General features: G+C 48.1%; 1 protein-coding gene across 4 annotated transcripts; it reads left to right on the plus strand.

The window, feature by feature from the left end:
* The first annotated feature begins 27745 nt into the window (after positions 1–27745).
* Positions 27746–106173, plus strand: NTF3 (neurotrophin 3). Of its 4 annotated transcripts, XM_043441621.1 has the most exons (3): positions 29331–29762; positions 97630–97769; positions 104015–105110. In XM_043441621.1, exon 3 carries the CDS (start codon positions 104036–104038, stop codon positions 104795–104797), a length of 762 nt encoding a protein of 253 aa, XP_043297556.1. In that variant the 5' UTR covers positions 29331–29762; positions 97630–97769; positions 104015–104035; the 3' UTR covers positions 104798–105110. The 4 variants fall into 4 exon arrangements, with proteins under 4 accessions (XP_043297554.1, XP_043297557.1, XP_043297556.1 ...); XM_043441619.1 differs by lacking the exons at positions 29331–29762; positions 97630–97769 and adding an exon at positions 27746–28000; XM_043441622.1 differs by lacking the exons at positions 29331–29762; positions 97630–97769 and adding an exon at positions 28009–28101.
* The last annotated feature ends 38006 nt before the right edge of the window (positions 106174–144179 follow it).

Genomic DNA, 144179 nt, shown 5'->3' on the forward strand with positions numbered 1-144179 from the left:
TTGCAACCCCATGGACCATAGCCTGACAGGCTCCTCTGTCCTTGGGATTCTCCGGTCAAGAGTACTGGAGTGGGTTGCCATTCCCTTCTCCAGGGGATCTTTCCGACTCAGGGATCCATGGAACCCAGATCTCCTGCACTTCTGGCAGATTCTTTACCATCTGAGCCACCAGGTAAAACATCTTGTGGCCTGTAACTAAGTTTGCTTTTCTGCCCCTAACTCTGCAGGAGCTACATTCTGCGCCTATGATCCTTTGACTCTGTGTTAATCACCTCTTGTGTCTGGTGCTCACCTTTAACGCACTCTCTTTGCACACCAGGCCTTGTAGCTTTATTCTCTTTTTGCATTACAGAAAGAGGGCCACAGTACAATTCATGGAAGACAGCGGACCCAACTATGGGCTATCGGACTGCCAGACCCAGTTTACCCGGCTGCCTGATGCCAGCCTATGACTGTTTTTGAAACAATGTAAGGGGAAGAAGAATACAAGATCCTGACACCTTTGTTCTTCATCACCGACCCCTGATTGAGAGCCTTCATCTTATAGAAGCCCTTAGACTCCTCATGGGAGGGGTCACAGTTCTGGAGGCATTAGCCTACTTTGTTTCTCCCCTCCGTCAGCTGAGGATTAAAGCCATTTTTCTATTTCCTCCAAACTGTCTCTGTATTTTTTTATTCGACTTCAGTGGGCAGAGAAAGCCAAGGTTTTGGCCGCAACACTGTCAAAGGACATCAAGTGAAAAATAGTCGCTTGACTAGGGAGGTCTGCAGTGGCATTATTTATAATAGTAAAAAATATTTAAACCATTTGCATCATCAGTATGAAAATGTTAGGAAATGGTGATACTTTCATTTGATGGCATATTAAGTAGTCATTACAGACAAATAAGTGAAATTGTATGTGTAGCCTATAAAATTACATTAAATATAAAAGCAGAACATTAAATTATAAGCATATATTGCAGTTGAGTAAAAACCCTCTGAGTTATAAAATCTGAGGATTAGAAAGAACCCTGAACACAGCCAAATGACCTGCTTATGTATTTTTGGTCTTTTTTTGCCCATGCCACACGACATGTGGGATATTAGTTCCCAGACCAGGGATCGAACCCTTGCCCCCTGCATTGGAAACCTGGAGTCCTAACCACTGGACTACCAGAGAAGTCCGTGACCTCTTTTTCTGGTTCTCAGATCCCTTTGGAGACATCCTTACCAGTGCAGCACAATGCACTACTTGAACACCCTGTATTAGTTTCCTGTAGCTGCTGCAAGAAGTCACCACAATCTCAGAAATTTTAAACAGCAGAAATGTGTACGCTCACAGCCTGGTGCCGGAAGTCTGAAATCAAGGTGTTGGCCAGCAGATCCTCTCTCCCTCTGAGGGTATGTCTGTGTGAAGACGGAGGCAGAGATCCCAGGGATGCTGCATGAGCCATGGAATTTCTAGAGCCACAGGAAGCCAGGAGAGGCAAGGAATATTCTCCCGTAGAATCTGCAGAGAGAAAGTGTAGTTCTAGCCTCCAGAGCCTCAGTAAGAGAATCTACTGAGTCTGTGGTCATACATATGATGGCCTTTAGGTTCCCTGATGGCTCAGATTGTAAAGAATCTTCCTGCAATGTGGGAAACCCGGGTTCTGTCCATGGGCCAGTAAGATCCCCTTGAGAAGAAAATGGAAACCTACTCCAGTATTTTTGCTTGGAGAATTCCATGGACAGAGGAGCCTGGAGGGCTACAGTCCCTGGAGTTGCAAAGAGTCGACACCACTGGGACTAACACTTTCACTTTTACTTTTAAGATGCTCACTTAGAAAATCTGGCATGTTGGAGAATTTAAGTCTCACTAAAACCCATCAACATGTTGTCAAAGAAAGGCACAGGTTTGGGTTTCAGATAGACCCGGATTCGAATCTCACCCCTCCTGCTTTGCAGCTGAATGTCTTGGGCAGGTATACAGCCTCTGAAGTCACAAGGTCCTCAGAGGCAGAAAGCAGATGGTAAGACCTCCCCTCGGAGGTGTACATGCATGCATGTTCAGTCATGTCTGACTCTTTGCAACCCTCTGGACTGTAGCCCTCTAGACTCCTCTGTCCATGGGATTCTCCAGGCATGAATACTAGAGTGGGCTGCCATGCCCTCCTCCAAGGAATCTTCCAGGAGCCGCAAGTGAGATCAGGCCCCAGGGTCCAGTTTTCTTCACCCTCCCCTTCAGCCACTTCTCTTCTTCCCCTGCTCAGAAAATACTGGTGGTTCTTTCCAGTGATCGGTAGAATCAAGCCCAAACTCCATGGTGTATGTTGAAGATCCTTCCTATTTTGGCTACTTCTCACCCATCTGCCAAATCAACTTCTCCCTAAAAACCTCCACTCTTGGCATTAACTTGTCCCTAAACAAGTCTTCTTGTAACCAGGCAGGACCCTATGAAGGCTTCTTGGGACAGAACTTCCCCCACATCCTCTGTTTTAACTCCTCTCTGAAGTGTTTGTTGCAAATTTCCTGAGTTGTTCAGCAGATGTGAAACCGCGCCCCCCCCCCCCCCCCAGCAAATGGATGATGTTAACTACTTGATGACCTAGAGCACACAGCTCCAGGCCTCCTGGAGCCTAAGGACCGATAATGTTCATCCCTGTGACACCACCCGGCTCCCTCACCATCAGCCCATAGGAGAACTGTGCAGCAGCTGATCACAGACCCTGCAGACCCCACCCCCCTCACCTGGCTCTTAAAAATGCTTTGCCAAAGCCTTTGGAGAACTTTGAGGCTTTTCGGGGCGTGAACCACCTGTCTCTCCGCGCGTTGTTCTTGTTTGGTCACTCAGTCGTATCCAAACTCTTGCAACCCCATGGACTGTAGCCCACCAGGCTCCTCTGTCCTCGGGATTTCCCAGGCAAGAATAAGAGACTCAGTTACCATTTTCTTCTCCAGGGGATCCCGACCCAGAGAGTGAACCCTCAATCTCCTGTATTGCAGGTGGGTTCTTTACTATGGAGTCACTGGGTAAGGACAGGGAAGCCTGGCTTGCTGCAGTTCATGAGGTCGAAAAGAGTCAGACATGACTTAGCCACTGAACAACAACAGCTGGGTAAACCTCTCTCTGCTCCAAACTCCGAAGTTTTGTTTGTTTGGCCTTGCTGTGTGTCAGGCACACAAACTTTCGTTACCATTTGCCTAGCCCCCCAAATCCTCACATGATCTCCACCATGCCCCCCAGCTCCACCCACACTCTGCCTTCCTCAAGCATCCTTCCTGCACCCCTTCCTGTGTTTCTGGGGCAGGACCCTGAAACCCCCAGAATCAGCCACAGAGCACTAAGCTAGAAGTGATAGAGAAGACCACAGTGATATTTCCTGGGTCCTCAACCCTAATTCACTCCTTCTCAGCCTCCTCTCATCGCCCCTACCTTGCGTTCTCCAGGTATGAATCTCCCCCCTCCCCACCTCACCATCTCATAGCTCATTCACATTGAGGTGTCAAACAGTGACCACAGCTTAAATTATTGCCTCCCATGGAGGGACTCAAAATCCTAAACCTAAGTAACGAATTTCATGCATCATCAAACATGGAGATGCAAGAGCCAAGGGGAGAGAGGAAGGCCTTTCTTAAATCACACTGCCTGCCTCCGCCCTGGGCTGGACCTGGTGCTGGGGTGTGCGGGCTGCCGGGATGCCCCCCAACCCCACCCCGACTCCATCTCTGCTGCTCCTTGTATCTGCCTTATTCTGAGATCTGAACATCATCAGGGCTTTCTCTCCATGACTCCCTTTCTCCGTCCCCACCCAGGCTTTTCCTTCCTCTTTCTTCCTGCTACTTCAAGTTCTAATTGCTCCCTGGGTGGAGGCGGGAGTAGGGGGGTGGACCATCCATCTTGTTCACAAGGTATTCAATTAGAGCAGACCTCAGCCGCCCACCTCCCTCCCCCATTCCCCACCCCCTCCCTCCCACCCTGCCCGCCCCCAGTGTCACCCTGCAGGAAGCAATATATAACACGCTCCATCCACTACTGGCTCTCCGCCATCTCAGCCTGCGTCCCCATTAACTCCGCCAAGGCAAATGAATAAATAAATCTCTAAGGGGGAAAGGGAGAGGAGGAAGAGCTTGGTTCGGAGCTAATGAAGGTCATTCCCAGCCAAGTCTCCCACTCCCACTCCTGTGAAGGGAGCCCTGGACTGGGGACGGACGGGAGCTGCCTGCTCAGACGAGAAGCCGGCGTGTGTGTCTGTCCGTGGTGTACGTGCCCTGGCTCTATGCCAGGAGCTCGGGGTACCATCAGAGCTCTGCTGTCCCCACGTACCTTACTCGTGGTCTTCAGACACCTCAAGAGATTGGGGACAGAAAGGAGCAGTGCCGCCCGTCCAGCTCAGCCGATGAGTGAAACGACCCGTGTGTACTTGACACAAAGTTGGCCTCTACACAATGGGCAGATAGACAGTGTTATCATCGTGTGAGGGATGGGAATCGTCTCGCCCAAGACCGGAGATGACGGGGAAGCCAGATCCACTGGTTCCTATTCTGATTTTTATTCATGGACAGTCATATTTCTCAGAACGGGAGACACATACCTCTGAAACTGCCTGGCTGTGTGCCAGGAGGCCCATGAAACCAACTATAAATGAGACACTTTTTCCTGGATGGTCAATTTCACTTGATTGTGGGTTATTTGAGACATCATTTAATATTAATAATATTAATCTCATTACATATATACATACTTGTATATTATACATAAATACAAGTACATATTAATATTATGGAATAAAATTAATGCTCACATTAGCTTTCCTGAGACAACAAAAGACAAAGTAATTTCAAGACTGTTTTCCCTACCACATGGGCCCCCTGGGATAACCCTATCAATCTCCCGGGACTTAGGGTCGGTCCTGACCAGCATAGCTTGAGCAGCTCTGCCCACATCAACTCTGGATTGATCTGGTGAACTGACTTTCATCCCAAAGAGCCCCTCACTGAAGAATTCGCAAGGTGCATGTGTAACCTGCATGCAGCATGCTCACTCAGAGTGGGTCTGACCTCATTTTGTTGCCTTGCAGCCACTACCCTTGTTTCAAAATCTTTGCAAAGCCCACTCCGCTAATCACCTTAATTCATCATCTTCAGTTGGTCCTTCTCTCTGTCTCAGCAGCATGTACCATCATCCGCCAAATCCTTCAACCAGAAACCTGGGAGAGCCGTTCCTTCTTAAATCAGGACCCCATCCACCCTGCCATCTGCAATCCAGTCTGTCACTCAACCCCAAATGGGTCCACACCTCCCAACCTCACTCCCCACTCCCTCATCTAAACCACCATCCTTTCCCACCGGAACCACTGCAAACAGTTTCTTTAAAATTTGTTTTTGGCTGTGCTGAGTCTTGTTGCTGGGTGGACTTTTCTCTAGTTGCTGCGAGTGAAAGGTACTCTTCATTGCTGTGCATGAGCTTCTCATTATAGTGGCTTTTCCTATTGAGGAGGACGGGCTACAGATGCACGGGCTTCAGTAGTTGTGGCTCCTGGGTTCTAGAGCACAGGTTTAGTGGTTTTGCAGCATGTGGGATCTTCCTGGACCAGGAACCAAACCTGTGTCTCCTGCATTGGCAGGTGGATTCTTTACCACTGAGCTACCAGGAAAGGCCTGCAATAACTTCGAAACCTTCTTTCCTTTTCTCTCTTATCATCCCCTCTCTCTTTTCCAGACGTCAGCAATGAGGTCTTAGTAATATATAAGTAGATCATTTCTCTCCTGCCAGTGTTCTGGGTGAGCAAGGCAAAGCTCCAATCTCCTTAACACAGCCTCCAAGGCTCTCTCTGGCCTGACCTGGGCCATCTAGAACATCCTCATCTCCTATGGGTTTTCCCTACTCGTCAAGCTCCAGCTAAGCTGGTCCCCTCCCCAAGCCTTGAACATGTCAAGTTTCCTCCTGCCTCAAGCCTTCGCCAAGCTGATCCCTTTCCCTGGAGACTGCACAATCTCATCATGTTCCTGCTCATGTTTCATAACGCAGCTGAGATGATGCTTCTTCAGAGAAGTCTTCCCAGAGCACTCAGTCTAAAGTAAGTGCCTCTTCCCAATGTTTTGTCTTGTGGTATTTTCTTGGTAGTATATACATGTGTGCATGCCTGTTAAGTCACTTCAGTCACGTCCAACTCTTTGGGACGCCTGCCAGACTCCTCTGTCCATGGAGTTCTCCAGGCAAGAATATTGGAATGGGTTGCCATGCCCTCCTCCAGGGAATCTTCCCAACCCAGGGATTGAACTTGTGTCTCTTATGTCTCTTGCATGGGCAGGCAGTTTCTTTACCACTAGTGCCACCTGGGAAGCCTGGCGCTGACAGTACACGGTAGCATCTCTGTGGCTCTAGCATTCAGGATTTCCTTGATTTTCTAAGCTCTCTGTTGACTGCTGAGTCTTGAAGTTACACATTCAAGCAAGTCAGTTCCCTTTAGCCACAGGCAAGAGCCAATCAATCAACACAATCTGCGTGTGTGTATATGTGTGTGTATAGGCATAAGATCGAAGTAGGAAAAACTAGGTCGTCTCATTCATTCATCCATACAAGCATTTGCGGAGCATCTGCAAGCATCAGATGCTAAGTCAGACAGTTCCACCTTGAAACAAAAGGTTTGTGAACTTGGTCAAAATGTATATATACCAACAAGTATAAGTTGAAGGCCCTCACAAGACTATGCAAGTGAATGTGTTGTGAGGATACAACCACCTCACCAGAGGTGGGAAAGACTGAAGGCAAAAAGAGAAAGGGGCAGCAGAGGATGAGATAGATAGCATCATCAACTCTATGGACATGAAGTTGAACAAACTCCAGGAGATAGTGGAGGACAGAGGAACCTGGCATGCTGCAGTCCATGGGGTCACAAAGAGTCGGACTGAATAACGGCGGCAACAACAAGAGGGTGAAAACAGGAACATTAACCCCAGAAGACAGTCTGGAAATGTTGTCATTTGAGGAGGAAGAGAAGGAAAAGGTCAGGCTGGGTATAACTTGGCTCCAACGTCAATTTTCCCTCAAGTAGAAAAGCAGTTGGCTCAGTAAGCAGCAGAGTCCGCACTCTTCCCCTATAAATGGGCTACGATCTTTCGCCAAAGTGCAATTATGCATCGGACATTCTCTTACTATATTTATATGGGAAAGAAAGAAAGCAGTTCACAGCCTCCCGGGTTCTTTTTCTTGCTGCTCTCCATTTGTCTTTGTTGCTGGCATGTTATTTCACTGAAGAGGAATGTCCTATTTTTAATAGGTGGAAGGCAGTATGTGGGGTGGAGGTTATACTAATAAATTTTGACATGGAAGAAAGAAAGGAGACCTTCTCTTGTTATCTTATGATAAAGGGAAAACCAAGCCAAGAATCTGGCCACTCACCGTCATCCCCACGGGACAGGAAGGTCTTCAGGAGGGAAACGATGTCTTCAGAGTGTCCCTGAGTACGTGCCTGGCTGGTGATGTGAAGTGATCAGCAGTGCCCTGAATCCCTCTCACGTTCCTTATGGCCCTGTGCTCCTGGGAACGCCCCAGTCTCTCTGCAGCTGAATATGCCCTCTCCCCTAGAATGTGGGGCTTCCATCCAAGCCCTGCCGGATGATGCCAATCGCAGATGCTTTCTGCCCTTTGATATACCTTTACTGATTACCTGCTATGTTCCAAGAAGCTCTAAGTACTCAGAATTTAAAGCATTCCTAGATGAAGAAGAACAATTTGCTTGTTATAAGTGTATATTTTTGCTAGGACTCACACTACAAAATGCCACAAACTGGGGGTTTCAAACAACAGACATTTGTTTTCTCACTGTTCTGGAGACTACAAGTCTAAGATCAGGGTGTCAGCAAAGTTGTTTTATGTTTTTTTGTTTTTTTTTTTACTGAGTCAAGTCTCCTTGGCTTGCAGACTGCCGTCTTCTCGTTGTGTCCTCACATGGCCTTTCCTCCGCATGCCTGCTTTCCCAGTATCTGTCTGTGTGTCCAAATTTCCTCTTCTTGTAAGGACACTTGCCTCATTTTTAACTTAACTGTCACTTTAAACGTCCTATCTTTAAATATAGTCACATTCTGAAATCTTGGGATTCGGGGCTTCAATGTATGAATCTGGCTCATAATAGCAATTGTTGTTGTTTAGTTGCTAACTCATGTCCAACTCTTTGCAATCCCATGGACTGCAGCACGCCAGGCTTTCCTGTCCTACACTATCTCCCAGTTTGTGCAAACTCATGTCCACTGAGTCAGTGATGCCATCCAACCATCTCATCCTCTGCCACCCCCTTCTCCTTTAGTGCCCTTAGTCTTTCCCAGCATCAGGGTCTTTTCCAATGAGTCCACTCTTCAGATCAAGTGACCAAAGTATTGGAGCTTCAGCTTCAGCATCAGTCTTTCCAATGAATATTCAGGGTTGACCTCCCTTAAGGTTGACTGGTTGGATCTCCTTGCAGTCCAAGGGACTCTCAAGAGTCTTCTCCAGGACCACAGTTCAAATATGTATAATGTATATATAGATACCTTATCTGAACTGTGAGCTAAGGGGACCACAGAAGAAGAGCCACACCCAAATGATGGCCACCCTCAGGCAGAGCATCCCAAGTTGTTCATGGTGTGATGATTTACCAGGATGCTGGGGCCAGATGTATGGTTCATTGGCCTATATGGGTACCAGGAATTCCTGCATTAATTAATTATTTGGATTAAGGCCTATTTACATCTTAGAATGTTTTTACTCTAATGATATCCTAATATTTCAGCTCAATCACTTGAAATAACTGTTCATGCAAATGAGATGGAAAGACCTATGACTGAGAGTCCATTAGTCATTCAGACATTTACCAGCCATCACTTACCTCACATGGACTAGATTTGGGTACCACAGGGGGATGCAGAAGCACAGAAGGGGGAGAGAGGGAAGCAAGTAGGGGAGTTCACCTCTGTTGACTGCCAGGCCTTACCCTGGTAATTTGGTGTGTACTCCATTATTTATTTTTGAAACAAAGATGTTAGTATTATCTCTGTAGGTCAAAGTATGGGTGACATGAGTTGCTCAAGTTGACACAGACTGCAATGGGCATTGTCATTGTTGCTGTCATTCCGAAACAGGAGGGAATTGGGCAGGATATAATCTTAAAAAAGAAAAAAAATGACAGCCCAAGGACACAGCATAAACTGGTTAGAACCATCTAGGCCCAAGGTGGCGCAGTGTTTGACTTCCAGTGGGCCTTGAGCCTCATCATATGCTCTCATCAACATAAGCTCAGGGACACATTCACAAGCACCATCACAATTCCAAATGTGTGCGTGCTTAGTCGCTCGGTTGTGGCCAACTTTTTGTGACTCCGTGGACTGTAGCCCACCAGGCTCCTCTGCCCATGGGGGTTCTCCAGGCAAGAATACTGGAGTAGGTTGCCATTTCCTCCTCCAGGGGATCTTCCCAACCCACAGATTGAACCCAGGTCTCCCGCATTGCAGGCAGGTTCTTTACCATCTAAGCCACCAGGGAAGCCCAATTACAAAGCCAACCATCACATGCCAAAAAGAAGGCAGTGGCCCAATTCTTGGAAATCTTGGCCTTTACCCCAAAATAGTTGGAATAGTCCTCCCACTGATTAGCCTATGAAATTACCCAGCCCATAAAAATTAACTTCGCCATATTTTGAGGCCACTCTAACCTTCTGAGTTGGCCCCCGCTCTGTCTGTGGGGTGTGTATCTCTCTGAATAAACCCACTTCTTATCTATCACTTTCTCTCTCACTGAATTCTTTCTGTGATGAGACATCAAGAACCAGACCAGCTGTGATCTCAGTTAAAAGACCATGGATTTTGAGTTCCAACCTGGCTTTTGCTTTTTTTCTTGAGTCCCAACTGCATGGATTCAAGTCTCAATCAGAGGTGCAGTTTCAATTCTAAAGCCCATGTCCAGTGCATCACTCCTAGGTATTCTAACAACAGTGCCAGGGAATATTTCATAAGAAGAGGAAAGATGAGAGGGAAAAACCCTGGCGTGAAATGAAGCAGCAGCCCGGGTATCCGAGTGGGAGTGGACACTCATTGCAAATCTCATCATGGCCTGATTTTTCCAGTGCAGAGCTCAAAGCACACACAGAAATGTGCCTGAACACTGTTGCCTCTGTGGTCTTCCTAGGTCAGTATTACCGGCTGCGCACGCACATATATTTTGCACATGGCTGCCACTATCTTTCAGAGGGATGTGCATGTTAAGATTATCAAAAATAAACATCCCTTTGAAAGAATGGTGGAATTTACATCTTTCTGTCATCATGAATATTCTCAGTTAATGGATCCGGGATGAGCAGGCACTGTTCTGTGTAGGGTACGATGACATTTGTGTTTCTTGGCATCAAACCAGGGTCCTCATTTTAGAACAGGTTATGTGTCAAAGAGCTAGAGAAATTGTACATTTCCCTCTGATGAAGATCTATCAGGGTCAGAGATCCTACAAGCTGCCAGGCACTATGATAGGAACTGTGTACATTGTCTTACTTGAGTGTCACGGCAGCTCTGTGCCTATGTGCTCAGTCGTGCAGTCACGCCCGACTCTCTGTGACCCCCTGGACTGTACCCCAGCCTCTGTCCATGGGATTCTCCAGGCAAGAATATTGGAGTAGGTTGCCATTGCCTGCCTCCAGGGGATCTTTCTGACCCAAGGACTGAAACTGTATCTCCTGTGGCTCCTGCATTGCAGGCAGATTCTTTACCCAGGAGCCATTAAGGAAGCCCAGTATTGTCATCCCTGCTTAACTTATGAGAATATCAAAGCTCGGAGATTTCCAGGTCACAAATCTGTTAAGTTCTTTTTTAAAGCTTTAACAAAAATTACCTAATTATTTTTGGCTGCACTGAAATTTGTTGCTGCGTGCAGGTGGGCTCTAGAGTGCAGGCTGAGTTGTGCATGGACTTAGTTGCCCCACAGCATGTAGAAGCTTCTCAAATCACGGATCAAACCTCTGTCCCCTGCATTGGCAGGCAGATTGTTAGCCAGTGGACCACCAGGAAAGTCCACAGCTGTTAAGTTCTTGAACTGTGGTTTGGCTGTTATTGAACTTGACCAGCAGAGCCCAGCCCTTAACCACTGGCCTCTCACTCATATTTGATAAGCCTTCTTTCTTGATGCCATCTCAGATTCCAGACCAGGACTGCCTGCCGGAATTCAGCATCATCTCCTACGTGTGAAATAGACCCTCGAGCACATTCCCTGAGTGATAAAGCAGTTGGCCTCTAAAAGCTCTTTTGAAGCTGCTGCTAGAATGCTTTTAAACGGAACTATTCAATAAATTGGGAAATTTCAGGGGAGTTTATTTGTCATCCTAATGGGCTGGTGCTCTGGACATAATCATGTACAAGATAAACTATCCAGTGGAGAGAAAAGGAAATTCCTTGCACTCAGAGCCAGAAGGCACTGAGATGAAACGCTGCACAGAGACTCACAGGATGCTTTGCTATCAGCTGTGAGGGACTTTGGACCCTGAGCATGTCTGCCAATTCCATCTCCTCTCTACCTCCAACTTGTCCGATCAGTTTCCCTGGGACTGTTGTTGTTTAGTCACTAAGTCATGTCCGATTCTTTTGCCCCGTGAACTGTAACCAGGCTTCTATGTCCATGGGATTTCCCAGGCAAGAATTCTGGAGTGGGTTTTCATTTTCTTCTCTAAGGGATCTGCCTGACCCAGGGATGGAACCTGTGTCTCCTGCATTGCCAGGTAAATTCTTTACACACTTAGCCACCAGGGAAGCCCCTTCCCTGGGCTTAGCTCCCTTGAAATGGAGCTAAATTCATTTGATGCAACCCGTGGTTGCATCACCATCTTGGTTCTGTATTCTTCTGAACTCTTGTCATCTGTGCTCTTGTCATCATGAACCACTCACTGTCAAGCCCATCACTGAACTCTTATGCCTTTGCATCAAAATGCAGGACTTAATACTTTGTCCTTTCCCTTCCTTTTGTTAGGTGGTTAGAATAGGGAAAAAGAGTCCAAAATGGCGGTGGCTAAAAGACCTGGAAGGGAAAGCCCGCGAAAATAGAACAAAGGAAGTTCCGAGGACCGGAGTGAGAACCTCAGGTAAAACAAACAACACTCCTGGCTGGCCCAATTTACATAGGACAGGCCCAGGGACAGAGAAACATATAAAAAGAGGAGCCAAAGTCCTCTTCTCTCTCTCTCTCTCCCCCACGCGATGGGGCGATCTTCTCTTCACATCTTCGGATCGACGTGCCCTCATGCCTCAAAGATGGGTTTTCCTGCTATTATCTAAATAAATAGAGCTGTAACACTGAGCTGTAACACTGATTTATTTAAGAGCTATAACACGGTCTGTCCTCCGAGAGCTGTGACCCGCCAAGGGGCTTGAATGTCCGTCACTCCAAATTTCTGTTGTGACGAGACAAAGAACCGAGGAGCATACACTTGCGTGACACTTTTAAATTTGATATTGCTAGTTTTCACTCAGCATTAGAGGTCTCAAAATTTTTTTAAATATTATTTCTGCCATTGAAAACATTAACAAATACTTCCAAGACTGGAGTAACCCATAAATTTGGAAAGCTTGAACACTTATCTTCTTCCCAGTCTTTGATGGAAAGTATGGAACACGGACACAGTCTTCTGTTTATGTCTCATGGGACTTAACTGCAGGTTGATCTCAAGGACTTCCCTAGTGGCTCAGCGGTAAAGAATCTGCTTGCCAATGCAGGAGACACGGGTTTGAACCCTGGGTTGGGAAGATCCTCTGGAGAAGAAAACGGCAACCCACTCCAGTATTCTTGCCTGGGAAACCCCTAGGCAGAGGAGCCTGACGGTTATAGTCCATGGAGTTGCAAAGAGTCAGACATGACTTTGAGACTAAACAACAACAGCTCAACCCGTGGAGACAGCCTACTTCCTTGACGACCAGCCCAGCTTCTGTGCCACTCTTTCAGTGAATCTTTCTTAGATCCTAGAGACTGTCCCCTTCCAGTCTAAGAGCTTGGAGCCATCAATTTAATAATCTTTTCTAGAATGTTCAATTGCATCTATAGAGTCCTGAATCCTCTTTCTCACCTATTTTGAAAATAAAGACATTTGTCCATTTCAGTATCTATGAATACTGAACCTCAAATGTTATAAACAACTAAGATCATACATGCTCATTCACTTCAAATGTTAATATGTAGTTTAGCAAAGCCAGATTTGCATTCAAAGTGACTGAGTGTCCTCTTTGTGTCCCTTTGTCTCTCCCCCATGGAGGCTGCAAATAGATTTGGAATCTATTTATTTCCCCTGTACACACACATGAACACCTCTCCTATTATCTGTTTATCAAGGAGAACAGAAAACACTAGTTATTCACCCAAGACCCAAGATGAGAAATGGGAAAGATGTCCCATGAGGTCGGCTGGCCACACCATCAGGTCATGACGTGTTCCAAACACATCCATCATCTCAGAGCCTGAATCTGATCAGTAAATTGAAAGGGAAGCTCAGGTCACTCAGTGATAAAGAACTTGCCTGCCAATGCAGGAGATGAGAGGGACTTGGGTTTAATTCCTGGGTTGGGAAGATCCCCTGGGGAAGGAAATGGAGACCCGCTCCAGTATTCTTGCAATGAGAATCCCATGCACAGAGGAACCTGGTGGGCTACAGTCCATGAGGTTGCAAAAAGGGTGGTAAAACTTCAGAACCCAGAGGAAATTTGAGGACTGTCTAACAGAGTCCCTCATCTTTCGATAAAAGTGACCTTCACAGTGAGTGGTGTAGATGAGGGAATGGCCTATTGAGTATGTTCCTGGTGAAGATAAGCTTAAAAGTTCTGTCTTCTGACCTTTAATCTGAAGCTCTTTCCATGACATAGGATCACTTGTCTAAATTCTAAGCGGCTTTTCAGAGGAGACAGTTATCAATGGGACAACTGATTTTGGCAAAACAGAAGCGGAACTTTAAGCAAGTTTACGAAAGGACTCTGTGAGTGGGGTACCAGAAATAGAGACAGACACGACGCTTGCAGAAATTCCTTAGAATGGTCCTTACACCTCCTCCCATCATCCTTTATAAGCCCCGCCCCCCATCTCCCTTTCATGAAACAGAAGCACAGGAAAAGTTCAAAAATTTTTCTAAACCTGTGGAACAGCTAAGGGATTTGAATATAAACAGAGTGGCTCTAGAATTAGTGTTCTTAACCATTAGGCAAAGCTCTCTCTCCTATTCACTGATGGTTCTTAGAGGTACACCAACCATGCTGTCCCCCTAAGAGGAGTATATGTTCCTTTCAGGCAGAAAGTTACCCTCCTTACTTGACCCAGCTCATCTGATGCCCTGATAAGTGCCAATTGCCCAAATGAGCACAAATGGCCCCTCTCAATTTGTACTTTGTAATGGAGATCTCTTGGAGATGATGTCTTTGCATGAACTTACCTCAACAAATAGTTTTCGAGTATGGGCCCCAGAAGAAAATCTATGAAAGATTTTCTCAGGGGAGTTCAACCTTGCCCTTGCCCTCATCAGCTGTACATGTGATGAATAATAACGCCCCATGCCTGAGATGTACAACACAAGATCACTTCCTCCAGCTTCATCCCTCTGATGCATTGGATGCTGAGCGAGGCAGAACCCCTTAATTCTGCGGTGCCTGCACCCTAGGCGCTGTGCCAGGGGCCTCACATACGTTATCCTGCTTAATCGTCATCACAGATGAGGAAACGCTGGCTCGGAGAAGCAATTACATGTTAATGATCCTGCCCAGGTTCTCCAGCTAGAAAGTGGCTAAAAAAGCTGGGATTCAAAACAAGTTTGGTTCTAAAACTCTCGCTTTCCATTTCCTTTTCTTTCCTCTTTTCTTTTTTCCTCTTCCTTCCTTCCTCCCTCTCTCTTTCCATCCTTTATTCTTTCTTTCCTTCCTTTCTTCCTTCCTTTCCTTCTCCCTTGAATTATCCTATGGTCTCTCACATATATTAGCCCTTTTAGGATGGAGATCATCCAGGATTGACTGATGAAGGGATATCACAGAAGCAGGATGGAGGCACATGTCAAATTCACCAAGCGTTATTGAAATTTGAGAGGAATGAAGGCTGGACTAGCAACTGGAGATGTTACACAGTTTAAAACATCCCCTGTTGCTTAATACCTCTGTTCATAAAATTAGGGGAATCAGACAAGGTAATCTCTCAAGTGTGATGTGGCCATGAGGGTAGCAGAAGAGTGAGGGGTTAGAGTCAGGACAGTCTGTCTTTTCATCCTTGGTCTAATCAGGTACCAAAAAAAAAAAAAAAAGATGAGAAATGCAGACTGTAAGTTGCCATAAGTTCAATATTTCCCAAATGTCTGTCTTCTGCAAGCCACGTAATGATTTTCCCATATATGCATATCACTAAAGCTAATAGAAACTTATTTTTTCTTTAATTAATTAGTGTGTTTTACTTAAAGAGAGGGATTCCCTGATAGCTCAGCTGATAAAAAGCCTGCTTGCAATGCAGGAAACCCTGGTTTGATTCCTGGGTCAGGAAGATCCACTGGAGAAGGGATAGGCTACCCACTCCAGTATTCTTGGGCTTCCCTGGTGGCTCAGCTGGTAAAGAAAGTGAAACTGAAAGTTGCCCAGTTGTGTCCCACTGTTTGCAACCCCATGCACTTTATAGTCCATGGAATTCTCCAGACCAGAATGCTGGAGTGGGTAGCCTTTCCCTTCTCCAGGGATCTTCCCAACCCAGGGATCGAACCCAGGTCTCCCGCATTGCAGGCAATTCTTTACCAGCTGAGCCACAAGGGAAGCCCAAGAATACTGGAGTGGGTAGCCTATCCCTTCTCCAGCAGATCTTCCTGACCCAGGAATTGAACTGGGGTCCCCCTCATTGCAGGAGGATTCTTTACCAACTGAGCTATTAGAGAAGCCAACTGGTAAAGGGTAAAGGGTCACAAAGAGTCAGACACGACTGAGCAGCTTTCACTTGACTTAAAGAGAATTTTTTTTCTTCAAAATAGTACTGAACTATAATAGTCATGCAGAAGCACCCCGATGATAAATACATGACTTGATAAATTTTTGAAAAGGGCTTCCCTCATAGTTCAGTCGGTAAAGAATCTGCCTGCAGTGCAGGAGACCCCAGTTTGATTCCTGGGTCAGGAAGATCCCCTGGAGAAGGAAATGGCAACCTACTCCAGTATTCTTGCCTGAGACTCCCATGGACAGAGGAGCCTGGCAGGTTACAGTCCATGGGGTCTCAAGAGTCCGATACAACTTAGTGACTATACCACCTAAACCACCACCAAACAGTCATGTAATTTATCATCCAAAGCAAGAGATGATCAGCAATACTCCAGAAACCGTCATTCTGCCTCTTTCTAAGCACAACATTTTTTTTTTTCCTTAAAGGTAATCACTATCTAACTGCACAATCCACAAGTTAGTCTGGCTTCTTTCAGAAACTTACTGAAGACGAAATTAGATACTATGCAATCTTACATATATTTTGCTTGTCTGTTCAGCATTTTGGCAGTCAGATTTATCTGTTTGTTGCATGCAGCAGTAATTGATCCAATTTCATTTTCTATAGAGTATTTCATTGTACAAGTACACTACCACTGGTTTATTCCTACATTTGAGGGGCATTTAGATTGTTTCTAAAATTGCTGCCACATTTTCGTGCATGTTTTGGGGGCCATATTGCAACAAGTTTCTGAGGAGTTTATATTTTAGAGTAAAATTTCTGGGCCAAAGATAATTATGTGTTCAACTTCTGTAAATATTTAGATGATAGTTTTCTAAAATGATTATACCTACTTATGTTGCATAGATTTTACTAACATTATTTTTGGATATAAATGTTTTTATTCTATTGAAATGGTATTTTTTTAAATTTCATTTTCTAATCATTTGCTGCTAATAAATAAATGGATTTTTTTGTGTGTGTGGCATCCTTGTAACTTCTGATCTTAATAAACCTACTTTTGAATATAAATTATCTAGAGTTTCTTGTGAAATTTATACATGCACAATAATGTTGTCCATGAATAATGACAAGTTTATTTCTTCCTTTTCAACCCTTATATTTTATTTATTTGTTTGTTTACCATCCTGAGTAGGATTTCCAACTAAGCAGACAATGTTGTCCTGTTTCAAAGTAAAAATCTTTCCATTTTTCACCATTAAATATGTTGTTTGCTGTAGGTTTGTAGGGGTGTGTGTGTGTGTATGTATGTATGCATAGATGCCTTTTTATCTTAGTCAAGAGATTTCCTACTATTCTTAGATTTCCGGGCTGTAGTCAGAGAAAATACTCTGGATAATTTTAAACCTCACAAACTTTTTGAGACTTACTTTATGAATCAGCATGTTGTTAATGCTGTGTGCTGTGTACACGTGGGCTGTGCTTGGGAAAAACTGTGGGGTGCAGAGTTTTAATTATTTGTTGTCAATAAGTTTGAGTTTGTTCAACATGTTACACAAATCTTTTATAACCTTATTGATTTTTTTGTCTATTTGATCTACCAACTATGGAGATAAATGTATTAAAATCTCTCACTATCATCATGGTTATGTCTATTTCTCCATTGTGTGTGTGCACGTGTGTATGTGTGTGTGTGTGTGTTATATTGTATATTTAATATATATATGTTACTAAGTGCATGGAAATTTAGATTTCAGTGTATGGAAATTTAATGTTGTAAAATGTCCCTCTTGATTTTCAATAGTGAGTCTTGACTTAGTCTTTTTTACCTTATATTAATACAGTTACATCATTTCATTTTGAAAATATTTTCATGGTCTTGCTTTCCCTGTGGCTCAGACAGTAAAGAATCTGCCTGCAAGGCCGGAGACCCGAGTTCAACACCTGCCTGGGTCAGGAAGATTCCCCTGCAAACAGGAATTGGCTACCCACTTCAATATTCTTGTCTGGAGAATTCCATGGACAGAGGAGTCTAGTGGGCTCCAATCCATGGGGTCACAAAGATTTGGACACAACCGAACAACTAACACTTGTGATTTTTTTAATATAAAAATTCAGTTATTCTCCTTCAATAGAGGTAGTTGCTTTATTACAATATATTCATCCATAAATATATAAATACACATATTTGGGTTTAATTCCCTATTGTTGTTTAGTCGCTAAGTCATGTCTGACTCTTTTGTGACCCCTTGGGCTGTAGCCCACCAGGCTCCTCTGTACATGGAATTTTCCAGACAAGAATACTGGAATGGGTTACCATTTCATTCTCCAGGGGATCGTCCCCACCCAGAGATCGAACCTGTGTCTCCTGCTTGGCAGGAAAATTCTTTACCACTGAGCCACCTGGTAAGCCCATTGAAAAATAGAATTGGTCTAATTAATCCTGTATGTTCAGAAAGAATTGATCTTAATGTCATCCAAATAGGAAAATATCCACTTCACTTTTTTTAAGAACTTTTTTTTTCATGTGAACCAATTTTAAAATCTTCATTGAATTTGCTACAGTATTGCTCTGCTTTACACTTTCATTCCTTGGTCCCAGGGCATGTGGGATCTTAGTTCCCTGACCAGGAATCGAACCTGCACCAACCCCCCCCCAACCACTGCCAACCCCCCCTCCCACTGCTGCTGCATAGGAAATGCGAAGACTTAACACTGGATCAACAGGGAGGTTCCCTCCATTTCACTTTTGAAGCTGTCCTTTAACCTCTCCATGATTAAAACTCTTTTCCACATCCTTCTGAAAACTTGCCTTCTGCATGTTAAGTTAATTTTCTCTTGTCTTGCCAATAGTGCACAATGGGAACAAAATTAAGGTAATGAAATATTAGAATAAGTTGAAGTAAATAAAAAAGAAAAGGTTTGGAATTAAAGGGGGAAAGTGGGGGGCATTTCCAGAAGGAAAGCAGAAATTGTATCTATTTCCTGGGTGCTGTACAGACAGAGCCGGCAAAGAGCCATGTCCTAGGAGTCAGGAGTGTGGGGTCCACACGCTCACTGACAAGTCTCATTTTCTGCGTGCTGCTTGGCTGGTCCCTTCATTATCCTGAGTCTTAATAACTTTCTCTGTAAAACCAGTGATTTCACTAGAGGAATCTCAGACACCTTCCAACTCTGAAAGAATTTAAGTTGGTCATGCATTGATTCCACATTACAGCCAGTCTGTTTTCCAGTTTGAGATATACAGTGTGGACCAGTGATTCTAAATGTATCAATAAACCTCCTACCTGTAATAATTCCATTTCCATCTTGACCATGGACTCCCTGCTAAGCCCTGGGAAGATATACAGGGTTTGGGGTTTATCAATATCCATGTATTGGTTATTTCCAACTTTGTTGTGTATCTCTTTTATTAACCTTATTTTGAAGATGTTCATAAAGTCAGCAGGGTGAGATGGATACAGGTGGAAAGATAATCACTGTCATCATTTGCAAAGTTATTCTTTCTCTCTGCGCCACAGGGGCTAATGTCTAACTTTGGGACTCATTGTTGAAAACTGTTGGCAAGAGACCTTGGAAGCAGTGGGAGAAGGACCGGTGGAATTCTCTTATCCTTGTTTGGAGGCAGAGAGGCTGGACGTGGTGGAACAGTAAAATAGAAATCTGAAGCCTTATGGTGACTATCTTGGCAGCAGCTCTGGATTTGAAAGCTCATTCAAAGGCAGGTTTGGACTGCTGGCTGGCCTGCCGCGTCTGAGTGCTCAGTGGCGTTCAAGTCTCAGTCGAAGCTAACGGCGGAGATATTTGCATAAGTGTACATTTGTGACTGGATGGGATTCAAAAGAAACAGGTAACAATACATCAGTGGTCCACAATGTTCTAAACCAGCGTTCCACAGCTTTGGAGTATGCACTTACAGACTTAAGACGTAGTAGAGATTCAAGGCTCAACTTTTTTCTCTGTATGTCTCGATGCTACCAACGCTAGTAGTTTGGATTAGAGGCCATTTTTAAATCTTTGGAGCAAAGCCAATGGCCTGCCCCCTTGGAAGAATTTCTTAGCAACCTGGCACTGCATGGTCTTATCCTGCCTGCTTGTGGGACTTCTCTTAACCAGGACTGGCATGTTGTTATCTAAGCTGTGTCCTGGCAAAGAGACCTGCTGAGGAGCTGGGAGGGTGCTGAAATCGGTCTTCCTTCCACGTACCGTGCATGTCCTTGCTCTGGAAGGAGGGTCCTCCATCTACAAAGGCTCTACAGAAGACTTGACCCTACTCTACCCCATCATCCATCTCCTTTCTTCTCTCGTTGCCCTAGAATGACCTTGAGGCCAGGAGAATTGATGCTACAAGTCTAACAACGCACTACTGCTGGTCTTAGCCCTGAACCAGAGACAGGAGGCCTCACTCCTGTCTGAGCTCCTCTGGGTGATCTTAAACAATTTGCTTGTCCCCTCCTAGGCCTGCTTCCTCACCTGTAAAAACAGCACCCTCTCAAGGTTGGATGGAGTAGAGCTAATACGTGGTGAGGGTCCAGACCTCTATTTTGCAACTCTTTCACTGCCTAGGTATCTTTGGGAAAGTTATTCTCTACACCTGAACACTTGAAATCAATAAAATGGAGATGATAACCACACCTACATATACATTATTTAATAGTCAGAAAATCCTACAAGTTGGTGCTATTATTATCTCTACTTACCAGATTTTTTAAAAAATGAAGACTAGGAACAGATAAATAACTTGCCTAAGGTCACACAGGCGCTCAGACATGAACCAGGCTTTCTGCATCCAGTTCTGGGAGATGGATATATATATATATATATACACACACACACTATAACATATGACTATATGGTAGAACATGTGCACATACGTATATATACATATATATGTATGTGTGTATGTATCTATGTATACTGATAAATACACACATACAAATACACACCCATGGTGCTTAAAAAAGTACCTGGCATATAATGCTAATATTATTAATAATACCTGGCACCCATTAAGCACTCAATAAATGTTATCTATTATTAATATGGGCTTCTGAGGTGGCACTAGTGGTAAAAATTCCACCTGCCAATGCAGGAGATGTAAGAGCCACAGGTTCTATGCCTTGGTGGGGAAGGTCCCCTGGAGGAGGAAATGGCAACCCACTCCAATATTCTTGCGTAGGGAATCCCATGGACAAAGGAGCCTGGTGGGCTACAGTCCACAGGGTTGCAGAGAGTCAGACACGACTGGGCAAATAACACACACACACACACACACACACATATTGTTAATATGATTAAGATGAAAATCTGTAAAGAAGTTTCCCACTTGCTGCATTTAGGGTTCTCTAGGACCCCAGTTGGGGTACTTTTTGTGGCTGGAGCATTACTTGCATTCTGAATGGAGTCCTGAGGACAGCCTGCTCTCAGGGTGGGGACAGGGACAGATCTGCCCACGAATGGACTGGTAAATATAGACAAGCTTCGGAGGGCGACCTCAGCGATGCGTCTGTATATATTTGAGTGCTTGGGGAGAGAGGTGGTGCCTACTTTAACTTGAACTCAGCTTTCCTTGGCCCCCAGGAACTGCTAACATCTCTTTTGAGTGCTTTGTGGGGAGTTCGAGCACAAGATCTTTAAAGGAAAGAACTTGGTGATTAATTCCCTGTCCTTGGTGTTTTTAGACTGCTGGTGGCCTTCCCAGGTGGCTCAGTGGGTAAAGAATCTGCCTGCAATGCGTGAGACACAGGAGACGCAGGTTCAATCCCTGGATCAGGAAGATCCCCTGGAGAAGGAAACAGCAACCCACTCCAGTATTCTTGCCTGGAGAATCCCCATGGACAGAGGAGATTGCCGGGCTATGGTCCATAGGGTTGCAAAGAGTCGGACATGACCCAAGCAACTGAGCATGCACACATGGAGGAAAGAAAATTTTTAAGGAGACGTGGACAATGGGAGGAAACTTCTTGGCTCCGCACCCCACACACTGCACAATTAATGCAGGTCTTTTGGGTGGTGAGTAAGATTGGTATTGGGGGCAAAAGAACAGATTAGGTGGCCTTTGTCAGTGCCCTTAGCCCGGAATTCTGAGGAGGACTGTACCAAAGGAGAGTGCTCATGAGACATTTCATTGTGTATTGCTGTCATACTCATGGCTGGACCGGATGAGGCTCTTCATTAAGAGTAAGGAGACCTAGGATCCTGCCCTACTTTGCCTTAAGTCCCTGGGAAAGCTGCACCTTTGGATTGCTACAGATTCACCTCCTAGACTTTCCCCGCCCCTGACTACTCAGTAAGGGCAGTGAATGAAGGGAAGGGTGTAGTCAGAGACTTGTCTAATCCTGAATCCATCCCAAGTTCCTAGTCAGAGGTAAATCCCCAAATGACTTCAACAACACAGTGGAAGTGATTGTGCGATGGAAAAGGTTCTGGTTTCTAGTTGACATTTTCACCAAGAACTTGCATTTTGGGATTTCCCTGGTGGTCCAGCAGTTAAGACTGCAAGCTCCCAGTGCAGGGGATGGGGGTTCAGTCCCTGGTGGGGAAAACTAAGATTCCCATGGTGCAGCCAAAAATGAAAAAAAAAAAAGAATGAACTTGCATCTTGTGCCCTTTTGCCAGCAAGCCACAGAAAGTGCCAAAGTCAAGCTTCATCCTAAGCTGTAGTAATGGGTAGGAACTCTCCAGCCATGGGGAGTCAACAACTCACTGAGTTGCACAGAGAAGTCACGTGGCTGTGGCTTGGAAACAGCCTCAGTCTCACTGTCACTCGAATTCCTGAAGATGGAGGAGAGCAGATGATATAAAACTCCCAAGTGTACCCCAATCAGCGTGTTTCTTTATTTTCTTATTTATATTCCCCAGGATACAAGAAAATGAGGCCAAGTCCCTTTTATATGAGGTAAAACCAAGGAGCTGAAAAGTTCAGTAAATTCTCTGGGCTCACAAAGCCAGTGATGAGGCTGTTTTCTCTCCAGCGTTCCTGTTCTCTGAATCTCCTTCTCACTGGGTTCCTGGATTGCACTGCCTTTTAGGATGGCCCAACATTCTTCCAGTGGTCATATACGGATGGTTTTTCCAGTAGTCATGTGTGGATGTGAGAGTTGGACCATAAAGAAGACTGAGCGCTGAAGAAATGAGGCTTTCGAGCTGTGGTGTTGGAGAAGACTCTGGAGAGTCCTTGGACAGCAAGGAGATCAAACCAAGCAATCCTAAAGGAAATCAGCCCTGAATATTCATTGGAAGGACTGATGCTGAAGCTGAAGCTCCAATACTTTGGCCACCTGAGGCAAAGAGTCAACTCATTGGAAAAGACCCTGATGCTGGGAAAGAGTGAAGGCAAAAGACGCGGGCAGCAGAGGATGAGATGGTTGGAGAGTATCATTGACTCAATGGACATGAGTTTGAACCAACTCTGGGAGACAGTGAGAGACAGAGAGGCCTGGCCTGCTGCAGTCCCTGGGGTCACAAAGAGTTGGACATGACTGAGCGACTGAACAACAATATTCTTAAAGCATAAATGGAAACCTAAGCTCCTCTTACAACCTTCCATGTCCTCCTAAGCATCTATTGGCTCTTTAGCATCCAGACCCTTCCCCAGATGAAGAAAGCCACAGTGAAAAGACCACCAGACTGGAGATTTGGAAATCAGACACGGACCCTGTCTATTCAACCCCAACCCAGGGAACGTTCCCCTGAGCCTCACAGCCCTGCTCCAACGAGCTCACTGTCTATATGATTGCATGCATCTGCACCTCTTGAACCATCCAGATGGACAGTTTTCACTCTCAGCATTTGGTGATATCTAAATATCCCTCGGAGGCCTCAAGAAACAACTGGTTGGTGAGTGGACACAGCTCAGCAGATGAACAGTTACTCTCAACATCTGTAACTCTGAGCCTGGACCAAGAGATGCTGGCACACATGATTGGAGACGTGGAGGGTGGGGGGAGCCTAGCAAGTCTTTTATTGTCCGAAGACGGAATTAATGGCGGTGCCACAGCTATGTCGAACCCAGCTAATAAAACTTTATGAGTTCTTACCCATGAAATATTTTGTTTATGTCACATGGGTCTAATCGAATGTTTTTTTTTTTCCTCTGTCTTCACTTCCCCACCCCCACCCCCTTCCTTACCCCCTTTGTCTCCTGAGGCCTATGCCCTCTGGAAATGCATTAGTTACCTAGGAAACCTTAATGTCATTTTTTTTTATGAGTGGAGTTTGGTGCAACGTAAAGCTAATTTATAGGGTGGTGAGGAATTCATGTCATGACTGGTGAAATAGGAGACTTTATTATGATTTCTATATCCACCTGTGTGGTAGGAATACATACCTTCCCTCTATTATTCTGGGTATTTTCTTGAAACCTAATTATGAATCTGTACGCTATTTCACAAAATGAGTTGATCCATCATTGTTCAGTGTAACTCTATATTGTTCAATGTAAGCTCTAAAACATAATTAGCAACAACAACAAACGGAAAATATACTAGGCAAGTTGCTAAGAGTTAAAGGACACGATGGAATTTCCTTTAAAACAATGAGGTGGTTCTGCCTTAGAGAACAAATGAAAGAATGAATAAGATGAGATTTTGAAATCCTTCAACTATGTCTTCCAGGCTCATCGAGGTCCATATTAGGAAGCTCTAAAGATTCTAAATATGTCCACTACTTCATCCTGCTGATTTCTTTCTGTCTTTGTCCAAAGGGGAAAATAAACCCATGCAGTTACATTAATGAAATGTTTAAGACTGCTTACAAAGGACAGGACAGTCTTTCTAAAAGCTGATCCCCTATCAGTGGGATGGCAGGTTTCACTACAAGTGCCTTTAGATTGGGAGTCAAGGCTTCCGTGGTGCCAGGCACTGTGCTGAGTGTTTTAAATAAATAAATTCATTTGATCCTCATAACACTCCTATGGACTTCTTTGGTGGCGCAGTTGGTAAAGAACCCTCCTGTGATGCAGGAAATTGCCTGTAATGCAGGAGACTCAGGTTTGATCCCTGGGTCAGGAACATCCTCTGGAGAAGGGAATGGCAATCCACTCCAGCTTTCTTGCCTGGGAAAGTGCATGGACTGAGAAGCCTGGTGGGCTACAGTCCATGGGTTCGCAAAGACTCAGACATGAGTGAGCGACTAAGCCACCACACCAACACTCCTATGAGGCTGGCATTGAGAAGCTCAGAGTCTGTCCAAAGACACACAGCTTCGAAGTGATGAAGGTCGCATGAAACCTGGATTGGGATGACTCCAGAAGTCTCTCTTTCAAAGAGCCCTACCTTCTGATCTGTTACCAGGCTTTTACTGTTTCCCTGGGGAAAGTCACTGTCCAGTTGGAACCTCAGTTTCATCAACTATTCAATGCAGAGTGAGGACACAGAGGCTCAGAGAACTTGACCTCTGGGATCCCTGCCCAGTCAGAGACCAGTGCTGATAAAGATGACAGAAATTTTAGGGAAGACCTGGGGACGCAGTCTCTGTGGACATTGCACTCATCTTGAAAAAAGAAAGAGTAATGCGTCACACAGGAGTCCCTAGGGCTTTTGGGCGGGGCTACTAATGAGCGTGATATTCATGATATTCGAGTGACTGTTAATAACTCTGTGGTTAGTGGTTAGGACCTGTGCAGTGATAGGTGGGCAGTCAGGAATCTCTTGAGCACCAGGAGCCACGGGAGTACATGGTCTTCCTGTGACCCCTAAATTCCCAGTCCCCGGGCAAACACCTTTTGCCTTCACTTCATTGTGTCAGAAACATAGACTTTCAGGCTCCATTGGCAGAGCAGCAGTCTGAATGAGTGGGGGTGGGGAGAGACAGGCTAGGGCCCAAAAAAGGAACTGTGGCCACTCTGCCAAACTTCTCCACCATTCTCTCCAGTCACGGAAGATGCAAAGTGCAAATATTTGAAGATCAGCTAAGATGTAGAGGCGCAACCTCTGAGCAGAAGGAAAAGCAAACAAACAAAACAAAACAAAATAATGAGAGAAGGCAAATGTTCAAGACTAGCTAACTTTTCACGGGGAAAATCACCTCACTTGTCTTTGCCACGTTTGGTCACAGAGGAAAGGGTCCTCAGAGACCACTTGGCCCACCTCTCTCGTTTCCTGGGTCAATATGTCACAATGAATTAACCTAACCGCAGGCAGCTAGGGCACAGGACCACACGCTGAGCATCAATTTCCGCCCACCCCCACCCCCACCCCACCGACCCACAGTCCACTGAACTCAAACATCAACCCCAGAAATGCTGCTTTTTACAAGGGAAAGGCACGCTTCAGGCCAACCTTTCCATTCTGTTTCTGTTCAGTGTTTCAACCACAGCGTGGTGCTGTTGCAAAAGACAAGGGTGGGCGGCAGGCTAGCTCCAGAAATTTGCTTTAGGAACTGAGTTTTCAAACAGGTCTCCAAACAGATCCAGTCCCCCGCTCACACAAACCTACAAGCCACTTCCAGGAGGAGGGTCTTCCAAATGCAGTCAGGAGAAAAAGAAAGCTCAGCAACCTAAAAATACAGCCAACAGATGGACACCAAGGTCAAGACTGCGACAGGGGCTCCACTTGGAGAAAGAAATCCAAAAAGACCTAGTCTGAATGGACTCCAGCAAGACCCAGTGCTGCATGGGGGCAGGAACTGCCCAGCTTACCGCCCAACTCTGTTCTTTGCTGTAACAATCTGCAACCACTCGGATCAGTCTCTATTCCGAAAAATGGATTTGCTCAGAAGTCACAAGGTACCACCGTTCTGAGTCCATAAGATATGCGACAGTCTTTTAGTTTATCTTTAAAGAAATATACCTTTGTACTTTTTTTTCTGGCCACTCTGTTTCCTGGTTACCTTGTCCCTCTCTTGGGAGTCAGAGGGAGGACTCCAGCACGGGTATTTGGAGAGGAAAAGAGAACAAATAGCTCTCAAGTGGAAAGTACAGCAGTCAAGGAAAAGGCAGCTTGCTGGCTCAGGGGAGATTGTCTGAAAGAGGCCTTCCACAAAGGAAAGGGCCAGGGGTCCTCCATTTGAGAGACAGTAAGCAATGGCTCAGTGGTAAAGAATCCCGCCTGCCAATGCAGGAGAGGTAGTTTGGATACCTGGATGGGGGAAGATGCCCTGGAGAAGGAAATGACAACCCATTCCACTACTCTTGCCTGGAGAGTCCCATGGACAGAGCAGCCTGGTGGGCTCCATACAGTCCATGGGGTCGCAAACGGAGTGAGACCCGACTTAGCGACTAAAGAACAGCAGCAAAGTGCATCCTTCTTACCCAGCCTCTGCCTGCTTCCGTCCTCTTCCTCTCTCCTCCCTCAGTCCCTCCCTCCCTTCCTGCCCCCTCCTCCCCAAGGCACCACGCATATTTGGCAAGATTAAGGTGTCACCTCTCATATTACAAGGCGTGTTGATTGCAGGCAAAGACAGACCCACCAGCTCAGGACAAAACCCCCCTCGAGTTGGGAAAAGGCACAAACTTTTCCCGAGGTCGCCTAGGTCCTGGCAAAACGAGGCAGTCAGCTAGCGCCGGGCATCTGCAGAACAAATCGGTTTTAAACTCAAGCTGCCTAGTCTTTTTCTTTTTTTTCCTTCTGATTTTTTTTTTTTTTTTCAAATTTAAGTTTGCCCCCTTCTCCCTTCCCCCTCCTCCCTCCAGACTGCGGGTGACCGAGGAGCGGCCGGCAGAACAGCCAGGACTTGTTTTTAACCCATTCCTCGCTGCAGCGGGAGCCAATCACCTCTCTTCTGGCCATCTTCGGGGTCACGGACGACCTGGAGCTCCAGCGAAGAGCCCAGAGAACTTGGCCAGTGGAACTGGATCTGGGACCCGAATCCCGCCTTTGACTGCTCGGCAGCCGGGGTGGGGGTGGGGGGTGCAAGTGCGGGAAGTGGGGGAGGGCAGGGGGGCGGGCCAGAGCCGAGCGAGAAAACCGGGACCCGGCAGCGCACGCCCAGTGCAAACCTTCATGGTGCCGCGCGCCGGCTGGAGGGGACAGCTCAGCAGCCTAGTCTGGCCAGGAGGAGGACCCGAACCTATTGGCGCGAGGGAGGCACTGAAGCGAGACCCTCCCCTCCCCAGGGACCGCTCGAGGTGACGCCCCTGGGCCTCAGTGGGCGCTTCCGGCCGTTTTCGATGTGGCAGCCTCCAGCAGCCAGCAAAATGATGAGGCAGGTACAATCTATCTAGTACGCAGACCCCAGGCTCCCCATCCCTTCCCACCTCCCCTCGGACCGGCGACCTCACTCCGCGGCGGGTTCGGCCTGATTTGGTAGGTGCAGTGCACTTCATACTTCTTGGTGTCTGACCAAATGCTCCAACAAGTCAAAGGAATTCGGATATATATATATATGAACCTGGACCCCAGCGGAAACGTAGCGTGTGCTGCTTAAGGCAGGGCGCGGGGAGAAGTGATGCCTACTGACTCCCCTCCCCCAATGTCGCGTGAGTCCAGAGGTCCAGGCAAGAGATGGGGTGAGGGGTCGCGGAGATGGCACAGAGGAAGAAGTGGGGGGACATGGAGATAAGGATCCCCACGCCACGACCCCGGGGACTGGAGGGCAAAACACTGAAACTCTGGGTTAACTCATTGACCCTTAAGTGACATTTTCCAGCCCCCCACCACTTCTCTTGATGGCAAATGGGCCAAAGCAAGATGACTTAAGTTGGTAAATTTAGAGACCGAGCTCGCCGCAAGCGGGGTCTAATGGACAGCTAAAATTATCTCGAAATAAGAGATTTTTGCCCCCTGTTCTTCCATTCCTCGAATAATCGCCGGGTGGGGAAGTGGACGTCACTGCTTTCGGAGCGCTTAGAAAAGTCGGTCTGGCGCTGGCCTTCCCGCGCGGTCCCCGCCTGCAGACCGGTGGATGCTGAAAGGGCGCAAGGCTGCAGGGGCAGACCCTCGTTTGGATGGAAGGGACTTAGGAGGAGCTGAAGGCTTCGTGGAGTGGGAGCCTCCGATTCATCACCCCTCCCTTCCAAGCTCAGGCTCGCACAAACACACACAGGCGCACACACAACCGCCCGTCCCTGGGTCCCCTGACTCCCACCCCACACCTCTCTGGCTTGATCCCCCTGCACCGACGGCTGCGCCCTAGGAGCTGGTCCCGGAGCGGCGAGCACCCCTGGGAGCGGTACCCGGGGCACGCTCTGGTGGCGGGGAGGGTGTAGGACCCACCGGTGGACTTGGTAGCGGGTGGGAAGAGGTCTGGAACCGGAAGGTTCTGAGGGGTTTGCACATTAGACCCCCAGCCGCCTTGGGGAAAGGGGCAAGAAAGAGCCTTCCGCTTTGTAAAGAAAAACCTTAAATAAAAAGCAAAAAGAAGATCAAAAAGAATTTTTTCAAGAAAAGGAACAAATAAGACAGGCTGACCGCATGAACGTGTAAAGTGCAGTGAAAAGTTGAATATCTCGTTTTTGTTTTTTTCCTGGATCTCTAAAAGGGAGATCGAGGGGGCAAACCGAAGCATACATTCCTTGGAAGTCGGGGGTATTTTTCTTTAAGAGCGGCTATGGGAAATGACCCGGTCCCCTCACTGGCCCCCGACCCCAGCCGGAGGGGCGCTGGGGCGCAGGCGTGCGCGGCGGGCGGCGCGCGGGGGCGGGCGGCGCGGCGCCGAAGGGGTTAAGGCGCTGAGCGCGGAGCCATCTGGCCGGGTTGGCTGGTTATAACCGCGCAGATTATGTTCGCGGGACTCAGAGTTGAAGGCTCCTCTCCCTACCGAGCAGCTCCGCGCGCGGCCCCGGAGAGAGCCCGGCGCAACTACTTTCTTCCCTCGCTTTTCTTTCTCTTGCTCTTTTTGTCCCCTGCTGGGGGGTGGCAGCGGCGGAGTGGGGGAGACTTTGGATGACCGAGCTCGCGTCCACCTTTCTCTTCATGTCGACGTCCCTGGAAACAGTCACACGGATGCCATGGTTACTTCTGCCACGGTAAGGGGAGGCGGGCGCGCTGGGTGGGCAGGTTCGGGGGCCCGGGGGCCCAGTAGGGGGATGGACTGGGGGACCCGCGCGGGGCCCCGGCCCCGGCTCCGCACCCGACCCCCACCCCATCGCGCTGCGGTCCCGCACTTTCCCTGGCTCTTGTCTTCCCGAAGTTTACGCCGGGATCTGCCCAGGCCATGGAGAGATCACGGCTACCCCTGCGCGCATACAGACATATACACACACACACACACACACACACACACACTCTCTCTCTCTCTCTCTCACTCACTCTTCCCCACCTCGTCTCTCCCGTCCCTCGGCTGCCGCGGGAGAAACCGCCCAATATCTGGGAAAGTGATCAGGTTTAAGGGACCAGGATTGGAAATGGGGGGCGGAGGCGAGGGGAAAGGGAGACGACGGAAGGGCAAGGAAGGGCTTCGGCAGAACCGCCAGCCCCTCATCATCACACCCGTCTGTTCGCGCAGAGGAGCTCCCCGCGCACCCCGTAACAAAGAGGGTGGCAGGCGGATCCGGGGAGGCGAGGGAGCCGCCGCCGCTCCCCGCACGCGCCCCCGGCGCCGGGTTCGCCGCGGCGCAGGGCTTTCGACTCTCCTCCCCCTCTGGGGCCCGGCGGGACTGGGGGAGGGGATGTGGAGCTCCAGACCTGGAGAGACGCTTCCCAGTTTGGGGAGTTGAGACTCCTCGCGGCGCGGCTACCTGCCGGAGTCCCCCTACCTCCGCTCGGAGCTTCCTGGGAAAGCTCAGAGCACCCCGGGGCTCGTGCAGGCCGGTGGCCACCCCACCCTGGGTCTCCGCGCCGCCGCTGTCGGAGCTGCGTGCGCGGCCCGCGCCTCTGAGTCCCCGGCGGGGAGCGGCGGGCGCGGGGGGCCTGGCGACCACTGGGGAGTCCCTCCTGTTCCTCCGGGCCAGCTCTAGGAATCGGAGGTGCGGGGAGGCTGGGAGGCCCGGGGCGCGACGCATATAGGTCGGACTTCAGAGCCCCCCCACCCCCCACCCCACCAAGGACCAAAGTGCTCCGTGGCCCGAGAGCTCCAAGTCACACTCAGAAGGAAATTTGGGAAGTTTGGGAGTTGAAGGTTCGGGAAAGGAGGGACTGGGTGGGGGAGGGGACTGTCCTGGTGGCTTTCGGGCGCGAGGAGGAGACCCTGCTTCTTTGGGGGAGTTGGGCGGCTGCGTTCCTCAGGCACCGAGACCCGCGCGCCGAACCGGGTGGCGGCTGCTGACTAGTTAGGATCCCTCTCGCTGGATCCCTGGCTGGGAGCTTCCAGGTGCAGGAAACTCCGAACTAGGCCGCCTGGTCTAGACCTCTGGCGGCAGGTTCAGAGGTCTGAGTGCAGGCGGCTGCCACACGGCAGCCAGAGCGCAGGGCTCCGAGCTGGAGAGCTGGCGACTGAGCGCTTTGGTCTTGTTTATGTGCGCGATGAGCAGGGGGCGGGAGCTCGAGGGTGGGGTGGGGTGGGGTGGGGGCGGGCTAAAAGGGGTGGGTGTCACCCCAGGACTCAGCCGCTTACCGACTGTGCTGGGAGACCTGCTTTTTACTGAAGAGATACCCCCTCCCACCCTGCAGAACCTAGAGCCGAGTCTCAACCCACCTTTCCAAACGTCAGGATGGAGAAAGTTGTAACGCGAGGGAACTTTGCGGTCGGTTCTATTTTCCCAGCGCTCAAAAATTCTCCGACGTCCTCCGCCTGCCCCCACTTAACGCCCCCCCCCCACACACACACAAAGAAGGTGGGAGGGGGGGTGTAGGATTCAGGGGAGAAAATCCAAAGGCCTCTGCATTGGCCTTTAATGCTCAGACCTGGGTATGGCGTTAGAAGAGGGGGAGATGGTAAGAAAGGGGGCTCTGAATAGTGTTGGGGGGCAGGAGGAAGTCTGCGGGGCTGCAGTAGGAGCGCGCGCGGGTTTGCGCAGCTGTGGACTGTTTTGTAGCTCTAAGTGGAGGGTTTGGCTCTGGGCTAACAGGATCTGTGTCCTGTGGGGGGCCATCGGGGACCCCTGGGCGCTGTTTGGTCAGGGAAGGAGGTTGCTGGAAAATCAGAGTGCTGGCGCTCCCTCTGCTGAGTGTGCAGGTGGAGATATTTGTTTCTGAGGGTCTCTTTCAGGGGCGCACGGCTGCCAAGCAGCAGGTGAGAGCATGTGGGCACATAGGTGTACTAATGAGAAATCTGTGCCCGCTAAGGGTGTCAGAACAAGAGAGGTACGGTGTGTTTCAGCAGATGGCTTGTGCGTGCCTGCGCAGACACACGGAGTGGGTGTGGCGTGGGAGGACGGCCGTGGGGGGTGGGACGTGTGTGGAAGGTTGGGCTAGGCGCTTTCTGATTACCAAAGGGACGGGGGCCGGGGGCTGGGGGCGGTTATTATCTGCAAAGATCAGAGTGTGAACTTTGTGAATGAGTCCTGGGGAATTTGGCTGGAATGGCACTGGGGTCTGTGGGGAACAGGAAAGTGTGGGTTCAGACACTTATTCTAGAGAGATGGGGCACGTGCAGAAAAAGATGCTGAAGTGGTTTTCACTTTCTCCTCCTCTACATCCCCTACCCCAGAGAGGAGGGGACTGGAGAAGGCTTAAGGTGAGGGATGCGCTTTTAAGGGGAAAAGTCTTCTGTGTGTTGGCACGGGTGGGGATGTGCGTGCAAGATTGGAGTGAGCGGAGAAATGTGCTTTGCATGCCTAGTGGTGGGGATGCATGTGCAGTATTGGAGTGAGAGGAGAAATGTGCTTTGCATGCCTAGTGGTGGGGATGCATGTTGTATGATGGTTATAATGGGTTTTTCAATTTAATAAAGTAATTCACCATCACCAATTATTATTGATCATCAATTAAAACGTGTGAAATGCCTGCTGGAGGCTCAGCCCATTCCTGGGCTCTGGGGCATGGCATGGTGCCCTAGAAAAATTCTTCCCAGGGCTCAGCCAACTCCTGCAGTTTTGCCAGGAGGAACCAGGAGAGCTCGGTGCTAGAGGTTTCTTTAAGAACTGTAATTCAGTTTCAAGAGATGTTTATGGATCTTGGAGGCCAAAGGGAAGCTGACTTGAAATATATCTGTGGTTTTGTAGAAAGATAGGGATGATGGATAGTTTTGTGTGTTAAGGAGGGAGCTGAGGGCTGTTACTGTTTCTTGCAGTGAGTGTAGGCTGGGAATGGGAGGGGGCAGCAAGCCGGGTCAGAATGCAAGTCCTGATAGACCTGAGGGTGGCGTTTCTGAGAGCACAGCAGGGATGAAGCTTCCTGTGTAGGGCTGCATAAGGGTGAGGCAGTGATCAGGTGGAAGATGCAAGGAAGATGCAGCTTGGGAGTGTTAGTCTTGGATGACTTCTGAGCTGAGTGGAAAGCTGATGTGTGTGCACGTGTATGTGCACACACACACTACAGAGTTGGAGTGAAGAACCTGGGAGGAGGCTAGCCTGAAGGACCAGAGGGGTGTATGTTCTGGCTCTGGTTGGGGTGGTGGGGTGTATGTTTTTGCAGGAATTCTTTGGGGCCGAGGAAGGATGCAAATTGTCTTGGACGCTCAAATGTGTATCGTGTGGGTCAAAGTTTGAAAGGTACAGTTAAAAGAAGGGTTGCAGGCTTTTGGAAGCGTTTGGGGAGGGAGAGGAGTGTGATGTTGGTTGGGTTCATATCAGCAGGAGCTGGGGAGGTGACTGGGATGGAGCAGGGGGAGGGGTGTGCTCTGGCTGCATACCTGCTGACCTAGAACCTCCTTTTTAAGGCCTGTTGCTGAAAGAGCATAAACAAGCCTCTTGTATTTGACTCAAGACATTTTTGAATTCCTGAAATGACAGGTGTGCCATTTTGAGGTTCTACCTTATCTGTAGAGGAAATTCCTCTTTGGAAGAGGGTTGATACAGGGCCTGAGCCTTGGGCAGAGGCTCTCGCAGTGGTGAGAGGATGGTGTGGTGGAGATGGAAGGCTTCCCATTGGGTATGCCTCGGTTCCAATCCAGTCCTGCCACTTTGGAGCAGGGTGATTTCAGGAAACGTCTCTAATCTCTCTGATCCTTTCTTATTTCTCTTTGTGTAAAATGATATTGTCTGCTATGACTCAATGAGAGGAAAGTTCACTCTGCTCCCACCCGCCCCCCCAGTCAAACCTTGGTGTGTTTAGCAGTACAGAGCCTTACTCGGAGATGACACGAGCTTGAATACAGGTGCTAGCATGGATGTGAACCATTGCAAAGACGGATCCTGAACCTCTTTCTCTTTACAGTACATGTTATGTCCACTGATTATCTGCTGCTCATCCACTGTGCAAACAGAACTTTTGTGGCCGCCTCAGATTACTCATCTGTAAAATGGAGATAGCCAAGCCTAGAAGATTATTGATGGAGGGCTGTATTCCTGAAAGGCCTTTGGAGGATTCAGAAGAAAGGTGGTCCACAAATGAACGTTACTAATGATCTGAGACAGACGTCTTCCTTTGCTGCGGACCATGACGCCAAAAGAAATGCGATTTTGAGAACAAAGAAAGTAGTTATTGTTTTTTGGCATGTTAGAATTAAAGAGGAGCAAAGTCCAGGCATCCTGGGTTGCCATGAAGGGCTGTTTTTCTCTGGGCTGTGGATCCTGGGGGGCACAGGCTGTGGATCTGTGATATGGCAGACACCCAGTGCAGCAAGTTGGCGTGGCCCACTTTCCCCAGAGACAAAAATGGAGACCAAAGAGGGGCCAGAAAACCCACTCAAGCCTCCGAGTTCTCCCAGAAGTCAGCACACGCTGTCAACTGCTGGCGCAGAGTCAGGCTCCCATCCTTGAGTTCAGTGGCCATAAATAGTCAGGAGCTAAGCTATTTCCATGAGGCACTAAACCAATTCCGTTGCTTTTCTTGGCGAGATTGGGCCAATTAAGTTGATTGGAAGAGGTCACTGCTGATGGCGCTCACATTCCCCAGGCGGGACAGGCCAGCAGAGTTTAATTACATAACATTTCCCATCTCTGCAGCTCCCCTCCTCAGTGGATCAGATGTGCAGGCCTCCCCCTCGGCCCCTCCATCCAGGAGGGCTAATGGAGCAGGCAGTTTCTGCTCCAGGCTTCTCCAGACCCTTCCCCAAGCAGTTACAGTGCTCCCTCCCTAACTGCAAGGAATGTAAATCCACGTGTTGGCTGGAATGAACCCACCACCTTGCTTCCCAACCTTCCCCAGCTGCTGTTTTACTCTTTAATGAGGCAGGCAGTTTCTGGCGGTGGGGACGTTGAGCTAGTGATCGTTGCTAGGGTTTTTGATTTAGCGTTCTTTAAAACTGGGTCTGTTGGAGAAGGACCAGATCAACTGGAGACCAGCTTAAGACCCGAGGCGGGCTGATGATAAGGGCTGTGGATGTACTTTGTGCGTGGATCGGCATGAGCAGAAAGAGAGGAGAATGGGGCTGTGTGTGGGGTGGGGGCATGGGGGCATAAGGGGGGCCCTGGGTGGGCAGGAGGCATTCTTAGAGCTTGTGATGTGGGTGGTAGGTGTATGGTGCCTGGCTCAGATTGAATGGGCATCGTATTGTGTCTTACAGAAGAGCCAGGTTGTGGAAGAAGCTGCAAACAGCTTCCCCGCCCACCCCCCCACCCCCCCACCCCCCACCCCCCCCCGGATTATTTGTATCTGGGGATGGAGGATGTGTGAGCTTTTAGGAAGTACGAGGTCAGTGCAGATGGAGCCTCATTCTTGCCTGAACAGATTTCTATTAAGATCGAGGCTGGACAATGGAAGTCTTCCAGAAAACTCGCTTTAGAACCTATGAAAGCGCATGTAGATGGACCAAGATCTTAAAAGTCTTTTCTTATTATCCTGATAGTTTTCCATACATCAGGCTTTCCTTCTACCTAAAAACACCAAGGGACTAAGTGTGCACCCACCCCTGGGTGGTGAGAATGCATGGGCTGTTTTGTGTCCACATCTGTGTCGTGGTCCTTCTCAAGCAGTCTTAACTGGAAACCCCCAGAGGCTGTTTGTCTCTGGGCGTCCTCCCAGGACTAACCTCTGGCTGGCTGTATGGTTTCCCTGAAGAAGGATCTTGAAGTGAAATTTGGTGTGGTCTGTTGTGATGGCTCACTTTTCAGCAGCATCTCCGGAAAAGGTGTCTGTTGAGTCCCAGACCTCCTGTGGGTTTGTTTAATCGGGGATTTTTGAAAGGATTGAGGTTCTTGCTCATCCAAGACCATACTGATCTCAAAAGACTCTCAGGCCAAGGTCATCTTAAGCAGCCCAGGGCAGCAGAAAGCCTGCTGACTTGGAAGTAGGGGACCAGTTTGCCGCCAGTCACTAGTCAGCTGTTGCTTTGTGACCCAGGCCTGGATGTACCCATCTGTCAATGGAAAACTTGAACTAGAGGATCTCAAAGTCCATCCCAGCTGCACCATCAGAGGATTTTACAGTAGCTTCAGTCTCTTCCTTCATCGGCGCTAATGTGCTTTGGTTAGAGTGCATCTTGGCGTATCCTCAAGCTCCTTTTTTTTTTAATCTTTGGGGAATGGCTGAGTCAAAGGCAGAACGGCACGCAGAGTTTTTGCCATAGTGTTTTGTTTTAGCCAAGAACGTTCTCAAAGTTGGCTCTGCCTGCACAGTGTGGACAGAGCTGGAAGGGGTGGGGTTTGGCTTTCTGGTAGAACATTGGAAAAGTCCCTGATGCTGGGAGGGATTGGGGGCAGGAGGAGAAGGAGATGACAGAGGATGAGATGGCTGGATGGCATCACTGACTCAATGGACATGAGTTTGAGTAAGCTCTGGGAGTTGGTGGTGGACAGGGAGGCCTGGCATGCTGCGATTCATGGGGTCGCAAAGAGTCGGACACGACTGACTGAACTGAACTGAGACCTGATGCTACTCATCCAGCATCCATGTGAATGCCTGTTAGAATCAGTGTTTCTGACTATGAGAAGTACCCACTTTGAAAATGATTGATGAGGGCGATAGTTAATGTCTGAGTACTTGCTGGACACCAGGGGTTACTGCAAATATCGCATGGTGTTATCTCAGAGCCCAGAATAATCTCTTTTGCAGGTGGGGAGACTGAGGTTATGTGAGGTTAAGGGGTCTGCTTAAGATCTCCATGTGCTGACTTTGTAGCCTGAAACCCATGGCCATTCCAAGTCCATCACCTGCCATTCAGATTCTGTTTCTGCATTCCATGATGTCATCCCGGTGGGGGTTGCTTGATCCCCCTGCAAAGCTTGTCACCCCACAGGGTAGCCTGCTCCACGGGAAGGTTCATTTTCACCTGCAAGACAAATGTTGAGGCTTTCTGGCCACCTGCTGGAAAGCATGCATCAGGTCTGAGCTCCTTTCGCCCTCCCCCTGCACTTCCCATCCTGCTGACAAGGGAATCTGCCCTTCCAGAATGGGGGTATTGATTTAAGCCACAATTGCCTCCTTGTAAACTCTATAAGATTGGAGTCAGACATCTGGTTTTGATCCGCTCACCCACGAGAGGTGGTGGGTCCCAGCCTCCTTGAGACCTGTGATGAGGGTTACACAAAGTCAGAGTAAAAGAGGATAACATGAAGGGCCTTCAGAATTTGGAGACCCCTAGTCCTTGAAAGGCTGGGGAACCCGCTCCATGTATACTGGGACCAAACATAGATTTCTTGCTGAGAGGTTGAAGGCAGGAGTTGCTGCCAAAGACTGGGGTCCCCAGGCTCTGCTTGATGCAAAGCAGAGCAGTTGTAGGGTCCCCCATCCCGGGCACTTGCTTGCTGCATGCCCTTCTCTGGGCAGTCACAAAAGTAGGGAAGCCAAAGAGGTTCTCAGGGTGCATATTGCCATCCCTGGAGGGTGTGACTTCAGGCTCTTGTCTTTTCTCCCTCCACTGACCTTCCCATCTCCATCACCACACACACATTTTCAAAGTGATGAATGGGAATGACTTTGTTCTGTTGCTGAAAGGTATTTGCAATGTGCTTGTAAATATACAACAATCACCTAATGCCTGTGCAATTGTGGGTGCTCAAAAGGTTTGTGTTCGCTCTATTTAAGATGACGTTCCATGTGTAGGGGGATGCTTTCTTCTTTGTAATAGCCCTATTATTATCATTTTTATGATAGAGAGCTGGGTCTTGCACCCCCTCCCCCACTCCGTGTTCTCTCTGTTTTTAGGTCTGAACCCCTGGCATTTAAAAATATCCTCCCCCTCTGGCTCCAGATCGTCCCTTAGGGAATAAAGTTCAAGTTCCTAGTCTGGGATTATTTCCATTCTGTGTCTCGTGGACCTCCTCCTGATGGGGCTCATCCATCCCGTGCTTTCACTGGGTCCAAGAGGGAAAATACAGCTCTGGGAACCACTTGTTTCCCAACATATGTGTCCTGGGATAGGAAGGACCCCAGCCCTCCTGACACCCACCTTGTTCCTCCTTGAATAGCTCATCTCACCTCTTACTGCGCGAAGCTCCATCACATCCGACTCTCACATCCGACTCTCTGCGGCTGCATGGACTGTAGCCCACCAGGCTCCTCTGTCTGTTGGATTTCCCAGGCTAGAATACTCAAGTAGGGTGCCATTTCCTCCTCCAGGGCACCACTCCTTGAGAAGGACTCAAACTAGCCATGCGACCTTGAGCAAACCATGCTCCCTCCATGGGCCTCTGTTTCCTCTTGCGGAAAAAGAAGGAGTTGGATTCACTGGAAGGTCAAAAGGCCCCTGGCCATCATGACAGTTCACACGTTCCACATCTTTGTTGCTCCCCAAGCCTCCCGGGGCCCCTGCCTGGGGATTTCCGGGTATCCCTGGTGCTCTTGGAGGACTTAACGTGCAGTGATGCGGAGGGGGTGGAGGAGGAAATGAAGTTATGTGATGCCAGATAAGTTCTTCAACTTATGGAGGAGTGCATGTTTATAAAGTGCTGAAGAAGCAAGCTTGCCAGATTTGTGGCAGGTCTTGGACTGGGAGTTAGAAGCATCAGGAGAGGTTTATGTGGGATAAAATATCTCCTTGGGCAGCTGATTTTGGTGAGTGAAATCGGAAAGACCCTGAACCATGAACAGAGACCCCAGACTTTGCCTCTGACAGTTTGGGGAGTCTCTGCTCTACATCAGGTCCCATCTTCCTCCTGTGCTCCGTGGAGACTGAAGGGCTCCCGGAGGCTTAGGTGATCTTCTAAACCTTTCCTGGCACATCACCAATTATGGGAACTGAGGTTTAGTAGAAAGGCCTGGATGGATGGATTAATGTGGAGTATGGCTTCAATGTAGAAGGAAATGTCCTCAGATCACAAGAAGATATGGGTGGCAGAAATATACCTCTGTTCTTGAATTTGTGATGGCCGTGGAGGGTGATTCTGTGTGTATGTTGGACTTAGAAGGCTCTCCCTTCCCCACCAGGGATATTGAAATCATCCTTCAACCTTTCATTTTTCGAGCTACTAATACTTTCACTCTGGGACATCTCTGGTGGCTCAGACCTTGTAAAGAATCTGCCTGCAATGCAGGAGACCTGGGTTCAATCCCTGGGTTGGGAAGATCCCCTGGAGAAGGGAATGGCAACCGTCTCCAGTATTCTTGCCTGGAGAATACTATGGAGCCTGGTGGGCTACAGTCCTCATGGGGTTGCAAAGAGTCAGACATGACTGAGCGACTAACACGAACACTTTTCACATCTTCGATTCACCATTCCTTTCTCCTGGCATCCTTCCTACATCCCTGTCTTCTCACTAGAAGATGAGCACTGCCAAGAAAGAGATCTCATTTTTCATCTCTGTGTCCCCAACCCCTTGACACGTGTTGGGTGAGTGAATGCATGGCAGGTCATCAGGGAGGCCAGCGGTGAGAGGCCAGGCTCAGAGAGGTGACGTGCCTTTCCACGGGTCCAGAGTCGTGTCCTCTGTGTCCCATTTTGGCCTGTCCCGAGGCTGAGATTGGGAAGCTCACTCCCTGCCCACCAGGAAAGGCTGTTCTTGCTCTCTTCAGAGAAGGCCTTCTGCAAATGTAGGTTTTCATGACAGAAGAGTTGGGCGTCACTGCACATGAGTTAAGGGGCTTCCCAGGTGGCTCAGCCATAAAGAACCAGCCTGCCAATGCAGGAGACTCAGGTTCAGTCCCTAGGTTGAGAAGATCCCCTGGAGAAAGAAATGGCAACCCACTCCAGTATTCTTTCCTGGAGAATTCCATGGACAGAGGAGCCTGGTGGGCTACAGTCCCTGGGATCACAAAGAGTCAGAATTTGCGACTAAACAACAACAACATCTCTAGACTTAACGAAAACACGTGTTCAGAGATCATTCATGGCAGAAACCAATGCAGTATTATAAAGCAATTATCCTCCAATTAAAAGTAAACTTTTAAAAAAAGGTTACTCATTGAACAGCCTGTTGTTGGCTGACAAGTCTCAGGATGTGTGCTCGATGCTGGAGAAACTGCAGAGATGAACACTGCAGCTCTGAGCTCCAGAGTCTGGGAGCTGCTGAGGGCAATGGACCACGTACCATATACTAAACATATTTTGGCTTATATCACTGGGCTCCAGGGAGGGGCAGGCTGAGCATGGACGTTCAAATGCAGGGCTCCTGGCTGGAGTGTTGTTTGCTGATGCGAATAATGATAGGGAATCCTCTTGAGCAGCAGTAAGCTGGAGGATCCATGAGGGTCTTCTCTTCTGCTGCAGGACAGTGGTCTTCTCTTCCCTGAGTTCCCCGGGCCAGACCAAGCCTCAGGTGAGGGATGCTCAGAGCCGGTTGTGATGGGAACTCTTGGTTCTTCCCTGGGAGAGCTTGCGGAAGGTGCGTGTTGCATAGGCGTTGGGTCTGGGTGGATGAATAGGTGTGTGTGCTTATGAGTGTGCCTTCCAGCAGTCGCCCTGCTCTTGGCTGTCGTTGGCTCAGGCAGGGGAAGTGCGTCGGCCTGAAGCTCTTCAGAGCCTCTTCTCGAGGCTGTGCTGGGTCCTGTCGGTGACCACTGTTGACACAGGGACAGACTGCCACCTACTGTTCACTCCTGTCCTCTAGGAGTCCCTCCTGCTCAGTGAGCGCCTCGGCACTTTTTTTTTTTCACATCCTGTTTTTAATCGGTCCAGATACCAGCAGAAAAAGAACAGACATCAGGTCCTTATTAAGTGACTTCTTTTGGAATTTAGAAGGGGGTTTTTAAAAAACATAACACATCTGTTGGATATTTTTCTTATCTGCTTAACAGAAATATTACTTGAAGGAGGCCTCATGCCTCTTCTTAATGACCCTGTTGGGTACCTGGGTGCCCTGTAGATCCCCAAGAGGAGAAAGGCTAGGTCCTGCCTTCAAGAGCCTTGCAGTCTAGTTGGGAATCGGGACAGACCTGCGAAGAAACAAGCCACCGGGTGGGGCAAGATATGTTTGGTACTTGGCAAGTGAGTGGCCGGGACCTCCGAGGCTTTGGGGGTTTGGGGGAATGAGGAGTCCTTGTAGGCAGGGTAATGGGGGAAAACAAATGTAGACAGCTAGAGCAGGTCTGCTTTTAGCAAGCCCAGGGTTTGGTGAGTGACTCCTGAGATTGCTGCCAACAGGCTCTGAGCTGGGATCGGGGATCTGGCAGCTTCCTGTGACTCTGGGTTGTCAGTTTGGATGACACCCAGCATCGCATCCCACATTTGCACACGGTGGGAGATGGCTCCCTGTCTCCACCTTGTCAAGGACCAGTAGAGTCAGAGTCCCTCTTGCATCCGCGGCAGGGAGGATGTCTCAAGGTGTGGTCCTGTTCTGACAGCCCCCCCACACGGCGGGAGGGTGAGAACTCCCCCAGGGTCACGGCGGGTGCTGTATAGTACGAGGAGGTGATCGGCTTTCAGGAGGTTTCTGCCCGCTGCTTCTCTCCTGGACCATCCTTCCAAAAACACATCTGCATGGTGCTTGAGTCGAGGAGTTTTTCCAAAAGAAACTACATTAGTTTTCTCATGTAGGTCATAGCTCAGATCTAAGATTCTTTCATGTTAGAATTCATTCTACCATTGCCTTTATGGAGTTGTTTTTAAAGTATCTAAGACCTTTTTTCCCCTTCTTTTTTCTACTTTCAATTTTATTTATTTACATATTCTATCACATAAAAGGATACAGAAATCCATTAGTTTTTAGCCAAATCAGAATTACCGTTTTTCAGATTTTAAAAGGTCACCCATTTGTATAGATTTATAGAGAAAAAATAATTGTGACTTTCTTTGAATTACTCAGCTGACTATTTATATAGTCATATCACATTTTAGCAAATAGAAAATATTCAGACTTGGCAGTAATTTAAAAAATTTCTAACAAGATTAACTATTTTTCTGCTCAATAAAATAACAAGTGATATTTCTAGTTGGGGACAGTCCAGTGGAAAAAGACACTGGAGCAATATAAAGTATCTAAGATTTTTGATGGCTATCGATTAAAATGGGGGGAAAGTTGCTTTTCATAACTCACTCTCCCATCCTTTCTTTTTTTCCTTTTTTCTTAGCATGCAGGAAACCTTCAGTGTATTTATTCCATGTTCTTGTCTCCCGGTGCGTCTGTGTGTGTGAGAGAGAGAGAACAGAGAGAAAGATATTTTAGATTGTGGTCTATTAGCAAGTCTCGGAAATCAAGTTGGATTGGGGTTGAGTTACTAGTAGGGAGACCTCAGCTTGTCACTCTAATCCTCTGGCGTTTCCCGCTAACGTTTTGGCTCTCTATGAATCGGGACTCTCTCTTCCCAGCCCCCCAGCAGTGTTTACGTCTGCTTTTGGGACTGCTGTATTACGTTACCGTCTGTCTGCAGAAAGTCTTCTGAGTTCTTGGGGAACCTCTCGACAGAGGCACAGTCAAGGATGGAGCCTTAGCGTGGGTCTGAGTTTTGACTGTGAAGGGAAAAAAGGGGGGGCTTTAGCAGTTGGAGAAGAATTCCCGTTGTTTATCATGTGTTTTCCATGGCACAGCGGTGTCTGTGACTCTTACTTGAAGAGAGATAGTGAGCAGAGGCTGAGATAGAAGTTGAAAGGGAGATTCTTCCAAGAGCAGCCAATAGGGAGGAAGAGGCTTGCTGGGTTCCCAGCCGTGAAAGTGGGAGGCTTTCTGATGGTCTGTGGTGTGATTTGTAATTGTGGGTGAAAGTAGGAGGAGAGGGGAGAGTTCCAGGTGAGGAGGCAGGTGGAAAGAGGCCCCAGGTGAGAGAAAAAGGTGGAAGTGAAAGTGCTCAGTCGTGTCCAACTCTTTGCAACCCCATGGACTGTAGCCCGCCAGGGTCCTCAGTCCATGGGATTCTCCAGGCAAGAATATTGGAATGGATTGCCATTCCCTTCTCTAGGGGATCTTCCCATCCCAGGGATTGAGCCTGGGTCTCCTGCATTGCAAGTGGATTCTTTACCATCTGAGCCACAGGTGAGGGAAACCAGGGACTAAAAGAGCTGAAAGCAGTCCAGGTCCTTGGGCGCACCGGAGCAGCACGGGGCGATGTGTCAAGGGAGGGAGGGGGTAGTAGGGAGTGCCAGCACTGAGCTTCCTCCCAACCCCAAGGGCGATGGAGCCAGTGGAGGTGGCCCAAGGGAGGGTAGAGTTAGCCTTTTGTTTTAAAAAAAGATCGCTCTGGTGCAATATGAGAGATGGCTCTTCATAAAGAGTTGTTCAGTGGAAGAAGATTGTTGGTTGGATTGATGGAAGAATGAATGAATGAGTGAATACATGAATGAAAGGCAGAGGGAGCATCAAGCCACACTTGACCACTGGTCACTCTGACTACTGCTGGCTCCTGGGGAGATGAAGGGCTGGGGGGAGAGGGGACAGGTCATGGATCAGCATGGCTCTGACTCTGGGGAAATGGGGACCAGTACGATAACAATGCTGAGAGGTCAGTGGGCCATGGGAGGTTCTCCCGATCTTTTTTGGTTTTCTTACATTTCTGTCCTAATTGATTTCATTCCAGATCAGGAAAGAAAGTGATTTTTTTTAGTGGTACCCCTGAAAATATGAAACTGTAATAGTGACTTTCTCTGGAGGAGGTTGCTGGCCCTGCAGAACTTTTCATAGGCTTGGAGGAGTGGGTGGACATTTGATGCAGTTTCTAGGGTGTCTAGAGAGTCCTAGATTCTGGACATCAGATCCATCTATTGATGTTTCCTATGGATTAGTGTGTGTGTGTGTATTTCAATCTCCTAAATACGCAATTCCACAGAGCCTCTTTTGCTTACAGTGGATCCGTATAGAGAATCACTTGAGATCACATTGGTTAGCACAGAGAAGGAAAGTATTTATGACAGTGACCTAGACAGACACTCAACATGCCATCCAGTGACTTGGCCTACGATAATGCAGGAATGCCCCTTGGTGAAGGCGAGGGGACCAAAGAGACTCTCCTGTGTTACCTTGAAAGACTTTGCTCAACAAAGACTGCCTTGTGCTTACTGTCCTGTTCTTACCTCACACTTTGCTACTTTATAACTTTGGCCAACTCAAGTTGAATGTCTAGGAACAGGACAGAGGCATCTGTATTTTTAAAAGCTCATCAAGAAAACCGACTCATTGGAGAAGACCCTGATGCTGGGAAGGATTGAAGGCAGGAGGAGAAGGGGATGATAGAGGGCGAGATGGTTGGATGGCATCACCAACTCGATGGACAGAAGTTTGAGCAAGCTCCGGGAGTTGGTGATGGGCAGGAAAGCCTGGTGTGCTGTAATCTACGGGGTTGCAAAGAGTCGGACGTGAGTGAGTGACTGAACTGAACTAAGCTGGAAGGTTTCAGTATGCAGCCAAGGTTGAGAACCACTAGCTCAGAGTAGGACTCCTTCTGCCCCGTCCTTTCCCCTCTGAGGCTTCACTGTGGCATCTGTCCCATTCAGTGAGGTCCCCATTCATCCATTACAAGTTGAAAATATAGTAGTTTGAAAATGCACTGAATAATACACCTCAACTATCAAACATTACAGCTTAGCCCCGTCTACCTGAAGTGTGCTCAAAACACTTCCATCAGCTTGCGTGCATGCATGTATGTTCAGTCGCTCAGTCATGTCTGACTGTGACCCCACGGACTGTAAACTTCTCTGTCTATGGGATTTTCCAGGCAAGAATACTGGAGTGGGTTACCATGCCCTTCTCCAGGGGATCTTCCCCAACCCATGGATTGAACCTGGGTCTTCTGTCTTGCAGGCGGATTCTTTACCACGGAACCACCAGGGAAACCCCATTGAACACTCCACTGCAAGTGAAAAGTTGGATAGATGGCTGGGTAGAGAATGGCTGAAAGTATATCGTGATCGAGGGGTAGCATCATGAGAGAGAATCTGTGCATACTACCAGCCTGGGAAAAAGATCAAAATTCAAAAGTATGGTTTCTACTGAATGTATATCACTTTCACATCCTCTTAAAGTCCAAAAATTCTAAGTTGAACTGTCCTAAGTCAGGAGTTGTCTGTTGTCTCATTGAGGGATGATCAGCTCATTTGAGCTGAGTTCTCCTGCTCCCTGCTTATCCGACATCCACCTCAGAATGTGAAGCTCAGAAGGGCAGATCACAGGGGCCCAGCCGATTCCAAAGTGCCCCCAACCTTATCTTCTGAAGGGGATGTTGAGGGTGAGGTGGGGGAGCAGAGAGAGAGAGGAGAAGAGTCTGGCATTCCTAGCGCCCAAGAGTTGTCCAGATACCTTTGTGCTCATCATCTGGTTAATTCCCCCAACTGCCCCCTCAGAGGCAGCTCTCACCCCACGCTGGAGGGCAGTATCCCTGTGCGGTTTCCACAGTGCTTCCAGAGTGCAGAATGGTTTGTGGTCACTGAATGGTCAGATTTCCTGCCCTGCTTCTCCCTGGGAACTTGCACACCAGTCAGAGGCCCCACTCTTGGTATAATTACGGAGCAGGACTGGCGATTCCAGCATCAGTGGTTCACCAAGAAAGTTAGCACCTCTCTCCCGTCTTGGGTCTGTGGGATCCACCCACATGCCAGGCTTAGGATGATGGTGTTTCCATTAGGTCCACCCTGAGGACCAGCTTTAACCCATGGGCCTCCCGGTCAGAAGGCAATAGTTCTCTTGCCATTTTCCCATGAGGAAAGATGTGAGGAGAGCAAGGGAGTGGAGGGTCAGAGAAGGAAGCTGAAATTCAAGATCTGAAATGCCAAATGAGGTTACAGTTCCAAAGACATGTTCCTGAATTGTAAAGTGGACCATGTGGAGTGGTAGCCATCCTGTTTCTCCTTTGCAAGAAGCACTACCTGTGTCTGCTTGCAGGCAAGCTGGGGCTGGATGTCCAGCACCCACGGCTAAGTGCATGCTTCTCGAAGCCTCTGGCTTTGGGGTTCTCCAGTCCAGACCACTGAGCTATGGGTTGTAAAATCATTGTGGATGGTGACTGCAGCCATGAAATTTGAAAGCTATGACAAACCCAGACAGCGTATTGAAAAGCAAAGGCATCATCACTTTGCCGGCAAAGGTCCGTCTAGTCAAAGCTTTGGTTTTTCCAGTAGTCATGTACAGATTTGAGAGTTGGACCATAAAAAGGCTGAGTGCTGAAGGATTGATGCTATTGAACTGTGGTGCTGGAGAAGACTGTTGAGATTCTCTTGGACAGCAAGGAGGTCCAACCAGTCAGTCCTAAAGGAAATCAGTCCTAAATATTCATTGGAAGGACTGATGCTCAAGCTGAAGCTCCAATATGCTGGCCACCTGATGCAAAGAGCCGACTTATTGGAAAAGACCCTGATGCTGGGAAAGACAGAACGCAGAAGGAGAAGAGAGTGGCAGAGGATGAGACGGTTGGATGGCATCACCAATTCAGTGGACATGAAGTTGGGCAAACTCTGGGAGATAGTGGAGGACAGAGGAGCCTGGCGTGCTGCAGTCCATGGGGTCACAAAGAGTCGGACACAACTTAGTGAGTGAGCCTGAGTGTAGTTGGGACCTTTGATGGAGTGAGCTGCACCAACCAGATGTTGGGCCTGCGGAGGTGGTTCCTGGGAGGTTGCTAGATGGCGGTGGTGGGGTCAGGACCTGCAGCAGAGGGTGAAGAAGGTGTAGGCAGGTGGGGGACCTCGGTCTACATGAGGCACTGCTAGGGAATTGCTTATCAGAGACAGAGACAAGCCCTGCAAAAAGAAAAAAAAAAAAAAAACAATGGAAGCAGAAACCCACAGGGCTCTCTATGTCTATCCTGCGGGTGGAACTGAAGTCATTCTTGGCAATGGGTAGCTTCCACTGCCACCACTGCCCACCCCCACCCCGCAACACACACACCCTACCCCACATCATACAATCATCACCCTCGGCAATGGCTTTCTGTTTTTAAATCCAGGGACAGTAATGTTTCAAAGAGGAGGTAAGATATGAGCTGAAACATTTATATCTGGGTTCTTTTTAAGAAATTTTGTTGAAATACAGTTGACTAATAAAGCTCTTAGTTTCAGGTGTACGGCAAAGTGATGCAGTTGTACATATGGTACCTTGTTGTTATAGTCAATAAGTTGTGTCCGACTCTGCGACCCCATGAACTGTAGCCCGCCAGGCTCCTCTGTCCATGAAATTCTTCAGGCAAGAATACTGGAGTGGGTTGTCATTTCCTTCTTCAGGGAATCTCCCCAACCCAGGGATCGAACCCATATCTCCTGCATTGGCAGGCGGATTCATTCTTTACCACTGAGCCACCTGGGAAGCCCCAGAGATCATGGTGAAGGAATGCAAACTTCATGACAGTGAACTATACGGAGAACTGATACTTAAGCAAGAGAATCCAGGTTCTAGTCACTAATAGTCACAACCTCTTGGAGCCTTGGTATCCTCTTTTGTAAACTAGAATTATAAACCCTAGGGATTTAGCATTTTAGGGTAAAGTTTCAGATGAGATAATGCATAGGAAAGTGCTTTGCAAGCTGTAAATTCCCTTACAAATACATGTTGTGGTTGAAACTGGTGTATTCTGATGTTAATAACATATTGTTCTTTTTGGTAGGCAGCTTTCCTCCAAGTCAGCCTGAGAAAATATTCCTTAAAAGAGATGCTGCAGCACTGAAAGTTGGGGAGAGAGCCTTCAAGGGGCACCATAAGAAATGGGAAGAAACGTTACCGCTGTGTCTTGGAAGCATCAATGTTATTCCTTGACAACTTTGTGATGATGTCATCTGGGGTGTAAGTTCAGTGAAAGTGAACGTGTTAGTCACAGTTGTATCTGACTGTTTGCTATCCCATGGACTGTAGCCCACCAGCCTCCTCTGTCCATGGAATTCTCCAGGCGAGAATACTGGAGCAGGTTGCCATTCCGTTCTCCAGGGAAGATTCTTTACTATCTGAGCCACAAGGGAAGCCTATTATCTCAGCATGCTGACATTCGGGAGGGGCAGATGGAACTGCCCATTGGAAGCAGACAAGCATTAGGCAGTCGAGATGTGGTCCAGGAAACTTGAGTTCACATCAGTGTGGGTTCTTCATCCCTTCTGCAAGGCCATTCCCTGAGTCTGTCCCTAGCTGCTGCTTCTCATCATCCTCTCTCCACACCATTATCTCTGCATCCTTGAGACAGAACTTCCCTTCCAGCAGCATCATGGGTCTAGTCTCAGAGCTTATTGATGACTTACCTTACCTTTTTGTTTATTATTTCCTCATTATGAAAACTCCCTTGAGACATCCCTGTTCTCCTTTGTGGAGGTTCTGCCTTGTATCTGTGAGATTATGAAATATTCAATGTCCTTTTCTCTTTGCCCATTTAGCTGCCTCCAGGGGGTTGAGTTTTTCCAGTAGTAGAGTTTGCTATTTCTTTTCATGGTGCCGGCTTTCCTCAGAGAGTGGTTGGTTACTCTTATCGCCGAGCTATCTTATATGGCAGATTCTTCTACATTCATTGCATGTGGATTCAGTGCTTGGTATCAGCTTCTAGATTCTCTGTGGCTTTTTGAACGTGTGCCTTCTTTTAGAGATTCCTTAACAGTTCCTGGTCAATGAAAATCTCCCTTCTTTTTTCCAAGCCTAGACAGTTATAAATGTATTTTTAATGTGATTTCTGTTATTGTATGGACTTGATACGATGACACCTGGACCACACCTAAACTGCCCCATGCTTGTCCGCTTCCAACAGGCAGTTCCATCTGCCCCTCCCAAATGGCAGAATGCTGAGATTACAGGCTTCCTTGGTGGCTCAGATGGTAAAGAATCTGCCCGCATGACAGGAGGATTGCAGTGGGTATGCAGTCTGCTGTCTCGAAATAGGAATCCCTTCAAAGTTCTTAAGAATCTTAAGTGGAATGTTTAAGCCAAGGTGGAGATAACGGTGATAAAACTTCGACTGCTTTGCACAGAGCTTTTTGTAGATAGACAAAGCTGTTGTGTTAGCTGTGCATTATTATAATTAAAATACAGCATCAGCTGGAACTTCCCTGGTGGTCCAGTGGTTAAGAATCCCACCTTCTAATGCAGGGGATGTGGGTTTGATCACACAGGTTCAATCCCTGATTGGGGAACTAAGATCCCACGTGCTGCAGGGCAACTGAGTCAGTGCGCCCTAATCAGAGAGAAGCCTGTAAGCTACAACTAAGACCCAATACAGCCAAAAATAAGTAAATGAATACATTTTTTTTAAATAAAATAAGATAGAGCATCAGCCTAGTTTTAAAACCCATCTCCAATTCTTAGCTATGAGTTCTTGACAATATTGCTAATATTGTCAGTTTTCTTAAGTGTAAAAGGATATTACTTTGTTGAAAAGACTAAATAAGTTATAGTAGGTAGACTCAGAAAGTCTGGAACATAGTGAAGTTTCAATACATGTTAGCTGTTTTTATCATGATGTTATTAATTAACCCAAAGGGGGAAATGACCAAATACAGTGCTATCTTAGGGAATCCATGGATAGGAAACTACACACCTTTCTGCAAGAAACACGATTTCATTGGTGAAATTCTTCTCTTACTGTCCTTTCATCTAATTGTTAGATTCATTTTTGAGTTAACTTTACCTATTTAACTCCTTTTCATGAACAACACTGATTTTTAAGAATATTTTCTTTATTATCACACAAAATGAAAGTTGGAAGTTCCAAAGCAATGTAGAAACTGGGTTGCCTCTTACTCTTGTCTTTGTCTCCTACATTATCTGGGATTTTTGTGGATGAGCAATTTTGTGGCTCATGGAAATAGGGTGAATGCACCCACACTACCCAACAGGTGTATGATTGAATAAGGTTTGTGGGAGACTCTCCATCCCCCATCAAGTACAGTCCGTGATACACTTGACCCCATGACCCACTCTCCCTTCCCCCCCATGTTAGGCTTGAGTGTCCTGCCTCCATTCATGTTATCCTCAAAGCTCAGGGCCTCTCTCCTGACTGTCTGCCTGGTTGACCATTACAACTGCTCACTCAGGAAACCTTCCTGAAGGCCAGAAACACACCTCTGGTACCTCATTTGCTACATTATAGATGCTCTTGGGTCTGTCTCCCCCATGAGTCTGTCCGCCCTTTGTAGGTTAGGGCCTTATTATAATTATGTGTGCGTGCTTGCTAAGCCACTTCAGTTGTGTCTGACCCTTTCTGACGCTATGGACTGTAGCCTGCCAGGCTCCTTTGTCCATGGGATTCTCCAGGAGTGGGTTTCCATGCCCTCCTCCAGGGAAATTTCCTGACCCAGGGAATGAACACACATCTCTTATGTCTCCTGCATTTGCAGGCAGCTTCTTTACCACTGACACCACCTGGGAAGCCCACTATAATTATATCCACCAGCAATTAATACAGCTCATAAGAAATGTTGGTTACACTGAACTGAGCTACAGCAGCACCAGGGGGTCCCAGAAATTGGCAAGACTTCTCCAGCACTGATGAATCTATCTTGGTTGAGGATATCTTTGTGGTTGTCTTTAAAAGCTTTCTTTTTTCCATGGGAAATTTAAACTGGATAACTTAGAAAAAGCAACTGCTTCATTCCTGGCCAGGGCTATAAAGTCTTGGCTCTGGGGGCAGGTGATTCCTACATTAGTGTCCAAAAAAAGAGTCTTCTATCCAGAAATATTTAGTAACCTCCTGCTATGTGCTGGAACATGGTTCTAGGTGGAGGAGACAGAGCTCAGAGTGAGAAAGGCCAATCTTCTGTTCTCAAAGAGCTTAGATCCCATGCAAACAATCTTTGAATGCAGAAATGAATAAGCAGATAGATGAAAAGGAAGGAAGGAGGAAAGAAAGAAAGGCAGAAAGAAAGAATTTCCCTATGGGGATTTGTGTCAGGATGGATGATAAAACCAAGTGATGTGATACACAGTGGGAGAGGGTATTTTATTTTATTTTACTTTCCAGGCTGTGAGCCAGGCAGGATCTTAGTTTCCTGACCAGGAATTGAACCTGTGCCCTTTGCTGTGGAAGCATGGAGTCCTAACCACTGGACCACTAGAGAATTCACAGAAGATATTTTATATCTCTATGTTCAAGACACAGCAGGAGGCTTGAGAGGCTGGGACAGAGAGTGAGAGAAGCCTGCTGGATCCTGTAGGGTTTCCTGGACCAGTACAGAGTTTATTCGCATCATGAAGTGAGGTGTGTAGTTAGAAACCACGCCCCCTCCAAATACGGTGGGAAGCCAGAGTCTTTTCCCCTGCAAGAATGTTGGGAAGTCACTGGAGGCTTTGGAGCAGGAAATAATGTCGTCTGCTTAACATTTGTAGACGGTTGCTTGGCCTGCTTTATGGGGGACAGGCTTCAGAGGCAGTGTGATGGTGGGCGATTGAGGATGGCAGCCTGACTTGGGTGGTCTTGAGAGTCATGTTCAGGAACCAGAAGATTTGGGATCTGATTTGGAAGTAAGGCTGGAAGGACCCGATGGCCGAGTGAGAGAGAGAATGTGAGAGAAAGAAAACTGTCAATGGAAGAAGGAAAAAGTCCAAGTCTGGGCATGGAGACGCACCATCGATTGTTTTGGGTCCCTAAGACGCCCAGAAAAGCTGACTTTCCAGCCTGAGCATTGTGTGTGTGTTGTGGCAAGGTTCACGAGAGAGAAAAACAGAACATTCACTATGCTTCATTTATTTAATTCGAAAGATGAACTCTGCTGGGTTATCTGTTGGGCATAAACTCTGGTGCTGAGAAGCCCACTCATCCAGCCGCTAGCTCCTGAGTGCCTGGTGTGGTGAGACGTTGTGTCCTTGCTGGTGGGAAGTAACAAAAAATGCCTGGTTCCTCACCTCCGTGAACTCACAATGTAGCTGGGGAGGTGAGACATCCTTGGATAAATATATCTCATGCTAGAAATGATTAAGGTCATGGGACTGTTACCCACAGAAGGTAGTTGGAGTTCCAAAGACTGCTGGTGGGTGATGAGGAGACCCCTGGATCAGGCAAGAGAACTAGGGGGGTAGCTCTGGATGGGGTTTCCCAGGTGGCTCAGTGGTGAAGAATATGCCTGCTGATGCAGGAGATGCCAGAGGCGCAGGTTTGATCCCTGGGTTGGGAAGATCCTCTGGAATAGGACTTGGCAACCCACTCCAGTGTTCTTGCCTGGAAAACCCTATGGACAGAAGAGCCTGGCGGGCTACAGTCCATGGGATGGCAAAGAGTTGGACATGACTGAGCATGTGCTCACACTGGATGGCGCAGATGGAGGCATAGAGGTGGGAAAGGCATGGAGTGTTTGGGGCTTGACTGACGCCTGGAAGGGAAGATATCTATGCAGTACTAGAAGGTGCATATCAGAGCAGCATCCTCCTTCCCTTTCCCCACTGCCCAGGGCATCGTGGTTTGGGGGAAAGGCCCTGTTATGTCCCCACATGGCTCCTCTTCCCCTTTGCCATTTTTGGTTTGCATTATTTCCCCCTTGGAGTGTTCTTTGAACTTTCTGGAAGCCCCTCTTGGGGGTCTCCACATCTGTTCCTGGTTTAACCCTTTGCTCCATCTCCTGGGCTCTGCTCTGGAGGTTGTAGCATTTGAGATGCTGCCTTCCAGAAGTGTTTCTGTGACTCCGCATCGGGTACCTGTTTCGGTGTTTTGTTGAGCTCCCATTACTGGGGAAAGGAAGGACTCCTTTGGGTGTAGGAGTGGAGCTTAGGAGGAAAACCTAACACTTCCAGCTCCTGAACATACAGGACTCTGCCAAACCTGGCTTTACACGGACGAGGAAAAGCCTCACAAGTGATCTTCTCTGGTGTCAAGTGCAGACAAACCCTTGAGCCCCTCTGCGGGGTGCCCAGAAATAAACCACTGGTTTGTGAAACCGCAGGATAATCCATCTGATTAAAGCCCTGAAATCTGTTACTTCGAACATGCTTGCATATGCACTGGCAGGCATGTGCTCATACAAACTCTCAAGTCTATCTCTTCACACCCTTTTCTAACCTCCGAGGACTTCTCTCCTCCCCAGGGGGCTGGGGTCCAAGGCTTATAAAATGTGATTTCTAGAAATTTTTTTGCCTAGCCGAGATGTCATCTCTTTCCATCTTCCGCTGGGGGCTCACTGGCCATTGGACAATGGTTGGGGCATGGATCGGACATGCCCTTGATTGGTAGGGTTTTATCCCAAAAGCCTGGGTGGGAGGTTGTGCTGTAGTCTGTCACCTGGCTTTGGGAGAACCGTACTTTACTTGAGTCTTTCATTATCCCACGGCTCCCAAATGGCCCTGGGGATTGTGGGCTTAGAGGAGCAGCCAAGCACCTTTCAAGGACAATTTGCTATGGCAATACTTTGGCCACCTGATGCAAAGAGCTGACTCATTGGAAAAGACCCTGATGCTGGAAAAGATTGAAGGCAAAAGTAGAAGAGGGCATCAGAGGAGGAGATGGTTAGATAGCATCCCCGACTCAATGGACATGAATTTGAGCAAACTCCTGGAGATAGTGGAGGACAGAAGAGCCTGACCTGCTGCAGTCTGTGGGGTCACAAAGAGTCAGACATGACTTAGCTACTGAACCATAGCAACAACAATCCTTAGGAAATATGAGAGCAGGGGAAACTGCCCAGTTCTTATGTCTTTCTTAAACTCCATCCTAAAGTAAGAGAAAATCAAAGCAGATGTTAAACTTATCAAAAGAAACGAGCAGGGATTCTTCTCATTTCTAAATGAGGCTGGACACACCCCAAGATGAGGAAGATTTTGCTCTTTGTGTTTAGCCACGAGGAAACCCAAGACCACGGTGTTATTGGTTTAATTTTCCCTCATCACATAGAGTTGAACCCTCCTCAACTCTGCAGTTTCTGAATGGTCGCAACCCCGTCTCATAATATCCTTGTGTCATCACTCCGAGTAGTAGAGTAGCCCTGACTCTTTTAATCTCAAAAGAATGCTGACTGTTAATATTTATTGAAGTGGGAATCACGCTTGGTACTATATGTGTAATCTCAGGAAGTCTCCCAACTATTTGAGGAAATAGCTTATTCCCATTTTGCAGACAAGGCAACTGTGACTTGGATGGGTTTTTCTACATTGCTTCCAAGATCAGTTGAGAAAGTGTATATTTCAGGCGTTTTTCTATTGTATGTTCTTATTCTCCTTATAAACAAATTCTGTTGGCGAGGAGCGGGAGGCTTTTTTGTGTCCTGGCTGTGCTGCAGTAACTCTGGCACCTGAGATGCCCCTGCCACGGGGTAGTTGCCCAAGTTAGCATCTGGAGAATGACCCTGTAAGTTATTACGTAAGGTTGAAGGGTTAAGGAAGTGTGGTGGCCAAGCTTGGAATCACTCTTTGCTGATAGCAGAGGCTTTGTTCCTCACCACTGCCCCACACTGCCCCCTTGTTTATTTATAAATGATTCCCCTTCTCCCACTCTATGCCTCTTTTCAGTGCTTCTCACCCTTCTTGCTGGAATTGAAGGGCATGGTTGTTATTTATGGCACACTGCCTGGTGTCCTCCCACGCCTCCCCTGAACATGGTCCTGCTTCAGCCCCTCTTAGTTCAGCAGACTTAGTTCACTTACCTGGTCATTTTGTCTAACCCGAAATGCAGAACGTTTGCCTCCTTACTCCAAGAGTTTGGGCTTTTCCTAGGTTAAGATCAGCGCTAAGGAAGCACCATGTGACTGGCTGGGGTTACTCAAAGGCTCCCCTTTCCTGGTCACTGGGAAATGGAAAAGATGACAGCTGAAATTTTCAGGATCCTTTCAGAAGTAGTTATAACATACAGCATGACTGTACAGTCATGAAATAAATAGCTGTTCTAAGTGTGTCCATCGTGGAGAATTAGCAAAATACCAGAATCAGTAGAGGAAGACAGTTACCCGGAAATCCCATCAATATTTTTGGAGAATCCCATGGACGGAGGAGCCTGGTAGGCTACAGTCCACGGGGTCGCAGAGAGTGGGACACGACTGAGCAACTTCACTTCTTCAGGCTACTTCATAGACCCTGATGTTCTTTCTCTGTGTGTGTGTGTGTGTGTGTGTGTGTGTGTGTTTGCACGTGTACCTGTGTGTCTCTATGTGTGTGCTTCCGTTTTTATTTTATTTATCTTGTCTGTGCTGCGTCTTTGTTGCGGTGCATGGACTGTCTGGTTGTATCACGGGCATTCAGTAGTTGCAGCATGTGGGCTTGGTTGCCCCATGGCATATGGGACCTTACTTCCCCTACCAGGGATTGAACTAGCATACCCTGGATTGCAAGGCAGATTCTTATCCACTGGACCACCAGGGAAGTCTCTGTTTCCCATTTTAAAACAAGGGGACTAAGCCCAACATGTCATATTGATGAATAATTATATTAATAACTGACATTTTCTACATAGTATTGCTTCATATGTCTGGCTCCATGTCTTTAAGTTTTCTTGTGTAAGATCCCTTTCCTGCGTAATATTCCATCATGTACCACCCTTTAACTGTGTCTTGATAGTGGAGCACTTGCATTGTGGCCACTGTCTTTATACTACAGTTAACCATTCTTTTACATAAATGTTTTTGCACAGATGTAGTTACTTTCTTAGAGGAGATTTCTAGAAGGTGGCTTTCAGCAAAGTGCATGTCTAGCATGTTCAGTGGGAAAGCTCTTGGGTGTGGGAGCCAGACCAGCGTGGCCTTGAGTCCCTGTTCCTCCACTTACTAGTGGGGTGACCTTGAGTCGGTTATCTGGGATCCTCAGACCCCTGTGCTAGTGCTGGTGCCCAGTCGTGTCTGACTCTTTGTGACCCCCTGGATTGTAGCCCTCCAGGCTCTCCTGTCCATGGGATTCTCCAGGCAAGAATACTGGAGTGAGTTGCCATTTCCTACTCCAGGGGATCTTCCCAACCCAGGGATCGAACGAACCCGAGTCTCCTGCATCAGCAGATGGATTCTTTACCACCAAGTCACTGGGAAGCCCAGATTCCTGTGACATGGGAATAAAATCTAACTCGTAAACTGTATGGGAATGAAATGATCAAACCATGCGGAATGCTTTAAACAGTGCGTGGCACATGGGAAACTTTTAATAAAAGGCAGCTTTAAGGAAGTACATTTTCAAGTGGATAAATCAATAACAGATTACTATGATTCTTATCTGTATTCGTGTTGTTTTGACATCTAAGGTCTGCTACACGGGCAGCAGCACTCTGGTGTGTGTGGACTTTCTGGCCGTATGTTTCCTCCAGTCCAGACCAGCTTTCTCCCCCTTTCCTGTCCTCCTGATCCTCCCCTCTCCCCTTCCCTGAGACATTGCTGTTTTACAGAGCATGGCTTTTTTTCAGGCTCCGTGCTCTTGCCATGGACGCTTGCTTTGCTCTCATCCCTCTCAGACTTTCCCTCCTTGTCAGTTTATTAATTCCACTCAGGATGACTTGGAGCACGGCCTCAGCTTTTCCAATTGGCTTGACGCGTTTGCTGCAGCATCAGACCATTCTCTCTGACTTCGAAATGTCTTTAATCTATGGTGAGCTGGTATTTGTGCTCCTAACAGATGTTTGGGGTGCTTGCAGGATTGTCTTCTCCCATTGCCCTGGCCTCCTGCCCCTTCAAGCTGCCCTGTTTGTTTGGCATCTTCACCCGGCTGACCACAGACCAGGGCCATCTATCTGGAAGGTCTCCTTTGCCAGGCAACACCAGGAGTAGCGTGATGACTGTGACTTTCTGGGGAGCCTGCTTACGAGGAGGAAGTGGGGTCCTGCAGGATATGGTTTGAGTTTCTAGACGTGGTCCAGGAGCTTGGGGATCTTTGATCCCCAAGATACATGACACATAACAAGCTCCATGGCTCATTAACAAAATTCATCCTTCCATCATCGCAGTAGACACCGGGTGAGACCTAGGGTGTGTGTGGCAGATAGCCTAGGGAAGACCATGAGGGTGGGGAAGCCTGTGAATTCCCTGGGGTTTCCGCCATGATCTGGATGGGTGAAACAACAGGAATTTGTTGTCTCACCTTTCAGGACACCAGAGATCCAAGATCAAGGTGTTGGCAGGGCTGAGCTCCATCAGAGCACTCTAGGGAAGAAGTCGTCCCATGCCTTTCTGCTGGCTGCTGGTAGCTTGAGGTGTTACTTGGCTTGTAGACGAATCTCTATAACCTGCCTCCTTCACACAGCACCCTCCCCAAGTGCTTCCACATGGTCTTCCCTCTGCGCCTGTCTGTCCTGGCCTAAATTTCCGCTTTTGATAAGGACACCACTCATACAGGATTGGGACTCACTCTAATGACCTCATTTTAACTTGATCATCTCTGTAAAGATTTGATGTCCAACTCAGATCACGTTCTGAGGTCCTAGAGGCATTAGAACATCAACATACCTTTTTGGGGGAGATTTGATTCAACCCAGCACAGGAGGAAAGACATGGGGTCTGTTATGCTTCCCCACCCGACCCGGGCAATTCAGGCTGTGTGCCAATATTCAGTCACCTCGTTTCAGGGTTGAGATGAGCAGGGCCAAGAGCCTTGAGTGATGTCTCCGCCCAAGGAGGATGGTGTCCTGCCCGCTTGCCTCAGCCCTGCCTGCCTCTCTCCCAGCACAGTGGGAGTTTCTGGGATCCTGAGATTCAGAGAGAAAGCAGCCCATCCAGAGGCCAGCTGATGGGAATGGATGGCTGTCTGGGAGGGCGGAGTGTGGAAGGGGTGGTGGGATCAGGAAGGGACGTGATGGACCCCCAAGGTGGCAGGAGGCTGCAGAGGGCTCCTCAACCCACCCTGCCCCTGGCTGTGCACTGGTGGCTGGGTGCTTAGCATCTCCAAACCTCAGCTCCTCTGTGCCTGAGGCTGGGAGACTGATGAATGCCCTCTAGGACCCCTTTCCCACCAGAACAGAATTAAGCGAGCTCCGAATGTGTGGAGCACAGAGGAGCTCGGGGGCCCGGCCCCTTGCAGGGAGCACAGCCCCTCTTCCTGTGGAAACATCTTCCTCCGGGCCGCCCTGCCCAGGGTCACCCAGCACACATCTGGTGCCCCGCCTACCCAGCTTTAAATGACTCCCACCTCCCGACTCCCATCTCTTCCCACATGGAAGCCGGCTACTCCTTTTCACGATCCCCATTATTCTAGTTGCACACATCTGTCTCCCATCGTTGTCAGCCCAGGAAGCTATGCCAAGCTTCTTGAACACAGCCCGAGCCTGTTGGGCCGGACTCGTGGTGGAGCCAGGCTCGGACACACGGAGTGCTGCCCTCGCGGTGACATGACCTTTGGGTCTTGATCACCCACAATCACCTTAACACCATACACACACACACAGAGACTCACAATACGCACACGTACACACTCCCCCATATTTAAAGGAGCCCCGAGCCTTGTTCATGCCATCTGGTATAGCCTGCTTGCCTGCTTGCGGCCTGAACAGTGGAGGCCCAAGTCCACATCCTGTTTAAGGGGATGATGAGGAAGGGGAGGGTGGGCATTGCTCAAGAGGGGAAGTCTCCCTCAGAGCCTGCCCCAGCTAATTTGGGAGCACTCTGCTGACAGAAGCAGACAGGCAGGAGGTTGGAGATCACAGTGACCCACCCCAGGCCACATAAGGCTCATTGTTGTGGAGGTCAGTGGAGGAAAAGAGGGTGGCCTAGGGCAGGCAAGCTATTTGCTTATCAATGACCAATGATAGCTTCCTTCAAGCTGGAATTGCTTGTCACTGGGAATTCCATAGTCACTGGGTGGGCTCAGGTCTTTAGGTAGCGCTGCCTTTTTCTTAGCAGGGTAGCCGTGGTCATTTGCACGGGACGGTTCTCAAGAGGGTGAGATGCACTTGCAGGCATTATAACTGCCAATCACTTCTTCCGGGTCAGTCACCATGACAACCAGGAATACCTGCCCCCCCTTTCACAATGGCTTGTAGAGGGGCAGTGCATGCGTGTGTGCTTGCTGTCACTTCAGTTGTGTCAGACTCTTTGCCACCCCGTGGACTGTAGCCCACCAAGCTCCTCTGTCCATGGGGTTCTCCAGGCAAGAATACTGGAATGGGTGGCCATGCCCTCCTCCAGGGGGTCTTCCTGAACCAGGGATCAAACCTGCGTCTCTTAAGTCTCCTGCATTGGCGGGTGGGTTCTTTACCACCACTTGGGAAGCCCTTTAGAGGGGGCAGTACCAGCCCTTTTTGAGAATCTGCTAGACCCACATTGGTTAAACAAGAATGAATGAAGATACTCTCCTTTTGTGATTTTGCAACAAATTCATTCTTGAGACGTACAGGGAGCCTTGACCTCTCCAGCCCCGGGTGGAGCCTGGCCAGCATTATTGAATCCACATCTCCCTGCTGCAGGGATGAAGGGCACCCAGCTGCCCCAGGCGGGGCTGTGCATGCAGTTCAGAGAGCTCACAGGCTGAGCAGAGCTGGTCCTTCTGCTTCGTCGTTGGTCTGGGAGCTCTGGGAGCCCATCTCCACCCTTCCCTCTTGGAGTGGCTATTCAGGGTCCGGGCCCCAGCATTGTGCTAATTAAGCGTCTGGCTGTAGAAGAGAGGATTGTGTGCGATTCCCTTTCAGCAGCTCCTCACAGATGGGTTGATGGGGACCAGATTCAGCTTCTGACATTCACCAGGAGTTTTACCAGGCTTCCTGGAACAGACCGGGAAACAGAGTGAGTTCCTTTAGGTCAAGTGATTTGAGCCCAAGTTCCTCCCCCAAGTCCTCAAATGACTCTGTTAGTAGCTGAATGTTTTGGGCATCCCTGAGGCTGCTGATCTGAGGGATGGGTGCAGTGGGGAAAACTGGGGGACGGGAGCGGCAGAACCGAGCTGCCTTCCAGCCCTGCCACCCACAGATCTCCACTGCCTGGGCTTGTTGCTGTTTAATCGCGAAGTGGTGTCCAATTCTTTTGCTACCCCACGGACTGCCCATAGGATTTCCCGAGCAAGAATACTGGAGTGGGTTAGCCGTTTCCTTCTCCAGGGGATCTTCCCGACCCAGGAATCGTACCCACCGCTCCTGCCACATCTCTTGCATTGCAGGCTGGTTCTTTACCGCTGAAGCCCAGAAAGTTATTTGTTGTTTAGTTGCTGAGTGGTGTCCAGCTCTGCCTAGGTTTGCTCACCTGCAAAATGGGAAGAGTGATCATCTTGCTGCCTTAGCTCCACCGGCATGGAATGGGGGCCAGGAGGCAGTATTAGTAATAAGAGCGTGTTCTGAACTCCAGCGAGAAAAGGCGCTGCGCACATCCGTGGTTTAATAGGATTTGATGTAGGCACAGTCAGAAGGTGGAAACTGACCTAATCCAGCCGTGAGTGTCATTGTCAGGAAGACCCAGCGGTCTGTGAACCAGAGGCTAAGTGGTGTCCCTCTCGCCATCCTGGGAGGCCTCCCTTCCTTGACACTCTGTCCTCCTCACGACCAAACTTCTCTCATGAGACACCATCTCTGCAGTGTCCCTGCAAAGCTCAGGTGCCTTGCAGCCCAGCCCCCACCACCCACACGCCCCAGAGCCTCCTCCACCCACGGCCTCATCACTGAAGCCATTGAGGCCAGCCTCCTTCTGCTGAGCTTCTGAGCACCCTTACCTCATTGTCATCTTCCTGAAATTCTCTCTTGTCTGGCTCTCCCACGCGGTCCTGCTCTCTGCCCTGCCTCCGACAATCTCTTCCCACTGTTCTGAGTGGCTGGCTTCTCCTCTGCCTTGGACTCTGCCGTCTCAACGCTCTCCTTTCCAATGTCAGGTATTCCAGTGGTGTCATATCCCAAGCATACAGGGACTGTATCATGAGCTGCAGACCCATCTTCCCTGCTGCCTGGTAGATACCCCACCCAGATGTCTTGTGGGCACCGAAAGTGCTGTGTGTCCGACTCCACACGGGGCTCACTCTGGGCCACAAACTGCTCTGCTGCCAGAGGGTGTGCCCCGTGGTCCCCCACCTTAGACAGGGAAACCACCTGCTGCCCTGTTTGGTTGCACAGAACCTGGGCACTGTCCTCAGTTCGCCCCACTGCTGGTCCCCACGATCAGGCAACCTCCATGTCATCGGAATTCTACCCTCAGAGGTGGCTCTTGAGTTCATCTAAGCCTTTCATCTCTACCACCACAACCCTGATCAAAACCACCTTCATCTCTCACCCCCACTCAGGTCATTTTTCCCACCTGAAATATTATCACATTTTCCCTTGACGTGACCTGCATCCTCTCTGAATTTCCTTCTCTCCCGCTCCAATCCTCCCCCCTCCCCCCTCCCTCCCCACCTCTCTCTCCTCCAGCCTTCCTGGATTGTACAATGGTTTCTGAGGACATGCCATGTACTGTCTTGCCTCTGAGCCTCGGGACTTGAGCTTTGGTTCCTACCACCTGGAACAGTCTCTCCACCCGCCGCCCCATTGCTCTTGCTCTGGTCTCGACTTCAGCATCCTTTCCCCTGGGAGGTTGTCCCTAATCGCCGGTTTTTCACAAGGGCTCCCTGCTCCCAAAGCACCCTTGACTTTCCCTAACACCCCAGGTTTCTTATTCTGACTCCTGGTTCCACACTTTTCTTCCTAGACTACAGACTCCCTGAGGGCAGGAAATCTTCATAGCATCATTTCCATCCATGCCAAACCCAGGGCCTGACTTCAAATGAACAGTCAATACACAGTTGTCAAAAGAAGGATGAGTGAGTGAAGGGTGTTTGCCCAGCAGAAACCTGGAAGGGGATCAGAAAGCAGGCCCGGGATTTAAGGCACCAATTTCCTCAGGCTGGCATTAGGAATTCCCAGCATAGGGGACTAACCCCATTCACTCTGGGAACAGTACCTGCATGCACACAGTCAGGTAAAAAACCGAATGAGGTTTAATCCCTTCCCACAAGGAGCTTATTCCTTTTTGTGAAATACAAGCTCTGAAATGACTTTGGCAGTAGTCGGACTGGTTCCTTCTTTCTCTGTGGCCAATGATGTAGCACAAGGAACGTACAGTACACACACACACACACGCACGCACGCACGCACGCACACACACACACACACAGATACATACGGGTGTTGTGCCTGCATACGTGGACATGCCCAAACCCTTCCTGTCTTTGATGAAATGGCGTTCATTTTTCTGATTGGGCTCTTGGCATTCTCAGGAGCATCCCATCAGCCTGAGAGCTGGGAAGCAGGTGTGGCCTGTGAGGCTCTTGCTTGGGTTTTCTGGTTCGATTTATGCCCCCCGACTCCTCGTCTAGTGAGCACTACTCTTACACTGTCTTTCTCCCTGAAATTAGCACTTGATTTAGTGCCTCTCAGGTGGCACACTGGTAAAGAATCCACCTGCCAATGCAGGAGACGCAGGTTATTCCCGAGTCAGGAAGATCCCTGGAGAAGGAAATGGCAACCCACTCCAGTATTCTTGCCTGGGAAATCCCATGGACAAGAGGAGCCTGACGGGCTATAGGCCATGGAGTCCCAAAGAGTCGGACAAGACTGAGCACATAATCACATTTGCTCCCCCCCAGACTGGCTTTATCCTTTATGTGCTTAGAATTCGCCTTCGCTTCCTCTTCTGGATTCTCAGTTGGGATGAAGTCAGAGGATGGAGACTGATTATGCCCTTCCTCCTTGACCCCTGTAAAACTTCTTGGAGGCTCCCCAGAGGCAGCCAGTTCCTGCTGGTGGAGGAACATCTGACAAGAGACCCTGGGAAGCCCCCAGGCCTGTTCAGGATGCGCCTGTTCTTCACTCTCCAAGACTTTTGCTGTTATCCCCTGGCTCAAGTGACACAAGGCGCTGGTTCCTGCCTTTCACACCCCAGCAAGCGGCTATTTCCCAGAGGTCTTAGAAGTGATTCCATCCTCTTTGGGGCTGTTTCATATTTCAATCATCTTCAGAGAGGAGCATATGTCTGGGATCTTTGCCTGGCTGTGAAATTTCATTTCCATTTCTTTACACCTGCAGTTGCAACGTGAGTAGAAAACAGAGCCCTGCTGATGTCCCAGACCCAGGTTATCAAGATGCTAATTTAGCTGTTGTTTCCCAGAAGGGGCTGGGGCCCTAGAGCAGAGTTCATCAGCTAGGGCTTTGTGGGGCCATCTTTTTTTTTTTCTTTCTCTTTTTTGTGTGTGCATGGTAAGTTGCTCAGTCATGTCTATCTCTTTGCAGTCCTGTGAATTGTAGCCCATCAGGCTCCTCTGTCCAAGGGATTTTCCAGGCAAGAATACTGGAATGGGTTGCCGTGCCCTCCTCCAGGGGCTCTTCCTGACCCAAGGATGGAACCGGAGTCTCTACGTCTCCTGCATTGGCCAGCAGATTCTTTACCACTAGCGCCACCTGGGAAGCCCCTCTCTCTTTTATTTCTCAGCCTCTAGTTCTTTCTCCTTTGCAGGCATGAGCTCTTAGTTTCCATCTTTAAGGCTGACACTGAAAGATATTTGTTGTTCCAGATGCTCATTTCAATTTGCAGTTTGTCCTGAGGGGCCGGCTTATCCTCTGACTTTTTCCCTTTTCCTGATCCCACCTGTCACTCCCCTCTTGGGACCTCTCAAAAGCAAGAGCTTGTCTCCGCTGTGTTCTTCTGTCCCCACAAAGCCGATGATCCAAGGGATTTCTCCAGCCTTGTGTGTTCTTTTCTCCCTCCCCATGGGCCAGGGCCTGGCACAAAGCAGATGCACATTTAGTGGTCACAACATGGGCCCCCTTCACGGGGGCGACAAGAGAGGGCAAGGTGGATTCTAGTGCCCCAATTTGGGTTTAACCTCATTCTCCCCTCTTTCTCCAGTAAACTGGATCAGAACCAACAGCCCTGTAGGAGTACATTTCTTTGCCTCAAAACCAGGCCCCGGAGACCGTTTGATTCTTTGGCAGAGAGGCATAGGCTTAATTAATTTTTCTCTTTCTCCCTTTGAACCTCTTGGAATACACACACATACTCTCATTCATGCACAATTGGGTGTAGAAGAATTTTAATGGCAGGTGCTGTTAGCAGTTCTTTTCCTCCTGATGCAGACCAGGGTTTTTCCATCTGGATTTTTTAGCAGGACCTAAGAATATTGACTTTCTAACCACTTGGATTTGGGTGGGGTGAGCATAAGGGGAAGGGGGGAGAAGGTTCAAGGGGGAAATACGCTTATATATAAATCACATGTGAAGGCAGTTTTGAAGTCATTATTGCTTCAGGATGTGTGAACCATAATTATTTTTTAAGGTCTTGATTTGCCCAATGAGCATTTCCCAGGGTTGCCGCTCCAAGCATGACGTCTTTGCTGTCAGGGGGTCCGGCCGGGTCTGATAGGAGTTTAATCGCTTTGAAAGGGGCCCCTGGTGGGATCTGGTTTCTCCCGGTTCTCAGCTGCGGTCAGTTCTGCCCGCGGCGTGATATCCACATGACTTCAGCGATTAAGACAATGGCCTTAAAATGAAGAAGAGACGTTCCCCCCTTCTCTTTTCCTCCTGATGTTTTTTAATGGTTAGCTGCACAAGGCAGTAAATCATCCAAGGCTGTGTGGCTATTGGTGGTTAAACTTGCCCTCTGCCCTCATCATCTCCGTGCTCAAAACAGACCCTGCTGTTTTGCCTAAACTCTGAAAGCCACTTTTCCACTGCCCACATTCAGCCTTTTGGCCCCCGAGGCTGATCCTGCCTTTTCACCACCCCCTCCCCCTTCTCCATCTGCACACCCACTTTCCAGCCTCCATCCCTCGTGTCCTGGCAGCTGCAGCCCTGCATCAGTAACAGTCGTCCTGGGGAATAGTTGTCAAGGGTCATGTAAAACATCCCCCCTCTGTATGTTGAGAATGTTTTCCATCCCCAAAGGGCCTTTCTGGATAATGAGGAAGGTCGAACTGGGGCAGCATACAGGAAGAAGCCCAGGAAAGGGAAATCTGTGTCCGTAAGCCATGCTGATCCAAGACTTATCTGGGGGGTTGGCCATGTAAAGAGAAATGTGGAGAGTTGGGAAAAGAATATTGAGAGAGTAGTGGAAATGTTTGAGGGGTATGTGTGCAGAAACATTTTAAAGGCTGTGGTGGAGAACTAGATTTGTGACAAAACTTTGTAACAGGGTAACCTGTTCTTTCACTGAAGTGTGCTTTAGTGGGATGGTAACAAATTCAGCATATGTGCTACCATTCTATGCTTTGCCCATAGCAGGCATCACTAGTCAACCACAGCACTCCTTCCCACTGTCACTTCTTTGTACGTAGTAGGTATTATTAATCAATCATAACGCTCCTTCCCACTGTCACTTCTTTGCACATAGTAGACATCATTAATCAATCATAACACTCCTTCCCACTGTCACTTCTTTGCTCACAGCAGACATCACTAATCAAGACATCACTAATCAATCACAGCACTCCTTCCCACTGTCACTTCTTTGCACATAGTAGACATCATTATCAATCATAACACTCATTCTCATTGTCACTTCTTTGCTCACAGCAGACAACACTAATCAATCACAGCACTCCTTTCCACTGTCACATCTTGGCACATAGTAGACATCCCTAATCAATCATAACACTCATTCCCACTGAGCTTCACAAGGCCCTTTAATCCTCAGCACAGGTCTTCAGGGAGCCATATATCAATCAGATGGATATGGAACTTAGGTTGAAACCCATTTGGCATCTCTATTTTGTTGGAAAGAATAGTAGGCTTAGAGTCAGAATACCTGAATTCTAGTCTCCAACCTACTAGTCATTGATACCTAATTATTCATAATGATTATCTAATTTCAATTTCTTCCTCTCTGGTAAGAGAACAATGGTTATCACAGAGGTTTGAAGTAAGGGTTAAGTAAAGTGAAAGTGTTAGTTGCTCAGTCGCGTCTGACTCTTTGCAATACCATGGGCTATAACCTACCTGTTACAGTCCATGGAATTTTCCAGGCAGGAATACTGGAGAGGGTAGCCATTCCCTTCTCCAGGGGATCTTCCCCGCCCAGGGATCGAATCTGGGTCTCCTGCATTACAGGCAGATTCTTTACCATCTGAGCCACCAGGGAAACCATGAGTTATGAGTAAGGTAACGTGTAACATAGCATTTGTGGTTGTCTAGGACAGAGCCTGCTGCATTGTAACAGCTTGGCAAGGGTGACCAAATACACATTTGCAGTGGCACACCCCGCCCACGTGTATAACAGTAGATAGTTCTTCTCTTACCCTTGCTGCTACTTTTAATGTCCTCAGTGAAGGCAGATGGAGACCAGCTGGGGCTGTGTCTGCCTCATTTTAACTTCATGGTGTTAAGACTCTTGTTAAATCTCCCTTTCACAAACTAAAAAAAATGGTCCCTTGCTACCCTGAGAAGACACAGAGTTCACACCCACATGTCGGGACCTGACACCCTGCGTGTGTAGCCATGTGCAGATACCAGGCCTGCATTAGACCTTAGCTGGGCAGGGCAACTTCACCATGACTAAGGAAAGCCCCACAAGAGATCTTGGTTGAGATGTTTGTATAGCTCCTTGTCCTAGAGGTCCAGCTGGTGGTGATAACAGAGAACTGGGGACCCATGGAGGCGGTGGGACAGGCTTTTTTGGAAGAGGTTTCACTGTATTTCACCCATTCCAAGATCAGGAGACTGAGGAGGGGTGTGTGGGGTGTCCCAAGAGCCACCTTCTCCAGTGTGTCGTCACATTGGCTTTGGACGCTACCTTCAGACTGGGGAGGTGTTCTTTTCAGAGCAGCAGCCTCAGGGGACATTCTTTGAGCAAACCGAACCCCTGGGGTCATAAATTCACACATCCTGAGATGTCAATGACTTCCAAATGCCTTTCTCATTATATATATATATTACACGTAGTGCATTTTACTTCCTGTTCTACTGATCTGCAGTGAAAATAGATCTCTTCCATGTGGCTTCAAATTCTCTTCGGACTTTTCCTTGTTTATCTTTCCACTCAAATGTGGGCAGTTCATACCAAAGATTAATCAAGGTCCTTATGTCCTTTCTTTTTTTCCTGGAATGAAAGGGGCAGAACCCAGATCAATGCCTCAGGGAAAGATTCATTGTAATTCAACAAATAGGTATTGACTACCTGCTTGTGTGCTAGACAATATGGGAGGCATTGAAAAGGGTAAAACATAGTCCTTGCCTTTATACAGCTTAAAAACTCATGAGGGCTAAAGAAATACACAAAGGATAAGGCAAAACAGAAGATCATGAAAATGCCCTGGGAGTGCGAAGGAGGCAGATCCCCAAAGACTTCGTGGAGGAGGTGGCAAATGTAGCCCCTTGAGATCAGTCCTGCATCAGCTGTAGATGGATGGGCTGGGATGGGGCAAGGGTGGGGCAGTAGAAGTGACAGTAGAACTGAGGAGCCACCAGAGTGAGGATGTGGAGATAAGAGCCCTGAAGGGTGCAGGCTGTAGTGAGGATAGCTTTATGTAAGAAGCATGGCCTGAGAAACAGGACTCTTTATCTTGCAGAGGTTGGGTTTCAGAAGCAGAAGTCTTGTGCGTTTGTAAGGCACTAGGACAAGTCCCATGTGGGACCTTGGCAGTTCCGCGGATACTTGAACAATCACAGTCCTGGCTCAGTCCACTTTCCATTATGCCACACTGCTTCCAAAGCTGAAGCTCCAATACTTTGGCCTCCTGATGCGAAGAGCCGACTCATTGGAAAAGACCCTGATGCTGGGAAAGACTGAAGGCAGAAGGAGAAGAGGGTGACAGAGGAGGAGATGGTTAGATAGCATCACCAACTCGATGGACTTGAATTTGAGCAAACTCTAGGAGACAGCAGAGGACAGAGGAGCCTGGCGTGCTACTAGTCCCTGGGGTTGCAAAGAGTCGGACACGACTGAGTGACTGAATGACAACAGTCACAACATCTGCTATGAGGACTGGTCAGGCCACTGCCTTTCTCTGGGCTTCAGTTTCTACACTCAAAATCAGGAAGGTTTTTGTTTGTGTTGTTGTTTGCCTCCAGAGAACTTTTTCAATTTGATGTAAGTTTGAATGAGAAGATATGTCCAGTGGATTTCATTAAGGAAAAACCGAAGATTGCAATGAATTCCTGAGAGACACGGCACATTGATTTCTTTGGGTCATCCACTTTTCAGGGGGAAAAGGAAATTTTATACATAAGTGACCAGATTTCGTGTCCAAAAAATATTATTATATTATTTCTTCAGTACTATTTTAAGCCTTTTTATTGGAGTAAAGTTGGTTTACAATGTTGTGTTAGTTTCTACTGTATAACAAAGTGAATCAGCTGTGTGTATGTGTGTTAGTTGCTCAATCATGTCCAAGTCTTTGCAACCCCATGGACTATAACCTGCCAGGCTCCTCTGTGCATGGAATATTCCAGGTAAGAATACTGGAGTGAGTTGCTGTTTCCTTCTCCAGGGAATGTTCCCAACCCAGGGATCGAACCCAGGTCTCTTGCATTACAGGCAGATTCTTTACCATCTGAGCTATAAATATACATGTATTCCCTCTTTTTTAGATTCCCTTCCCATTTAGGTCACCACAGAGCACTGAGCAGAGTTCCCTGTGCTTTGCAGTAAGTTTTCATTAGTCATCTGTTTTATGAATTAACCAATTCTAGGTTTGACATCTATGATTTTGTGATGATAGTAGAAAGGTGCTGGGAGTATCTTTCCTTCCTTCCTTCACTCCTTCATCTATCTCTCCTCTTTTAGATGGGAGTGGAAACAAAGTGACATCCATTTCTGCAAGGAAGTCAGGAGTCCAGTTCTGGGCTTGGTCTGTTTCCTGCTCTGATACAGGTAGTCAGCATGGATGCTTCTTCCCAACATGAGATCCCAACAGGCTCCTTATTGCAGACCCATCAACTTGGAACTTCCGCTTCATTCAGCAGACTCTTTCTGACCACTTCCCTGGTTCAGTGTTGTGTGGGGTTGAGTAGGGTAGAGACTCCTGCCGCTCTCGAGGCAGATACATCAGCCTGGAGGGAACAGTGGGCCCCAGACCTCGTGCTTATCAGAGCCATCATGGAGGAGTTTTTTTTTAAGTGGGAATTCTTGAATACATTCATTAATGATGTTGCCACAGTAAGCCTGGAGTAGATTAACTGCTCCCAGATGACTTTGACCCTGGCCCACGTTTAAGGAACTCCAATCAGAGGAAGATGCTCAGCCACCACTACTCAGAATGCTGTTGTTGTTGGTCAGTTGCCTGCCTTTTGTCTGACTGTGTGACGGCATGGACTGCAACGCGCGAGGCCTCCCTGTCCCTTACCATCGCCCAGAGTTTGCCCAAGTTCATGTCCTTTGCATCGGTGATGCCATCCAGCCATCTCATCCTCTGTCACCCTCTTCTCCTTCTGCCTTCAATCTTTCTCATCATCAGGATCTTTTCTAGTGAGTTGGCTTTTCGCATCAGGTGGCCAGAGAATTGGAGCTTCAGCATCAGTCCTTTCAATGAATATTCAGGGTTGATTTTCTTTAGGATTGACTGGTTTGATCTCCTTGCTATCCAAAGGACTCTCAGGAGTCTTCTCCAGTGCTACATTTAGAAAGCATCAATTCTTCAGCGCTCAGCCTTCTTTATGGTCCAACTCTCACATCCATACATGACTACTGGAAAGACCATAGCTTTGACTAGACAGACCTTTATCGGCAAAGTGATATCTTTGCTTTTTAATATACTGTCTAGGTTTGTCATAGCTTTCCTTTCAAGAAGCAATTGTCTTCTAATTTCATGGCTGCAGTCACCATCTGCAGTGATTTTGGAGCCTAAGAAGAGGAAATTTGTCATTAGTGTAATTGTATTTATTTGGATGTATTGAGTATTTGTTGTTTTTTTCCTCTATGTGCTTGATATAGACCTCAGTATCCCAGAGGTGGGAGATAAAGGGGGACCCCCTAAGCTGTAATATTATGAGACTTCCACTTCTGAGCATGTGCACAGTGGATGACCTCATTAGCAGGCAGGTCATCCACATGAAGTGATGCCCTCATTCATGATTCCTACCTGCACCATTCTCTTTACTTTTCATTTACAACTCGCATTGTATCAGCTGAGATTGAAAAGAGCTTCCTAAGGTGGACAGATCAGGTGTTTAGCTCTCTTTTCTTTTGGATATGGAGACCAAGGCTCCGAGAGAGGAATCAATATTTTCAAGTTCATAGAAGTAGCAAGTGGAAGACCCAAGATGCAAAGCTCAACTCTTCTGTGAGTTCATTGCCACTCCCCTGTCCACACTGAGAAGCGTCCTCGTCCCCCGGAGCCCTGGGACCTTGGAGCTGGGAGATGCCAGCATGGGCTGGGAAGGTTGGGGAGAGCTTCATGGAGAGCTGATTCAAGGTGGCAGAGGACCGCAGCTGGAGCCCGTCCCAGGAGCAGGACGGCTGCCACCGCTTTGATCTGGGATAATCCTGTCTGCTGAGAATGGCAGCTCCTTACATCTGCCTTGTAAGGCAGTAATGCCATGACAACGTATGTTTGTGTTATTTCATCTGCACGGAATTCACGTGAGGCAGAGAGAAGGCAGAGCTGATCACTCCATCTACCAGTGGGAGAATTTAAGTTGAAGGTAGGAATTTTCCTCAGTGAACGGAAAGACTCTATCCCACGCCTGCCATGTGCCAGGCACCGTGCCCTCTCTAAGTATGTCATGCGATGCCTCATTGATTCCCCTAACTGCTCTGTGGAGTAGGCATCATCAGCCTGATTTTACGGTTGGAAAAACTGAGGCTTACAGAAAGTGTGTGATTTACTCACAGACAGATGGGGAAAGCGGCAGAGCTAGACTCTGAGCATGGGTCTGTCTGAACTCCCAGACCACTCTCTTGCCCCAAAGCCCACTCTGCGCTGATCACCGAGTGGAACTGCTCTGAGTCCCCAGTCAGTGGCCCCAGTAAGCTGCTCCGTCAAGGGAACCCTCAAAAGAGCAGCTCCATCAAACGCCCGCTGTGTCATTCACACCAGCATCCCTGCTTACCTATACATTAGAAACTGTGCATCAGGTGGGGCTGCTCAAGAAGCCTTGCCCCAAGAAACTTCCCTGTCGAGATGACTCAAGTTGCTCAAGACCATCTAACTTGTAAGTGGCAGGGCTGGGACTAAAAGGCACGTCCCTGACTCAACGGTCCGTCCTCCGAATGTGGCTCAGTCTCCCTGAAGGATGTTGAGCATCCCAGGCTGTCTTCCGGCCAGGGTAGCCAGAAGCAGGGTCTGGCAGGGATCTGTGGGTATTATCCTGGGTCATGCCCCAGTCTCCAGACTGAGCTGCTCTAGCCCACTCTGGGGAGGGGTTGATGCTAGAGCTTTTAAGCATGTTCTTCTGACTGTCTAGCCTAACTGTGTCCTGCTAGGGCCAGAGGTGAGATGCATATGGTGAGGCCAGCTTTAGGTATTCTTCCCCACAGCCCCTTCTGTGCCTCAGAACCCACCCTGCAAGGATGACACCCGAAGAATGCACTGCCAGCCCCAGGGGTGTCTTTGCAACAACTTCTGGTCCCCTCGTAATTCTTCTGACAAATTCTCCTTTTGATCAAGACTTTCTTAGCCATGCGTTCATTCCAGAAGTGACGTGTGTGCACACATACATGCTCAAGGGGATTCTGGGAGAAGGGATGAGAGGAGAAACAGGAGCTCTAAGTCCACTCAGATGCGGTAGAGAGACCTATCCAGAAAGTGCTGACTGCTCACTGGAATGTTATTTGCCTTTTTTTGGTTTCCTTTGTAGAATCGCTTGTTCAAACTTGTACGTGGAAATTCCTCCACTTCAAAATGAGCAGAGGAGAATAGCTGCAGGTTGGGATTTCCTCGGAGGACTGGCAGCCTTCTGTCTGCCCTGGGGCAGAACAGGGGAACTTGAATTCTTTGTACTTGTTCAAGTCCATGGGAAGAGTAGGGGCAGGGAAGGAGCAGCAGGACCAGACCACCCCTGCACTTTTCCTCTGTGTCCTTGAGCGGGGCTGCAGGAGCAGGGGGAACCAGACTCCTCTCTGGAGCATTGGGAAGGGCTAGCCTGGATTTGGGTTCTGTGACCTGCATCAGATCTTGTCTTCTGTCCTTCCTCGTGATGGGAATGGCAGCATCACAGCCAAAGAGAAGACTGTTGTTCTACAAATGTCAGCGTCCTAATGCCTTGGAAGAAGCAGCCTTTCATGTGCTGGTGTGTCTCCTCCGCATGTAACTCGTCTATTCTTACGCTGTATTCTCTTGAGTGTATTTTATGATTTAATCAATCTATAGAGGGTTGCAAGGTTGCAAAGTTGTCACAAGAGCAGCACAAAATTTGGGGGAAAAAACTAAAAAAAAAAAGATAGAAAGATCTAATTGGGGTTATAGACCCCAGCTTATACTCCACCATAAACTTGGGCAGCTGGCAACACCTTGACCTTGTTTTATTTCATCTGTAAAATGGTCATTTTTTTTTCCCGATCTGTAAAATGAAGTCTGGGGACTTAAATGATTTCCAAGATCCTCTGAGAGCTGAAATCTTCCTCTTAAGGATTTTTTCTTAAATGTCACCATCCCATTTTTAAAGCATGTGTTTGGGGTGATTCCCCAGGTGAGCATGGCCCTCTGTTGTATCCAAGGGAGTTTGTCCTTCGGTCTGACTGTGGTCACCTGTCATGACTGACTAGGGCCTTGGCTCCTTTGGAAGGTAGAATTTTGAATTCTCCGAGGGGCTGGCCCAATGCCAGACCCTTACCCGCTCCTGACTCTTAACCCCCCTCCCCCAAATGTTCTGTCGAAAGATTCTTTTGAAGCTTCCTGCTAGACCTGTTCATTAATCTTGCTTCTTTCAAACCTCCACGTGATGAATGTCCATCCTTGAATTCCGACAGTTCGAGATGAGGTATGTTTCACTGTTCAATCACCAAATTGGAGTGAATTTATTTCCCACACATGAGGCCACGGAGGGACAGACGGCTGGTCCTTATTGGCTGTTTCCAGCCCCCACCTCGCTCACCGCCCAGATTTCCTTTGTCCAGCACCCTCTCCGGAGCCTCCATCGTGCCAGGTACCCCATACCCCATGAAAGTGGAGAAAATGCCTCTTCCCTTCCCACTCTTCCAAACTCTGCCAGCTCCTTCCACCCCTGCCCACCTCCCCGCCCCCCCGCCCCCCGCAATTTTCCTCTGATGAGATTTCCTCTCAGAGGGAATATTTTGGTCCTGTTCTCTGTTCCCAAACAAATTCCCCTGGTTCTTTCAATCTGGTTTCAATCAACATAATCACAGTCTGTTCGGTGATATCAACTCTGCCTTGATTTGTTCATGTAATTCACGCTCTGGCCTCCACCCCTCGGGCTGTTTTATATACACACACTCAAATGCCTATATGTGTGTATATATTACATGTAATGTATGGATATCGTGTATTGAAAGAAGGATACGCTTTCCATCATGCCTGTAATTTCTTTTCATCTTCCTCCAAGTCAGTATCTTAATGCACGTCACCTCCACTGGGCTCATTGTGAGAACCCTTGGGGCTCTCTTTATTTTTTTAAGAACAGCTATGTAAATCTGGGTCACAAAGGAGTTATAAACTGCGGGCAGACTCCTTTTATCTCCCAGTGTAAATCCCATGCACCTAATGGAGTTGTGCAGAGTGAGGTGGGCGATTTGTCTGTTTGACACATGCCTTACCCATGCCGTGGAGCATTTTCTCCTTGGTCTTTGTTCATTTTCTAAGTCCTTTGTTTTATCTGGAGGAAGAGAGATGAGGCAGCCCTGGGAAGCCCACCGGTAGGAGGTCAAGGTTGGCAGATCAGTGATAGAATCTCAGTAACCTCACCACACGGACGACTATTGTTGTTTAATTGTTCAGTCCTGTCTTGACTCTTTGCAACTCCACGGACTGTAGCCAGCCAGGCTCCTCTGTTCGTGGAATTCTCCAGGCAAGAATATTGGAGTGGGTTGCCATTTCCTATTCCAGGGGATCTTCCCGACCCAGGGATCGAACCTGCTTCTCCTGCATTGGTAGGTGGATTCTTTACCCCTGAGCCCCCAGGGAAGCCCACACTGAATTTTACTAGCCAGTAATTACACTGCCCTGTTTGTGCCAGGATACAGCAAAGCAGGACACTTGTCCAGGTCATGGTAAAGCCCTTCCCCTCACCCAAAACAAAACCTATTGAGTCATTAATCTTAGAGAAGAAGGTGGAGGTCCCCTAGAAAAGAGAAGTCAGCTGAAGTACTGAATTGATGTTGTAAATCCATAACAGACAGTTCTGGCAAGTCATAGATTTCCTGGCCAGAGCAGGCACTTAAGAGAGAAATATTTTCTTGAATTCTGAAATTTTCACGTTACCCTTTTAGAGCCACAGTTCAGAGGACTCAGAGTTGCCTTCTCAGACAGCAGGCTGGGAGGGGAGGGACCCAGTTTAGGAGGGGAGGGGCTGGAGTGGACAGAGTCCTGGGGAGAGAGGAAGGACTCACCATGGTGGGGTCAGCAATGCTCCCGGGTGCAGTGGTTCTCTTACAATGCACAGGGCAAGGAGAATCTCATGCCTCTTCACCGGGTTATGCAAGAACCTAGAATTAGATGGGATTTTACAACTAGTCTAGAACTAACCCTGACCAGCAAGGCAAAATATAGAAACACTGGCTGCCCTGCCTTGATGGTCACAAATCTTATTGAATGCGTGCCTGTTTCACATTTCAGAATAATATAAAAATAATTTTGGCACTTTGCATTTAATTTTTCTCTCAATTTTGAGATAATTTTAGACCCGTGTCATCCATTATGTTTTTAATTATCCCTGTCTTTGATTTAGTGAGATCCTCGGCAGCTAAAGGGCTTCCCAGAAGCCCTTTAGTGCTAGTGGTAAAGTGCTAGTGGTAAAGTGGTAAAGTGCTAGTGGTAAAGAACCTGCCTGCCAATGCAGAAGATGCAAGAGATGCCTGTTCAATCCCTGAGTTGGAAAGATCCACTGGGGAAGGACATGGCAACCCACTCCAGTATTCTTGCCTGAAAAATCCCGTGGACAGAGGAGCTTGGCAGGCTGTGATCCATAGGGTTGCAGAGAGTCAGACACAACTGAAGCGACTTAACACCCATGCATGCCAGTATTTAAAAACCAGAATGAGAAGAACCTCATTTCCCTTTGGCATTATCAATGATTCACAAGTTCATTTTAAGGGAGACTCGAGTCATAGAGTTTTCACAGGAAGAATCATAGGGTTGGGATGGTGCCCCTCCTCTGAATCAGGGATAGGTCAGTGCAGTTCAGTTCAGTCACTCAGTCATGTCTGACTCTGCGACCCCATGGACTGCAGCACACCAGACTTCTCTGTCCATCACCAACTCCCAGGGTTTATTCAAACTCATGTCCATTGAGTTGGTGATGCCATCCAGCCATCTCATCCTCTGGCGTCCCCTTCTCCTCCCGCCTTCAATCTTTCCCAGCATCAGGGTCTTTTCACATGAGCCAGTTCTTCACATCAGGTGGCCAAAGTATTGGAGTTTCAGCTTCAGCATCAGTCCTTGCAATGAATATTCAGGATTGATATCCTTTAGGATGAATGGTTGGATCTCCTTGCAGTCCAAGGGACTCTCAAGAGTTTTCTCCAACACCACAGTTCAAAAGCATCAATTCTTTGGCGCTCAGCTTTCTTTATAGCCCAACTCTCATATCCATACATAATTACTGACTGGGGACAGGACCTCTTTCTTACTTCTGCTGAGAGCGGGGAGCTGGATGAAGGGCCATAGGTTCCAAGCAGGTGTGACAGCATGCCCAGCTTCTAAGTCTAGTGCATCCTAGTTTTGTGGCAGGAAAGCATACCCTCAGCCTGAAGTTTAATTCCTGAATCCTCTGCCACAGTCTGGATGCCGAGGTGGAAGTGAGGACATCCGTGTTTCTCGGGCATTCTTCTCGGTGCCCGAGTGACCACGTGTGCAGGTGGTAAACGTACATCACCCACCCACCCTCCCTTGGCTGCAGGGCAGGGGCTATGCCCTCCTCTTTCCTCCCCTCCCTTGAGAGCATGCCTTGCCTTCTCCAGGGTCCCCAATACGATGGCTGGAGAAGGGGGACCCAGGACCAGAGATGCCGTTTCGACACCATCCTTCCTTCCCCTGCCTCTGCCCACCCCGACTGGTCCAGCAGGGCCGCGAGATCAGAAGCCCTGTCTTCCCTTCCTATACAAAGTCCCGAGCACCCTGTGGGCATGCCACTCAGCCCGGAGGCTTCTTCCCCAGCAGCTCTGGCTGTGAGATGAGCGTGTCGCCCAGATGACTTCCGATAACGGCTATTATTTTGAAATGCACAGTGCCTGTCTCCCGCCACTGGTGTTCACAGAAGCTGGGCATGTTGTCAACACCTGCTCGGAGCCGCTTCCCGTCCCCACCCTTCCTTCTGGCAGTGCAGACTGCAGTTCATTTCCTCTATCATGGGCTCCTCTCCTCCCCGTGACTACGCATTGGATATTTAAATAGTTTATTCGTCCACCAGTGTAGTCTGTGTGAAGACTCACAGACTTGAAAGCACTAAAACTCCCTCTGGTTTTTATAGACTGTTTCACGGGCTATTAATGTGGAGCAGACGGCCTCTGCAAACAGCCATTTGCAAGGGTTCCGGACACCTGGATTCATCCACCAGGGAGTGAGCTTAAATGAGTCGCCTTTCTCTTTGGGCCTCCTCATCCATCACACTATGTGAGTTTGGGAAACTTGTGCAATAGTGTATGGAAATTAGTTGGTCATCCTGAAACACAGAGGTGTGATCTTGTGGGCACTCTGTACCCACCAAGAACATGCCCAGGCTCTTCCCTGGTGCTCCAGTGGTTAAGAATCCGCCTCTCAATGTGGGGGACAAGAGTTCAATCCCTGATCAGGGAACTAAGATCCCACATGCCAGGAGTCAACTATATCCGCTCACCTCAACTCGAGAAAGCCCGAATACTCCAACAAAGACCCAGCACAGCAAAAAAAAAAAAACACCAAAAACAAAAAAAAAAAGACCCAAAGAAACAAAACTCTATACCCAAAAGAAGATTTGGGGATGACAGCAGGGGATGGGTATGGTGTATGAAGTGCAGACAGCTAATGAGAGCTGTCGCCCTTCCCAGACGTCTTTCAGACGTCAGCTTTGGTGTCAGCTGTTTATTACATGATCTCCTTGTGTGGCTGGACTGCTCAGGAGCTCTTCTTGGGGACATGGAAGGGGGTCTGATGGGGGCCAGTGAAGAAGAGCAGGAAGTCTGCGTGAAGAGACGTTGGAGAGAAGGGGAGAGCTTTGCATGAGACTTGGATTTGTTCCCCTAGAACAGGGGTCCCAGGCCTCTGGGATCTGGTGCCTGATGATCTGAGGTGCGTGCAGGCGTGCCCAGTCGCTTACGTTGTGTCCGACTCTTTACGACCCCATGGACTGTAGCCCACCAGGCTCCTCTGGATTCTCCAGGCAAGAATACCGGAGTGGGTTGCCATTTCCTTCTCCAACAGACTTTCCCAACCCAGGGATCCAACCCAGGTCTCCTGCACTGCAGGCAGATTCTTTTACCATCTGAGCCATCAGGGAAGCCATCGATCTGAGGTGGAGCTGATGAAATAATAGAAATAAAGTGAACGATAAAGGTAATGTGCTTGAATCATCCTGAAACCATCCCTTCCGTGGAAACATTGTCTTCCATGAAACCAGTGCCTGGTGCCAAAAACCTTGGGGACTGCTGCTCCATAGAATTAAAAATTGGACCTCTTGATGGGAAAGTCTCTGCTTTCTAGGGAAAGGAAAAAGTGGGTGTTAGCATCCTGTAGGTTGTGTCTTGGTTAATGGTAGGAAGCTCAAGAGAGATGAGGGACCCCACTCCCCAATGTGATGCATAGATCATGCAAATCTGGTGCAGGAATGCGTTGTGTACAAGACAGAAAACCGAGTTGGGAGCCTGGACCTCTGTCTGCATATTGTCAGTGTTCACCTGGTTTCATTTTGATAAATGTGATCTCTGAGATCTGGTCCCGAAAGCATCACCTGGCAAGAGGGATGTGATTTACCTAAGAGTCAGGTTGCCATATTGTGGAATCAGGCACTAAAGAGGAAATAACTTGAAATTAGTTTTTAATATCATGTAACAGGTTAGAATCCCGGGACTATGTGGATGAAAAGAGGGCTCGGGGTTGGTGTGGTAGGGAAATAGGACCAGGCATGGCGTGTGTGTAAGTATTGTTGTCGTTCAGTCGCTAAGTTGTGTCTGACTCTTTGCAACCCCATGGGCCATAGCCCTCCAGGCTTCTCTGTCCATGGGGTTTTCTAGGCAAGAATACTGGGGTGAGTTGCCATTTCCTTCTCTCGGAGATCTTCCTGACCCAGGGATCGAACCCAGGTCTCCTGCATTGGCAGGCGGGTTCTGTACCACTGAGCTGCCAGGGAAGCCCAGGCATGAGTATTGAGTTGGCCAAAAAGTTAATTCAGTTTTTTTCCATAGCATCTTACAGAAAAATCCAAAGGAACTTTTCGGCCAACGGAATATTTAGGAAAAAGATTAAGTGTCGGTGGGTGGAGATGGAGGTCTGGCTTGGTCACTGAGTGGCTTTTTGCCACTGGACAAATCATTTCATCTTCCCAAGATTCAGTTTTCTTAAACATAAAGTAAATACTGGTCCTTATATCTCATGGAGCTACCATAATGATCAACTCAAAAATACACCGAACAGTGTATATGTTAGGAATTTCTACAGTGATGCTGGGAGCCACAACTGCCACCACCCTCACTTTTCTGCTTCAGTGGTTGCTTATTTTCTGTCCTCTCTGGTCAGTTCATCTGCCCCTATCGTTTGAACCTGCCTGGGATGGGGGAGGGGAAGTGCTGATCTTCCACAATGCCCAGCAACTGGGCAGGTTTTCAAGGCTTCACCCTCATCGCTGGTCTGTTTTCTCATCTGCACCTGTCTTTTCCCTGCTGGTCCCCGGTTCCTGGGATGCTGAGGGGGAAAGCCATGGCAGTGGGAAATGGTGGGATCAGAGACCAGGAGCTGGTCTCAGAGGAGGCTTTTTGTTATATGGAGTAAAGTAAGTCAGAAAGAGAAAAACAAGCATCATATATTAATGCATATATATATATAGAGAGAGAGAGAGAATCTAGAAAAATGGTACTGATGAAGCTTTTTTCAGGGAAGGAAGGGAGACGCAGACATAGAGAGCACACTTGTGAACACAGCGGGGAAGGGAGAGGGTGGGATGAATTGAGCAAATAGCGTTGACGTACATACACTATCACGAGTGAAATAGATGGCTAGTGGGAAGTTGCTATATAACACAGGGAGCCCAGCCTGGTGCTCTGTGATGACCTACAGGGGTGGGATGGTGGAAGGGGAGGGAGGCTCAAGAGGGAGGTGACATATGTTTAATTATGACTGATTTGCATTGTTGTACAGCCAAAGCCAACACGACAGCGTAAAGCAATTTTCCTCCAATTAAAAAATAAAATTATATTAAGTGGGAGTGATATAAAAAAAAAAAAGAAGTAGGCTTTTGCTTTCTGTTCTAGAAGATCAGGGATCAGTGACCTCAGATTTCCATGCTGACGCCTGTGTTAATTTACCCCCAGACCTGTTATTCAGTGAATTTTGTAAGGGTTAAAAAAAAAAATTCTCCAGTGTTATTTGTCTTTGGGTGGGGAGAACGCTGTGTCTGAGTCCACTTGTCAGCTCTGTGTATTCCTGGGAGGATCCAGCAGAGATCCTGGCCCATTTGGTGCAAATACAGCCTCCCCTTGCCCTCAAAGCTCTTGCTGAAGACGTGACCCTGAACCTTCTTTCTGTCACCCAGTCAAGCCTTCTTCCTCTTTACCTTTTACCTGCTCAGCTCTTCCCAGATGCTTGTCCGTCTCCTGGGAGTAAGTTCTTTCTGATCTACACATGGCACCCTGCAGGCCACGTTGTTCCAGACTCTATGTTAGGCACTGAGGCTGCAGGGCTGAGGGAGATGGGCCTTGCCCCCCGGCACATGCAAGCCAGTGGTCATCTAGAGCCACTCAGGACACCTGGCCTGGCGGGAGGGTTCTATACCTGGTCTGGGAAGACTCCACATGCTGCGCGGCAACTAAGCTTGTATTCCACGATGACTGAGCCCACAAGCCTAGAGCCTGTGCTCTGCACAACGAGAAGCCACTGCAATGAGAAGCCTGCACACCACAACTAGAGAAAGCCCGTGCTTCGCAGTGAAGACCCAGTGCATTCAAAAATAATAAAGAAATAAATTATTTTTTAAAATAGAGAATGTGCTGAAGGGTAGTTTAAGGAGGTGGTATACGATCAAGGTCAGAGGACCAGCTAGTTAAAGGGAAGGGGCGGGCTACTGCGCCAGGGAGTCATCAGAGACCCTTGAAGAGGTGAGAGTACTTGGTGAGTTTGTAGAATCTCGACCCCTCCTGTTGAGAGTGGTACCCAAGGCTGGACCAGGAAGGGCCCCGTGCCAGGTGGAGGAGGTTGGGCTTCACCGTGAAGGCTTTCTTGATAGAAGAGAACAGACATTTCTCCATCTCGGGAGTGACCCAGTCAGGCTCCACTTTAGAAAAACTTTTCAGTTTCAGTGTGGAAAGGAAATGAGAAGGAGTCTGGGAAAGGGTGGAAGCAGGGTCTCAGAAACCAACTAAGAGCCCACAGGAGTAACTCCGGCAAGAGAGAGAGCGTGGACTGCAGGGAAAAGAGGTGCGGATTGTCATGAGGGAGAATCAACTGAAATGGAAGATTAGTGTGTTATGAGTCAGGAAGCTCCCCCGGAGGAGGGCATGGCAACTCACTCCAGGATTCTTACCTGAAGAATCCCATGACAGAAGAGCCTGGTGGGTTACAGTCCATGGGGTCGCAAAGAGTCAAGACACAACTGAAATGACTTAACATGCTTTCACGTGCTATGGGGGGTGGTGTAGGGAAGACAAGCATCATCTCTGGTGAATGCTGATACCCTTACTTACCCTAGAGCACTCAGAGGCGCTGGAGGAGGAAGAGGAGGGTTGGGGGTGGGGTGATGGTGACTTCAGCTTGGGATACATTGCCCCTCAGATGCCCTTGAAACAGTCAAGTAGGGATGTCCAAGAGGGGGTTGGATCTATGGGTTTGGAGTTCAGGAGGGAGGTCTGTGCTGGGGCTGTGAACGTGGACGTGACCCCCACACGAACAGGTGTGCAGCCCAAGGTACATAGGAGAGCCAAAGACAGGACTTGAGGAAACGACACTGGAAGAGTGCAAAGGTGAACACCGGTAACGATTGGAAACCGGGGAAGATTCACAGAGGCTGGAGGAGGCGGGTCGGGAGGCTACAGAAGGAGGAGCTGCAAGTCTTCTGCCTGATTTTCAAGTGAGGGGCCCAGGGCTGTTCTGGGAGGGCGCTGGAGGTGAGGATGGATGGAGGGGACCCTGCCCGAGGCCGTGGCAGGTGGAGGGGGTGGAGGTAACTGGTCCAGGTGCTTCTAAATGCATCTGGGCTGGGGCCAGCTTGGGGGAGAACTATGTTCGTTTCCTTGTTTAAGTTGGCAACGTGAGCATTATGGGCACACCTCGTTTTATGGTGCTGTACTTTATCGCCCTTCCCAGACCTTTTCTTTCTTTTTTTTTTAACAAATGGAAGGTTTGTGGCAACCCTACTTCAAGCAAGTCCATCAGTGCCATTTTTTTCAATTGCACTTGCTCACTTCATGTCATTGTGTCACGTTTGGGTCATTCTGTCTTCTTATTTGTGATGGTGATCTGTGAAGAGTGATCTTTGATGTGACTGAAGGCTCGGATGATAGCATTTTTTAGCAAAAAGGTATTTTCTAATTAAAGCATGTACACTTTTTGTTGTTTGGATTTTTTTTTAATTGGGATATAGTTAGTTGCTTTACGGTGTTGTACAACAAAGTGAATCAGCTGCATGGATACATATATCCCCTCCCTCTTGAGCCCCCCTGCCCATCCCCCCATCCCACCCCTCTAGGTCATTTCAAAGCATCAAGCTGAGCGCCCTGTGCTATCGGCTTCCCCCTAGCTTTCTAATTAATACCTGGTAATGAATATACATCAGTGCTGCTCTCTCAGTTCATCCCACTCTCCCCTTCCACGTCTGTGTCCACAAGTCTGTTCTCTACATCTGCATCTCTATTCCTGCCCTGCAAATGGGTTCATCTGTACCATTTTTTAGATTATATATAAGTCTACTTCATCTAGATTTTCTAGTAGGCAGGAGCATTGTGTTCATAGACACAATACTACTGCCTACTACATGGACTTAACAGTATAGTGTAAACGTAACTTTTATATGCACTGGGCAGGCAAAAAATCGGTGTGACTTTCTTTACTGTGATATTTGTTTTGTTGCAAGTGATCTGGAACTGAACAGACAGTGTCTCTGTGCTCGGCCTGTGTCTTCTGAGGAGAGGAAATCTGCAGAGAGAGGCTGGCTGAAGATAAGGCTGGGAAGCAGGCCCTGATGGGAGGAGGATTCTGAGGGAAACGGAGAGAGTGGGACCAGTGATGTCACTGAAGAGGCCGTTAGAGAGGAAATGTGACAAGGACCACTCAGACCCTCAGAGGAAATTGTGGCTGGACTTGGTGAGCATGGGTCCTGGTTGACCCAGGGAAGGTCTGCAGTGCCACGATTACCCCAAGCAAATGATGAATAGTGTCCCTTTTCACTTGAGAAAGTTGACTGTTTGGTTGAGTAAAGCATGTGGTCACTTCAGCTGTGTGCATTCAGGGAGACGGAAAGTGAAAGTGAAAGTCACTCAGTCGTGTCCGACTCTTTGCGACCCCGGTGGACTCTGTAGTCCCTGGAATTCTCCAGGCCAGAATACAGGGAGACATGGGGGGATGCAAAGTGAGGGGTTCCTATCTGGAGGACCCTTTTTTTTAATTTCTCTAAAGTAGGAGACAAGCTTTTCTGTGCTCAAGACTTCAAAATATAAATTTACTTTTTAAAATTAATTTTGTTGGGGTATAATTGCTTTGCAATGTTGTGTTAGTTGTCTGCTCTGCAGCAAAGTGAATCAGTTATATGTGTACACATATCCCCTCTTTATGGATTTCCTTTCCATTTAGGTCACCACAGAGCACCGAGGAGGGTTCCCTGAGCTACACAGCAGGTTCTCATTAGTTATCTATTTTATACACGGCATCAACAGTGTATCTCTGTCAATCCAGATCTCCCGATTCATCCTATCCCACCTTCCCCCCTTGATATCCATGTGTGCGTTCTCTATGTCTGTGTCTCTATTTCTGCTCTGCAGATAAGTCCATCTGTACATTCTTCCAGATTCCACATGTAAATGATATTATACAATATTTGTCTTTCTCTCTCTGACTTTCTTCACTCTGTGTAATAGGCTGTAGGTTCATCTACCTCGTTAGAACTGACTCAAATGTGTTCCTTTTCGTGGCTGAGTAATACTCCGTTGTATGTATGAACCGCATCTTCTTGATCCATTCCTCTGCTGACGGACATTCAGGTTGTTTCCATGTCCTGACTGTTATCAATAGTGCTGCATTGAGCATTGGGGCACATGCATCCTTTCAAATTCTGGATATCTGGATAAATGCAGTTGTGAAAGAGCTGTTGTGAGGAACAGAAGAAAGGCCTGATGTAGGAAGAACAGCAACAAACCTGATCTATAGCAAGGGCTAAGCTGAACCTGAGAACGTAAATTCACTCAGCACCAAAGAGTGCCCAAGCCTCCCTTCCCCTTTCCCCACAGCCTAAATGACGGCTGGAGAAATAGATGCTTGACTGACCTGAGGTTGAGGGTGTGCAGGGCAGATGTGACCGGGAGGGAGTCGGAGAGGGACTGAAGCAGAGGAACATGGGGAAAACTCAGACCCACGGTCAGCTCTGTTTTGAAGCATTATTTATGAGAAGGCGTGTGTGTGCGCGAAGTTGCTTCAGTCCTGTCCAACTCTTTGTGACCCCATAGACTGTAGCCCTCCAGGCTCCTCTGTCCATGGGATTCTCTGGGCAAGAATACTGGGGTGGGTTGCTGTGCCCTCCTGCAGGGGATCTTCCCGACAGAGATCGAACCCAAGTCTCTTGTATCTAGCCTGCGTGGCAGGCAGGTTCTTCACCACTAACGCCACCTGGGAAGTCCCATTTATGAGAATGCATGCATCCTTAGTTGCTTCAGTCATGTCCAACTCTTTGCAACCCCATAGACTGTAGCCCACCAGACTCCACTGCCCATGGAATTGCCCAGGCGAGAATACTGGAGTGGGTTACCATTTCCTTCTCCATGGATTTATGAGAATGGAGACTTGGAGATTATAAACTTCCTACAAAGAGGATATAATTTAGTGAATGGTGTCATATTCCTTGAATGGAATATTATGCAGCCATCAATACTTTGTTTAGTTAGAATTTTAATATGATGATAGAATGCTTAGATTATAAAATTAAGTAAGAAAGCTGAAGAACAATGTACATTCAAGTCTCAACTTTGTGATGTGTAGAAAAACTTTGCATGTGTTTAGAAAAGAGTGGTTTGAATATTCTATCATGATATTTGTTGGAAATGATAGGTTTCTATATGTATTTTTGTATTTTTAGAATGTTCTCCAATAGGCTCTTATGACTTTTATAACATGGGAAAAGAATCTCTCTAGGGAAATTTATTCAAGGAAAAAATTCTTTCAACATAGAAAGAGTGTATGCAGTCATGGATTAATTTGGTCTCTGCTTTCTCTTGTTCTCTTTGATGGGAAACATCACCCAGAAAATGGTGTGGTGTTTGAGAAGTGGGTTGTGGTGTCAGACACACCTGGCTTTAAATCCCAGCTCTAGTATGTCTATGGTATGATCTCAGGCAAGTTGTTTTCTCTGGGGCCCTATTTCTTTATTTAGGGCTTCCCAGGTGGCTCAGTGGTAGAGAATCTGCCTTCCAATGAAGGAGACACAAGAGATACAGGTTCGATCCCTGGGTCAGGAAGATCCCCTGGAGGAGGGCATGGCAACAAACCCACTCCAGTATTTTTGCCTGGAAAATTCCATGGACTAGGAGCCTGGTGGGCTACAGTCCATGGGGTCATAAAGAGTCAGACACGAATGAGCCTAGCACAGTTTCTTTATTTACCAAATAGAGAGAATAATGCATGCCCTCCGTCTCTTTACAATTCCTAAACCCACCAAGCTCTAAAATCCCAGAGTCCTTTCTTAAGGTTTCAGCAGATTCATTTGGCTGCAAAATATGACCTGAATTGACATCATCTTTCTTCCCTTTAAGTGAGTATTTATAATTTTGCAACAGAAATACCACCTTGTTTAATCACGGGTGCAGTCACAGACCCACTGAGAGTGTTAGGTAACATACAGTAATATACAAGGTTCCAGATAAGACACTGTTGACTATGGGACCTGCCTCGGAGTTATCGCAGAGTTAAATCAGATTGTACAGAATTCAGTCTTAGTGCAGTTTGAGGCAGGACCAATGCTCAGTGAGGCTGGCTGTCATATTTATTGATATAATTATTCTTGAGCCTTTACTTTGTACATAATGTGTGATTTCTGCTTGCTTTCTTTTCCTTGCATTCCTTTCATTATTGGGATCTTTGAGAAGACAGAAGTGTCATTTATTTGGGGCAATTGTTCAGTCACTAAGTTGTGTCCAACTCTTTGCGACCCGATAGACTACAGCACGCCAGGCTTCCCTGTCCTTCATTATCTCCCAGAGTTTGCTCAAACTAACACCCATTAAGTCAGTGATGCCATCCAACCATCTCATCCTCTGTCACCCCCTTTTCCTCCTGCCCTCAATCTTTCCCACCATCAGGGTCTTTTCCAGTGTGTCAGCTCTTCACATCACGTGGCCAAAGTATTGGGGCTTCAGCTTCAGCATCAGTCCTTCCAGTGAATATTCAGGGTTGATTTTCTTTAGGATTGACTGGTTTGATCTCCTTGTTGTCCAAGGGATTCTCAAGAGTCTTCTCCAACACCACAGTTCAAAAGCATCAATTCTTCGGCACTCAGCCTTCTTTGTGGTCCAACTCTCACATCCATGTGTGACTACTGGAAAAACCATGGCTTTGACTAGACAGACCTTTGTCAGCAAAGTGATGGCTCTGCTTTTTAATACACTGTCTAGGTTTGTCATAGTTTTTCTTTGGGGCACTTAGGTTGACATTGTTTAAAGCACAGGAGTGGAAGATATGGGAACTTCCAGCAGAAAATTCTCCTGCCTCTTTTCTTCCCAGTTTCTGATTTCCTAAAGAGTAAGCCATGGAGAATTATGCATGTTAACAGGGCACCCAGATAGTTGAAGATCTAATCAAAGAATAAGTCTTATTCCCTTGGTGAAGAATTATATTTCAAAGCACACGTGTTCATTGTGGAATCGTAGCATATTTACAGCATACTTGCTCTACATTTAAAGATGCACTTTGCTTCAAGCTAAAAGTAGTGAAATATGTGTGTGTGTGTGTGTATACATATTTGATGAGAAAGTAGTTATTTACTGCTTTCCATAGGAATTCACAATATGATTTTTTTGTTGCAAACCCTCCTAGTATCTTTAACATATAATTCAATTCACAGAAATGTGATTTGCACTCAGCCTTTTCAGAGGCGCAAGTAGGGTACAAACTGAGGTCATTCCTTCCTGTTCTTGGATGAGTCCTTGTTTCATAAATTCTGTCAGTGTGGCACTAGCCAACTGTGTTATTAACATCACCAAGGGGAATTCAAACGTATCATGTTGTAGGATCAAAAGTTCCACATTCTGAATCAGCGCCAGTATGTTTCCAGACCCTTCGGTTTGACCAGAGTCTGCAGCCATTTCCCTCTCTTCACCGTTTGACTCACCCACTTCAGGGTAGAGGTCACTCTCTGCTCCCACCCATCGCCGTGACCCCATCAGTGTCCCCAACAGTTGTGGAGTATTTTGCCTTCATGTTTTGCCTTCCAGAGCCTCGGGTCTGGAAAGAAGTATTTTGCAATCCTCTCTATTAAATCCAGTTAAGCTGGTCATTTCGACTGCATGCCTGGAAACTCACTAGAACATTCTTTCTAGTAAACCAAAATAGATTTTCCCAAAGTAGAAGGCCTGTAATGCTTTGCAGATTGGTCCAGAGGCAGAAGAGCTGAAGCCTTGGCCAGGAATGACCTCCTGTCATAAAGCCCTAACCTTCTCCCACTTCAGCTCATCAGGTCCTCTGTGGCCCTTCTACTGTGCCCAGCACAGGGTTAGGACTCACATTCCTGCACATTCTTGGGTTCCAACTTCCCCTCTCTGTTAATCCGTTCATTAGCACCAAATTGCAGGGTTCCTTGCCAAGCCCATCAAGCATAATTGGAACTTCTGAAGTCAGATCCCCCAATTACGTTCATTCGGGTGTCTCATTAGCCTTGTGTGTCATCCCAGCCCATCCTCAGACATGTTTTCCTTCACGAATGTTGTCATTTTCTTAATGCAGGTATTGTTGAGAAAGATTGTTTTTAACAAACACTTTTGCTTAGCCAGTTGTTTGATCTCCAGAGTACAATAAATCCTCAGTGAAACGGAGCCGGGAATGGGGGAAGAGGGAGACTGAGGGAGGCTTAGAGAAAAGTAGGTGGAGACCTTGAGCCAAGGACCAGCCCTGCCCATCTCCCCCCACACAAATGATGCTCCTGCGCTTAGAGATGGCCCGACTTGGGAAATGATCCACTTTGTGTAAATGAATGCATCCAAGACACAGTGAGCCTAGAGCAAAGTACAGTATGCATTTTGTAGCTCCAGGGATTCTCTTAAAGTTAACTGAGAAATGGAGGACCTCGGACTTCCCCTGGTGGTCCAGTGGTTAAGAATCCTCCTTGCCAATGCAAGGTACACGAGTTCGGTCCCTGACCTGGGAAGATTCCACGTGCCACAGGGCAGCTAAGCCCATGCGCCACAGCCACTGAGCCTGCCCTCTAGAGCCTGTGCTCTGATACCAGAGAAGCCTGCACACTGCAACTAGAGAGTAACCCCTGCTGGCTGCAACCAGAGAAAGCCTGGTGTGCCGCGACAAAGACCCGGCATAGCCAAAAATAAGTTAGTTTTTTTAAAAAACATGGAGGTTTTCTACTTCCTGGACAACTATAGGTGTGTGCTCTGTCTTCTGGATTCTTCAAGACTTTGAGACTAGAGAGGGTTATCTTTTCGAGAGTGTAGGATCAGGAGTCAGAGAACAGGTTTCTGGTTCCGGCTCTGAAGGCTTTGAACTCATTGCTTACCTCCTCTTATGCCCTAAATTTCTCAGCTTTAAAATAGCAATGTGTGCTAAGTCGCTTCAGTCATGTCTGATTCTCTGCAACCACATGGACTGTAACCCGCCAGGCTCCTCTGTCCTTGGGATTCTCCAGGAGAATGGGCTGCCATGCCTTCTTCCAGGGGATCTTCCCCACCCAGAAACCGAATCCTCCTCCCTCATGTCTCCTGCCTCAGCAGGAGAGTTCTTTACCACTGGCATCACTAGGGAATCCCATTAAAATAGCAATACCCTGTCTTAATAATTTTCCTAACTTCACCTCTACCCAAAAAGCTACACACAGTGGGATGTAAGTTCTGAACTGCAGTCCTTGGCATATATAGTCTGTACTCCATGTAGCATCCTTTCTTCTTTAAGAGAACAGGTGGCTCTGCCATGTCCCCAGTTTCTCTGCCTGCCCCCTTTGTCTGTTTTGGAACACCTTCAGCTTCTTGATGGATGCTTTACCCACTTCTCCTGGCTCTGTTGGTTAGATGAAGGGGTTGCCTCGCTGCCTGCCTCACGGCAGCCTCTGCTTGCTCTCCTGAGCACCCATGGAGACCTGGAGCCTTTAACTGTAATTGTGCTTTTGAGGAAGAGGCGCTCCACACAGTTCTGTCCCTGGACCTATTCAAGGTCATCTTCAGCCCTTCCGACTCAACCTTGCCAGAACAGCAGAAACCTATCTTCTTGGGTCTTTTGGGAAATCCAGCAAAACTAATGTGAAGTGTGCATTGCATTTTTCAAGAGTCAAGCTTAGTCCACATAAGATGCAGAGGAGAGGGGCAGGGGCGTGGGGTAGAGGTCAAGGGAGGAGAGATGGAAGGTCTGCATGTGTCTCCACCACCAAAGCATTAGAAGTTGTGTTGGAAAAATCTTCAGCCTTTATTTACTACGGTGGGTAGCTCCAGAAGGAGGGGCGGGTGGGGGAGAGAGGAGAACAATAGGTCCTGTGTGCCTTGTCTCAGCCAGCAACGTGGTGAGCTGGGTCAGAGCGGCTCAGTTAGCCCTGGCCCTTTAAAGGAGGGTCTCCTGCAGCTGTCGGTGGTGGTGGGCTGGGGCCAAGGCAGGCGCGCCCCGGGGCACCGGGAGGCAAAGTGGCAGGAACGCCCTGCTTCCACGGGCTCCAATTTGATGGAAACCCTCACTGCTTCTTGTGCTATCGAGGGAGAGGCTTGAGGGGGGACCACAGAGGAGGTGACCGGGAAAAGGGAGCGTGCGTCTCCTGCGGAGAGTGACCGACATATGGAACATGTTATCCAGAAGGGTTACAGGCTGGGGGAAAGCTCCTAGGCTTTTCCAGGGTGGGATGGGGGAGGGGCCGCCTTCCGAAACTCAAGGAGGTTTCTAAACAAAAGGAATTTGAGAAGGGTTGGAGGAATAATGAGAAATGCAAACTTGACCCAGAGTTTCTCTTTTCTGTCTCCCAGGCTTCTCCCCGGCCTGTCCTTACTTGTTTCTAATTCCTGGGGAACCCCAGAGAGCCCCTGGGGCCATGTGCCTTCCTCTCTACATGCAGGGGGTCAGTAGGACCCAAGAGCCATCTCCCACCCTCTGTGTCCACGGGGACCAGACAGACAGCAGGGAGCCCAGAGCCTGGTCTCAGCCCCCAAGGGTGGGCAGAGCACAGGCCCTGCAAAGATTTATCCTGATTCCCTCACTTTATGGAAGAGCCCCCTGGCTCTGCATCACCCCTTTGCAGTCAGAGCCTCAGCTGCCTGACCGTTTGGTGGGGATTGCCCTGTTCTCCGTGGTTCAGGTTATGATCCTAGAGCTCTGGTTTAGATCTGTCCTCCAGGAATGTTCTCAGACACTTCTGAGCAAACAATGAAGTGTCATCAGTGACACTTAAAAGGTGACACCTCTTGTCCGCTGTACTTTTTCCATTTCACTGTGTAACAAACCACCCTAAGCTTGACAGCATAAAAAACAACTCACCATTGTATCATTTCTTATGATGTCATGGGTCAGGGATTTGATTAGAGCTGGGTTGGGAGAATCCTCTGTGTCAGGTGGCCTTGACAGGTTGGCTGATGGCTTGGCATGGACCACCAAGGCCAGTCCACCTGCAAGATGATTGAGTGCCTTGGCAAGACTGGCTGGAAGACCATGGTAGAGGAGAGTGGGTCTCTAGCATGGGTGGTCTCCTTAACTGTCAGTGACCCACATGGTGGCTTGGGGCCCCAATAACAGACAGAAGCCACTTGGCCACTTACAGCCTAGCCTTGGAAGTCAGGAAACCAGAAGGATGGAAATGGATGGAAGAGCCATCAGGTTGGAGGTGAAGTCATCCAGAGTGCTGTCAGGGCCAGAGATGGAAGGGAAACAGCATGAAATTCCAAATCTCTTGAGCCATGTGGATGTCACTAGACAATGGTACTGATGTTACATAGATCTATGTAGAAAAAGGGGAAGAGTTCTACATTATAGGCTACCTCTTGGGCTGAGTCAGGCTGCAAGGGCTCCAGCCATCTCACAGTATAGCATTTCTTATGCTGCACTGATCCCAGTTCCCCTGTGCCTCCCAAAGTAAGTTTGTCGGCAAACGCCTTGTCAGCAGTTTTCCCTCTGAGTGTCCTTATATTTACTTTTCTGCTTTGTTCCAGATGAGCAGCACAGCTCTGGGCCTCTGGAGAGCTGGCTCTGGTTCTGACTCCTTCACTAATTTGTCACTGCATATGGGGCAGGTTGTTTTTCTGCTATAACCTTCACATTATATGAGATGCTGGTAGATGCCAGTGCTTGGCTCGGTAGCTTTAAAAGGACACGGAGAAGCAGGAAGGACCAGAAAATGAGGCCAGTACTGAGGATGATTTGACTGGTGAAGAAATGGCTCAGGGTTGGCAGAAGGTCCTAGAAACACAAGGTATTAGAAGCTTTGAAAAACTCTTTAGTTCAAGAATTCTTCACCTAGGATCTGTGGGTCTCTGGATTAGCTTTGGGGAGCCTGTCAACTGCCTGGAATTTTTTATGCAAGCTGTCTCCTGTGTGTGCACATGTATTTTTTTAGGGGACAGTTTCTTTCATTTTTTATCACATTCTAAAAAGGTCAAAAATGGCTGAGGACCACTTTAGTCCACCAGCATTCTGTTATGTGATTCTTAACCAGGAGGGATAAGGCCTCCCCAGATGGTATTTGGGAAAGTGTGAGAGCTTTTTTTTGGGGTTGTCACCACGTCTGAGGGACATGATTGACATTTAGTAGGTGGGGGGCAGAGCTTCATGGGTGAGAGACAGAACTGAACAATGAAGATCTAACTGTCCTGCCCAAAATACCAGCATCAGCCCTGTGGGAAAAGCTTGTTAGGAATTGAGACCCTGGGATGAGCCGTGACTATGGGCTCCTCAGTAGCCACAAAGCTGGTCAGTGGCAGAGTTGTTTTTTATTCACAAAGAGGGCCAAGCAAGGGTTCATATATATACATATATATATATATTTTAGGTTTTTTCTGATGTGGTCCGTTTTTAAAGTCTTGATTGAATTTGTTACAATACTGCTTCTGCTTTATGGTTTGATTTTCCAGCCTCAAAGCATGTGGGATCTCAGCTTCCCAGCCAGGGATTGAACCCATACCCCCTGCACTGGAAGGTGACGTCTTCACTGCTGGGCCAGCAGGGAAGTCCTGAGTCCACAGTATTTCACTTCTCCTTGTCAATATGCTAAAATCTATGAAAACCAAATAATCAGAAATCTGTGTTATCTTCCCAAATCCAGCAATTTAAAAAAAAACACAAAACCCTGGGTTCTTTGTTTTCTTTACCATCCAGTAAGGATGGAGGAAAGGAATGGGTAATATTTGGGGAAACTAAAAGCACAAATAAGTGAGCCCATCTGCCTGGCATTGCACAGATATGCTTCTCAATCACTGTGAATTGGTGATGCCCAGCCTTAGGCAGGGTAATGACCCCTTGCATTTCCGAGGACCTGTCTTGGAGGTCTCTTTCTCTGAATAAGGAAAGAAGTATTAGGGTACCAGCATGGGGCTCCCCACCTTGCTCCCTGAAAGCAGGTGGCAGGTGCCTTAGCCTCTGTGGAATGAGTTGGGAGGTGGTCTGCGGTATTGGCTAAAAACACAGCCTGAGGCTCACCCAGGGCTTTGCATCCTGGCTCTGCCTCTCGGTTGATGTGTGATCTCAGAAACAACAACTTAATCTGTCTGTACCTCAGTTTCCTGACCTGACAAGTGAGGTTGATTGTTGTATCTGTGAAGATGAATTAAGATAATCCATGTAGTGTCTCTCAAAGTCCCCAGCATATGGTGGGGCTCAGTAAATATTAGCTATTATTATCAGCGATTATGAGGACTGTGTCCGTTCTGAAAGACAGCTTTAGGTCCAGAGTGGTGGTGCCAAAATTGCTTTCAGAGGACAAGCTCTGGATTGGTTTCTGGTTTTGCCCCGCTGCCCAGAACCTGAGTCTGTCAACAGTTTGGGTCTGGATCATAACGTTTACGGAGAAGGCAATGGCACCCCCGCTCCAGTATTCTTGCCTGGAAAATCCCATGGACGGAGGTGCCTGGTAGGCTGCAGTCCATGGGGTCGCTAAGAGTCGGACACGACTGAGCGACCTCACTTTTACTTTTCACTTTCATGCATTGGAGAAGGAAATGGCAACCCACTCCAGTGTTCTTGCCTGGAGAATCCCAGGGATGGGGGAGCCTGGTGGGCTGCCGTCTATGGGGTCTCACAGAGTCGGACACGACTGAAGCTATTCAGCAGCAGCAGCAGCAGCATAACGTTTATGAAGTGCCTGCCACACACCTGGGTTTGGGTGGAAGACGGATTTTCTTCCTGTGTGTTCATCCCAGCCTCCCTTAAGTGGGCACAGAGAGCCTCAGGAAACCTCCATGCAGGCGCCTCTCCTGTCCTGGTTTCTGGACCTGGCAGGGAGTTCAGGTGAATGATGGTGGCCGGGCGAGCCGTGGAAGGGGACGCCCAGCAGCGTGGAAGGAAGCCTTGGCCCTCCGAGTCCCCCGACAGCACGGTTTCCTAGAACAGACATCCAGGCCAAACAGACGAGGACCATGTGCCAGTCCTTCATCCTCCTGAACGGAGGGTGGCTGTGGGCCGGGGTTTATATTTGACACAAGCCCCATCGCCAAGCCTGGAGGAGACAGTCTACCCTCTGACCACACTCACTGCGGCCCAGTCCTCATGGGGCCAAACCATCATGGTTTGGGTTGACCCCAGCCTTGCCGCCGCTACTCTGGCGGTGCGGTCATAGGTCTGAGCCTTCCAAGCCAGCTGTGGTCTTGGTTTAGAAGAGGCATCCTGAGGGCGAAGGGGAGTCCTGCCTTGGCATTTCCTTTTGCTCCCCGCTCTCAGGATGAAGCTGACTTCCTTAATCCTGCCATTTTGAGGCCCACCCTTGGCTGGTTAGACAAAGTAGATAATTGATCATCATCATGATGATAATGATTAAAGACTGATAGTCAGAAGCTTTCCAATACAGTTAACTTACAGCTGGGTGTGTTATGCGTATGCTTGACACAGAAACCCAGCTCAGACGCAAGGCGAACGTCTAGAACAGGAAGTTTCACTTGCTTGGGGTGATTACTCTCTGATGCTAAGAGTTTCACGCCAGCCGTACCCCCAGCTGTCTGTGTAACGGAAGCAATCTCCCCTTGTGTGTTTCCTCACTTGGAAAAATGGAGTTAACCCAGATGCAGAAAATGAAACTGAAATCAAGATGTCTCAGCCTATGAAAGGATACAGGAATTTGGAAATAACTCGACTGTAACCTATCCTATCTTGGGAAGCTACAGTATGTGCACACACACACACAAGCCCATGCACGCACATTTCTGAGCACAGTGGCAGATGAGTATTAGTGCCCAGAACAAAGAAAACAGAATTTACTACAATCACCATTATGACCAGTAGCTGGATTGATTCAGACATTCAATGTGCACATCTTTCCGTGTTCACGCTCCAGCCATTGAAATGAGAGTTCGTAGGATGGAAAGGATAAAGTGAATCTAGGCTTCCTGGGGCTTGTGTCGGTATCCCAGGCTCCTTTCAGATCTCTCTGCCAAGACAGGGCCAAGCCAGAGGGTTCCCTGCCCGGGGAGTAACCACGCTACCTTCCTCTCAGCGCGGCAGTGCACTTTGTTTTGACATGTGCCATACCTTCCGTCTCTCACGGCCTTGGGGCCCAAGGAGGGGGTGCTTTGAATGATGTAAAATTCCTCTTCCAGTAGCTGTGCCAAAGCAATTCCCAGCTCTCGACTGACTTCCAGCTCAGGGCATTTCGCTTGCTTTTGGGGGAGGTTGGTTCCTCATCCCGTTCAGGGGTCTCCAGTCTTCACTTATGGGCTTCCCTGGCAGTTTAGTGGGTAAAGAATCCACCTGCAATGCAGGAGACCCAGGTTCAGTCCCTGGGTGTGGAAGAAGAGAAGGAAACGGAAACCCACTCCAGTATTCTTGCCTGCAAAATCCCATAGATAGAGGAGCCTGGCAGGCTACAGTCCATGGGGGTGCAAAGAGTCAGACACGACTTAGCAACTAAACCACTACAAGTCCTCACTTTCTGGCCTCCAAGAGGGACCAGTTTCAGCAATTCCTTTCTGAGGGAGGTGTCAGCCTTCTCAGGTCTCTATTTCATCCTCCCTCATCCCAGAACCCTCCTTCCCTGTTGACCGCATGTCTCATTTCCACCGGGAAGCCAGGATCCCCTGAAAGCCAAGGAGCTTGTCTTCCTTTAGATACTAGCCAAGGGTTGTCTGTGTCAGTGGGTTTCCGAACCTGGGTTCAGAAAGTTTCAGTAAGAGGAGCTATGCAGAGTGCATGCTCAAAGTCGCTCTGTGATCCCACGGGCTGTAGCCCACCAGGCTCCTCTGTCCATGGGATTCTCCAGGCAAGAATACTGGAGCAGGTTGCCATTTCTGCCCCCAGGTGTGCAGAATGAGGCGCTTTTAAGGAACAGGGTAGGAATCCATCTCCCTGCCTCTGCTGTTGCCCTGTATTGAGGCTGTGTGATGCACACCTACCCAGGTATCAGGGGTCTCACATGTAGTCTCACCAAATACAGCAGAGAGGTGAGTCTTTTTGGTTTTGGGGGGAATTTAGACCATGCTCGCCAGCATCTTTGCTGAGAGTCGTGAACTGTTCTCTGACCTCAGCTCCGTTTCTTACCCTCTCTAGAGCTCAATTTATGTATTTTTGCCCGATGGCTCAGCAGGCAAAGAATCTGCCTGCAATGCAGGAGACAGAGGATACGCGGGTTTGATCCCTGGGTCAGGAAGATCCCCTGGAGGAGGGCACAGCGACCCACTCCAACATCCTTGCCTAGAGAATCCCATGGACAGAGGAGCCTGGCGGGCTGCAGTCCATAGAGTCGCCAAGAGTCGGACACAACTGAAAATGCACACGCGTGCTTCCTAAGACAGGGAGTGGTCAGAGTGGCCACCCTTGGAGATGTGCTAAGAGTGAGCGAGGTGGGTCTGAGGGACGCCCATGGAGCCATCGGGGAAATGGGGCCCCGGACACCCGCCTGGCCTGTACTCGTGGGTTCATTTCTCATCCAATCCTTCCAGCCACCCCAAGTCGCTCCTTCCCTCCATTCTTCCATAAGTGTTTTCCTCTCTGTTGGTTTTGGATTCATCTCGCCCCCAGCGAGTTAACCTAAGTGTTTCCAGGCTAATCTCATCCCGCTCCTTCCAGGTCGCCAGCCCCTCGGGGGGCTGGGGAGTAATTGGTTTGTCCTCACCCGTGTTTGTAGCGCCTTCCCCCTACACGTCATCTGTGCATTTTAATTAATCTGCCACTTTTTCCTCTCTCTTGCTTCCGGATCATTAATAAAGAGATTAAGCCAAACCAGACTGATCCCCAGCGGAGGCTCCGCTGGGACCCCTCTCTCCCAGCTCCCAGCCTTGTCAGGGGTCAGAACACCTTCATGTGGTCCCAGCCGACTCATTTTAAGGCCTTGGGACCCGTGTTCAGAACAAAGCCAATTTGAATTAATTTTGCAATTAAAATAGGGGAACGAACCTAGCCGGTCCTTTTATATAAAGGCCTTAGTTTAATATTTCCACCACATTCCTTTCCCTTTTGTCATTCGGCTTTAAATCTCTCGCCTTCCCACCTCTCTCCTCTTCCACTCGCTGAACAAGATATGAGGATTATCTGGCAGGATGTGGTCTTTGGGGCCCTTGGCATTCGTCAGAGACCAGGTCATCGCTGCAGCAAGTCTCCAGGGAATGAGGTCCTTCTGGCCGCAGCTGGCCAGCGTGCTGGTTCACTCCAGCCAGAAAGCACTCTCATCGCAGACAGATGTGGCTGCCCTGGATGTAATGAAACCTCTTGAATTCGCATATTCAACGCTTGGCACATTAAAAAGCATTTCCACCTTTGATCTCATGCCTCCTGCCCAAGGAAAGCCAGAACAGAGCCTCTGGGCCTTCTGTGTAAGTCACACCCCGAGTTCCAGCACTGGGACCAAACCCAGGGTCTGAGGTGGTACATTCATGCCCCACGATGCAAAGCATGCGACAGCCACCTGCAAGAGAGATGGGAGGAGACCCGGTTTTGTTTCATTCCCTGGGGAACACTTTGCTAGGGAGTCTGGCAGGAGGAAACAGGAGTGGTGGCCTCAAACCCCTGGAAACTCTGCGGAGAGCTGCCTGGAAGCTGCTTGGAGAGGTGATCAGCTTGCCAGGTTGAGTTGTCCTGACTCCAGGCTTGGAACTTGAGCATCCTCTGGAAGGTATGAGAGCCAAGACAGACAGACAGACAACAGACAGCACAGGGCCTCTGCTGCAGAGCCAGACGGCCATCCCATCTGGGCTCTGCTGCCTGTTAGCTAATTATTAAACGTCCGCATGCCTTGGTTTTTCCCCATCATTAGTACCTACCTCCGAGGGGTTATTACCAAGATGAAAGATGCGGTGTCAGTACCCCACCCGGAGCGTTTTTGTGTTTGGTGTTCCCAACGTCCAGGCTACAGATTCACTCACCACAGCTGCAACAGATGCACTAGTGGTAAAGAACCCGCCTGCCAATGCAGGAGTTCGTAAGAGACACGGGTTCAGTCCCTGGGTCGGGAAGATCCCTTGCAGGAAGGCAAGGCAACCCACTCCAGTATTCTTGCCTGGAAAATCCCATGGACAGAGGAGTCTGGTGAGCTACAGTCTATGGGATCACGAAGAGTCGGACATGACTGAGCAACAGCACGCATACACAGGTGCAAAAAGCAAGGTCTCCAGGTTTGTGACCGGGAGGTGGCGCGCCATGCCAGGGGACTAGTCGTGGAGTGGTGACATGAAACCCAGCAGCGATGGCCACTGTCTGCCGTGTGTGGCCTGATAGACCCGGGTTTCTGTGGCCTCGGACCCTGTACCTCTGTCCTCACCAGCTTCTCTTCCATTTCAGCTGCTTCTTGCAGACCCCAAGCCCCTCTCTGTGTGTTGTACACCAAGCCAGAAAGGAGGAATCAGAAATTGCTCTCTTTTGAGTATTTTGAGGGATGGTGAAACCTTGTAGGAATGTTGCTCCAGGGACTGGGAAAACACCATATGTGGGAAAGCATTTCTGAGCGAGGAAAATAGCATCTGCGAGTTGGTCGGGATCTTGGAAAAGTCTGAGCGGGGGAAAGGGGCATTGGGGAGAGTGCAGGAAGGGGGCTTGCCGGGGTCTTTAACAGGTCTTTTTCCAATTATAGCCGAGAAGAGCCTGGGGACCCTGGCCTGCTGCAGAGCCAGGCCTGTATTTTCTTTGGGAGAAGAAGGCAGAGTTGATTGGCTTCCAAACCAGGCTTGGCAGAAGCCCAAACAGCATCCCAGGCCAGGAAGCCGTGTCTTGGTAGGTCTTGCCTGCTGTCGATGCTCATTCAGTAAACAGACCTGGAGACTCCATGACAGAGCAGCCCTGGGCCGGACAACAAGGACTGGGGTGTGAGAAGGGTGTGGCCATGTCATCCAAGAGGTGACATGCAGATGAGGATAACACAGTAGGATCATTGCTTGAACGGGAGTCTCTGTACCCTGCAGTCACCACTCGAAAAGGAGCATAGAAGTCTCTCTGAATCGAAACCTTCACTGATGCGCCTTGCCAGGCACTGTCTTTCCTTCTCCACTCCCCACACCAGGGAGCTAGACCTCTGGTACCCAGTGTGTGCGCATGGAGGGCAAGGATGCAGCATCTCTGCTGCCACCAATAACTCAGGTTTACATTGATCCAGCATGTCCAGCGGATCACTCTGTGCCGGGCACGGTGCTGAGAGCTTTCCTAGCAACGTCATGATCCACCCCGACAGTGACCTTGATCATGCTTGAGCCTTGTGACCTCTGTTGCACTTAAGAACCAAATCTTGAGCTTCCCTAGTGGTCCAGTGGTTAAGAATCTGCCTGCCAACGCAGGGAACACGGGTTCAATCCCTGGTCCAGGAAGATCCCACAAGCTTTGGGGCAGCTAAGCCCATGTGCTACAACTACTGAGCCTGTGCCCTAGAGCCAAGGAGCCACAACTGCTGAACCCTTGTGTCCTAGAGCCAGTGCTCCACACCAAGAGAAGCCACTGCAATGAGAAGCTGGAGCATCTTAACAAAGAGTAGCCTCAGCTGACTGCAACTAGGGAAAGCCTGAGCAGCGATGAAGGCCCAGCATAGCCAAAAGTAAATTAATTAGATTAAAATTTAAAATAATTTTTTAAAAAAGAGCCAAATCTCCCCTGTCCATCTCTGCGTCATGTAGCTGTGTGACCCTTATGCAGCTCACTTTACACCACACCGGGTCTCAGCATCCTTAATGGCAAACATGAGATGGTTATCTACCGCCCCTTCCGGCTTCAACATCTGTGTTAGGGTGCGTTTTACTAGCAACATTCTTGGGCTTGCTCTGTGCGAAAAAGCTGAAAGCAGATTATCAAAGTGAAGTCTGCAGGAAGCCTGCTGTGTTTTAATGCAGCCTTGCAAATAATCTAGAAACACTTACCAACCTGCAGCTGATTCCAAAGTATCATGACAAGGTTTTTGGACTTGATGGTAAGAGACAGTCTAGACCCAGAAATGGAACTATGCCTTGGACTTATGCCGAGGGGCATTTGGGAGTTTTTATATCATTCATTTTGTTCATCTGTCCTCCCCCCATCTACCTCCACCAGTGCTGGCCAGATGTTTCTGCAGAATTTGTGTGTTTGGAACCCGAGGGGGTGGCAGGGTTTGCTTTGGGGCTCCCAGAGGTAGATGGGATGGTAGAAACAAAGCAGCCTCCATAAGTCTCTATAGAAAATCGAAAAGCAATAAATCAACTGCATGTCAGTCTGCTTTGATCTGCTCACGGGGTTGGGCAGTTTGCAGTGTTGGTGATGAAATCTTCCTCCCTGATGACTCTGACCTCTCTCCCCAGCCCTGTTGCCAAGGAGAGCAAAGAAGATGGTTTCAGGGGCCTTTCTCATGGTCCATAACCCCAGGCCCTCCCAGCCAGGTTGCACTAAAGTCGCAGCTCCTGTCCACAGCCCTGCTCACATCACCCTGACTCATGGTACCCTGTGGCCTTTGCGCATCTCTCTTGACAAACAATGACTTTCCACTCCTTTATTGTTGTTGTTGTTGTTCAGTCATTAAGTCATGTCCGACTCTTTGTGACCCTATTGACTGCAGCACACCAAGCTTCCCTGCCTTCACTGTCTCCCGGAGTCTGCTCAAACTCATGTCCGTAGAGTCGGTGATGCCATCCAACTATCTCATCCTCTGTCGTCCCCTTCTCCTCCTGTCTTCAATATTTCCCAGCATCAGGGTCTTTTCTAGTGAGTCAGCTCTTCACATCAGGTGGCCAAAGTATTGGAGCTTCAGCATCAGTCCTTCCAATGAATATTCAGGGTTGATTTCCTTTAGGATTGACTGGTTTGATCTCCTTGCAGTCCAAAGGACTCTCAAGAGTCTTCTCCAACCTCACTGTTTGGAAGCATCAGTTCTCCAGCGCTCAGCATTCTTTATGATCCACCTCTCACATCTGTACATGACTACTGGAAAAACCATAGCTTTGACTATATGGACCTTTGGCGGCAAAGTGATGTCTCTGCTTTTTAATACACTGTCTGGTTTTGCCCTAGTTTTTCTTCCGAGGAGCAAGCACCTTTTAATTTCATGGCTGCTGTCACCGTCCACAGTGATTTTGGAGCCCAAGAAAATAAGTCTGTCACTGTTTCCACTTTCCCCCCATCTATTATGTTAACACAGTTTCATCAAGACAAACCATCTTAGTTCCTACAGCCAGGGCATTGCACAGGGGCCCACACCCAGAAAGGGGACCTTGAACTCAAAGTGTAACACTCTGTGGTTACCATCTTGAAATTCTGCAGAATTTTATCTTTGTGGGGTTTGTAAGTGAAGCCGCATGGAACCGTGGAACATGCGCCTGGGGATTCGGAGCGTGGCTTCTAACATGGTCACACCTCCTGCCACCACTCTGCCTCAGAAATGTTTGCTCTTGGCCCTGCAGCCTCGGGAGCTGGTTCTGCCTTCAGCCACCCTCGGTCCATCTCTGATCCACTGCACCCACTTTGTATTCACTGTGGTGTGGACTCAGGGGAGAGGCGGACACAGACAGGAAGGAGGGGGCCCCTGGCCTTGGAGGACAGAGTCTAGTGAGTAAACCGCGTTGTGCCCAGAGGGCTGTGCAAGTGCCACCACGCCGTGGGCATGCAGAGGAGGTTGGGCTGCTGTTAGCAGGGGAGCCTGATGGAAAAGGTAGCTTCTGAACTGGGTGCTGAAGAGTGAGCAACATTTCAGCAGAAGAGGAGGCGATGAGAGTGTGCAAGGGGAAGGGCCACATGGGTTGTAAAGCTTATTTAAGTGGCTGCTGAACAGCGGGCTCGGGGTGGGGCACGGGAGCCCAATCATGATGTCTGAGACCGAACGCTGGTCTCGGACTGCGGAGACCCCCCCTGCCCCCCACTTCCTGTGTCTCTCCTCTTCTTTAAACTGCAGTTTGGGGTTTCCTCATCTATAAAATGAAGTGAAAAGTGAAAGTGTTATTCGCTCAGTCCTGTCTGACTCTTTGCAACCCCATGGACTGTCGCCGCCAGGCTCCTGAGTCCATGGGATTCTCCAGGCAAGAATGCTAGAATAGGTTGCCACACCCTTCTCCAGGGGATCTTCCTGATCCAGGGATCGAACCCCGCTTTCATGCTTTACAGGCAGATTCTTTACCATCTGAGCCACCAGAGAAGCCCATATAAAATAAAGGACTTGGAGTAAATGCCTTTCTGCTTCTAACACCCTTTGGTTCCATACACAGGCCACTCCCCATAAAGCAGCCCAATCCATCAAGGTTCTTCCTTCCAACTCACCCTTGCAGTGACCTTACCAATGGACTCTTATTCCACCTGGGACCTCCCTCCACTCACCTCACTTGTTCAATTTCTGTATGAGCAGGTAGCCTGCATATTCTTAGTTGATGGAGATGGTGCTTGGGCAGGTGGGTGGGGGGGCGGGGTGCAGTTCATAAATTGTTTCTTTTTTTTTTCCCCCAATTATTTTTATTAGTTGGAGGCTAATTACTTTACAATATTGTAGTAGTTTTTGCCATACACTGACATGAATCAGCCATGGATTTACATGTGTTCCCCATCCTGATCCCCCCTCCCACCTCCCTCCCCATCCCATCCCTCTGGGTCATCCCAGTGCACCAGCCCCGAGCACTTGTCTCATGCATCCAACCTGGACTGGTGATCTGTTTCACACTTGATAATATACATGTTTCAATGCTATTCTCTCAGATCATCCCACCCTCACCTTCTCCCATAGAGTCCAAAAGTCTGTTCTATACATTAAATTGTTTCTTGATAGCCTCTCCATCCCAAATTATTTCATGGCATCTGTCTTTTTTGGAAGGGAGAAGGCGGTATAATTCTAGTTGCATGGATGCCATATTTTTTGTGTTGTTCAAGTTTCATTCTGTTGGGCCTGCAAGGTTGAAGGGGAAAATCACTTTTATCTGGAGTTGGGGTGGGGAGATTAGTTATTCCATGGGAACCATTTTCCCAGGATCATGCCGTTCCTGGGGGGCCATCTGTAGGTGGGGTCAGCAAAGCTAGAATCCTTCGCTCAGCCTTGACCTTGAAAGAATCAGTTTCTTTCTGTCCAGAGAATGGTTCCCATGGAAGGAAGATGCTCCCCTTATCAGAGAAACAGGCTGGGAGCCAGGAGGAGGAAGCTGGAGGAAAGTGACAGCAGCGTTGCTGGCCTTTGGGGACACCAGAGCAGCTCTCCAGGCAAAATGGGGAAAGAGGCCACATCTGTGAGTCCTGGGAGCGAGTTAGCTTGGGCGGGCTCAGACGCAGATTCTGAGCCATGGTAAGCAGGACGGATTTTCTCCTCTTTTTTATAATTGGTATTTGTTTTTATTTATTTATTTGGCTGGTCAGGGTTACAGCACACAGGGTCTTCTAGTTATGGCATGCGGAATCTTTAGTTGTGACATGTAAACTTTTAGTTGTGGCATGTGGGATCTAGTTCCCTGCCCAGGGATCGAACCCAGGCCCCCTGCCTCAGGAGTGCAGAATCTTAGCCACTGGACCAGCAGGGAAGTCCCAGGACTGATTTTCTGTGTCTTGTGCCACCTTTGTTTATTTCCCTTCTCTTCTTCCCCTGGGTTTTGTAGTCTTTCTGGAAATACCCAAGGTGAGCCAAGGGAAGGATTTGATTTTCCATGCTTAGAGCTTTAAAGAGGAAACGGCAGAGCCCCGGGGACGGTGAGGCGGCTGCCATGGTGGTGACAGCACCCGTGGCGGGTGGGGCGAAGCGCAGGGCGCTGGGGAGGGTCTGAGGGGCGGCCACCCCTCCCGCACCAGAACCCTCTCCTTCCAGGGCTGTGCTCTAGGGAGGGAGTGACCAGCATGAAGGTATGTGGAGATCAGCCCTCTAATTCCACACGGACTCGGCAGAAACCCCAAGTGGAGGCTCCACCATGGCAACAGAACGAAAGCGTTGATGGGTTAAGATGCCACTGAACCAAGGAGACGGCAGAGTTAGAAACAGAACCGTTGAAAGAGCAGCGTTTCATAGTGGGAAACTTAAAACATCAGACAAGAGAAATCGACAGGGACTCTTGTGCTTCGGGGCAAGTGCAGCCCATTTATTTGAGCTGAGACTCCACCTTCTGCAGGCAGTGCTTCGGGGGGTCTGCTGTCTTGGGAAGGGGGCGTCTGGGGATCAGGTGGGCACGTTGGCAAGCATGTCCATCGGAGAGCTCGGCAGAGAACCCTGACACTCAGGCCGTCTCACAGAGTGAGACATTACAGGGGCAGGAGGACTGCTCTGCCGGGCTGGCCAACGATGACCCCTCTCTGATGCTGCAGATTGAGGGCAGCTGGCCCAACCCCCAGCCTCAGGGTATTCACTCCTTCCAGAGACCCCAGGGGCCGCAGTGAAGTGGGCAAAAGAACTCTGATTCTTGACACAATTGCAAGGCTGCCGCTGCTGATATTTTTAAATTAGAAACATAGTGTATGCACCTTTAGAATTTTCAGGTTCCGTTTCTTCATGAGATGGAGCGAGATGTGGTCTTTCCAGGCTCAAGGGACATTTAAAGAAACGGCAGGATGTCACGTTCACCCAGCAGAAGGCTGCAGATGGTAGACCTTAGGTGCATAGGTGACAGGTACTGTCCGTCCGAGAAAGATCCAGGCTGAATGCCCAGAGGTGACCTCCTCTGCTGCTTTAGGTCCTCGGGAGAGACCTGACTCTTCCAGGCTGTGGCCCTTCAGTGATTTTCTTTGTCTTTGTGAGACAGGTTCTTTTGCCCTCTCTCTCTTAACACACAACACACACACACACCCCTCTTTCCCTCTCACCCAGCCACACTGCTGGAAGAAGGATTGTTGGGGTGAAGGCACTTGGACATCTAGGAGAATAAGAGGGGAAGGGGAGAGGAATAGACAGCCTCTGTCTCTGGCCATCACAGAGCCATTTTGATGCTCTCCTTGTATGGTGGTACTCAGCTCTGTCCTGCCTCACAGGGATCCCCAGGCTCAGGTATCTGGTCCAGAAATGATACAGATGCAGCCACCACCGCCTGCTATTAACACCCGTGTTTCCTTTTCAGATCTTACAGGTGAACAAGGTGATGTCCATCTTGTTTTATGTGATGTTTCTCGCTTATCTCCGTGGCGTCCAAGGGAACAGCATGGATCAAAGGAGTCTGCCGGAAGACTCACTCAATTCCCTGATTATCAAGCTGATCCAGGCAGATATTTTAAAAAACAAGCTCTCCAAGCAGATGGTGGACGTTAAGGAGAACTACCAGAGCACGCTGCCCAAAGCGGAGGCCTCGCCCCGAGAGCCCGCCAAGTCGGAATTCCAGCCGGTGACGGCCATGGGCCCCGAACTGCTGCGGCACCAGAGACGCTACAACTCGCCCCGGGTCCTGCTGAGTGACAGCATCCCCCTGGAGCCCCCTCCCCTGTACCTCATGGAGGATTACGTGGGCAACCCCATGGTGGCCAACAGAACGGCGCGGAGGAAGAGGTACGCGGAGCACAAGAGCCACCGCGGCGAGTACTCCGTGTGTGACAGCGAGAGCCTGTGGGTGACCGACAAGTCGTCGGCCATTGACATTCGGGGACACCAGGTCACGGTGCTGGGGGAGATCAAGACCGGCAACTCCCCCGTCAAACAATATTTCTATGAGACGAGATGTAAGGAGGCCAGGCCTGTCAAGAACGGTTGCAGAGGAATTGATGATAAACACTGGAACTCGCAGTGCAAAACCTCCCAGACCTACGTCCGCGCGCTGACGTCAGAAAACAACAAACTGGTCGGCTGGCGGTGGATACGGATAGACACGTCCTGTGTGTGTGCCTTGTCGAGAAAGATCGGCAGAACATAACTTGGCATCTCTCCCCATATATAAATTATTACTTTAAATTATATGATATGCATGTAGCATATAAATGTTTATATTGTTTTTATATATTATAAGTTGACCTTTATTTATTAAACTTCGGCAACCCTTACAGTATATAAGCTTTTTTCTCAATAAAATCCGTGTGCTTGGCTTCCCTCAGGCCTTCTCCCATCTGTTAAACCTGATTCTGTAACCCGGCTCCCAGGAGCTGCTCTGTAAAGTCTGTGTACACCACTATTTTGCATTCAGTATTGTCAAAGGCCGTGGCTGTCGTTTTAGTAAACTTGTTGAAATCGGCTGATGTCAGAGTTGTGTGTAGACACAGTTCCACACCCCCTTTCCGGATACATCATAATTGATTCATTAATTAAAAGAACTGGTGCCACTTCCGCCGCAGGGATGCTCAGTGGCTCTTAATTCTGGCGGGCCAGCTCACTGTCCAAGAACCTCCTCGCCTTCCTCTGCTGTCAGTTTTTGCCAATTAGAATTATGATCTACTCCGATGTTATGGTCCCAGAACAATAACAACGAATCTGGCAGTTTTCGTTTTGGAAGTTTCTTTTCAGCACATTTGTTGTTTGGGGGTTTGAGATTGTTACGGGTTGAATTATTATTTTTTTTTCCCCTTGGCTTCGGTTTTTGTTTTGCTCTGTGTAAAAGTGGTTTGCATCTTCCGAGGCACATAGGAAAATGTTTTTTTAACTATTTGTAACAGTAATAATTGTAGAGTTACCGAGGAGCAGCAGTGGAACGTGAGTCATCTGCACACAGAAGAGAAATGTGGTCCTGATAGATTCTCCAGGAGTTTCTTCTGCCTCCCCATCCTCTGCTGACTCCTCCTGCAGCCCCACAGGGAACTGATGATAAAGGCTGGTGCTGCAGGAGGGAGTCAGACCTGGGTTCAAATTCCAGCTCCTCCCTGTGACTGCAGGGCTTTAAAGGCACCCTGAACCCAGGTTTCCTGGAGTCAGAGTCAGATGTGGGGCTTGCCTACCCCACAGGCTGCCATGGTTAGGCCCCATAACCACGGTAGGCATCCCAGAGTCCCAGCATGGTGTAGATATTCAAGAACAGAAGTTCCTTACCCTTCCCTCCTCTCCTTCTCCTTACTTAGGTATTGTGCTCCTCTGTATGGTTTTGATTTTAGGGTTTCATTTTGTTCTCCCCACCCCAGCTTGATTGAGATATAATTGACATGTGACACTGTGTAAGTTCAAGGTGTGCAATGTGATGATTTGACACATGTACATATTGTGAAATGTTTACCACTGTAAGGTTACTTAGCACACCTTTCACCTCATGTAATTGCCATTGTTGTTACTATGGAGACATTTAAAATCTACTCATCACTCCTTTCAGGTGTACGGTACAGTATTGTCATCGTGGTCACCAAGCTGTACATTCGATCCCCCAAATCTTCTTCCTCTTAAAATTTGAAATTTGTACTCTCCTCCTCTTCCCCATCCCTAAACCCTGGCAACCGAAATTCTGCTCTTTGCTTCTGTGAATTCAACTTTGTTGTTGTTGTTTAGTTCAGTCGTGTCTAACTCATTTTCGACTCCATGGATTGTAGCCCACCAGGCTTCTCTGTTCATGGGATTCCCCAGGCCACAATACCAGAATGGGTTGCCTTTCCCTTCTCCAGGGGATCTTGCCGACCTAGGGATGGAACCCAGGTCCTCTGCATTGCAGGTGGATTCTTTATCACTGAGCCACCAGCTTTTTTAGTCTACTGTACTTGAGCTCTGTATCATTTTTGGTTGACTCATCACTTTGGATGTAAAAACCCCAACTGGAGGGAAACTTCCAGGTGCCTACTAATCCCAGGGGTGTCCACAATAGCCCAAGGGGTCATTTGGTGATGGTCACACCTGTCCTGCCAAGGCAGACACTAGTGGTAACCTTCAGGCACTTTTCCCCTGGGAAAACTGGGACACCCCTCCCCCTGCCACTTTCCCCAGAGGACGAACCGGGCAGCATTTCATCCCTTGGGATCTGGAGCCCAAGGACTCCAGTCTCCCATCTGGGCAGAGTTGCAAGTTACCCACCAACCCACTATGGACCCTGCATTCCTGTCCTGAAACCCTGTCTGGTCACTTCCCTGGTTTGGCCTGCCTTCCACTAAGGCCTGTGTGTACCCTCTACCTGAAGCAGCCTGCACCCCGAGATCTGGCTATTACACATACCAAACTGAGTCTGTGTCCGTTATGGAACATGAACCTCTTGCAACAGGCTCAGCAAACAGCAGTGACTTTGATGAAGAGCATCATCAGCCCAAACTTGATTCTGGATGCTCAAAACCTGAGGGCAGAAAGTGAAGAACTAACTACATGCCCACCATGGGCTGGGCACTCTCAGACTCTGCCACCCCCATGAGTTGTCACAAACGTGTGGAGGTGGCACTTGTCGTCTTGTGTTTATAGGTGATGAAACCGAGGCCTGAGGATTTAATCTGCCTGAGGATTTACCCTGAGCAGGTAAGTGGCAGAGGGAAGACGGATGTCCCTGTTTGAGAGATGACACAGCCCTATTTCCTTATCATTGGTTCCCCCGCCCAATGCAGCCTTGCATTTCTGAATGAAGAGCACAGTCCTAGGGAAATGGAAAGCTTGTTCTCTGCATGGAAACCTGTGGAAGCTCTTGCTTCAGGAGCCTATGTCAAGAACACAGTAAGCCTGCCCATAGAATTATTATAGTTGCTGTTTAGAGGCTGTCATGTCCAACTCTTTTTGACCCCATGGACTGTAGCCCACCAGGCTCCTTTGTCCATGAGATTTCCCATGCAAGAACACCAGAGTGGGTTGCCATTTCCTTCTCCAGGAGATCTTCCTGACCCAGGGATCGAACCTGCATCTCTTGCATTTCCTGCATTGGCAGTTGGAGTCTTCACCAGGGAATCCCACCAACAGGATCCTGCCAAACTTGTAATTGGCCCATCTCGGTTCTCAGGTTGGAGTTAAGGAGCCCTTAGGTTCCTATTCTGGAATGTCTACTGCACATGGGTTTTAGGGCCTGTCTGGCTACCTGGGAAGACGGGCTTGGGTGACAGAGACCCTGGAGTCATCTGAGAAGGCATGGTCCCTAAATAACAGGGCTGAGTTCCCCTGGCCCTGCCTTGAAGGGAAGGAGCTTGCCTCAATGTCAAGAGCGTGTCTGGAGCAGCCTGCTTCCAGGTTGAGCACACTCAGGGGTGAGAGTGAAGCTGAGGGTGATGAAAACCAGCCTCAGAGAAACTCCAGCTTCAGGCCATGAGGGGCTCTGCCCTTCTCATGCTGGGGAACACAGTTCTCTCTCGGCAACTGTCCCAGCATCAGAGGACATCCAAGGTCAGCCAAGGCCACTGTGTTAGATTCACAGGCAGATTCCTCCATAAGGTCTGCAGGAGACTTTGTGCACCCAACGCACACCTCTGCCATTGTGATGGCTCATGGCTGAACTCACCTCTGAGACAGGAGGGCCATGGAGGGCAGGGGTCTGGCTCCTGGAGATGCCCTTGGTGTCCGTCATCCTCCCCTGGCACCTGATTTCTGGCTGGAACTTTGTTAAGCAGAGAGGTGTGTTGCAGGGTGAGGAGCCTGGTTGGGTGACAGGTTCTAGCCTGGCTTTGTTGTCAGTGGCTGGCTTCATGACCTTGGCTAACTCACTCATCCCAAGGGCATTTCAGCATCTTGAGCTCCTACTGCAGAGAGGGCCAGCGTCCAGGCTGTCAGTCCTCTCTTCCTTGACAGATGCTCAAAAACTCTGTTGGCCACTGGTGGAGGCTTCTCTGTACACTTGCATAAGGTTCCCCCCCTCTTCATGCTGTGTGAACTTGACTAAGTTACTTAACCTCTCTGAGCCTTTGTTCCTTTGTCTTGAAAATGAGGGGAGTGCCTATATCATTAGATCGTTTTGCAACATCATGGAAGCAGCCGGTTCCTGGCCTGTCAGAAGCCCCCTAAGAGTGACCCCCTGGTGATTAGGCTTGGGGAGACTTTTAGGAGCCCTCACTCTGGAATTCTAGGAGGAATTTCCTAACTTCACGGTGGGCGATTGGTCTTAATTAAGAGTCTAAATCACCCAACCCCTCGGAGACACTCCCCAGGTTCGTGTTCACCCGCTTCCCTTCCACGGGTCTCTTGATCTCTTTTCAGCAGAAATACAAGCAGCACAAGTGATTTTCTGAAGAGTCGGCGGGGGGCGGGGTGGTGGGGGGAGGTTGGGGAGGGTGTTCCTTCTTGAAAATTTACGGGACAGCTTTGTTTTCGTCTTGTGTGTCTGTCTGTCTGCCTCATGTCCAACAATGCTTTCTCCACATTGGTGATCAGGGTTTGGCGTTTTTTAAGAACTTGGTTGTTTTTCTCTCCCCCATCCATGCGTGAGCCTGTGTGTTTGTTTACATCTGCTTACTGAGGCTCAGAGAAACCATCTGCGTGATATGTTTATCACTTCCAAACACGTGTGTGGGAATGAGTCCGTGTCCTCAGCTCCCAGCTACCTGGAGACTTGTCTGACTTCACCAGGAAGACACCTCCCCTGGCCTCCCAGCTCAGATGGCCCTGGCCACACAGAGCCTCCCGGGTTGCCCCTAGCCTCAGCAGGCATCCTCGGAGGCCTGATGGGCAGCCGACTGTCTGGAGCCCCCAGCCCACCCCCACGACGCTGCTCAAGGGTCCTGAAAGTGCTGTTTGCGCAAACCCAGACGGAGCTGCAACCCCAAAGACTGGTTCTCTCCCCAAGAAGATTCTTCAGCCTAAGCCCCTACGTCCAAGTCCCCACCCCCAGATCTAAGGAGACCCAAACCCTTTACACCCATCTTCTCAAGTTACTCCTCCACGGGCTGCTCTTGCGGCGCCTGTGTTTTCGCGACAGGCTGAAAGGCGAGCGCCTCTGGGTTGACCAGAAACCCCGGGCTTTTGTCTAGTTCAGATGGAGGGTGGCCTGGCTTGGACAAGCAGAACCACAGGGAGGTCACAGGCGCTCTCAAGGGCCGCGGGTTTGTTTCTTCCTGCCCTGGGCCTTATATATATGGTACAAAAGGCCAACAGACCAAGCACGAATGGTCTGAGGTGGGGGCCAGGGGCAGGGAGGGCCCAGGAGATGGAGAGGCCAAGGCGCACACATATCAAGAGAATTTTCTAGAAGCTGGCTACCGCTGAGGCGTCTGGCTGAGTTGGATTGGTACAGGACTCAGTAATGACATTGCGTGTACCGTTATAGAAACCTTGGTGGCAAGAAAACATAAAAGTTTATTAGGAAATGGTGAAGCACAGTTTAATGGGTTAGATGGCTTTTCACACGGAGATACAGGGAGGTGGGTGGACGTGCATGCGTGTGTTTGCATGTATCTGTGTTTGTGTGTGTGTGTAGCTGCTTTGATTTCTCAACCATTGATGTATTGCATTTTTTTAAGGAAAGGTAATGCTTGAAAAGAATGTTCTGGAACATGAGTTTAACCTTCAGGAGATTGAGCTGGTAGCCAGCTGGGGAGCATATGGAACAAACATTCTTGGGACTAGGAAACAGGCGGGTTGGGATTGAGGATTTACAGGCAGAAAAGGCACCAGGCAGTTTCCAGCAGCCTAAACAGAAGGGGCTGAAGCTCTGTGCTTTCTGATTGGGCAGGGAAGTGCCGGAGACTGGTGCTGGGGTGAAGGGCTGAAAGGGAAGGTCAGCCTGAAGAATAAATAATCACAGTAGTGGTGATCACGTACCGGCTGCTTCTTCCCTGTAAGGCTCTATGTGTACACTCCAGGAGTTTTAACTCTTCTGTGCCATTGAGGACACAGGTTAAGGAAATTTAGATAACTTAACCAGAGATGGTACAGCTGGTAAGGGGACATGCCCAGAGGGGAACCTGAGAGGTCTGGAAGCACTTGCTCTGAAGACCGCGATGGGGAGGGCACTGAGTGCCTTAGGAGACCTTGACCTGAATTTCAATGTGAGTGAGATGAGTGGCCGGCATGTGGCACAAGGAACAATTAACAGGTCAACACAACGGGGATTTCCAGCAATTGTTCTACCTGAGGGAGATGCCAGACTCACCAGCACTGTGGCTCACAGCAGAGGGGACTTGAACTGGATCTAGAATCTTCATGCCCAACCCCCACAAACCATCCATCCCCGACCTGGTAACTTATCAATCACCATACTAGCTGGAAAGTGATTGTACCTTTTTTCCTGAAGGATAAAAAGCAGCATGGCTGCAATATTTGGATCTTTTGCAAAAGGATAGAAGACAGGAATTTCAAATTGGGACAGAATTTTTTACCCTCCCTTACAATCTTTTATCCATTCAATGCATTTTTAAAAATCCTTTTGAACACCTTTTAGGCAGCAGGCCGCTTCCCTGATAGCTCAGTTGATAAAGAATCCACCTGCAATGCAGGAGACCCAGGTTGGATTCCTGGGTTGGGAAGATCCGTTGGAGAAGGGATAGGCTACCCACTCCAGTATTCTTGGGCTTCCCTGGTGGCTCAGCTGGTAAAGAATCAGCATGCAATACAGGAGACCTGGGTTCGATCCCTGGGTTGGGAAGATGCCCTGGAGAAAGGAAAGGCTACCCACTCCAGTATTCTGGCCTGGAGAAAAGAGTCGGACACAACTGAGTGACTTTCACTTCACTCACTAGGCGGCAGGCACCCTGTTCAACTGTATGGATTCGACAAAAGAGATGTCATCTCTCCTGAAAAAACAGTGAATAAAAAGGATGAGACCCTCAAGGATAACCACTGCGAGTATCCTTGATAATATTCACGTCTTCTCCATGAGCACCTGCTCACAAAGAGTTGGTGCTTTTGGGGGGGCTTCCCTGGTGGCTCAGATGGTAAAGACTCTGCCTGCAGTGCAGAGACCCAGGTTCAATCCCTGGATCTCTGGAGATCCCCATGATCCCCTGGAGAAGGGAATGGCAACCCACTCCAGTATTCTTGCCTGGAGAATCCCATGGACAGAGGAGCCATTCATGTCCTCTCCATGAGCACTTGCTCACAAGGAGTTGGTACTATTTTAAAACAACTCTAATTGTCTGATAGAAATCCACTCCCTACATTGAAGTCATACTACGATAAAACAGCTGTAACAAGATTGTCGACAGAAGGGACTCCAGGAACCCAGAAAACGAGCAATGAGATGCTGCTGGGAAGAGTGAGGGAAGGCTTCCCTGAGGAGGCAACTCTGAGCTGTCTCTTAGGGATGAGTAGCAGTTTGATAAAGAAGACTGTGTGTCACCCGAAGGGCCTGTCACCTCAGTCTCTGACTGTTTAGGTCTGAGTGGGACCTGGGAATCTGTATTTCTAACAAGTTCCCAGAAGATGCTGCTGCACACTTTGAGAATCACTGGTTTATTAAGTAATGAGGAATCAACAAGAGTGTTTTTTTCCTCTAATTTTTGAGGCTATGATTTTGGTGGTAGGCTAACTGATGGATGGACCTGAGGCAAATTGAGGGAGAGCTGGAAAATCAGCAATAAATTATACACAGGACAACACAGAGTAGGATGAGGCAGAGGGAGCAAGGAGGAACTTGGGATGAGAGGAGGATTTTCCAGGTGGCATCGATTGGATTTGGTACCCAGTTGGATGTTGAAGATGAGAGAGGAAGGTATACGGAAATGATCACTACATTCTGGAGGCACAATGATTCTAGATCCAATTCAAAGACTGCAAGAAGTGTGGGTTTGAAGACGGGGATGATTGATAAGGAGTTTGAGGTCAAGATAACCAATAGACAACTCATTGTCAAGACAGAAGCATGCCTGAAAAGATCAAAGTACAGCTGTTATTCGTCTAGAAATAATCCGGCACAGGTAAGCCTCTCAGTTTACAAGCAGGTCTAGCCGAAGCCCCATAGAAGCAAATCAGGGTGTGGAATTTGTATCCCTGTAGGGATCTGTGGTCAGACCTCCACTTCAGATGACCCAAAGTATGGTAACAGTATGCTGAGGTCCAGGGCATCTGCTTCTTCACACCAGCATGACTTCACGGGAGTGTGGCTTAGCCGTATGCTTGCAGTGCACCTGTATATATGTATAGATGTATGTCAGGTTATGTTTGAAGGACAAATCAGATGTTAGGAAGCCAAACTCTAAAGAGTCTGTTACAAAATGACATAGTGTGGTTCTGTTTTCCGGGCTAGAACCTTTCTTTGTTGTTGCCTTGGCTCCTTGAAACTTTATTTGTCAATCAGGAAAATAAAAGATCGTTCTCTCTTAGGAAAATCCTGGAAGGAGCCAAGCTGTATTCTGCTCCTGGGCTTCCATGGGTGTCATTCCCTCTGCTTGGGAGCTGGTCCTCTGTCCCCTGCTCCCTTCATCTGATCGCCTCCTGCTTGGTTTACAAATTCCTCTGTTTATAAATCCATTCCCCAGGTCATTCATCCTCTTTCCTTGGGGGGACCTTTCCTGACACCTCCTCCTGAGTTCATTAGAGTCTAGCCTTCCCCATCTTTTCATGTGGTCCTGTCACCCGGCATTTATACCACATGACACAGATGAAATGGCAGCTGTCTGGGTGTTGGTGTGAGTCTTTGTTTGCTACGTCGCCACATTTGACTTTGATCTCCCTAGGGAGCAATCATGCTGATTTTGTCAGAGTCATATCCCTAATGCTGGACACTGAGCTCACAGTAGGCAGTCAGAGAACATTTTTACACAAATGGATGAATGAATCACTGTAATAAACTGGGACTGCAACAGGGAGGATTTGGGTCAAACCTAAGGGCGAATGATGCTTTTGAACTGTGGTGCTGGAGAAGACTCTTGAGAGTCCCCTGGACTGCAAGGAGATCAAACCAGTCCATCCTAAAGGAAATCAGTCCTGAACATTCATTGGAAGGACTGATGCTGAAGATGACGCTCCAATATTTTGGCCACCTGATGCGAAGAAGGACTGACTCATTAGAAAAGACCCTGATGCTGGGAAAGATTGAAGGCGGGAAAAGAAGGGGATGACAGAGGTTGAGATGGTTGGATGGCATCACCAACTCGATGGACATGAGTTTGAGCAAGCTCCGAGAGTTGATGATGGACAGGGAAGCCTGGCGTGCTGCAGTCCTTGGGGTCGCAGTCGGACATAGCTGAGCAACTAAACTGAACTGAAGGGAGAATGGATCAGGATGGAAGGCTCTGTTGCTGTTTAGTTATATAGATGGCTATGACGAGGTGGTGAATATTTCTGGGAGATGAGAAACTGAACAACACAGAATCATGATGTCATTTTCAGTGAAAGTTTCAGAGGCTCAGAAGGTAAAAAATCTGCTTGCAATTTAGGAAACCCAGGTTGGATCCCTGGGTCAGGAAGATCCCCTGGAGAAGGAAAGGGCAACCCACTCCAGTATTCTTGCCTGGAGAATTCATCGACTCAATGGACAGAGTTTGAGCAAATCCCAGGAGATAGTGAAGGACAGGGAAGCCTGACATGCTGCAGTCCATGGGGTCGCAAAGAGTTGGACACGACTGAGCAACTGAACAACATTGTTCTTTTCAGTGCAAAGCTTTGCAATGTCATTATTGCATTGATAAAATGTTGGTGGGAGAACTTGATTTGGAAGAAAACAACATTTACATATAAATAAAGAGAATCAAAATACAAGGCTAGGAACCAGGCTGTGTTTACGCTTCTTACATAAAGAACACCTTCTACTGTTGAGCATCTGTCCATCCATTCAAGTTCATGTTCATTCAACCAATGTTGATAGAGACCTATGATATACCTGCTTTCCTTCTAGACATGGACCAGTGTAATGATAAAGGGGAAGGGGAGGTTTGCACCTTAATGGAGCTTCTTGTCTAGAGGGTATAACAGAAAGAAATAAGAAAGAGATAAGCAAATCTGCATATAGAATAATTTCAGGGAGCACTAACCACACACAAGAAATCAATAGAGAACAGTGAAAGGATAGAGAAGGAATACATAGGGTAAACAGGAGGTTGAGAGCAGGGTGGTGGGGATGAGTTACTATATATTTTCATGATTAAAATGCTTGCTGCTTATGAAATTCAAGACGTGAAATGTCAGCATTCCTAAGGAAAGTCAGACACATGTTCGTATACCCTGAGAGATGAATGGCCTAATTACCGCAGAGGATCTTAAAGCAACAATCTGATGTCAAGCTTTGGCAGTAGAAGCGCAAACAGGGCCCAGTCCGTGGCCCATCCCTGTGCTTTGTGAAGCTTTCTCTCGGGACCTCAGGCCCCCAGCTCCCTTAAGAGGCCAGCATTTTGCAGTGTTGCTTCAGCAGCCTCCCCTCTCTCAGAAGGACCTTTCTCTTTGTCAAACCTGTTTCATTCCTGAGAAACCAGACTCCTCACTCCTTCTGCCCCAGTCCCCCTCCAGATGCTAGAAGGCCTTGAGGGGGCAGCGGTGGGCAGGGCCACTGCCCGGAATTCCTGTGCCTCTGACTTCTGCCTGGCAGTTTCCCAGCCAGATCAGGTGGGGAGCTTTGTCCAACCCAAGGCTAGGTTTCTGGTTCTGGGACCTTAAGAGAGCCTTCTTTTCATCTAAGACACCCTTAAAGAAAACCACTCCTGAGTACCGTCACAGTGCTTTTCTTGGGACTCTAGTTGAGCCATTTGTACTCTAAAACTCTCAGTTTTCCATCTTGAAAAATGAGTCTAAAAGCATTTCTAGGGACTTCCTTGGTGGTCCAGTGGTTGGTACTTCAACTTTCAATTCAGAGGGTGTGAGTTCGATCCCTGGTTGGGGAACTAAGATCCCACATGCCTCACGGCCCAAAAACCTCAAAACATAAAAGAGGCAATATTCTAATAAATTCAAAAAAGATTTTTAAAATGGTCCACATAAAAAAAAATCTTTAAAAAAAAAATCCCTAAACAGTTTCATAGTATCTGGGAGCAGACCCAGCCTACCTTGCAGGTATGACAGAGGGTGCAGCCTTGAGACAGTATGGAAGGAGAGGCAAGCAGGGTGGTCTCTGAGAAGCTCCAGGAGGCCATTAGAACTGCTTCCCACTCTGATGTACTAAAGTCAGCTAGACTCAGAGAGGTTAGGCAAACTAGCCAACATCACACAGCGAAGATGTAGGACAGAATGGGAGTGAGGACCAGATCTTCTGTCATTCAGACCAGAGCATCTTCCCTGACTCCACCCCACCTTCATAATCACATGACCTGGTATCACTTGGGCAAGTTCCCTAATTACATTCTGTCCGGAGTTTCCTAAGAGCTTCCCTGGTGACTCAGACAGTTAAGAATCTATCTAAAATGCTGGAGACCTGGGTTCACTCTCTGGATCTGAAAGATTCCCCTGAAGAAGGGAATGGCAGCCCACTCCAGTACTTTTGCCTGGAGAATTCCATGGACAGAGGAGCTTGGCGGGCTACTGTCCATGGAGTCACAGAGACAGACATGACTGAGTGACTAACACTTGAGTTTCCTATAAAATGAAGCTGATGTTAGGACCTACTTCTCAGGGTGATAGTGAAAATGTAAGTAGCTGAAACAGGGAGCGTGGACCAGGGGAGAATGGTCAGCTGGTGCAGGGTCGTGGGGGGCTCCTCTGGGCCTTCTTGAGAGTCTGAGCATATGGAGTTCCTGTGGACGCCCAGGAAAGGGGATAGCAGTGGGGCATCCCTGCAGGGCCTCGAACCATCACAGTCATTAGTAACTGGCACAGCCATCACTTGATATTTTAGCAAGAGCTCTGAGCCTGACACCCACTCTGCCCACCTCACTGGGTGTCATCAGGATGGAAAGTCATGAAAGGCCCCGGGCAGTGCAGCTGACATCCCAAAAGCAGTCCTGAAACTGGCTCAGTCTCGCCTGAGAGGTGGGACCCAGCGAGCCGGCCCCACCACGCAGACGCACACGCCTGGCCGCTCATGACCCGCATTCGAGGAAAGAATCTCTTTTTCTTGCCCAAATCCCTCACACTGCAGCCCAAGTCAGTCTCCTAGAGCTTTTGATTTTTAAGCACAGACCACATCTGGAAGCTTTCTAAAGACCTAGGCTCCAAAAGCACAGTCCAGTGGGATGGGAAAGGAGGTCATGAAGTGGAGGAGTCCTGAGGCCTCGCTCTTCCTCGGTAGATGCTCCAATAGACAGCGCCTCCGCGAGGCTCACTCCTGCCCCGGCTGCTGGCGAGCCACTGCCCCGTCCCGGTCCTTTCACTTTAGTAAGAGGCGAGAGAGATGGAGAACAGAGCAGCAGAGCCCAGGTGCCTGCCAGGACCTGCAAGTAGGAACCCCGGAGTCCACTGTGCAGCTCAGAAGGGCCGTGTCCACTTCCCTCCTATCCTCTGCACCGGGTCCACATTAGACCCCCACCTGGAGATACAGACTTAGCACAGTGTCCTGGAGAGATGAACCCAGACAGCTATGATGAATGTGACCAGGGTTCGAGCAGCTTCCATGCTATCATCGAACACAGATAGAGGGCTCTTTGGGCTTCCCTGGTAGGTCAGCTGGTAAAGAATCTGCCTGCAATGCAAGAGACTCTGGTTTGATTGCTGGGTCTGGAAGTTCCCCTGGAGAAGGGATAAGTTACCCACTCCAGTATTCTTGGGCTTCCCTGGTAGCTCAGATGGTACAGAATCCGCCTGCAATTCGGAAGACCCGGCTTCTATCCCTGGGTTGGGAAAATCCCCTGGAGGAGGGCATGGCAACCCACTCCAGTATTTTTGCCTGGAGAATCCCCGTGGACTGGAGCCCACCAGGCTCCTCTGTCCGTGGGGTCTCAAAGAGTTGGATACAGCTGAGCGACTAAGCATAGCACACGCACAGCAGAGGGTGCTCTTTGCCTCAAGCCAACTAATAGGTTTGTGCTGTTGGGATATAAAGATTGAGGACAGCAAGGGCAAATCATGGCAGCTCACCCCAGCATACTCAGGAGCTTGACTTAGCCTTACAGAAGAGGGGAGCCTGTGTCCTGCAGGAGGTAGTCAGGAGAATGACCTCCACACTTGGGTCACCATGGGCCCCAGGGCTTCATTTGTCAAGAAGGACTCTGAGCATCGCCTCTGTCCATCCACCCTCTGGTGCCCTGCTCCCCCGGACCACTTGCACTAGCTGCCCGCTGCATCTGGGAAGACCCAGGTCTGCCTGAAGTGGGAGGAACGATGTGGCCATCCCTGCGGTGGCCTCAGTGTAGACCCCAGGATGTTCTGTTACATCCTGTCTGGAGGATGGATTTAACTGTGAGTCATGCTGACGGGAGGACTTGAGGTTCAGGACATCCGGGCAGGTTGGGAGAAAGAAGATTCGAGACTCAGAACTCGGTGGGGCCACTTAATCACTCATCAGGGCTTGACCCGTCCTTCGGCAGCACCCTGCCCACTCCCTGGTCCCCTTGGCCTGGTGAGAGGGAGGACCAGCTCTGGTCACTGCCCCTCTGGTTTCCTGCAGCTGAAAGTCCAGATGCCAGGTCTCAGGCCCAGGATCACGGTGCTATCCACCTGGCTTCCTCTCCTCTTCATCCTGTCATCCTTCTTCCTGAACTTTTGACACAACCCTGCTTCATGTCAGTGTGATTGTCAGCCTGGAGGTGTCAGCCTACTTGGGGTGGACTCTGCAACCTCATTCCTACTCTGGAACCCACATATAGGCCCTGTTGTGGGCTGGAGACCCCAGCTTCCCTTCTTACCCCAGGGTAGCTGGGCTGCAGAGCAGGCGGAGGAAGACAGAGCACTGCTCCGGTGGCCTTGGGAACACGAGGCTCCTGGCAGCCCTGTGGCGTGCCCTGTGCTGCGGGACAGTCAAGGCAGGGTCTCACCCCAGCCTGAGGAGCAGAACTGACTTTCCTCTGGGATCCAGCCTTGAAAGGAGCTGCCTGGGATTATTCCCAGACAGGAATTGTCATCAAATGCCACTTTCCTCTGGTCTCACCCAGATGATTCCAGGATTCCCCATCATCCAGATCCAAGCCCTTCTGTGTTTGGAAATAGGATCTTTAATCCAATCTGACCGGTATCCTTATAAGAAGAGGAAGTTAAGAGAAGGGGGTGGGGGAGAGAGAACGGACCATGTGAAGACATAGGAGAAGACAGCTGTCAACAAGCCAAGGAGAAAGGCCTGCAACAGATCATTCCCTCATGGCCCTTAGAAGAAATCAACCTAGCCAACACCTTGATCTTGGCCATCTAGACTTCAGGATTGTAAAACAATATATTCCTTAAGTTAAACCCTCCAGGCTAGCCCTTCCTTATGGCAGCTCTAGCAAATGAATACAGATACTTGAAAAAGGAAAATGTGTGCTATGTGCTAAGTCACTAAGTCGTGTCCGACTCTTTGCGACCTCATGAACTGCAGTCCGCCAGGCTCCTCTGTCCATGGCATTCTCCAGGCAAGAATACTGGAGTGGGTTGCCATGTCCTTCTCCAGGGAATCTTTCCAACCCAGGGATCGAACCCAGGTCTCTTATGTCTCCTGCATTGGCAAGTGGGTTCTTTACCACTAGTGCCACCTGGAAATCACAGCAAATTATAAATGTTAAAAGCTTATAGTTACCATTTAAAAAAATCAGAAAATACAGAAAACCAAATACTAAGTTTCATTAACTGCCTGGCATGCCTCTATAATACTTTCCCATAATTTTTGTCTACATATTCTTCATATCGAACAATGGTTTTATCAAATCATCTTCTATAGAGAGAATAGAAATAGAATTCAGTTTCTCCTGAAACATGACTGATCACATTTTGGTTTTTAAAACTAATGTTTCAGAAAAGTTCTTTGCAGGTTGTATCCTTGGTAATGACATGTACACTGTCAGAATTGTTACCAAATTTAGGAAAACCTCTAGTAGTTTCTTTTACATATCAGCTGAAAAATATCAGAATGTGTCCATTTTTTTTAATATAATGATTCATCTTAAATGCCTTGTTAACCAGCCTGCCATCATTGTTCTCACTGTAAGATTACGTTATCTTTATCAATGATAGCAGTTTCTGTTGATTCAGCAAAAGAAGGAAAATCCTTTTTCCAATATGAACCTGTAATTCATCCCTTTCCTTTAATTGGATTATATAACAATCTAAGAGCCTACACATCACTTCTATTGGAAATGTATCATTTCTATTGGAAATTTCTCTCTTCCTCTTAACAAATTAACACTTTAGTGTGATCTAAAATTTTTTCTTACAATTTGTTTCTAAAGATCAGAATAATTTTAATCTTACTTTTACAAGATTTTTGAAACCATGTAACACAGGAATATGTTGCTAAGGTTCCTCCCAACCTTTGGAAGGGGCTGGAACAAATGAGAGAATTTGAAGCTTTTTAGCTTCTTGATGCTGGGAGGGATTGGGGGCAGGAGGAGAAGGGGACGACAGAGGATGAGATGGCTGGATGGCATCACTGACTTGATGGACATGAGTTTGAGTAAACTCCGGGAGTTGGTGATGGACAGGGAGGCCTGGCGTGCTGCGATTCATGGGGTTGCAAAGAGTCGACTGAGCAACTGAACTGAACTGAGCTTCCTGGTGGCTCAGAGTTAAAAAAGTCTGCCTGTCAATTCAGGAGACACAGGAGTCACGGGTTTGATCCCTGGGTCAGGAGGATCCCCTGGAGAAGGAAATGGCAACCACTCCAGTATTCTTACCTGGGAAATCCCATTGTCAGAGGAGCCTGGCGGGCTCCAGTCCATGAGGTCACAGAGTCAGACCCGACTTAGTGACAGCAACAGCAGCTTCCGGTCAGTCAGCCATGACCAAGGTTGAAGATGTGTCTCAGAACAACTGAACCATATACCCGTACTTCCAACCCCATTGCCCCATCTCACCTGCCCCAGCCAGCAACAATGGTCTTGAGACCTGTGGTCTCAGGCTGGAGCAAATTTCTGTGATCTTAGGATGAATTTATGTCCATTTTCAGTGTCTGTGAATAAAGAAAGAAACAGTTTGCTGAACCCCAAATGAAGGTGGCTCCATGGACTTTGTCTACTCTGGTCGTCTGGTCTACACAAACAAGATTTTCTCTGGTTTCGCGTGTGAGGTTTTTCCCTCTCTGTCGTTTTCAGCAGTCTTAAAGGGTTTGCTCTTTGTTATCCCTTCCAGGCAGAACCTCAGCATTTCCTGGGGGTGAGAGCTGTTGGAGGTGGGTGAGAGGAGGCCCATCGGTCCCCCTGTGTGGCCCGGGGCCCTTGTGGCTGTTACAGTGGTTAAGTGTGGGCTCTGAAGCCAGGCAGCTGATGCTCTGACGTGAACTCCATCCTACAGTTCCCGTGTAACTCGGGGCAAACTAGCCCCTCCAATCGTGCCCTTGTCATCTATAAAATGGAGGGAACAGTATCCAATAACACGGGGATCGGTGTTACAGTGAGGGACGAGAGTTGTTGCAGCTCAAGCACTTAACTTCGGGGACTGAGCACTTCCTAGGTGCCCACTGTGGGGTAGTCAGTGTTCTGATTAGGGGTGTGACCTGGAGAATCAGGGGGAAATGGCAGTGGGAATGGGACAGTCCCTGCTCCACACAGGCTCAGGCTGCCATGCCCAGGCCATTTCTGTTCAGCAAAGCCCTGCTGCAAATCCTGACCCAGTGTGTGCTGGGCATCAACCACCAGCAGGGCAGGTCACACTGCTTCTTTCGAGAGGTCTTCCCAGATTGCATGCTCCTGCCTTGAACTCTGCCCATAACCTGTACCTGCTCTGGGTCTGGCTCAGCTTGTTCCAGTGTGATCTCTACTGTCATATCTAGTGTGGCTCTGAAATTGTGCACTAGAATCAAATATTCAAAAGCATAATCACAGACTTATGTGGCATAGAGGTATACACTTATGTATGCTATTTGTGTTTACTGCTTATGTATATGCTTAGGTTTACTGTTAAGATGTAGTAAATCACTACGTCTTACCTTTCGGGCAATGGGCGTCCTGCAATGTAGGGTCCGCTGTGGCTGCCTCACCCTTCCCGGGGGACACCTGCGGACCCCTGTCTTCACCCCATTTATAGTGTTTCATGCTTTTTATCCCTGCTTCCCACTGCTTTGTTTTTATAAAGCAGTATGGACAAAATTACTTGGAGAAGGGCATGGCAATCCACTCCAGTATTCTTGCCTGGAGAATCCCACGGACAGAGGAACTTGGTGGGCTACAGTCCGTGGGGTCGCAAAGAGTTGGACACAACTGAAGTGACTTAACACGCATGCATGCATGGACACAATTACAGTAAATGGGTAAAATAACCACACAAGCTCTGTGCCCATGCCCGGGGCAGGGGAGTCAGCTGTCACTGCATTGCTGCCTGTAGCCCCAACGTGGGAGCTTGTCATGTGTGGCACACCTTGTCCAATGTGCATCTTTTTAAAATATCAATCTAATTCTTTTACTTGCTCTGTTGTATTTTTTTTAAGATTGTTTTCTTAAGTGAACCATTGTTTTCAAGTCCATTTTTAATTTATCACAATATGGCTTCTGTTTTATGAGGGTTTTTTTTTTTTTTTTGCCTCGAGGCCTGTGGAATCCTCAACCAGCAATCAAACCCTCACCCCCTGCATTGGAAGGCAAAGTCTTAGCCACTGCACAGCCAGGGACGTCCCCCATGTGCATGTCAATTCCAAGGGAAATTGATGAAAGCCCAGGACTTGCCCAGGGTAGGGACCAGGAGGGCGGGAGGAATGTGGGTCCCTTCCCTTCTGGGAGCCAGTAAGGGCTTTCCTGTCCTTGACCCAGAGAGCAGACAGGCTCCCCGGGGCAGCTGTGAGCCTGGGTGGGTGATGGGGACTCTGGGTGAGGTGTAGGGCCAAAGCGGGTGCCCTGCTGGAAGCCTTCTTGTCTTCTTGTCAAAGGTCCTCCTCCCAGTCCCTGGATCTGCGTGTGTTTTCACTCCGCCAGCATGCTCTGGGCTCGGACCATCTGAGGCACCCATGCTGCAGTTCCCAGAGGCTTAAGAGCAGGCTGGGGGACATGTGGGCGTCTGGGCTGGCGAGCCTGGGAATTGGGGAGGGGGTGTCTGCGCAGGGAAGCTGGCCCACCCCAGTCATAAATGCCATCCTCTTAGGGACCCGCAGGGGTATTTTATGGTTTCATTGAAAGCTGAGCCCCCCGCGCAGCTGTTCTGCCCAAGAATTCCAGGGGGCAGGGACGCTGGGGTGGGAAGTGGGGAGAGGACCCCTTGTCAAGGAGCTGAGATCTTGTTACTGGGGTTGAGGGGAAATTGGATGCGGTCCCAGGGCCCAACCCTTTCTTGCCCCACACCCCAGGGCGCTGGCTCCGCTCACAGCCGTCAGGACGTGGGGCCCAGTGTTTAATCCCCATCAGCCAGGGAAATGGTGTCAGGACCAACTCTGACAGTCTGTTTTCAAATGGGACAAAGTTTAAAAAATCTTTTTAAAGCTCTTTGGAAAGCAAAACCTGTTCCGTGTTAGAGTTAACAGGTTAGGCTCTGCTGTGGAAGGGAACATCCCCTCCTGTGTGTTAGGCAGGCTCTTGCTGGCTGGTCTACCCACCTGGAACCTCTCTCCTCGTGTTTTCATGGGGCCATCTCCCTCCTGTCATTCAGATTGCAGCTTTCAAGGTCACCTCCCGAGGGGGATTCCCTGACCACCCAGGTTCACCACCACCTCCCTGCTAGTCCCCCAATACCTTCTGTTGGTGACAAGGCAGGCACTTTGTGAGCAAGGATGATGTCTCTTCTCTTGGCTGCATTGTTACCAGCGTCTTAAAGACTGCCCGGCACATCACAGGTGTTGACTTAAAAAAATATCCCCAAGCTAAAAGTTGAGAGGTCTGTTCTAGGACTTTTTAGGACTTCAAGTCCAGGAGAGAACATCTCAATTGACCCTGAGAAAACTGCTCTGAGGAGGCAAGAGGAGGAGGGAGCCAGGTTATACAGAGGTTTTGCAACAAAGGGGAGGTAGTCTGAATGTCAAAAGATTATTGTTAATTAAAGAAAGCCAAATATCCCAAGTTAAGGAATGTAGTGCTTTTCTATATATGGGAAGATGCAAGAGTCTGGGCTCACTAAAATCATTCCTTTCATATGCATCTCAGCTGTCCTGGGCACAATATATTTTTTCACATCCTGAGCTCTCTTAGGGTTCAGTGTAGGGAGTGCCTGTAGTCTGATGGCTGCTAGACAGCAGGTATTCCTCTCTTCCCTGCGTATCCTTAGGGCTCATCAGCTCACGATGGAGGGTTGCAATCACTGATTACGGTGCCATCCTTTTCTACCAATATGGCAGGAAATGTTCAATTTCTCACAGGCATTCCATAAATATATTTTATTATGTTGAACAAATGGGTGGTGCCTAACACCTAGGCTGTTCTTTTTCTTTAATGAAGAGATGGAGAAAATATAACAAGGGCAGCAGAGTAGGGATTAAGGAGATGGATCTGAATCAGGAAAGAAAAATAATGCCATTTTTTTCTTCCAGAATAACCTGCTCATAAACAAGCACTTTTTAAAAGTTAATTTCTACTGGAGTATACTTGCTTTGCAATGTTGTTGGTTTCTGCTGTGTGTATGCATGTATCCCCGCTTTTTTGGATTTCCTTCCCATCTAGGTCACTATAGCTCCCCGTGCTCCACAGTATGGTTCTCATTAGTTATCTATTTTATACACAGTATCAATAGTGCATATAAGACAGCTCCAATTCCTCAGTTCCTCCCACCCACCCCTTCCCCCTTGGTGTCCATACATTTGTTCTCTAGGTCTGTGTCTCTGTTTGGCAAATCAGATCATCTACACCATTTTTCTAGATCCCACACATATGCATTCATATACAATATTTGTTTTTCTCTTTCTGACTTACTTCACTTTGTATGTTAGGCTCTAGGTCCACCCACAGCTCTGCAAATGGCACAATTTTGTTTCTTTTTACGGCAAAGTAATATTCCATTGTATATATGTAGCACATCTAAAGAATCACTTTTTGAATTGCGATACATATTATACACACCATGCAGATGAACAGACATCCCCTCACAGTCTCAGGGGCAAGAGCTAATAGATGAAGGGGAAATCGGATACTGTTATGCTTGGGAAAAGACCCCTCCAGGGGTGCAGATTTTCCAGGCGCCCCCCGCCCCTCCCCGGTAGTCTCTGCAGGGTGTCTGGAATTAAGCAGGCCAAGGAAGGAAGAGCCCTAAGGCAAGTCCTCACCCACAGTTTTGCTGAGGACAGACTCTGTTTTTTGTGCAATTATTCCATTCCCCTGGTCTTTTCAATCCACACTGGTCAGAAGCCTATTACAAATGAAGCAGAGTCCCTGCCCTCAAGGAACTTACAAGTTTATGATCCCCAAGGTGCAGAAAACCCTTAGGAGTGTATCTCACTCATCATTAGGTTCAGATTTAGTTATTCCTTCTTAAAGTTTGCAGTTAAAGCTAAAATCAATGATCATCAGTTAAAGATCTCAATCAGAAAGATATTTACATTACGCAGGTGTTTACAGTTCTCCAAATCTTACTCAAATTGTGTTTCTCTTTGCAAATACCACTGCTATTCAAAGGCAAGCTTTTGATTCACAGCCAAGTCCTCAAACCCATCTCCCACCTCTGTAAATGATTCCTTTGTTCATGTAGTGGCTCAGGTCAAAAGTACAGGCATATTGTGTGAAAGTAAACTAGAGAGGAACATACTTGGTCATCCAGTGGCTAAGACTTCATGTTCCCAATGAAAGGGGGGCCCAGGTTCCATCCCTGATTGGAGAACTAGATCCTATGTGTTGCAACTGAAACGTCACATGCTACAACTAAAGATTCCTCATCCGATAAGGAACATCAAAGATCCTGTGTGCCATGACTAAAGCCTGTTACAGCCAAATTAACAGATAGACTAAAATTATATTTAAAAAGAATGCCTTTAATTGTTTACAAAATGAACTATATATTTATATATAAAATGTATTATTATTCTTATGGTGTGATCACTCACCTAGAGCCAGACATCCTGGAATTCAAAGTCAAGTGGGCCTTAGAAAGCATCACTATGAACAAAGTTAGTGGAGGTGATGGAATTCCAGTTGAGCTGTTTCAAATCCTGAAAGATGATGCTGTGAAAGTGCTGCACTCAATATGCCAGCAAATTTGGAAAACTCAGCAGTGGCCACAAGACTGGAAAAGGTCAGTTTTCATTCCAATCCCAAAGAAAGGCAATGCCAAAGAATGCTCGAACTACCACACAATTGCACTCATCTCACACGCTAGTAAAGTAATGCTCAAAATTCTCCAAGCCAGTCTTCAGCAATACGTGAACTGTAAACTTCCAGATGTTCAAGCTGGTTTTAGAAAAGGCAGAGGAACCAGAGATCAAATTGCCAGCATCCACTGGATCATCGAAAAAGCAAGAGAGTTCCAGAAAAACATCTATTTCTGCTTTATTGACTATGCCAAAGCCTTTGACTGTGTGGATCACAATAAACTGTGGAAAATTCTTAGAGAGATGGGAATACCAGACCATCTGGCCTGTCTCTTGAGAAACCTGTATGCAGGTCAGGAAGCAACAGTTAGAACTGGACATGGAACAACAGACTGGTTCCAAATAGGAAAAGGAGTATGTCAAGTCTGTATATTGTCACCCTGCTTTTTTAACTTATATAAAGAGTACCTCATGAGAAACGCTGGGCTGGAAGAAGCACAAGCTGGAATCAAGATTGCTGGGAGAAATATCAATAACCTCAGATATGCAGATGACACCACCCTTATGGCAGAAAGTGAAGAGGAACTAAAAAGCCTCTTAATGAAAGTGAAGGAGGAGAGTGAAAAAGTTGGCTTAAAGCTCAATATTCAGAAAACTAAGATCAATGGCATCTGCTCCCATCACTTCATTGGAAATAGATGGGGAAACAGTAGAAACAGTGTCAGAGTTTATTTTGGGGGGCTCCAAAATCACTGCAGATGGCAATTGCAGCCATGAAATTAAAAGATGCTTACTCTCTGGAAGGAAAGTTATGACCAACCTAGATAGCATATTTAAAAGCAGAGACATTACTTTGCCAACAAAAGTCCATCTAGTCAAGGCTATGGTTTTTCCAGTAGTCATGTATGGATGTGAGAGTTGGATGGTGAAGAAAGCCGAGCGCCAAAGAATTGATGCTTTTGAACTGTGGTGTTGGAGAAGACTCTTGAGAGTCCCTTGGACTGCAAGGAGATCCAATCAGTCCATCCTAAAGGAGATCAGTCCTGGGTGTTCATTGGAAGGACTGACGCTGAAGCTGAAACTCCAATACTTTGGCCACATTATGCGAAGAGTTGGCTCATTGGAAAAGACCCTAATGCTGGGAAGGATTGGGGGCAGGAAGAGAAGGGGACGACAGAGGATGAGATGGCTGGATGGCATCACCGACTCGATGAACATGGGTTTGGGTAGACTCTGGGAGTTGGTGATGGACAGGGAGGCCTGGCATGCTGCGATTCATGGGGTTGCAAAGAGTTGGACATGACTGAGCGCCTGAACTGAACTGATACTGTATCTATTATCTATGGAACTCTTATCTCTCTAATATATACAGAATCCAACCACTCTCCCCACCTCCATTACTGCCATCCTCACACAAACCACCCATACCTCTCACCTGGATTTTTCACAAAAAAATCTCATAACTGGTCATCCTACTCACATCCTTCTCCCCTATATGTTTTTCTAACCAGTGAGCAGAGAGATCCTGATGAAGCATAAGTCTGATTATGTTCATCCTCAGCTCAAAACCCTCCAATGACTTCCCAACCCACCTACAATCAACCTCAAACTTCTTATCAGAGCCTGCTGGACCCCAGATGACCTGGCCCTGACCACCTCTCTAACTGCATCTCCATCCCTTGCCCTTGCCCCCTTGGTAATCTGCTCTGGTCATAGGCACTATTCTTTTCCTTAATCTGCCAAACCTCCCTACCTCAGGGCCTTTGCACTTGCCACTTGCCTGGGACCCTCCTGACCCAGACTTTCTCATGGACCATTTTTTCATGACTTTTCAATCTCTATTCAAATTCTACCTATTCAGAAAGAAATTTCTTGGTCATCAGAGCTAAAATGAGCACTATCACCACCATCCTTTCTCCTCCACAGCATCCTCTGCTCTCTCTGTTGTTGAACCTTGCTCATCACCACCTTCTATTTTATTAAGCATTTGTTTCTTTGCTGATCTGTTGCTGAATCTGAGATGCCTGAGTGCAGAGGTCTCAGATGTCCTGGGTGCCCACAGATTCTTAGAACCTAGGTTAGTAACCTTGCTCTTCCCAATCATGAAATAGACTTTTATGGAATGAATGCTTGTGTGTTCACAATAATTCCCCTAATTGTTCTAAATGTTTCATTTTTAGATAATTAATAAGGACCTACTGTATAACACTGGATGCTCTACTCAATACTCTGTAATAACCTATGTGGGAATAGAATCTAAAAAAGAGAGAATACCTATATATATATATATAACTGATTCACTTTGCTGTATGGCAGAACCTAACTCCAGTGTTCTTGCCTAGAGAATCCCATGGACAGAGGAGCCTGGTGGGCTGCTGTCCCTGGGTTCGCACAGAGTCGGACACGACTGAAGCGACTTAGCAAGCATGCATGCATGCAACACAACTTTGCAAATAGAGAATGAACTTATGGTTGCTGGTTGGGGAAGGATGGGAGGAAGGGATATTTAGGGAGTTTGGGATGGACATGTAGACACTGCTATATTTAAAATGGATAAACAACAAGGACCTGCTATATAGCAGATGGAACTCTGCTCAGTGTTATGTGGCAGCCTGGATGGGAAGGGAGTTTGGATGAGAATAGATACAAATATGTGTGTGGCTGAGTCCCTTTTCTGTCCACCTGAAACTATCACAACATTGTTAATCGGCTCCATCCCAATACCAAATAAAAAGTTTTTAAAAAAAAGACAGTATTGCAAAAGACCCTGATGCTGAGAAAGATTGAAGGTAGGAGGAGAAGGGGACGACAGAGAAGATGTTTGGATTTTATCACTAACTCAATGGACATGAGTTTATGCAAACTCTGGGAGATGGTGAAGGCCAGGAAAGTCTGGAGTGCTGCAGTCTACGGGGTCACAAAGAATCAGATATGGCTTAGCAACTGAATGACAATAATCACTGCTAGAAGCAGAGCAGGGTGCTTACAGGTCAGAAGGGGGTGGATGGGGTCCTGAGGCCGCATGGGACCAACATGGCAGGACTGACTCCAGGAGGAATGGCTCTAACTTCAGAGACAGAGCAGGGGGACTAAAAGACCTCTATCCCTTTAAACCCAGCCTCAGTTTCCCTGTCCACACAGTCTGATGGCGATACAATGGTGCCCATCTTGCAGGATTTTGAGGGCAGAGAGAGATAGTGCATGTGAAAGTATTTTGTGAACTATGAAAAGAGTTAATTTTCTACTTGGGGTAGGAGGGCTGGTACGCATTTCATCCTCAAAACAGAAAACCACATGAAAGCTATGGGGACATATTGTCTTCTTTACTCTGAAATCGGATGCAGAAAGTATTTTCCCTTATTTTAGGATGCCATGGAAATCGTTCTTGTTGGACAGAATATTACCATCCAGAAGTAAGGAATTAAGAACTGTATTAACCAACTTTCTCCTATTTTGCAGAGATATTTGAGATCCATGTCCCCCTTTATCTCTTTAACCTCATTGCAGGCATAGCAGGGAATGTAATCTTCAATAAAGTGCTTTACATTTTGGGGGAAAGAGACAGTTACCTAGACAGTTCAAGATTTTGTCAGCCTGAATGACCTGTCCCAAGAAGAATATGCCCTCTATGGAAAAGTTTCCATGTAGAGAAGAATGTAGACACATTGAAGAGCTTCCCAGGTGGCTCAGTGGTAAAGAATCCGCATGCTGAGACAGGAGACACAGGTTTGATCCCTGGATCAGGAAGATCTCCTGGAGAAGGTAATGGCAACCCACTCCAGTACTCTTGCCTGGGAAATCCCATGGAAAGAGAAGCCTGATAGGCTACAGTCCACGAGGTTGCAAGGAGTCGGATACGACTGAATGACTGAACAAATGCGCACACACACACACACACAGATACATCTAAAATGTTCAAAACATTGGAATGACACAGAGGACTATTTCCAACGGCCTATTCTCCTGGAGGCAATATTAGTTGGAAAGATCCTATCTTGGATTCTCTGGGCAGAACCCAGTCTCAGGCCATTTAGGCAGAATCAGTGGAAAGCAGAAACTGTAAATGCATCTGCATTTACAGATGAAAGACACTTGGAGCTGCAACATGACCTTAGGGCGCTAGCACTGGAGGCCATAGACACCCCTGTAAGAAAGCATAGGGCAACCTGGATCCACCTTGGGGGTCTACCCCGTCCTGCTCTGCTGGGCTCTGAACTTGAGCCAGCCACCCCACCTGTCGGCCTCCCCCTTCCCCTCACCTGGTGGTAAGGGGGCTGGGCCAGGCCAACGATTTCACAGTCTGGGTATTTAGGAGAACAACCCAGAAGTTTTGGGTTTTTTTTAAATCTAGTATCTTGGACTTTTGCCCTTAGAGGTTCCAAGTCAGTGGGCTTGGAGCACAACCCTGAAATCTGTATGTTTCACAAGCACCTGCTGTGATTTTGAGGGGATGCCATGCTTGGGAGGCAGGGGTCTAGGTGTCTCCTGGGTCCTCTCAGCCCTGGCTCCAGCTCCCTCCTGCTCTGTGGGGACAAGCTCTAGAGACTATAGGTTTGGAGCAGGATTTCATAGACGGGCAGAGAGGGAGGGAGCCTTTCCAGCACAGGCGTAGATGGTGTAGGAACAGCTGTGGCTGCTGCAAAGTACTGAATTTTCTGTTTTTAGCCTTTTCAGAGTCCTGGCTGGTTTTTATTTCTACCACCATCAGAATTCTGCACCGTCTTGACTGTTGCCATGCCTGAGATTCCATCATTTCTCATCTAACACTGTAAAAACCCAATCATAATTGATCAAAAAGTTGTCATAATAACAACAACCAAAACATCGCGTGCACCCTCTCCATCTGCTGAGAGTCCCACGGGGGCCTGGAAGCAGCTTATGAGCCACTTGTGTGCAGCTGTGGCTTCTTGCTCAGATCGCTGTTTTGTAGAAACAAAGCAGGTGTCCCCAAGGGCTTCCCTGGTGGCTCAGATGGTAAAGAATCCACCTGCCAATGCAGGAGACACGGGTTTGATCCCTGGGTCGGGAAGATCTCCTGGAGGAGGAATTGACAACCCACTCCAATATTCTCGCCTGGAGATTCCCATGGACAAAGGAGCCTTTTAGGCTACAGTCCATGGGGTCAGGGAGAATCAGACACGCCTGAGTGAATACACAACAACAGCAACAGCAAAGCTGCCTCCAAGGGTTGCATCTTTTCCTGAGGGGTGGTCTGGCCGAGGGGAGGCTGTCAGAGCTGGGATAGGAGGTGCCAGCAGGGTCCGGAGCAAAGGGACAAGCAACGGCCAAGGGAGTAGACATGGATGTTGGGGGCATGGCTTGCCCCTACCGGCAGGGCAGGTCAAGGACCAAAGTCAGGATGGGACAGGATCCTGCAAAGGGACCAGGATGAGAAGCAGCAGGCCTGAGGCACATATGGTAGTTGGGCTCCATCCTAGAGAGGCAGGTGGACAGGGTCTGGCCATAGGCGGTGCCAGGGGGTCAGCACTCCCAAGAGTTCTACTCAGAGACTTGGGCAGAATCTGGACACCAGGGTCCAGCCCCAGGGACAAGGCCTGACGTACCCCAGGTTCTAGGTTTGGGCGGGAGGATGGGGGAGGCAGTAAGAGAGGCACCCTTAACCAGTCCTTTCTTACGAGCTGCGATGCTGGGCCCCTTCACTCCTTATGGTGCCCTGAAGCCAGGCGATTCCCACTTAGAGGGGAAGAAGTCGGGGCATAGAGAGGCACCAGCCCAGGGCTGCTGGGCGGCAGAGCTGGTGTTCAAACCCCCAGTCTGTGTGAGCACGCCTGGGCTCTGTCAAGGGCGGGAGGCTGGGCAGAAATCATTCTACACGATGTGCCCCAAGACTGGAGTTGGTGGGGGAGGTGAGGACCACACGGGTGCCCCACAGATCCCCCAGCTTTCCAGACCCCCAGAGCCCGGGTTGTGCTAGTGAGAGCGAGGCCCACGAGGTTGGGGGGAGGGGCAGAGGCAGCCCCCGGCTCTCCCTTTCTCTCTCCAGCAGGCTTGGTGGGTGGGCCTGGGAGTCGGGGCTGGAGGTGGTCAGGGCAGTGGTGAGGACAACAGGATGACAGATTTGTCCAACTCCCACGGGTCAGAAAGCCAAAGCCAAGACCCGGCCGGGACCCCACCGGCATCAGTCACCATTCAGAACAGTGTCCACGGGGACTTTACACTGAGGACAGGTGAAGCTGGAAAGAAGCTGGAAAAGAGCCAGGGGGCTATTGAAAAGAGTGGTCAGGGTGATGCTGATGAGAGATGATTCAGGCTTGAAAGGTGGAGAAGGAAGCATCTGGCAAAGAGGGTGGGGTAGGACCACTTGGGGACCGGCTCAGAGGTGGAGGTGGGGAGAAAGGCCCAGCCTGGAGTCAGGCCAAGTGATGTTCAGGTCTCAGGCTGGTGACCGCAGGCCTATCCACAACTTATCCAAGCCTCTCTTGAACAGTGAACGTGTTAGTGGCCCAGTCGTGTCCAACTCTTTGCGACCCCATGGACTGTAGCCCGCCAGGCTCCTCTATCCGTGGGATTTCCCAGGCAAGAATACTGGAATGGTTAGCCATTCCCTTCTTCAAGGGTATTCCTGACACAGGGATCGAATTCGGGTCTCCTGAATTGCAGGCGGATTCTTTACCTCTGACCCACCGGGAAAGCCCAAGCCTCTCTTCTTCACGTATATAAAAGGCGGGAGTAATGCAAACCTATTGGGTTTCGTTTGAGGACTGATTGGAAAGCATGTGTACTCCAGACACAGAGCTGTGATTGAATAACAGCTGATGGTGCTAAGGGTCCCAGCGGCCAAGGTAGTGGGGAGAGAAGAGACCCAGAGACGCAGGTGGGAGTTGATACAAGGTCACGGTGCAGGAGACCTCACGCGACATCACAGGGGCAGCGAGGGAGCAGAGCCCAGGGCCTGCAGCCAGCTTTAAAATCCCGGAGCGAGGGGCTGACAGTATTGCCTGGGGTGGCGGCTGCTCCACGCCGAGGCTTTGGGGTACCCACCAGCCTGGGCTCCTTGGATAGTCTCCAGGATGCCAGCCAGCCAGACGTGAGGTCATGCATTTATGAGAGGAAGCCGTGCAGCTGGGATGTCAGGGAGGGGGCGGCTGAGGAGGGGCTGGGCCACATCTCGGTGCTCCGAGGGGCTCCCAGGAGGCCCAGAGGGACTTGACCAAGGCCCCCAGGCTGCCTTGGGTTTGGGTGAGAGGAAAGGTCCTGTCTCTGCCCTCGTCTCCTCCTCACTCTCCCAGACAGGGCACCCCCACCCCACCCCACTGCCAACAGCCTTCCCGGAGCAAAGCTCCTGAGCTGGGGGTCGGGTGTCAGGGCAGGGGGCTGACAGGTCTGACGGCACCAACTTCAGTCCCCACGCGACACCTTGGGCCATTGAGACGCAGTCCCCGGCGGGGGAGGTGCCCCCACCTGCAGACTCGGCCTCCGGGACCCAGGGGAGAGGCAGGCGGGCAGGGGAAAGGGGAAAGGGGAAAGGCCACCCGGGGGACGCGGTTACGGGGGAGGCGAACGAATGGCTCCAGAGGCTACACTTCACAAACGAGGGAACTGAGGCCAGAGACTGGAAGTACGCTTCTCGGCCGACAGGCGACGAGTTAGTGGATGTAGAGGCTGGAAATGCCCCTCCCCAGCAATGGGTAGCATTTCCATCATTATTTCTAACGCTTATTTTTCTTGTCTATCCTACTGTCAGTACGTCAGTGCTGTGTTGAAGAGAAGTAGCCATCAGGAGCGTTTCTTGTACTGAATCCCAGGTTAAATAGAATGAGTCTAAAATTTCTTTCTTGGGAATAATGTTCACTGTAGGAATCTGGTATCTATTCTTAATCAAATAGAAAGACTTCTCTTCTTGGTTTTGTGAGAATTATTACTATTTTTACTTTTCTTCTAAAAAGGTGTTGAGATTTATTTAATGCCCTTTCATATCTATCAAGATAATCAGGTCATTTTATTCTTCTTTAGCCTTTTATTTTAGTGAATTATTTTGAAAGAATTTTTATACTGTGGCTCCCTGAAAATATTCACTTTGATCAGGATGTATTATTTTAAGTACACAGTTGGATCCAATTAGCAAATACTCTTTTTTCTTTGTTTGAAGAGTCATATATATGTCTAGAAATAAAATGAGTCTTTTGAATTGACATTTGCTGGCTTTGTAATCAAGGTTATAGGAGCCTCATAAAAAGTTGGACAGTTTTTTTTCCTCTCTCTGTCTTTCTGAAATAGTATGCACCAGACAGATTTTATATATGTGTGTATATATAGCTTCAGAGCTTAATAGCACTCTCCTGTAAAACTATTTGAGTTTAGGGCTTTGTTGGCACACATGTGAATGGGGGGTGGGGGAGAGCATTTGATATTTAAACATTTAAAACAGCAATCAATTTATTCAAATTTTTCCTTCTGCTGGTGTTGCCTTTTTCAGAATTTCTTTCATTATACTACTTCGTGGTAGTTCTGTTATGTTTTAGAATCTCAGTTGTGTCAAGAGTTATTTCTTCACTCACTCTGTATTTTAAAATTTGTATCTTATCTCTGCTCTTTTTTTTTTTTTAATTTTTATTTTTTGGCTGCACCACATGGCTTGCAAGATCTTAGTTCCCTGACCAGAGATTGAACCTGGACCAGGCCTTGGACAGCCAGGGAATTTCCTTGTCTCCTTTCTTAGAATTTTGATGTCTTTTCAGAAACATAAGAAGTATAAACTTTTTCACAAAACCAGCCTTTAGTTTGGTTAATTTTTCTACTTTTTTTTTTGGTTCACCATTTTGTTGATTTCTGCCTTCATTTTAATTTTCTGTTTCCTACTTAGTTCTTTGGGCTTACACAATTGCTCTTTTTCTAACTTCTTGAGTTGAAAGCTTAGCTCATTTGTTTTTGTTCTCTCTGGCTTTGTGATAAATGTATTTAAAGCTGTAAATTTCCCTCAAAGAAGTTGTACCCCACATATTTTGACATATGGTGCTTTCGTTTTGTTCGGTCTAAGTACTTCATAATTTTCCCCACGATTTCCTCTCTAACCGGAGTGTTATTGGTAGTATGCTTTTCAATTTCCAGGCATATGGGGTTTTTAAAAACCATTCTTTTGTTATTGAGTCCCAAATTTACCGCATGATGGTCAGGCTGTAGTTTGTGCGATGTGGGTTTCTTGGAATTTATTGAGGCTTCCTTTGTCACTCAAGTTTAATATTGGCTTTTGTGAATGTTCCAAGTGTTCTTGAAAAGATATGCATTCTATATTTATTAGGTGTGAAATACATATGTATTAACTCAGGCTTATTAATTGCATAGTTGTATAATTCAAATCTACCATATCTTTCCCTTTTTCTAGAAAAATGTTGGTCAGCTTGATTGGTTAGTTTCATGGAGGAATGTGTTAAAATTACCAACTACAATAAGTGATTTATCTGTTCAACAGTTATGTCTCAGTTTTTTAACTTATATACTTCAAACCTTTATATTGTTTATATATTTATAAAAAATATATTTATTTATATATTTCAAACCAGTCAATCCTAAAGGAAATCAACACTGAATATTCATTGGAAGGACTGAGGCTGAAGCTGAAGCTCCAATACTTTGGCCACCTGATATGAAGAGCTGACTCATTGGAAAAGACCCTGATGCTGGGAAAGATTGAGAGCAAAAGGAGAAGAGGGCAGCAGGGGATATGGTTGGATGGCATCACTGACTCAATGGACATGAATTTGAGCAGACTCCGGGGGATGGTGGAGGACAGGGAAGCCTGGTGTGCTGTAGTCCATGGGGTCACAAAGAGTTAAACATGACTGAGGGACTGAACAACACTAAAGGCGCTTCACATGAGTAAGTCTTTCTCTTCATTTGGATCTGGAATTAAATATCACCTTTTTTGAAAGCTCAAGCCAAAGTTGCCCACCAAGCCTTGTATCTCATCAAACTGCTTCATTCTCTTCACAATTCCTAACATGATCTGATTCTTTTGTTTATTGCTTTTAGTATTTATTTTATTTGGCTGTGCTGGGTCTTAGTTGCAGGACACCGGATCCTTGATTTTCATTGCAGCATGCAGGATCTTTACTTGCCTGACCAGGGATGGAACCCGGGTCACCTGCATTGGAAGCCCAGAGTCTCAGCCACTGGACTGCCAGAAGTCCCTGCTTGTTGTTCATCGGCCTCTTTTACATCATTTCACAAAGCCTGCCATCATGAGGAATTTAGTAACTTTGTGAAAGCAGGGAACTTGTTTGTATCTTTCACTGCTGTTTCCCCAGTGCCTAGAACCATGCCTGCCACAAAATAGATGCTTAATACCTGTACATCATGATAGGAGATAGTATTCTCTAAAATGTGTGTTGCTCTTTACGGTTGGACCCTTTCTGACTGGTCTCCATGAGGCTCTTTCTTGTAGGAAGAGGATAGGTCTCCCCACCACAGACACCAGCTTGGACTATCTGACTCTTCTGACCACTGAGGGTATTTGACCTATGCAAGCTGAAGCCATCCATGCTGTTATGGGTCAGAAGCTTGAAGAATGAATGTCTGATTTCACTGTTGCTTTGTTCCTCTTCCACAAGACCCAGAAAAAGACCACTCTCTCAATCTCATCCAGTAATAAAAGTCTGGGTCCTTCTCACCCTAGTGAAGGACATATAGCCTGGTTGAGCAATAAACCTTTGCAAATGGAAGAGGCTGAGATTTGGGGAGTGGTTGTTACTGCAGCAAAATCTATGGAAAGCTAACACATTCATTGAGTTCATTGATAAGCCAAGAAATCATTTTTTGAATTAGTTTGAATTAGGTTTCTGTCTTTTGCAACCTAAACAGTTATCATTAATCTACCCCTTTATGTTGTTCTCTTCTCATTGGTTACATTTCATCTTCCCCTCCAGAGGATGAGGAGAGTCACTCTCTTATTTATTGTTGTATCTTCAGGGCCAAGGAGAGCATCTGCTCATTGTTCTTGTTCATGTTTAGTCACTAAGTGGTGTCCAATTCTTTTGTGACTCCATGGACTGCAGCCCGCCAGACTCCTCTGTCCATGGGATTCTCCAGGCAAGAATACTGGAGTGTTTTGCCATTTCCTTCTCTAGAGAATCTTCTTGACCCAGGGATTGAACTCATGTCTCTTGCATTGGCAGATGGGTTCTTCACCCATGAGCCATCTGCTCATTATACTTCTGAATTTTTATTTCTCGGTCCCTCTCTCTAGAGCCAAGTCAAAGACAGAAAAGGAGGGGAGGGAAATTTTTGGCCTTCAGTAGCTCCAAATTTGGGGTATTCTCAGTCAATTCTGAACATCCCACTCTGCCATCTTTGTCTCCTGTCTTCACTGACCTTTTACCTGTCTCATTAAAATGAACAAACAGCAGGAATGTCCTTGGTGGTCCAGTGGTTAAGACTCTGAACTTCCAATTCAGAGGGCGTGGGTTCAATTCCTGATTGGGGAACTAATATCCAGCACACCATAGGATGCAATCAAATATATATGTATATATCAACAAACAGCAGAGATGGCTTCTCAGGTGGTTTCGGACCAAAGAGACTTGCCAGTGTCACTAGAGAAGTTTTGGTAGAGACAGAGGACCCGGACGCTGACGTCAGCAGCTTCCTGAGCCCTTCTGAAGCCCCCGTCTCTTTATATGAGGACTTGACAACTCACTAGTTCTCAGTCGAGGGTACCATGTCCTGTTTTTCTTAGCAGAATGAAGTTTGGGGATCTAAAAAGAAGTTCAGACCTTCTGTGAATAACAGATGGGGAAAGAAGAAACAGCTCAGGATGATTGTCAGTGCCAGTGGGGTACCGGATGGATGGATGATGGCAGGGAAATGGGGCTCAGGAATAAGCTATCCATTGACCCAGACAGTCACCTTCAAGAGAAGATGGCTCCATGGTGATGGTAGAGGACGAGGTAGCTATTCCCCAGGCGGGTTGACTCCTGGCAACCTGGTTTTGGAACAGAAGGAAAGGATCCAAGTTTGACCTGAAGGAGGGAGTTCCTGAAATTATATTGATGGTTTATTCTGAGTTAGGAATGCTAACACATCCTTGTGTGAATGTGTTCCATGGACACACACACACACACACACACACACACACACACACGACATGGCACAACACTCATCTGTCTCTTCCAGATGGTTTAGAGAAGGGTTCTGAGCCATAGATCACTCTGGCAGTCTGTTGAAATCAATAGACACTTCTCAGAGTGATGCTTTTAAAAAGCAAAGAATATAATGAAACACATAGGATTACAAATGAAACCAAAGATATTGAAACATAGTTATCAAGATAGGATGAAAAATAAGATAAACAAGGTCTTTAGTAATGCATTCAATAGCAGTTCTAAACACTACCATTGTTTCAAAGTCATGATGAGCATGTTGATATTTTGTGACATTTGCAACAACTAGAGTGTGACATGAAACTGTGAACTCTGTTGGAGACAAAGTCACCGGTACAGAGTCACCACCAACAATAATGTGGATTGTTGCCTGGACCTAAAATAGAAGAATGTGCTCCAATTCAGTTAGCAGTTCGGAAAAGAAAGATGCATTTTCCCCCTCCAAGCTCTTGGGTGAATTCTATCCAAACATACCTTGGGGGTCATAGAATCTTGGATGAACCCTTCATTCAGAGACAGTCCACCTGAATTCCAAGAAAAGATGTAGTTTTTGGGATCCCACCCTGCTCCCTCAGTTCAGACCTAAACGACCCAGTTACTCCGTGCTTGACTCAAGAAGGCAAGCTGTTACCTGCTGGGTTGTTCTGCCCATTGTGCCAGAGAACCAGCCTGGGCTTTGAATATGCATGATCTGGGCTCGTGCTTGTCACTTCTCCCGGATCATCACAGAAGGCCTGGTGGCACAGATGGGGCCTGCTCTGTGCCCTTCAACTCCACAAGCCTGGTTCCCACCCCTGCTCCCACCCCCATCTCCAGCTCTGGCCTGATTCCACACCCTCCCCACCTACCCTTGCATCCTTGAAGCTATGTATCCAACCAAGGACCACCACGGGACTTCCCCAATAGCTCAGCAGGTAAAGAATCTACCTGCAATGCAGGAGACACAGGAGATGTGGGTTCAATCCCTAGGTCAGGAAGATCCCCGGGAGGAGGGCATGTCAACCCACTCCAGTATTCTTTGCCTGAAACATTCCATGCACAGGGCCTTCCCTGGCAGCTCAGTGATAAAGAATCCATCTGCCAATGCAGGAGACACAGGTTTGATCCCTGGTCCAGGAAGATTCCACATGCTGCGGAGCACCTAAGCCTATGTGTCACAGCTACTGAGCCTGAGCTCAAGAGCCCTGGAGCCGCAACTATTGAGCACATTGCTGCAACTGCTGAAGTCTGCACACCATAGGGCCTGTGCTTCACAACAGGAGAAGCCACGGCAATGAGGTATCTGTGCACTGCAACTAGAGAAAAGGCCCCACAGCAGCAAAGACCCAACACAGCCAAAAATAAATAAAATCACTAAAAATATTCCATGGACAGAGGAGCCTGGTGGGCTACAGTCTATGGGGTCACAAAGAATCAGACATGACTGAGAGACTAAGCATGCATGAGGACCACTGCACCCTTGGAAGAATGAGAAGGAAGGCAAGGGAACCACCCCTGTACACCTAATATATGTGGGATGCTATAATATGGACTTAGCACACTCTGTCACCATAACCCTTTGTCATGGGTTATCACCCCATCTTGCAGAAAGGAACACAGAGGCCCTAAGAGGTTAAGCTGCATCACTTGAAGCCCAGATGGATGGAGCCCAGATTTCCCAGTGTAATGCACAGATTCCCCAAACGGAAAGCACTCCATAGCTTTGAAACTGCTCATTCCTCCAGTGGGTAGCTCCGACTCTCAAAAAGCTCTTTCTTATCCTGAGTTTAGCCTAGCATGAGGGATGGTTGGTACTGATAATTAGGTTTATTTAGTGACAGAATGATCTTTTATTCATTCATTCAACAATTTCTCTGAGTACCTCCTCTGGGGCGGGCACTGGACCTGCAGCAGAGGGAAAGGCAAAGCTCCTTCCCCCCAGAAACCAGATTCCAGTGTAGAAGAGAGAAAATTAAAAGTAAGCAGGCAGACAGAAGGCAGAGAAGGTTGTTGAGAGATCTCTGGAAATGATACTGACCAGGGACATGGAGGGGATGGGAATGCTCTGGTGGTTGTGGCAGGCTTCTCTGAGAAGTTGACATTTTTTTTAAAGTTTACTTATTTATATTCATTTATTTATTTATTTATTTGGCTATGCTGGGACTTCACCGTTGCATGGTCTTTTCTCTAGTTGCATTGAGTGGGGGCTCCTCTCTAGTTGCAGTGCATGGTTGTCTCACTGCGGTGGCTTCTCTTGCTGTGGAGCACAGGTTCTGGAGCTTTCAGGCTTCAGTAGCTGCGGCACGTGGCCTCAGTAGTTGTGGTTCCCAGGCTTAATTTCCCCTCGGCAGGTGTGACCTTCCCGGACCAGGGATCGAACTCGTGTCACCTGCATTGGCAGGCAGATTCTTTACCACTTAGCCACCAGGGAAGCCCAGTAGTTGACATCTGAGCAGAGGTCTGCAAGATTCGGGAGAGAGCCCGTTGGAGAGGAGCATCCTTCACATGGATGCTGGGCATGTGGCAGGAAGAAGGCCAGTGAAAGAAAAAATGGGAACAGCAATGCTGATATTCAGCCCAACACAGGCTATATATAGGAGTACTGATCATTAAAACACTGAAAGCCTTCCAAACTGGTTGGTAAAGGGCCACTTTTCCAAGCTCTCCAATGCCACCCACCACGACCCCGTTACAAAGCCCTCCCCCACTTGGAACGTCCATATCCAGCTGCTACTGGGGAATTCCTGGCAGAGTAGGACACCTTCAGGTCCGAAGCCTGGTAGGCTGTTGTCATAATCTTGCAGGGGTGACAGTGGTTTAAAAGTGGCAGAGCTGGCCAGCAGGTTCTGGAAAGTAGAGCTGACAGTATTTGCTGATGGTGCAAATGTGGGTCATGAGAGAAAAAGCGAAGGTAAGGACGAGGCCAGAGTTTTTGATCTGAGCGACTGGCAAGATGGAGTTTCCATCAACAGGGATGAAAAAGGCTGTGGGTGGCCATTGAGTCTTCGCCTGGCATTTGGATGAAAGACAGACTCTTTGGACTGAAAAAGGCACTAGAGGGTTGAGAAGAGGAAAGGCTTTTTTACCCAAGTGATTGGAGAGCAAGGTCACTATATGCTGTGATCAGAAGCCAGCAAGAAGAATCTGCTTTGGAAGATATGAAATTTGAGATAAAATTAGATATTCATATCATGCCCAGTGGGCAGTAAGATATAAATGTTTGGAGTTTGTATTTAAAACCCTGACACTGGATGAGAAATAATGCAGTAAGGGGAGGGAGAGAAAAGAAAAGATTCAGGACTCCTCTGGTGGTCCAGGGTTAAGAATCTGCCTTCCAATGCCGGGGAGGTGACTTTTATTCCTGGTCCGGGAACTAAGATTGCACATGCTACGGGGTAACTAAGCCTGTGCACTGCAGCTAGAGGGCCAAGCACTGCAACAAGGACTCAGCACAGCCAAGAAATAATTAGTAAGGAAAAGAAAAGATCCAAGGAATAACCTGGGGTGAATGTAAACAATACACCCCAAACAAAAATGGAGGAAAGGAGATGAAGCAAGAGTCATCAGTGAAGAAGTGGGAAATTAAGAGAGAAGAATGCTCTGCACCCAGATAAAGAACACACAATAAGGAGGAGGAAGGGACGACCCATTGATGCTGCTGTTTATGAACTAAGGTGAGGACTGAGAATTGTCATTGGATGCAGCGACCTTGTCAGGTAGTGAGGATAAGGGCCAGATGCTGAGAGCTCAAGAGAGAATGGGAGGAATTCTTCCCTTGGAGACAAGTAAGATTTACAAATCTTTGGAGGGCTTTTACGCTAAAGGTGTTAGGTACTCAGTCCTGTTCGACTGTTTGTGACCCCATGGGCTGTAGCCTGCCAGGTTCCTCTGTCCATGGGATTTCCCAGGTAAGAATACTGGAGTGGGTTCCCATTCCCTTCTACAGGAGATTGTCCCAACCCAGGGATGGAAACTAAATGAACAACAGTTGGAGGGAGGGGTTTTTATTTTAAGATGGGAGGTGTTACACCTTGCTTGTGTGCTGATAGGAATGACTCAAGAGAGGAAAACTGGTGATACAGGAGGTGCCGGCTGCCCACTTGAGCAGAGGAGAGGCTGGCATCTGGTATGAAGGGGTGTGGCCACGTGGGAGCGTGCTGGAGGCTGGAGGATGTGGGGTGGGTGTGGGGTAGAGGCTGACTTCCTATGGCTCCTGCCTTCTCAGTGAAGGAGAGTGAGGATGAGGCAGCAGCCATTGAAGGTTTGAGGGGAGAAAAGAGACAAGGAAACGTTTACTCAGCCAAGTGGGAAAGTGGATGGAGCAGGAGAGTAGGCCAGGCAGATGGCACTGCTTCCCTGCCCAGAATGGGGTGGTCCAAGCTTTTACACGTCTGGTTCCTTTGGAGATGCGGTCAATTCTCATACAGAAGGAATAGGAGGTGAAGGGCAGGGCTTCCCTTGTGGTGTCCAAAGCTTCTTGAAGTCTACCATGATGGAGCCTCCAGTCCCTCCACAGGGCTGAGTGCAAGCCAGTGTCTGCTGTTCCATTGGTGACTGCTAGCCCTAAAGTTCCTCAGTTGCCCCCTGCCATTGAGCCTGCAATCCTACTATCAAAGCTTCCTTTTATCTTAAATATATATATATATATATATATATATATATTTGTTTATTTGACTGCACTGGGTCTTCGTTTCAGCATTTGGGATCTGGATCCCTGACCAAGGATTGAACCTAGGCCCCCTGCATTGGGAGCAGGGAGTCTTGGCCACTGGACCACCAGGGAAGCCCCAAATCTTCCTTTATCTTATTGAAAAAGTATAGTACATTCAATGTTTATACAATAATCCACCAAGGAAGCCCTATACATACAATAAGGTACATAAGCCTAAAGCACATGAAACCATCCCCTAGTCAGGGGCACAGAACATTCTGGACCCAAGGAGACACCTTCATGCTCTCAGAAGCATTCCTCCTGCCCTCTCAGCCAGTGATTTCCAAAAGCAGCCAGTACTCTTTGTTTTTCATAAAAATCCTTTTTTTTTTTTAACCATCTTTGAGATCTTTATAAATGGAGTTATACTGTAAATATCTTGTACATCTGGCTAGTTTTGTTCAATGTCACAGCCAAGAGATTCACCCTTGTTGTTGGATGCAGCAAAGTCTGTATTTTTCTTTGCCATATAGTATTCCATCAATGAATTGACCACAATTTATTCATACAGGGACTGACAATGGACATGAACTTTGTTTCCAGCTTGGGGTTATTATGAATCATGCTGGTATGAGCATTTTTTCTCTCTGTCTTTTGTTGCACAAATATGTGCATATCTGTTTAGTGTATTCTGAAGAGTGGACTCTTAAGAGTGGCCCCCAGGGAGTGTGTATTTTAGCTTTTGGACAAACAGCACACAATTTTCTAAAGTGATTACACCATTTTATGTCATATTACCTTACATTGTTGAATTATACTGTAATTCCTTCTTTGGAGCTTTAATTATCTTTTCAGAATTCAGAAGACCCTTTATATATAAAATTTTTCATCTTGAGAAGAGAAATAATTTAAGCCTGGAACAGTTAGCATCATCACCTGGGACCTGGAAGAAGATATTATGGGCTCCATGCGGCAATGGTGAGGAACTGAATCAGGGTGTGGGGACCCAGGAGAGGGATATTTGGAATGCAGAAAGGAAGGGTTCCGAGGCCATGCTGCCCCGCTCTGCCAAGGCTGTCTGCACAGGGAGGCTCTCAGACCTTCTGCCTGTGAGGTCTGGAGGGTCCTTCAAACCCGAGCACACCCACTCCCTACTCACTCACCCACTCGAACCCTTTATTTCCCCTCTCCTCATGGTCCACTTCTGGTTCATTAATTATGAATAATTAGTAATAATTAATAATCATCTTCCATTCATTATGCTTTTCTGGGGAAATGATGCAAACGGTTTTCGGAAAGCTGTGTGGTGCAAGTAGCAGCTTAAATTATGAAACTGTATTCAGTGTATTGATGACCCTGTGGCAAATGTATATACATAATCTAGGGTCTTCTAATATACTAGTCAACAGGCAGCAAATAAAAGATCAGAGACTGTTCTTCTGTAATCGATCAGATTCTCCCATGAGAGGGTCTATGGGAATGTGTCATCTGTCTGGGCTATTCTGAGCTTTGAGGAGAAAGAGGTGGGTGGGAATGGGACTGGTGCCCTCCTGGGCAGACCAGAGGGAGCAGGAAAGAGTCAGAAAGCCCGGAGCAACAGATACAGTCA

This window comes from Cervus canadensis, chromosome 21 (genome assembly GCF_019320065.1).
Source record: "Cervus canadensis isolate Bull #8, Minnesota chromosome 21, ASM1932006v1, whole genome shotgun sequence".
NCBI lineage: Eukaryota > Metazoa > Chordata > Mammalia > Artiodactyla > Cervidae > Cervus > Cervus canadensis.